Genomic DNA, 144,179 nt, shown 5'->3' with positions numbered 1-144,179 from the left:
ACAGACTTCGCTTGATTGCACCCCAAAGCTCACATCCGTCAGTCATCATCTGGGCCACCGCTGGAGATCCACTTTTCCAGACACTGAGCCACTGAGATTTGCGTTGTGAAGGACTCAACTTATTACTGTCTCAGTAGATCTTGCAGAGAAAGCCTACGGTTGTTTCATGTCGTTTGATGGGAATAGTATGAATTCTATTCCACAAACAACACAAAATTTAAAACGTCTGCCGGATTATAGACTTGTTGCCAAATATTGCTGCAGTCTGTACATGCTTTAACTGTGTATTTATCCGTAATCACCATATCCTTCAATCATGTCTCAGCTGAATTATACTCCCTGTGTTGCTTCCTCTCTACAGCTTTGGAGAAACAGAGGTATGTCTGCTATAATTAAATAGACAGTAAACAAAACACGCAGGCAACACATCCACTCTCTTGGTTTTGAGTGACAACATTTTTTTTTTTAAAGTTATTGTATGTACTCCAAGGTATGTTGTGCAGCAGTTATATTGTACCGGGACCAGCATTTTAATTATTATTTGATAATTGCTTTTGCATCGGCAAGCACACTGCAGTCTGCGTCTTCCATTCTCTCCTTATCTACAGTAAGGTTGTAACCAAACGCCTACAGCTACGCTCATCACACTGAAATTAAGACAATCAATATGAGATGATGTTTTTTCCCTGCAACAACAATTCAAAGCTTTCAAAGCTTTACTTTCAACCTCTAAATGTCTGTTTATCCAAAGCATATTTATTGAATATACAGTATATACTTTCTTTATGTAGAAATGACAAATTGGTGTTAAAATCATGGTTTAGAAAATACGAGGAAAGAAGATTTTATTTAACTTGCTCCCCAATAAACAACATGTTTGTGTGCGTAAACCACAACAAAACCAGTGATTGTAAACACAATCTAGCAAAATAAGAAAAGAAATATTTAAGAAATTGAAAAAGCCTTACATCTATTGACCTAGTTCATAACATTCATATTTCTATTGCTGGTTTACAGTAGCTGACCTGCAAACTTAAAGTCTAAATCAAACATATTTTTTATGTTATTATAATTATTTAATGTACAAAAAGTAAATTAAGTCATCGCTGATACAACATTACAGAGGAATTGCTAACATTATTCAATAGACAGTATATCAAGTCTAAACATACTTTGTCAGCTTATATTTGAGTTGATAGACAAATTAGTATATATATTTCAGTGCACAACAGTCAACAGTGAATCTGTTTTACAAGAGAAAGAAATAGGCAGTATCTAACAGTTCTGCCATAGAAACATGTCAATAACAGGTTGGATTTCAGCTTTCCCGTTGCTTGCGTATGCTGAATCTGTGACAATGCTCATGCTGTGTTCATTAAGTACTAAAAATAAAGCACAGTGACTACTAAGTCCAGGAAGCTAAACAAAGCTGCCATATTGTGTGTCAAAATGAGCGAGAGGTAAAAAGGCAATATGCTAAACTAAAGATGTGAAGATCTCGATTCGTCGGTCGCTTTAAAGAGCAAGTCTCAGAGAACCGGAGAAAACGAATAGGAAACATGAAAGAAAAAAATGACTTAGTTCAATTACACAAAAAAGCAAGTATGTATATTTGTGCTCCTGAAAGAAACATGTCTCTGTGTCTCCCACTTGGGTAGCAGCTCTCACCACATGTAATAGCTGCGTGTGGTGTCCACCTGACTGGTTTTGGTCTCGGTTGAGCCCTCTTTCTCCTTCTCACTGTCTGCCTCCCACAAGTTGATAAGAGGAGGGTACAACTCGTTTAGCGGTATTGACGAGGTTTTCTGCATGTATTTTTTCAGAGAATGGTGATAGTTTTTCCTCTTCCACCTCTTGGCAATGTACACTCCCAGAGAGGCCAGACTGATGATGGCAAGCATCGTTCCCATGACTGCCGCCAGAGCCGTGTTAGTCCCCTGGTCAGATATTTCCACAGCGAAGGCTGCCTGCTTCGTCGTCACATTCACGCACGACCTCTGTGTTTGTTGGTGGATGTTGGAGACGGAGAGGCACACTTCGTACTCAGTTGCTGGTTGTAAATGCGTAAGGTTGTACTCGTGGACATCAACGGGTACCCTGGCAGTGTAAGTAATATGTGGGTTGTCTATTTTCATGGTGGCAGAAGACCACTTGAGGTTAGAGGTCATTACATTGGAATTTATTTTCCAGGAGACAAGGATAGAGTGAGCTTCTGTTTGTTTGACGTAGATCTTCATTAGCTGAGTGCTGTCTAACAGAGTGCCGTTCACCCGTATAGCTGTCACTCTTGTGTCAGCTCCCTCTGAATTCTGGGCCACACAGGTGTATCTGCCAGAGTCTTCAACTTGAATATGAGAAATTCTCAATGTCCCTTCATTGCTGAGGCTGTACTTGTCAGATAGGGTGTCCATCATTACCTTGTTCCCCATTGGTGTCACCCAGTAGATTTCAGGCTCAGGCTGGGACATGGCTCTGCAGTCCAAGTCCAAAGTCATGCCAATGTCAAGGTTGAGGTGGCTCGGGAAAGTATCATGGGAAATCAGGGGCAGGCACTGGTTTGCTAAAGTATTCTGCAGCACCTCCCGCACATGCAAACCCCTTACTTCTGTTGGCATGGCACAAAACATGGACAGCGGCTCCATGAAACGGACGGTGGTTTTGTTGGAGCTCATCCACTGAATGACACAATCACAGCGCAGAGGATTGCTGTGGATGCTGATCTCCCGCAAGTTTGGGAGAGAGTCCACCGTGGACTGATAGAGGGCATTCAGGGCGTTGTTGTTCAGCATTAGACTCTCCAAGGCTGGGACATCCCGAAAGGCCTGGCGGTTGATATAAGAGAACTTGGGATTGTTTGTAGCCTCCAGCTTTGTGAGCTCAGGAAGATTGTCCAGCGCGTACCGGTCAACAGAAACCAGCTCTCCCATGTTGTTTATACCCAACTCCTTTAGTCTCAGCATGTTCTTGAAATCTCCTTCCTGAATCTTGTGCACTGGGTTTTTGTTCAAATCCAAGAACTTGAGGTTCGGTAGTTTCTGCAGGGCTCTCTGGGGAACTCGGACCAGCTTATTGTCATAGAAAGAGAGGCTTTCAAGATTGTCAAGTCCCACAAAGGCATTTCCAGGGACGTCTGTCAAATCCATCCCAGCCAAAACCAAACTTCTAAGATTGCCCAGTGGCTTGAAATTAAAGTCCATTATTCCAACAATAGGGTTCTCCCCAATCATGAGAATCTCTAGGTTGGGCGTGGATTCAAACCACTGGCTGCTGATGGTTTTAATTTTGTTTGAGTTGAGGTGAAGCCTGAGCAGGTTGTGGAGCCCAGAGAAGGCATTGGCAGAGATCGTGTTGATCTGATTGTGATTGATGTAGAGCTCCTGCAGGTTGCTGAGGTCCTGCAAACAGTAATCTGGCATTTCCGTGACCTGGTTCTCCTCCAGATGAAGCGTGGTGAGCTGGGACATATTGAAAAGGCCAACATCTCGAATACTACTGAAATTGTTCTGGGACAAATCCAGCTCAGTGAGGTTGAAGAGCTGCTCCAGCTCGTCATTGGTCCTGGCAATGTAGTTGCTTTGTAGGAGGAGAACCTGAGTGTCACTGGAGAGGTTTCCCGGGATACGTGTTAAGCGAAGATCATTGCAGTCCACAGTGATGGCTTCTCTGTAAGTGGACTGGGGGGTAAACCAAGGCCGGATCTCACATACACATAGCTGGGGGCACTCATTGCTCTGGACGTAGGATAGTCCTATTGATACCAGCATCAAGCCAGCAAACACCTGGCCGAGAAGCAAGCAGTCTAATCTCCGTCTAGCCATGCTGGGGTATGACAGGAGGAGGGGCAGATGAACCAGACTTTCTGCTGATTAGCTCTTTCAGTCCAGTAGGCGGTTGAAGCAGAGGGTAGAATTTTACCTCAAGATCCGGAGTAATCTGGAAAAGAAAGACAAAACATATATGTCATTATACAGAAAGTGTGTTTGTAATGACTAGTGTATAAAATACGTAGTCAAGTTTGGATGGATTGCCTTTAAATTCTGTACAGACAGTCATGGTTTCTGGAGAATAAATCCTTAGAACTTTGGAGGTCTCCTTACTGTTCCTCTTGTGTCATCTTCAGTTTGACATTTGTGTGATTTTGCATGAAATATCTCATCAAACTATTAAGTGCCCTTTACCATTTAACTCAAAGCCTGACTGAGTCTAAGTCCAGCCTTTCAGAGCAGATAGCATGAGTGGGGACTCTTAGTATTTCTGTATGTAACAATTACTGGATTATAACATAATCTTTCATGTTTCTTGTAAATTAAGCAATAACGTAAGACAACACACTGACTAAGAACAACAATTGCTTCTCCACTATCCTTCGGAGACTGAGTTATGTGCAACATCAACAGTTTTGAGAAAATGCAAGTTCAGCTCATTACAATGCCTGCACAAAACACTACTCTGAACGACTTGGAAACAAATCAAATTCCATTGAGGGCTTTCATCTATCCAACAGGCCCATAAGGACTTGATCATTAGCTTCCCCGAACATCATTAAACACAATGAGAAATTTGTATGTGCCATGCCTCAGAGAAAGCAAAGAAAAAAGACGTCTTCATTTTTAATGCAACGTCTTCAGCATCCTGAATTTAGGACAAACATGAAAAAGAAGTTTTCAGCAGGCCTAAAATCTTTTCTGGGATGATTGGGTACAGAAGGAAAATTGTCAAAACTTTGAGCAGCATTCTCTAACTATAATACTTGTGACTACAAAGCGGTATTTCAGGAGAGGGCTGAGTCAGGACGAGATACTCTGGTCTAGTTCCTGAGAGGTATGAGCATCTGTTTCCCACACTTACTCGAGTGACTAGGAAGATAAAACATGCATTCTGGAAAACAAAGGACACTCAATGACTCTCATTGTCTATAAATACTTGGACATTACAGTCATATATTTTTTTGCACAGGGGTTGGCAGTCCACACCTTTGATCCAGAATATCTCAACAACTATTGGATGGATTACCATGGAATTTTGTCAAGACATTCCTGGCTATTTGAATGTTTCCTTTCATGTAACTTGCAACTATTTTTGTATATTCAAAAAATGTTCTTGTATACCTTGGGTGTATTATTGTCTGTGCACTACCACGCTTCGGGATTGATGTGTATTTTGAGAGGGTTCTCTTTGTGTACTTGAATTTCGAGTTATGTTTTCTTTATTAGGTTGGACAGTTAACCACTGCAGCCACCATAGTGCCTATGACCATTTTAAAACATTTTGATAATATGAAGATCTGTCTGGAATCCCCCCTTATTATCAGGTCAAAATCTTACCTTGTCCTCTTTGGATTATTACCAATATCGGCAAAACTATTAACATTGCCATCACCCTTAGCTGTACTTTGTTTTTCGTGCTAACATTGGCATGCTTACATACTAAACTAAGCTGGTGAACATGGTAAACATTATACCCGCTAAACATCAGCATGTCGGCATCGTCATTAATAACATTTTAGCATGCTGATGTTAGCATTTAGCTTAAACCACTGTGCTCAAACCCCCTTAGAGTGCCTCACCCTCAGTCCTGCTGGGAGGATTCAGAGTAGCCCATGCCTTTCATCTCTTTACATGAGATGTGGGTCTCAGTCAGTCAATAATTCTGTTCACATGCAAATACTGTATGTAGACATAGTATCCCTCGCCATTGTTTATTAATAGGATTAGGTTGCCAGCACGTCTTTAACAAGCCTGTGCACTTGCAGTGTCCTATAGCCACAGAGATCCCAATAATCAATTAGGTATATTTACTTAAGGAGGCAACCCACCCTGTGCAGCGCCATACGGCCGCACCGCAGTACCACAGCCTTCTCCACCACACAGCTTTATGGTCAACGCCAGCTTAAGAAGATAGCACTTAAGAGGCTTTCAAACAAGAGAGCTGACTAATTCATCTGAATGCAAACTGCCTGGCAACAGCACCAGGGAGGCAGGAAGATGTTTCTGCTCCTCCTATATTGGAGATTCCCTATGGGACGGGGCGGCGCATGGGTGAAACAGGGATAACACAGTATCTTGTCTTTAAGCTAAAGCACTGTATATTGTGACGATTGCTGTGCCAGTCAGGATTAGTGGATGGAGATACTGAAGTGGAGATTAGCTTGTGGCGATGTACTCGATTCAAACCCAGAGGAGAGAAACAGGTCACTTAGCACTTTAATTAAAAGCAACATATCAGTGCAATCTGAGACACATAAAGCATAGAGATGGAGGGTTAATTCATTGGTAATCTCATTAATTAAATACATTCTTATGTGCTTGTTTGTCATTTTTATCAATGACTAAATATTCTCTCCCATCACAAAATAATAGAAATAAAATAATTGAATTTTGTTAAAGTGTTGACAAAAAAGTTTCAACATTGGTGTAATTTTTTCTGTCAATGCACCACAGCTAACCCATTAAAATAACCCACACAGGAAGTTTCTGGAAATATTTTCAAAGTAAGAATGATAAAGAATAATAAAGTTAATGCATTTTGATTGATGATATTTGACCTATTTTTTAGCTAAAGTCAAACAAAAAGGAAGAAAAATAATTAACAGAATTGAATAAATATACTATTTGTTGATAATACACTATATATTATACAAAAGGGTTGTTTTAATTGAAAATATAAACATAACAACAAATGAAATTGAGCCCCTTTGGTATTTTTCTTACATTGTTGGTTCAATTGGCTTTAAAAATATACAATGGATTAAGATTGTAAGTCAGATATATAAATGCAAAATGTTCTGCTCTCACAATCTTCATCAATAAAGTGCTGTGGGGATGACATATTTTTATAGGCCAACCTGGAAGTTAGCATCAGATTCTCTGAACAAAAACATGGGTTTTCCATTGGGGTTTGGATTATTACGAAAAACAATCTCTGTGGCAAACACAAGTTTATGTTACTTTACTTAAGAAAAAAAGCTAACGCTAGGCTAAACCAACTACACCACCGTCATGTGACTTCACCTTCAATTGAGCTAAAGGCAGAAACGATCTTTTCTAGGACACGTACAAGCTTTAATATTCCCCAGAGAGGTATTCACTTGTATCGTAGATCAAAACATTAAAATCTCTTAAGCTTGTGTTAACCACGGACTGTATTTCAGGCATCTAACCAAAAACCCATTGACTTTGGGACGAGGGACACGGAAGTGTCAAAGTGCCAACTCATTTCCATGTTTTAGGACTCATTCCTGCAGCACACTATTTACCACAAATGAGGTTAATCTTAGATTCTCCCCATTCGGTAAATGCTAACAGCTTTGTCTGTGCTCCCCTTAAGTGCAGTGTAAGATTAAGAAGTTTCTGATCCCATTTAATACTTAACAGACAAATTATGACACACTTTTCAAAATGAAAAATAGGTTATCTGAAATTTAAAAATAAAAAACAAGCAACAAAGAATGCTGCTCTGATGTACCTATGAGAACTTAAAAAGACTTGTGTCAACATCCTCTTGATACTGGTTGATTTGAGCAACTAAAAGCTGTCTGGGACATCCTGACACGGGCTTCACAGGTCCATTGTGATCGGTGTCCCAGAGCAACAGGAGAGCTTAAAACACACAGCAGGTGGAAAAACACTCGACACAACACCAAAGGCAGGAAACAGGAAACAACCCAGAGGTTGTCACCACGGCCACCTTTGAACTTGTGAATGGGATACTTGAAATAAACACCAACAGCTCCATTGTGTTTCAATTGAAAATCCATTGGTTAATATATGCAACCCTTGCGAAGTATCACACTGGATGATGTCGACGGTGACACAAAAACAGGGCAGACGATCTTTGAGTGTGCCATTGTGGGGTACTATTCGCACACAAGTCAACATTTTGTCTTGATGATGTAGAGAGTATTTAGTACTGAATAATCACCACATATTGTCTAAAGCTAGTGTGGAATGGCATGGTGTTTCACGGCTGCAGGTGCTGCATACACAACGCTGTCAGGAGACCATGTTTTCCCCTAAATTAGAGTCAAAAGGCAAAGTTTTATTTCAAGATAGTAGATTTAATATATATATATATATATATATATATATATATATATATATATATATATATATATATATATATATATATATATATATATATATATAATTATTATTTTAGGCCTTAGCTGGGAAACCTTTGATGGAATGAATGGTTAAAGTTAAAGTTAACGTGATCACACATACACACGGATCGTCGCCCTGAACAAACCTGGCAGCCATGTAACTGCCCACTTTTGTCGCATGCCTGATTCCTGTCGTGTCCACATGAGAAACTGTCACTTGTCGGGATCCAGCTTGTTAATTGGCACCCTGGCAGAAGTTCAAAAGGTGTCACTTTATCAAGACATGGCCTAAAAATATCCAAACAGGTTGGTGATACAGTACTTGTCAGTACAACAGCCTCATTTTACCGAGAGCGTAATAACGTGCCATTGTGCCAGTGTATAATAATGGTCACCATCTTTACCAGAAGGAGAGGGATTCAACATAAAGTTTTTTATGAACTGTAGAAAACACGTCTGTAATGAGTACTAATGAGAGGACAGTCATCATGTTCTTCTACGTATCAAACTTTGAATAATAATCCATTTATATGTGAGGGATGGTAGATGTTCCTTTAACTCTGATTGAATGTATAAGTCTAATATTTCTCCATGTCAGTCTGAGACACTCAGGCTCATCGTCAAGGAAATCCTCTCTTGAACGCGATAAGAACTGAGAGGCTCATGAGAAAATGAAGCTGTGATTTCAACTGGATAACAAGAGTCTTGCATTAGTGCTCCCTCGTGAGACGCCTGTATAACTCGACTGACCCTGGTTTGCCTTCCAGCTTCAGTCTACTCGTCTGAACACATTTTTTTTTTAAAAAGGAAAAAATGATAAAAACATAAATCTGTGAAAACAAACTGCAGGTTAGAGCAAGTGAGATAAACAACCCCCGACATAAACACAACTTGTAACAAATTGAGCAAAATGGAGGTGATAAAAAAACAACAACCCTGAATTAGATGACAGAATCTGAGTGACGGCTCAACAAAGGAGAATACAGAGAAAAGAGACGGACTGTTGCTGTGACAAGAAGGCTAAATTAGGTAAAAAAAGGTATGTGAAGTGAAAACACACCGGATATATGAAGTGAAAACTTAACTGTCTCTTATTTCTTAATCGGTATCCATCTAAACACCAGAAGGAATAAAGAAACCTTCATATTACAGCCTCTTACAGCTGCTGGTTTCAACCAGGAAAGCATATAAACAGAGTTTTACCACGACGCCTTGGTGGAACAACCACTGGGAAGATTTTAGGATGAGATCGTCTACCTGCAGTGTAAATGTACTCAAAGCACAGGAGTGCAACCTGCTATCACTCCTGAAGGATCTTCAAAGACAGACGGCTTTTAAGCGCAAAATAACACAACAACAAAATTTAAGTTATTCGTCATAAATTTCATTGTTAAGCCATTAACTTTGAACGGCGAGGGCCATAACATGAGTTTTTTATTGTTTGTTTGTGCCTAAAACAAGGGTGAAACTGAACCAGATTAAATGGGAATGGGTAGAGCAGTTTTTTTCACAACCAAGGCTTTGTGCATTTAAATTAAAACAACATAGATTGGGGGAGCACTTCAGTGTCTTGTTCAAGGACACTTGTGGGCTGGAGGAGTTGGGGATTGAACCACCAGAAAGGACCACCAACCAGCAACAATAAATGGCCAAACGCCTCTTCTACCTAATCTCCAGCTACGTCCTCTTATTGGCTTTCCATAAATGGAGCCTCCGTTCTCCCTTAACTAGGTTTGTCTTGCTGGCCTTTCAGGTTCATACTGCCAATACAGATGTAATATTTACATGCAAACTAAGTTTATTTAGGTATTCATTGCATTTTAATGGTTTGTAAGGTAAATGTCCTTGAGAGTTGCGTTGCAGGCCTGATTCACTCCCGTCACCTGCCTGGGTGTTAAAGTCCATGGAGGGTGGGGGGGCTCCAGCAGTCCAACCACACACACAAATACACACACACACAAACCCCCGTTCCCCAGAGCCAAAGGTGTGTGAAGCACAGGTTTAACTCTGAAATATGTCATAACAGCAGGGTGAGCTGAGCTGTGTCTGTCTGGAAGCCCCCAGAGGACAAAGGGTTAATGCCTCAGCCCTTCTTCTATAGGAATAATGGTGCAAGGCCCGAGCTCAATAACCCACCGCCCCCTCCACGCTATGCCTTATACCCTCGGGACCTAAATGTTGGGGATGGTGGGGGTAAACCCCCCCCTGAGCCCTGCTGTGTCCTAACAACCCCTCCACCCCCACCCAGACACACACACACACACACACACACACACACACACACAGACAGACACCTGCCTGTAACACACACCCTATTGTAGTACTAAATCGTCAGGATCAAGTTTAAAAGAAAATAGGCATTGAGTGTGTGCATGCCGTGTGTGTGTGTGTGTGTGTGTGTGTGTGTGTGTGTGTGTGTGTGTGTGTGTGTGTGTGTGTGTGTGTGTCTAGGCCTGCTTTGTCTATGTGAGGCAGGATACCCTCTTGGTGGAATAGAAGGAGAAAAAAATAAATCAGCTGATCTGCTCGTTCTTGTTCATTCACTTTTAAAGAGTCATTCTCTAGTCAGCTGCTCGCTGACAGATGTGCTTAGTGCAGCACCAACCAAGACGAAGTTTGAGAAAATTAAAGACCAGGGGTTTCGGCTGAATGCAAAACTCAAGAAAGTCTTGATATGAGAAACAGCAGCACACACTGAGGCCGAAGCCGTTTCTCTCTCCTGTTCGTTATACTGTGAGGCATTTTATTTGACCCATGAGGTCCAAAGAGGAAAGAGGACTCTCAGCACTTTTGTTGTTAAAGGAGGTCATAAATACATTCCAGTGGGCAGACACTGAGCAGGGCAAGCAAAAAACAACAACAACAACACAAAAAGAAAAAAAAAATGCACATTAATAACAAATCCCTTTCTCATCCTGACCTTTCCACAGTGGGTCCCCTCTTGCCTGAAGTTGAGTGATGCAAGTCAGCAGTCTCCCGTCACAAAAGCGCAACAGCTGCAGCGTCGGAGAGCCACAATAGACCCCCTGCCAACGCAGCCCCATTCTCACCGCGGCATCTACAGAGGGGCCTTGTGTCTGTCTCAAGAACTCGGAGAGTTTTTTTTTTTTTTTTCCCTGCTCGTAGCGGCACGGAGGGCTCGAGACATCTGCCGACACACTTTTGCATTAATATGCAAATCACACATTTCGCACGACGTCGCGCACGCAACTCCCGCTGCATGTCTGTACCGCAACGAGATCAAAGTTTGTTTCCCGTGGAATGCGTTTTGACGCATTGAAACGGTTTTGATGCGTTTGGGGATCAAACGGGTCCCAGCGGTCTTCTGTGAAATCAGAACGGATTTCACAGCCTTCAAGTGGTCAATTCAGGAAAAACAAAATAAAAACTGGTCTTGCCCTTGAGTGTGTCTGCATCCTCATATGTATCCCAACTCATCACCCTCGCAGGGAAACGTGTAATACATGGGAACATGTCCACAAAGTGTGTTACAGTTGAAAAGAAACCACACACCAAATAAAGGCAGCTTTTAAAAGAAACTAACAGACAGTGGGAAACCATGCCTTTGGTTTCCTGATGGGTCTCTCACCTTGTTGGCATTCCGGTCCGACGTTCCCGGCGCACGCGTCTTGTTATCCAGACATACGCGACAAATATGATCGATGCTGTTGTGCCAAGTGCACGGCGTTCTCAAACAGAGTAAGAACACATATTCCTGTCTCCTTGCAGGGGGGGCTCAGCTGGCAATGTGTCGCTCCGCGTATCCGATCAGTCACAAGGCGCCTCGGAGAGAGGCATGGTGCGGTCTTGAGCGGAGATATCCGACCTGCTGCAACTCACCGCTGTTTTGTCGCCCGATATTCCTCCGCTGTGCCGTCTGACTGACTGCCTGCCTGCTCCTCCAACGGATGGAGAAGGATAAATGATAAAGGGAAGAAGAAAAAAAACACCTGGCGCTGTCCAGAGCAGTCAGCTGATTCCCCAGCAGGTTATTGGCTGGGAGCGCCTGTCTGTCACTGTCGGCCAAGCAAAGCAGAGCACCATCTGCTCCGGGCTTGTTGTGATGAGAACAAAGGCAGGAGAGGGCGGCGGGGCATGGGGCGAGAGGGGGAAGGGGGATGTGTGGGTGGGGAGACTGGGGGTGGTACATGGCATTGCTGCAACAACAAAAAAAAGAAGAAAAAAAAAGCCCTCCTCCTCTTTACACGAACCTTAAGTATACACTTTATGTCAGGAAAACATCATAAACAAGACTTCTGTGATCTTTGTGTTAGATACATTGTTTTAATCATTCCTATTATTTAGTTCTCCTGGAATCTTGTTGTAAAATTGAGGGGGGGAAAGCAGATTTCAGAATCACCTCCTTATGCCGTTTCCACAAAGCTACAACCGACATTTTCTCTTATTTGATGCCTAAAGTGCACGTGCATTGGTTTGACCAAGCCTCCAACACGCTGCCAAACTTGCTTTTGAATTCTAGTGAAGATTTCAAAATCTCCAAAAGAGATTATAAACATCCATCCATCCATTATCTGAACCACTTATCCTCATTAGGGTCGCGGGGCGCTGATCCCAGCTGTCAAGGGGCCGAGGCCTGGTACACCCTGGACAAGTCGCCAGTCCATCACAAGGCAGAAATTATTATTCTGAAAATTGTCCGGATAAATTACGAGGAAATGTGTATAACATGATGACATGTTCCCATTTGATAGAAGAGTCCGTCTTTCTTGAGCTGGCAGTTGAACTAAAAGGGAAATGCCATCATGAAATGGCATACATGTGAACACACACAAGAAATAGGCACAGGCCATTAAGGTTGGCAATATCATGCAGTGACCTTTGAGTATAAATTCAGCTGAATAAGGATTACATTAAACTGGAGCTCAGGATGAAAAGCAACCTGGCACCGTTAGCATTTGTGCGACCATGTATTATGACATCCGTAGAGCATTAGCGCTATTTGAAGAATCCATTTGCTCACAGTTGCGTTGAGACGTGGAGATTATGAACCCGATGGTTGGCAGTATAGTACTTGCAGCTGCCGAAAGTGCTGCCCCTGTTGCCGTATCCCAAAGTGCATAGCAACTGCAGCAAAGGAAAAATTAGACGTGAAGGGCTTGAAGTAGAGACCCCCAATGAACATCTGTGCTCCAGTCCACAGCCTCTAATCCTCCCTTCACATCCACCTCCCATCGAACCTCCCTTTTTAAAAAGTCTTGGGTTTGAGCAGAAGTGGTGGAAATTCTTGCTCGAATTTTTTTTAGAGTGGAAAACACGTCTTTGCAGTGAACGCCTGCTTTTGAGCCCATGTTGGAAAGCTGCATTCACTGTTCTTATGAAATCAATTTGTCCCACAAGTGTCCTTCACTTTGAAGCGTCACCATCGTAATGCACTCCTTCACATGACAGAACTGCGTGTTTTTTAAATCTTGAAGATTTTATCTCGAACGGTAGACGGCAAATCCTCAATTTGCGTACCAATTTCACGCATATTGTAGATCTGAGACCTTTGAAAATGCTGAGACATATTTTCCTATATGTATGCTCTTATGCTCACGACTTTTGTCTTTCTTTTTAACTGACACATATGCCAAATGGCAATTACCATGTGTGCAGACCACACCGTGCGCCGCATGGAGTGTTTTGTTGGGTTAATTTTCACACAGTCAAAGCTGTCAACCAGGATGTACACGTACGGTCGACTTCAAAACCGCCCTTGGTGAGGTGAGGAGGACGGTGGGGAGTAAAACTCTTTTCTGTACACCTTGTCTCTGGTCCTCATCCATCGCGAGAGAGACAGATATAGACAGATGGCTCGCTCTGGCCCCGTCAGAGCCACAAGGCTGCACACAAACTCTCAGACCCCCACAGACACAGAGCCTCGAGCATATCAAGCAATATCTAATCAGAAGAGATACACTCAACAGTGCTTTTACATCAAGCTCGAAACAGAGATTTTCCCAATGATTAAGAGTGACATATTAGTAAACAGGGGTCTAGGTTTTATGATTTCAAGACCTCCACAGGTCTGCATTTGAGGAAAGTATTATTCTCCTTCCACACTGTCTTGGCAGCTGGTTCAGCACCATGGACAGCGCACATACAGTCGCTCACCTGTGGCAGTGTTGCCATACAGGGCGGCAGAGGGAGAACTGAACTCAGTGCAAATGCACGATAGTTTTATTCTCTGTTTTTAAGCACAATATCTCTCTCTCTCTCTCTCTCTCTCTCTCTCTCTCTCTCTCTCTCTCTCTCTCTCTCTCTGTCTCTCTCCACAAAGAGGTGTTGTCTGTGTAAGTGTTGTTAATATTGAGTCATTCCTACAAACACTCGTGTGTATTCATGGAAGAAAACAGTCACCAACAAAACACACATTTTCTCCCGTTTGAGTAACATTTGCTAAAAACTACAAAATCCAGCTGTTTTAGGATTTTACTTTGCTCTTTTTAAAATGAAATATACATGTGACAAGTTCTAAAATCTTAAGTAGGAATGAATGGAGAAGTCAGAAAATATATAGAGAGGGAGATTGTTGTTCACTTCTAGCACACAAAAATGCTCAAATAGATAAATATATAAATAACTGAGTTAAGACAAATTCTAACTTTCTGCTCCAATCACAAATTGATAACCACTTACTTAATAATTGGTAGAATTTTGTTTAGCGGTCATGCGTTAGCAGTTTTCAAACTCTTACAAACTAAGTTGTTTACAGTTTAAAGGGTTCCTAATTTCCACAATTGTGAACAATTGTGATTTTTTTTTTAGTTAACAACAGCTAACAAAGTAATCTGGTTTACAGTAGTATGGTTGTAGGGAGACTTGAAATAAAACATTGACGCAGCAATTAGACTTTAGACTAGACTTGAATTTGACTTTAGACAACAAATCATATTAAGTTGATCTTATTAACAGCATTATTATGTCAACACAACTCTCCAAAATAATCTTAACAAGGTTGATCTAAATCTGAATTACAATTGTTATCTTGCAACTAATGCATTCAATGAAGTGATGGTTCCCTAAATAATGTTTTTCAAGTGGGACAGAGATATTTTGTTGATTTAGATTGAGTATAACTAAAAGTAAACCAAAAGATTGATTAAAAATTATTTTTTGACAGATAGCTCAACAATAGACAGAGACAAATCCCACTTAACAGCATACCGGAGATCCTCCCAGTATTACAGGTCTTCTCTCTCTCAGTCCTCTTCCAGTTGTTAGAGCTACTCCTCTTGAGAGTTGAATGGCTTGAAAAACAAGAGCCTGCATAACATCTCAAGAGTTTTAGAGGCTACTTTTGAATTAGTGTATGAGCAGGCTCTGACGCACTGGCCCAAAGCTTGCATTAACACGTGTTCGCCCCATTAAGCTTTAAAAGGTTACCCTCCTTTAAATTTACCACATCGGGCTCCAATGGTGGCAAATGTAACGCTAAATAAATTTCATGCTGTCAGTCAGCCAGCGCTTCTTTCAATCCCTCATAAACCTTGCGAATCGTGTTTTGTAAAAAAAGGCTTTGCTCAGTCTTTCACTGGATTCATTCAAAATGTAAAATCTTGCCAGCAGTGTGCTGTGCTCTTTTTATGTTGCGTCTTCTCTATCCCTTTTTGAAGTCAGGCAACAACGACAACAAAGAACATATTTTTGGGAGAGTAAATCATTAACTTTGATCCGAATGTGAACGATAGTCTTACTCTACGTTGTGTTGGGACCATCTGGGGCTGTGTTTTATTGTGAAGAGGATGTGTTGGTTGTTGGTTAAAGCCTGCTGCCAACAGTATATCACACTATATCACTCTTGCTATTACTGGTCATTATCGGGCCTGCGGGTGTGAGGGGTGAACTAATAATGTCCTCATCCATACATCAACTGTCTGATCTCATTTTTAGTCTTTTTTTTCTTTCTTTCTTGTCAGTTTATTACGGCAGGTTCTTTATTGTTTATGAAGACGTCACCCTCCTCCTTGTCCCCCCAGGTAGTGATACTCACTCTTTCCGCAGCCATTCTGTATTCAGAGTATCGAGCGCCGCTATTGATTGCCTCTGTTAACTTGTGCAGTAAACACTGTGGTTTATCAGGCCTTGTCATCTCCTCACAGGATGAGACACTGCATGCTAAGCTTTAGATAACATAACAAGCTTCAAAAGAGCCTCCGAGTGCCAGCCACAAACACATTTTGTGCTCCACGTGCGTGTGTGTGTGTGTGTGTGTGTGTGTCTCAGTTTCCGGCAAACTTTAATCTCTCAGGAGCCGGATTGAACAAAAAAAACGTTTCACTCTCATGACATGCCAGGTGCAATCAAATGATATCTTTGTTTTATAGCGGCATAGGGAGGAGAAACATTGATGAAATTAGCCTGTGTGATGGGAATTCTTATGCAGGCAGTACAAGCTCTAGTTTCAAGGCGGATAACAAATAAGGATAATCTCCCAGTGGAGGCCGGGTGTAAAATAATGGCAGTATATTGTTTAATATTAGCATTTCCATTCTCCAACACTACAGTCCTCCCCAGCCTACACTGCACGAGCAGAGAGGGCTATAAATAGAAGGAAACAAACAAATGCTTCTCTTTTTCCGGTAGTGTCAAGCGGAAGGCGGGAGGATGTTGTTGGAGTTGCGGGTGTGAGGATGATTGAGGGCCAGATGCGGGCGATGCCGAGTCCGATGTGATGTGGCATTTGGCTGGCGAGCCTTCGGGAGGTCAGGCTGTCAGAAGAGCTGACAGTCAGCTGAGCGTGAGCCAGGTGATGGCGCTGGGAGGAGGCAGGAGCAGACGGAGACGCTCGCTCGCCAGGCCGGCTGGCAAACTCAACTCTCATTTAGGAGATTCATTGGGGGCCGCGAGTGGAAGAAGGAAAAGGCAAAATTTGTAGTTAGGAAAACAGAATGAAATGTTTTTTTTGTTGTTGTTGTTTTTTTGTTGCTTATTTTGAGCCCACAGTTTGGTGCTGGCATTTTATACTCAAACCTTTAGCCATCCTTATTCCCGAGGCTGAATTCTTTTATAAAACCATTTGCCTCAAGATGATGATTTCTTCATCTGCCGCCCAGATCTGCCTCCCTCTGTTCAGTTAGCCTCAGAGCTTCACATTGCTTTTTCCTCTGGCGAGCGAGGCTACCCTGTGTCTGCTCTTCTGCTTCGCATGGATTTTCGCCTTCATAATGCGTTGGTTCATTACAATGGCTGAAAAAACTTTCGCCATCGAAAGTTAAAAGTTTTCCGATTTGACTTTTAGACGACAGGGGAGTGAGAGATTGCTGGAGGCAAAGCGTCAAAGGATGCAGGGACCAATTTGTCCTTTAATCAGTTACCTGAAGCTGTGCTAATGCAAATCACATACATGCTGCTGTTAAGTTTTACTTTCACCTCCTGTTAATAATCCATCATTAATATTCAACTCTTTTTATCATTATTATTATAATTATTTTAGTCTCCACATACAATTTAAGCAGACTTTTATCAATCTGTCTCCATTTTTCTCCATGAGAGGCTCTGCACACCCACACAGGTGTTTTCAATCACTCTGCCTAATTAGGCCTCTGGTCAGGCGTAAACTGGGCGGAGCTGTGCTGGGAATAATGTGATGTCACCAAACAACAGAGAGACGTCAATCGAGCCCAGTTGGACACGTACACAGGCTGGAGAAGAGGTCTAATTGACCTGAGTGAAAACCCCTGTGTGGGTGAATTTTCGATGTGATGAAGGTGAACTAAATGACAAGAGTAATGCATAAAATTACATAAAAAAGAGACATAAAACAATTCACAGTAAAACATGAAACCATATGATTTAAAAATCATTAATAAAAGGGCAGTTGATGGTCAAGGACCACAGTAAAACGTCCACAATCTCACAATGCAAGTAGTATGCACCCTGGGTTGGACTAAAGAGTCTTCATATGAAACTAAAAACAACGTGATAAATCATGTCGAGGTAGTAATTCCCAGCACATATCAAATGGAATAACAATATGGCAATATCCAGTTTTATGGGGTAAAAAGGAAAAAAAAATGCAATCCAATCAGTAGACATCTTAACCAATTGGTTGAGGACTTATTAGAGTCTCATGAGAGGGTTAGGCCTCTTTCACAGTGTCGAAATCATCTACGTTTTCACTGAGAATCTTTTAGACAACTGAAAGCTGTAAGCTTTCTGTTCTCTAACACAACAAAGTCTGAAGACACTCCTCTCTTCAACTCACGTTTCCACCGTCTTCTTCCGCCAAGTCATATGACACAACAACAAACAGAAAGCAAAATGTTTTATTTCTCTGTCGGGTCCTTTAAGTTGTCACACACTTAAAAGTCACCTAAACTGAGAGTCATTTACATATACATGTGGACTAAACACTCTAAAACTCAATGGAAAAAAATCCCTTCAAAAGGTGTGTTTATGACAAGCTGCACTGCATCCTGGGACTGGAATTTTGGACCTGAATACCACAATTAAAAAAATGTAGCTCAACTAAACAGTTCAAAAGACTTTCAGCTATAGTAGCTGGGGTAGTAGCAGGCAGTTAGTAAGATGTTGAACATACTGGTGTTACTGTAGGGCCAGCAATCGACAATTTAATAGCAGCCAACATCCAAAGTTTTCTTTATGGAAGCCTGTTAAAACCTAGCCGCATGTCTGTGTTTATATGACACACTGGAGGTAATTTAGTGAACTACTTATTTGCCAATGCTGCACATCTTTGCAGTCAATAATCAACAACTCTCGATGTGCATGCACGGACATGTTCTGGAAATGAGCGCCCACGCTGGCCTCTTTCCTCCTCCTTGTATAAATATACACAAAATGATATGACTTACACTCATGCACAGTCTGTTTACCTCCAGCTCCCGGAGCTAAGACATCATCTCGACTTTTACCAGTGACACGGACGGTGACATTACAGGTTGAGGGTGAGAAGGTGAGGGGGAGGATCGGCTGTAAGCTCCCAGTTGGTCACCTGATTGCTGCTAAACTAACTGTGGTTGCTGGGCAGATCTGGCTGCATCACATGGGTTCAACAGCCTGATCACTTTCACACTTTATCTTTTTTCGTCCTTGTTTTTTTTCCCACCTCCTTCCCTTTCCTTGTAGCAGCCATCTCTCTGTGTAACAGATTTTGAGAGGTGTTTCATTACTCAGTCACATCCCTTTCTGGCTCTCAGTCACGCATCCCATGCAATAAGTCATGCATATGCACCCATCCAAACCTGTAAATACTCATTCAGACCTCGACATAGCATACAGTTGAAGAAAAAAAGTCAGTACTCTATCTGTACTTGGGGATTCTTGAGCTTTGCAATATGAATAAGCAAACACATAGTAAAAGGGTTTCTCTGTACTCTGTCAACCGTGTGTGACAACGGCAGAGGAACAATCCTGACGGGAGTCCCCCGTCTTATCCCAAGAGAGCGTGCAGCCTTTTGCATCACTGAAGAAGTGAATTCACGCCACAACATTCACAAGAACACTGTCTTTAAATATTAATAGCATCTGCCTGGTAACCAATATGACCTCTCCGTGGGATGATCAGCCGCTGTTTCCCACAAAGCAGCGAAGACATGTCAAGTCGAACAGAGAGGTCATCCGTTCACCCAAATGTAGAAAATGTATTTATTTCCACATCTAATTTATAATAGGTTATTGCCTCCCTTCTTGTTTATTAGTGGCTATCCTCACCTGTGGGGTAAAGCTATAGGAGTGAAACTGCTGTGTCAATGTCCCGGGACGCTCTGGTGGCAATCACTTCTAAGATTCATATAATCAGTAGCAAAGAGCTGGGAGGTGACCAGAGCTGCCGCTGTAAAGATGGGAATCTCTTCCCAGTTCGAAGATTTGCTCTCACTCGAAATATCTTTTAAATTAAGCCTGCTTCTTATGTATTATTTACGGCAATAATTTACATTGATCGTTCCTTGAATAATAAACGTTTCTGCGAAGCCACAGCTATACTTGCATGATTATATGTTAGTATTATTGCATGCTTTAAAAAAAAAAAAGAAATTGAAAAAAGAAATGCAGTTGTAGTTATTTAAGCCGAAATCCTCTTTTGCAGCCAAATGTCGTGCAAACACGTCCTTAATCTGAATAATCTGATCAGTGTGATATTAGGGCTGCTCAGACTCCAGTTGTAAACATCACTTTGTTTGACATTATTGTGTCTCTCTCCTTTTCCTTTGTTTTCGAAGCTAACAATAGATATACATTTAACGAAGGATTGAAAAATCACGTGTTAATGCTGATATTGTGATCTACGTCAATCTACAGCGACAAGATTTGCAATAAACTAAAAGCAATACAATGACGAAATCCTGCAAACGTCTGATCTTGATTTTCCACATTGTGGACTTTATTCCAATTCTGGAATTCATTCATTTAACGTCTTCTTTAAAAGTCATTAAAGCGGTCATATTCAGTATTTTAATGTTTCAATTTATAATGTTTTTATTTACTGCTTACAACTGCTGAATCAAAGGAGATAATATGAAGTAATACAAAGAGAATAGGAGTCGAAGAGACATTCAAATCAATAGCATGGCGGTCCGACAGGTTCCCATTACAACTAAAAACAATCGTTCTTCTATACGTGTCAAATAAGTTCATTCTACCACTATTCTATATGAATAAAGTATATTCATGCTCACTACCTCAACCATGTACATAGCTGTACGAGACTGCATTTTAAAAATAACTTTCCAACTCTGACTCAGCAGGTCAAAGTGACAGTCAGGTATTCTCAAGGTCATGCAGTGTCTCTCTGAGGCTCTGTTGTCCTTCTCTCGGCCTGGAGCTCCCTGTCCTGAGCCCGACTGCAGGCACCTTTTATTCAGTGCTGAAGAGTGTGTTTTCTCCTCCACTGAGCATCAAGCAATCAGACATCGTCATTACAGAAGCGCCGCTCTGATGAAAAGTTTTTCGAGTAAAGACGAGACAGAATCGTTAAGGCTCGAAATACCACGGACAAATCCATACTTGTGACTGAGTGTCTTTACTCCTCCCCACCGCCACCTGCCAAAACAAGAAAAACTAAATGTCAACTATCCACGGGATCTCGTATGAAAACAAGCGCTCAGCCATGTGCGGACGCGGCTCAAAGGCGCCTGAGGTTGCGTATTGTATTCGATAAATAGTCAGCGCCTGCTGCCATTAGCCAGCCTGTAAAGGCTACACAAAAGTGGTGATTACACCTGCTGGCCCCTCGGTGGGCAGGGCACAATATGGCTCTTTTAAACACATTTGCAAAAGAGGATTGAGTATATGCTCAGCGTCCCCTCCTCCCCCCTTTGACTGGCACAGACAGAAGGAGCTTAAAGGCCGACCTCATGGGGATCAAACATAGAGTCTATGGACCGAGTAGCAGCCTGGCTAACAGCATGACATCTCACCATGGGCGCGTGGAGATTGGCTCCCGTCACCCTATTAAACTGCTCTTCATTAACAGTAAAGTCATACTGCTCTCAAATACACACCATCACTCTTTATTGCTCTTTTTGTTGTTGTCTATATTTATAATATGTTTTTGGGACAGATGACCAGGCTGATGATTATTAATGCTGATCTGCTAACACCGATCTGATTACAACTGCTTAACAAAGAATATACAACAGATTAACTTTATAATTAACAGTTAATTACCTGATTAAATCCTTGAAAGGGCATCTTAATGCTCAAATTCTGTATAAGGATAGCCAATAAATCATCAATTAACAATCAGGCAATTAATAATGAGTTTTGTGGCAGAGCTAAAAGGTAAAATTCTGTGACATTATGTTTTCTTTATTTTCTCTACTTTCACTTTTGTTGTTGATTCTTGGCTCCCTACATTATGTAAAACAATCAATTTGTAATTAAATTAATTTATAGTTGTATTAGGGTAGTTTATAATTCTTCACTCGTCATCAAAACTGGCAGTCTAAAGCGAGCAGCAGTCTATATTTACAAAGGCTGTAGTGTGTTGAGCTAAATGCTAACACCAGCATGCTCACAATAAAGACGCTAACACGCTGATGCTCAGCCTCTTATTAAAGCATGTGTTAGCATGCTGGATTATTATATTTTTCTAAATGAATGAATCTCATGAATGCCTCTATGAAACCTTATGGGATCCATTTTATGTTTTCAGTCAAGAACAGACCGACCGGCTGATTGACGTGAGTAATGACTTTTTTTGGCAGAGCTAAATGGTACAAGAAAAAGCCCAAAAAAAATCAATAAAAAAGAAAAACATGGTACTCACAAAATACATTTGCAGTTATGGAATTGTTTCATGCTGGAGGACAATAATATCAGTCTGAAACCAAACTTGGTGCTGTTACTGGATCTCTTCTGCCGCTAAACTTCCCTCATTAGTTCACAATGTCTGACAGAAATAAAACAAAAGAGCTACATTAATTTCTCCAAGGAATTTTCTTGCCTTTGAAATGCTATATTTCTTTATAGCTGTCATTGTCTTCACTGTTAAATACAGGGCACTGACTCGCCATCGAGCAAGGCACTTAACCTCCATCTACTCCAGCGTAGCTGCTTAGCGGCAAGCAAATCAGATGGTGGGTGTACTGGGCACTCGCCAAGTGTGAGTGTGTTGCAGAGTGTTCCTGGAAAAAACATTTGTGCTCAACCCTACTTGAATAAAAGAACGAGCTTTGCTCGATGAGGGTCAAGTCCTCCGCGAGTTTCTGGGCTTTGCATGTCAGGGAAAAGAAAAACCTGTTTTTTTCCGACACGGGTGAGTCTTACTGAGCACCAATACGAGATCCCAATTGATTACTAAATTATCTTACAAGTTATGGAGTCTTAACACGTGTTATCAGGCAGGAAAGAGTCAGCTGTAGTAGAGCGTTTGGGGACTTGGTGCAGCAATGACTTGCATTCCTATAATGGTTTTGCATAAATCGCCACTCTGCAACCAACAAGTGGAACTGATGCCACGTAAGGTCTGGCAGGGTTGCCCTATGAGGCAGGAAAAAAGAGAGAGCAGAGAAAGAGGCTCGTTTATTTGCATTCTGCAATGGACCAGATGGAGCGTCTGTCATCCATATGCATGAGGCAGGCGGCTGCCAGCCTATCACCTTGACCCTTGCTGTGGGACTGTGACCTTGGACTCAATGGAGGAGAATGGGACCAGTCTTAGCTGGCTGGTTAGGCTTTATGCCGGGGATGGGAACAGTGGCTGAGCCTCGTGACTCAAGTATTCCAGGGCTGCGATTGAGACTGTGGAGGAATGCCGCTCCCCTCTCCAGCACCTGCCTGGTCTCATGCAATTCATGTTAGTAAATGATGGATGGAGGGGAGGAGGACATGAGAAAAATGTCACAAAGACACTTTTGTATCCGAAGCAGATGCCTTCACAAAGAAGCACAGCTTGCACAGAGGGACAGAGGTAAAAAACAATAACTATAATTTGTTGTTTTAGGGGTAGAATGGACTTCGGTAACAACTATTAATATTCATAAAATGTGTACATATATTCCACGTTATCTGTACAGTCTTTAAATGAAACAGCTGGTCCAATGCTTTCCCGTAATTTGGACTCCCTTTGGACTTGCCGACAAAAGAAAAGGCAGTAACAGCCACTTAATTATACAATTAACCTTTATGCCATTGCAGGGAGTACCAAAAACAATCACAGTGAAAAATGCAACAGAAATGACTGCAATCCATAATTTAAATGAACTTTTCACCGGGCTGTCTCGGCCTTGTTTGGTTCTTCTGTGGAAACCGATTTCTCTCATGGTCATTGGAATTTAATTTGCACTCTTCAAAGGCTTGTCCGCCTCTGAATGCCAATGGAGATGACCTTTGCATGAAAAGAAGGGGAAGCGCCTTGACATGCCATTTTGTAATGACACGATGGAGGAATAAATGATGTATATGACACCATTCATCCAAAGCTACCAGTGTAACTTCTTTTTCATAAGAAAACATAGACTAAAACAATCATATGGAAGACTAAAATGAGACGTTTTCCAAAAGGAAAATGGTGCTTAGAAACACTACATTGGTTGTCCACAGGGGACGCTAAAATTCTCTCAAAATGTTCCTCATACTAGCTTAAAATTTGTAGGATGACGACATATCCAGTCTTGCTAACATAGCTCACGTTTTTACCATAACATTTGTAATTTGAGATTTTTTTTAAATGTGAAGTATAGTTTAAATTTTTTGCTTTATATACATATCATGTTTTATATTATATTCAATTTAAACATCATTAATAAACAGTTATATTTTATTAAGTCAGATATAGCACAACAACCTTATTTCATAATAACTCTTTTACATTTACTTCAAATGGGTGACAAAGACATCATTTACATCTCTCACTTACTGGGTGTAAATATTCAGTGGCATCTAATCTCTACGTGTAAAGCTTTAATAGACGAAACCTCTAACCAGGCCAGATCCGTCATAAACTGTCGCTCTGTAGCTTAAGTGAAATTAACCCACAATAAGACTCACATTCATAAACATTTATGTAGATATTCTTTACATGTTACTCAAGAGATCTGCAGTGATTAATAGATAAGACCTGAAGCACTTCAAAGAGAATCAAAGGGGACACAAGCTCCCCTTCTGAATCCCACAGTTAACTTTATTTAACTGCCGCAGTATATCACTTTTTTGACTGCACCATATTTGTCAGTATTCCCAGTGCAGACACCAACAACACATTAGTCACTGTAGGGATTCCCATGTGGATGTGAGGAGGGAGTACTTCTGCTCACACCGTGCGTGCGGGAAAGTTCTGCGGAAGAAAGCTGGCTGTAAAAATGAGGGCATGGTGCCATTGTGACGCGCCGCAAAACAAGAAAGTTTGGGTGTGGGTGTGTGTATGTGCATGTGTGTGTTTGTACGTGTGTGTGTGTGTGTGTGTGTGTGTGTGCGTGCCGTGGGTGTGTGTCTCACTCTGTGTGTGTGTGGGGAGTTCTCTGTGGAGAGAGCTGAAGTGTCTCCTTGAAAGTATCAGTGCTGAGGCAAGCAGGACACAGAGGAAAACTCGAGCTGGGGGATGACACTGGGCATTGTGTGCGTGTGTGTGTGTGTGTGTGTGTGTGTGTGTGTGTGTGTGTGTGTGTGTGCATGCAGATGCATGAGAGCAAAGACAGGATCGCCTGTCTCTTCTATTTCATTCATCGAATTACCACCACGCGCTTCACTGTAATCATCTTTCTCTACCAACACAAGCCTTATTAATTAAAGTCCCCACACAATTCTGTGACAAAGAGGATTTCAAATGTCTGAATGCTATGGGAGGTCTGAATATATCTGCATGTGTGTGTTTGCGTGCGTGCGTGCGTGTGTGCGTGTGTGCGTGTGTGTGTGTGTGTGTAGTGAACAGCGCAGTCGGAGGTGGCTCAGTTTTGTCACGCTCCTGTCGTCACCACACACATTCATGTAGCTCATCTCTCACCACTGGCGTAGGAGTCTCTTTCTATAATATAAATATTATAGACGTAGGCGTATACGTTAATTATTTTTTCAATTCAGCCATTTAGACGTGCAGCCTTTTAAAGATGTAATTATAGGACCAACCAAAGTAAAACACTAACACTAAGTATGAAGATAACAAGAGCACAAGAGTGACTGCCATACCAGTTCATTTAATTGGGTGTACCATTTAGTTAAATGGTACGTGTCAGTAACTTAGCTGATTAAAGGGTGCTAGACTCAGATGCTAAACTCCCCCAAAAAATTGCAAAGGCAAATAAAAAATTCAGCAAATTTTGTTTTTCCTCGGAACAGTGAAGTGTGTGGATCAACTTTAGACAGCGAGACATTTGTTTATACAAAAACACATTCCTGTGGAACCCTGAAACATAAATACCTTTTCAACGCCACAAGCACCACACGTCATTTACCGCCATCGTAGTGTTTCCCTAAACAAAACATTTCTGCACAGAGAGACGCCGAGATTGCTGAAGGTTGTCAATGCAGAATACAGAATTCAGAGCATTTCCATTTCCTCCACGTGGCTCTTAATTTAAGGTGTCAGCGGCTCGCAGCGCTGACAGCACCAACGCCGCAAACAACGGCAACAGTGCTCTGTTTATGTCGACAAAATAATGGAAAACAACAAACACAGAGGGAGAGAGACTTTATTCTCTGGTCCGCTATACCTGTACATTGCAAATAGTGACCTGCTGCTATATTATTGCTCTGGTTATCAAATACAGCACCGGACATTGTTTTTCGGGACGTTTAGTGAACTGATCCCTTTACATTCCAATAGACGAAGCACAATAGCACGATGAGGTCTATGGTGAGGACTTACAGTATATAAGCACAGAGCAGCATTTACATTCAGTGATGTGAGCAGTATTTGTGAGCGCTGGTGTGATCTGGAGAGCTGCATTAATGCATCGAGGAAAGCAATCACTCAGTCAGTGAGAGACGCTCTACGATCATCAATACTATCACCGTCAGGTCCTCCTCATCGAGGGGAAGGACACTATGTGACTGCAGCTCGTCTGTCGACTGTCCTACTTTCCACATGCAAAGTAAGTTAGCAAGTAAGAGGAGGAACTGTTGGTTTGTGGGCTTGAGATTTCGAACAGCTGATTATTTATGTGGTTTGTCACAACAGCACTAACTCCTTTTCTCCTTCAGGTTTTTTGTTAATTGGCTTCATTTGTCACGCTCAGCAAGGAGCAGGCTACGGACTGACAAGCCCCTGCAGCTCGGCCTTCCCTTCTCTCTCGCTGTCTGAGCAGTCGCAGGTGTTAAATATCTCCAGCTCACACGCCACCGCGATCTCACACATAATGGGCGTAGGAAATTTGAACGGCATCCATCAGTACAGGTGGTCTTGGAGAGATACACCGTGTCCAAAGGAAACAAATGAGGAGAGCAAAAATACCCCCCCTAATTAGCCTCGCGCAAACCTGAGCAAATGTCCTTCTCATTCGGGCTTTCAAGCAGGTTGAGCGAGGAGGATTTTCAGAGAGAGAAACCGTGCCACCAGATTCACTTCTCGGCAAATGAACACTGACCCTGCGTGCAACTTGGTGCCTCCACCGTTCATATTCACACAGAAAGCTTCATCTGCTAACTGACTCCACTAAGGCCATTATATACAATTTCCTGTTTTTAGAGAAGAACAAATGTTTCAGTGATGGCTCTTACACATTTGGCCCAAGAATTGCTAACACACAAACACACAGAAATAAGACTATCCCTGCTTAAGCCTTGTTTCCTCAGCCAATGACCTGAGGCCTTATATTTCCCAGGAGATCTAAATCCACCTCACAACCAGGGATTTGCTTCCACCATTCACATACTTCCCTCCTAGCAACTAATGAAATGCTGATGTGACGTTATATACTATAAAAGGACACCACTATGTATCTATTCACAGCTCAAAATAGCATAAATTAATAAATATGCATACAACATGTAAGACTACACCGACCTTTTTGAAATTTGAATATCAAAGAGCTTCTCATTTGCATCTGAAGGGAGAGTGTTTCTACGACTGATATGAAATCAAAGATGAATGAAGCTCAACTTCCTCCATAATAATCACAACCTGCATTGTGACTGTAAATATGCAGTGTGAATACTGCAATCCATCCCAATGACATGCTATATAGACCAAATGAGTTTGCATTTGGTTGACCGCTAGTGGACAACATTCATCTGCACTTTGCTTTTATTTGAGTCTTTAATTGAAAAAAGTTTGAAAAAGTGTTTTTTGTCGCATTTTTGTTTATGTTATTGTGTATGAAAGATACCGAAGATAGAAATCAGTGAAATTTATTGAGGCGTCTTGTCTTTTGTGAGGTAACAGACTTGGCTTCACCAGTCTGTAAGTTTCTATATCAGGTCTTGTGGCTGCGTAAGTCTGTGGCATCTTCACTGACTGATGCAAACTGCTCAGTGTTGCACAAATAGATGTTTCTCAGCTAGAAGGACGGGAGTCTGCAGGGCCGCAATCTTTTTCAGTTTGGAATAAGAAAGTAAAGTTTTTTACTTTGCATAGTCACGGTCCTCCTGAAAAGTGTTCAAACCTCAGATGGAAAAAAAGAAACGCAAGGAAACAAAGTTGAGCTAACTTTTGTTTTCTCCAAAACATTAAACAAAATGTTCTCGTTTTAGAAAAGGAGGACATCTTCAAAGTGTGCAGTCAAACTAGTTCATATTGTTCATGTTTTTAGGAACAGTTTGAGCATAAATGCATTACGCTTCTCTCAAATTAGGACTTCTTTGCCGACGGTTGGACTTGGTACATAAAATGTGAAAACATAATTTCTGAAAAGTCTTCCTTCATCCTTTTTATGCCGCTTCACACTCCTTTTACACAGTGGTAATGGTACATTTACTTAGCTATACTTACATTTCATTTTGTATTCAGATGCTTTTTTTGTCTCGTGATCAGAATGCAATAAAAAAAAAGGTTGTCAACAAATGTTATCTGGAATCTTGATGTGAGTTTGAGAAGCCACCGTTTCACTGGTGTGTCAACTCTATTATTAGGCTTAGCTTGCACTAGTTGGCTCCTTTGATGAGTCTTTCAGTCTCATAGAGGTGGTTGTTTGTCCAGGACCAATACATGGCAGTGACCAATCAGCAGCAGACTGTTTCTACTCTCTGCTGTCTGTGCGTGGGTATAATGAAGAGCAATGGCACTATAATGAGAAACACAGTGCTCAATACTGATAGGGCCGGGGTTTTTTGGAGGGGGGGGGTTGAAGGGGAGGTTTGTAATGGGAGTTATCGGGCTCTGTGGATCTTTGTGGCCTGTTAGAGCTCAACACAGCTGCTACTTGTGTTGCTTTCTGGCCTCTGGCCTGCGAGCATTTAGTATTCAGCTGGGGCTCGTGGATTGCTGCCCATAAACGGAGAAGCGCTCTGCAGCAAAGACGGATGTGTGCTTCACATAAGAAAATAGAAGAGAATATTAACCGTATTCTTTTTACAACCACCTTGGCAAACAATATTAAAACATATGTAACTGTTGAAGATCGCCTGCCTCACTGACAGCTGTGGTGTGGATCAAAAGTTGTCTTAACAGCAGACGCCAAGGTTTATACGTGAACTAGGGAGTCCCCTCACGTCCCAGGGTGGAGATGTTCAAACATGAAACGTGGGGCTTCTAACACACACACACACACACACACACACGTGTGTGCCGGGGCGCTGTGCAAATGAGATGAGATTTGAGAGAATGAAGACCTCATTGATATTAAACAGTAAATTAGATGAAGGATGCAATGAGGAGGAACTCGCTGCTTAATACCAGGTTGTCTGAATTATCAGCAGCTGTTCGTTCCTCCCTATACCCCCCACAAGTTGTCACAGCAGGCAGTCTGGTTTTTATCAGCGCTGAGTGATCACCCCCAATAAGTGCTTTCTCATTAGCTTTCCTCAAGGCTGGGACATTGCAGGTGGATAGCAGATGCAGGTGGAGAGAGTGAGAAAGAGAGAGCGAGAGATGAAAGGGTGGGTGGTGTGGCTGAGACATGCTGACAGGGCCTTGGCTGTGATGGAGAGACCCCATCCCTCCTCTGCCCTGTCTTGTCACGCACTCCTCCCCATCATCGCAGGGCTTACTGTCAGGAACAGAGCGAAGCAGTGTGGGTGAGCGATGGGTGCTGTGTCATTCCCACCCTCCCTCTGGTCCTGCAGATTGATCCCCCCCCCCCCTTCCGCCCGCCCTCCCACCATGGAGAAAGTGAGAGAAAACGGTGAGAAGGATAGAAAGTAAGTGTCTTCAGCATCTTTAGTTTCACCCCGAAAAAAGCAAAAGTCAGTGCAGATTTGAAGATGTGGAGAGGAGGTAAACAGACCTGTAGGCAGAGTCTCAAATAGTAACCGGTGGCGGTTCATTAAGTCTGCATGTTTTCTACCTGCTGGGTGAGCACCTGACGATTCTCTGAAGCTCTTTATTTGAAATTTGGATAAACACCAATGCACGCAGGGCAGAATTCTGTGTTTCATACTTGAAAGGCGCACAAGGGTTATAGATGGGGCTGAGCGACGTAGCGCTGTAAATACATTTTGAGGCTGTTGCACACTGGTTATAAAGTACACAACAGAGAACTGAACTCTAAACAGCTCCGCCAGCGTGCTGCTCATTAGGATCAAAGCAGTTTTTTTCTTCATTCCACAGAATGATGTTTTTATTAAAAGGTGAAAATGTTTCCAAATCCATGAATTCAGACTAAACTCGGGGAAACAACAAGTTGTCTCGCACATCAATGTTTTGTCTTTTTCTCAATTCACCAGTAAATCAAACTGTTTCATTCAAAGTTATTTGTCTTATTATACATTTTTACACATTTTAGGTAACATTTTGAAGTTAACCTGAGATTGACTAAGAGCCTCAACTACGTGCATTTAAAGTCAGAACTGATTCCATATTGGACAACTGGGATCATATTGACTGGAAGAATTTAAACCTCTTTCTGAGTCAAGTGACATTATTATGTTTACCACCATGAAGGCTTTCAAAAGACTGAATTCTGAAAGTGTGCACCCTCATCCCCACTTGCATGACGCATTGTGTCGAGACAACGACACACAAAAGACATAAAATGATTGGAGCTTGATCAGAGAGGCGGATGGATGCAGGCAGGAAGAGGCTGTGACAGCAGCCTATGTGTCCCGCCTTTGAGTGTGGCCATTAAAAAACCTCCTCCAGTATCATTTTTGGTTCAACGTGTGCACCCTTACACATAGGGTCAAGAGAAACAGAGGGACAACTATGGCGACTTGCATGAAGAAAGAGCTTAGTGGCGTGATCAGAAAGTGTGTTGCCCCTAAACAAAACAAACAATCTGCTCATCATCTGGACCGAAGCCCAAACTCTCAGATCCCGATCTGGCGGCTGACGAGGACAACTGATCCAAACAGCCTTCACACAGGACTCTCCTCTTAGAGGGACTGGAGATACTTAGCAGCCATAACTGTCCTTTTATGGGATCATTTGGTGCGCTGGGCCCACAACGGTCCATAAAGACTGCGTTGTCTCCATGGAGATGTAATGGGGACGGGCACTGTAAATCAAAAAGAGTAAAAATGGAAGCTGATTCACATTAGTGATGGCTAATTAGCTCATAGCAATGAAGCCGTCGGCTGCTCGCTGGGGCCGTATGTCTCCCAAACGGGAGAAGCTCCAGCTTTGTGTTTTCATGGGTCATTTTACATTTCCCCAGGGTGCACTGAAAATGACACACTTTAAAATCTGTATTTTTTTGATAAGCACAAGAAATACAGTGTGAGTTAAGAGCACAAATAAGAGCAAGATGACCTCATGCTGTTTGTCCCATAAAAACACATGTTTGGTTCTTGTAATAAAAAAAAAAAAGGCAGCTTGCAGAGCCGGATGGTTTCAGCTCTTATATCAAGTCTGGCTACAGCTTTGTGGTTTCTTAAACCTCCTCCTCGGCTGTTCGCCTTGCCAGCAGAGGAAGCAGCATCCAGGAGGACTCTCGGCGTGGATGATTAATTCTGAAGGCACTTTCTTGTCAAGAGGACCTTTACTCGGCTGATAGAGGCAACGTGTTCTGTCAGGCCTTTGAAATTCAAATGATGTCTTCCACTTTGTGTCCCACTGACGGCTTTGAAAGTTCTCATAAAAGGAGAGCAACAGAGATGGGACCGACAAGAGTTGAAGGAGAACAGGAAGGCAAAATCAATTTCTGCCCAAAAATAGATGACAGCGCCCAACCGAAAAGACGCAAATAGATAATCAAAAAGCTGCTTGACTAAAGCGTGTCTACGGTTTTGAAATGTATAGGAACGTGGCTAATTTTGTACTTCCACTGCCGCTTTTAATATACAGGATTGTCTTCCACCTGCCGGTTTGGCAGTTAACAGACTCTTGTAGCTTTTTCCATATTGTTTCCTCAAATGACAGAAATTAAATATTCTGGTATGTTTTAGACAACGTCTTTTACAAGTTTTCAGTGGTCCACTGTATCTGTAATTTTGATCTGATTGTCCTACTTTTGTCCTACAATTGTCCAACGAGACCTCAACACAAAATACAGCTAAGCATGAAGGGTATTGGTTTTGCAGGTATTTGGTAACAAAACAGACAAACAACATTTGACCCAATGTCCCTTAATGAAAGGTTAAGGAGTCATATGATATAGATGAATGTTATAGCAATGAATCTAACAGAGGTTGAGACTTTTCATGTTTCTTAAATTGAGGGTTTTAACTTGTCTTGTTCTATGTTTTCTGTCTGTAACTGTGTGGTTTTTTTCTTGCTGCTGCCTGTCAGGTCTCCCTCGAAAAAAAGAGATTTAAAATTTCAATGGGAGTCCTGGTTAAATACAAATTTAAATAAATAAAAAACGAAAATGTTGTACATGTTGTTGTGATGCTCATGAAAAGTCAGGGGATCATCATTAGGATTCATCATGGAGGACCATGCACATTTATGGTATTTTCAGTTTTCAGGCAACATGTGCATCTACCTATAAGACTTTCCAAATGACCGTTTCCTGTACAAGACAATTCCCGCTTATGTTCAGGATGGTCCTTGGAGTCAGATCTGATTCGACGTCCTCTGACTCTTGGTCAATCACTTTGACTTTGTCTCACTGAGATGTATCTGTTGGTCTATGTTGAGGCTTGTGAGATTTGCATCATCTACTCAGACAAGCTTCCCCTCACTCTCGCTGTCCTCGTACTCATGAACCAGATGTTCAGCTCTGTGTTGGACAGATATTGGTCTGTGTCATGGGTTTTTATGGGTTTTCTCTACAATGTTGTCTTTTTTCTACCATCAGTCTTCACATGAAGCTTCCTAAAGGTCAGAAATCTGCATCCATACTTAAATTACATTGTGTCTTCACATCTGATGAATCAGTGTGCTTTGGTATGCATTGGATAACTGATTAAATCAAATTAAATGTGTGGTGTTTTCAATTCAATTCAATGTTTTCTGTCTAGTACAGGGTGATCTCACATCTTCTCTCTTTTGTTTTACAAACCAAGGTTAACCCCAGCCTCTGACACCAAAATCTTAACGCGTCATGAAATCCTAATGGACTTGATATCTCTGCAATTCACTTTTAAGTATGATTTATACATCTTTTCCAGCTCCATTGCTGTTCCTATCCACAGACGGTACAGCCCACACTAATTACTCTACATAATTTAAATGATTAGCTCCAAAAGTGTAAATAAATGATTAACTTATTTTTAATCTCAGTTTGGTTAAAAAGCTGTATTGTCAATCATCAAGTCCTGATCATCATTTTCAATACAAAGTCATTGAAGTCGCCTGCTAATTTATGCAAAGCAGAGGCAATAAAAGTCAGTGAGCTTGAACATATAGATACATATATGCAAAACAAGTGGAGTCAGTGAAGCGCTAATGGCTTCACTTCATCATCAGGAGTCGGCAGAGCTGTAACTCCTGCTAACAATGTGCAATTCAGGCGAACATCTGCACATGGAGACATCTACTGTAAATGCAGGGAGCGGGGAGAAACTGTCAGTTAATCTCTTTCTGGCGTTCTCCGTTTTGAAAAAAATCTGCCTCTTAGTTTTTGTCCCAGCTTTATAGCAAGATGATGTGGAAGATGCTGATGAGAGCAGAGAGACAGAGGCAGTGTGTCTCAGAAGCTGTTCCACAGTGGCTGGTGAAGGTGTATAGTTTGTCGAGCGGACCACACTGCCGTATCCCTGGAAAAGCTTGAATATCCCTTTCAGAATACACTCTGGCAATTTTAGAATCCATTAACATCAAAAGGAAGAACACTCCGTGGCTTTATGGATCCTAAATGACTAACAATTAGAGCGAGCACAATTCATACGACTCCTGCAGAATGCAGCCCCACTGAGCAATCAACGCTTACTGAAGAGGCCTTTTTCACATCAGTCGAGCTGTGAGAGAAAAAGGGAGGATGAAGCCACAGATCTTTGAAAAGGGAACGGAATCCTCTGTGCGAACAGATTCCACCAAACAATCTGGTGGCTATAAACACATCGCAATCCATATGCGCTTTTCAAGCGCCCCCGGGCAATTATCGACAGCCTCCGCAAACATTGAACAGCACACAAAGATTGTCATTTGTTTGGTGTGTTTAATTTCAGCTCTGCATGGATACTTGCTCACTGACGAGGGCTCCCCCTCCAGCGGGTTTTCATTGCAGAGAGAAACAGAACAGTTGTAATGCAGACAAAGAAGAGATGTCATGAGTTTCACGTTTTAGCACAATTTGACAATTCCAAACATCTCAGTATTGCCGCATAAGCCACGTGCTCCAAAATCTTTGACAGAATGATACAACAAAAGTACCCGACACTGTCGAGATATGATGTGTTAACATGCATGTTTTTTTTTTTAATTATTGCATTTGTTTTGTACAGAAATCCACTGGTACATGTTCCAATATGAAGTTGAATTTATAATCCAATTAATAGTGTCCTATTCAAAACTATAATCTAACTAATAGTGTCCTATTCAAGACTATCAATCTGTTGGATAGTCATTTTAATAAAAACAAAAAAAAATGTAATCTGACAAAGCAAAACAAAAGCCTTTTTTCTCCGGATATCTTAAGAAAACACCGACACACGCAACCTGGCAAATCTACTCTGTGTCACTGCCAACCCCCTCATACTGACATTAGTATTGAATATTAGTTTGGTAAGCCAATGTGTATCAGTATCAAGGAACTTTACACAAAAACACTGTTGTTTCAGGAGGACTGGTATTAACACAAGTTCTGCACCAAAGGAAAGACATTGCCTCCATGAAGGGCCTTGTTCATTGTGTAGACGCTGAATTTTGGCTGCACACCTTGTGCGTGACACACATGTGGGGCCCAAAGGCCCTTTATTGACACACAGAAATGTCCCAAACAGCAAAATGAGAAGAAAAGTACAGGGTCTCCATAAATACAGACACCATGACCCACTTCCAGTGGGTCATACGTGATGATTGAGAGGGATTTTTATGTGTTTGACTAAACATTATTAATTTGGAAATTGCTTCATATTATACCTCGTATAAGCTTTTATCACTGCATATATTTAGACAATATATATTTGGCAAAAATGTAAAATGACATTCACATGTACCGCGTCTACACGACAGGCTGACCGGCCCGCAGCAGGCGATCGTACACTGTCTGATTAGAGCATGAAAATAGATTCCACCCCTTAAGAGGTATTTTATTTTCACCATAAACCACAGAACACAGATCACATCACTCTACACGCTTGGCAAGTCCCCAGAGTGATTACATGGAGGTTGCATTTGTGAATCCTAAAGTGTTTATATGTGAATGGTGAGCCAATAAATTATACATGGTGTCACTTGCTGAATCATCAGGATGATATTTCACCGAAACCGCACGCACACGCGCACACACACACACACACACACACACACACACACAGTCTCGCTGAATAAAATGTGACTCAGAATAAAGACCTTCCAGTGTCACACATTTGGATTAAAGCCATGCAGCCTTAAATGGATCACTTAAAGACAAATACGGCTCTATAAAACACTTTAACAGCAGTGACACAGCTGTTTAAGTGACCGAAAGAGAAAACAGGCAGACTTGTCAGCGCTTGCATAATAAGGGCTGATTTCACGGCATTTACAACAGCACTTTTCACAGGTAGCATCGTTTGATGAAGACGTTGGAAAGTGTGCAGAAATGGACCGGGAACATGCACGTGTTAGCGGCCTGTCAGCTTTTCCCGCTCAGATGCAGAAACACAACCTCATAAGACGCATATCATGCTTTATTCATTTGTTCATTCATTCAGGAACGCTCTTACGGCGCATGAACGCAAACAAACAGCTAACCGTGAGAAGCAGCGACCCGATGGCCGCGCCGCGGCACAGCTTTGTTGTGTCCTGTCCGTCAACAAAGGCCTCGCAAAGACGCAAATCATCTGTATTCAGCACACACAAAAGAAGAAGAAGAAAAAAACAGGGCTGTGTTGAAGGTCTGGTGATTCAGAGTTGGCAAGTCTTAAAACAACTCATGAAGTGCGTTTGATCAGAGGATTTAACACACGTCGAGCATTGCACCGAAACATTCAATATGGATAATCTCTCTCATACACTCCAGACAGACTCCAGCTAGGTAGTTTTCAAACTCTAAAAACTGAATGCAATTCAGATGCTGCATGTTACTGAAATGTGTACTAAAAAAGCACAACCAAGTGTCCTAAATATTACATTTAGATACCAATTTGCTAAATATATTTTAGAGAAACGTCAAGAGGCAGGAAGCTGGTGAAAGACAAAGGGAGTTGACAAGATGGCCGACGGATGGCTGGAACACCACAACAAGAAAACACCATAGATAGACACCAGCAAATGAAAAAGTGAAAAGTGGCCAGTTTATACAAAGCGAATACAGTTGATGAAAAACAGGTAGCGGTGTGCAGAAGGAGGGGAAAAGAATGGCAATTTTTTTTAAAAATGGAACGGTTATGTAGTCTGAGATTGCTAAACTTGCGTTTTTCAAGTATTTTCATTAAGTTTGCGGCTTTTTGTGAAATATCCTCTTTTTGTAATCAATGTTTAAATGGGAGTCGACACATTGCATCCAATATTACAATATAACTATAGAATTGAGCATTGAAACAATACCATCGTGTAAAGAACACTGCTGTGAAAAGGTGGACGTCAGATGCATAAAGGTAATAAGCATCAATCTCAGTGGGTGAATGGTGTCCCATCCGATTTTAACATTCCACGACACACTACATTATTTGACCCACAGTGGTGTAACTGCCCAGGAGGTGGCCCGTATCCCAGACACTGGGCTCTTTGGTTTCGGCACCATAGGACATGTAAAACACCTCCAGCTGCTGGAGGGAAGCAGGAACCCTGAGGTACCCCAGAAGATAACAATGCTAGAAGCTCAATTATTCAACACGGAGACGAACTGAAAGTATACGAAGCATGTGATCAATTATTAACCCAGCCCCATGCATTATTGATTTGGCAAGCTGGAACATTCATCGGGACTTTGTTTTTGTTCATGTTTGCCCGATGAAAACAAGAAAAACATGCAGCTATTGCGCGTGTATTTTTTTGCATGACCCTTACTGATTTCAGGGGAGAGAAGGGGGAAGGAGAGGGGAAGGAGAGGGGGGGCGGTCAGGTGTTTGATGCAGGGTTTGTGTGTGAATGAGTGTGCGTGTTTAAGCCTTCAATTGTCACACATTTTGTCGAGCTAATTTGTTTTCCTCCCCGCATTGATTGGCACCGGCCCTGGAGCAGATCCAGCGCATGGGACGGCCTATCATCTCCATCATCAATATGCATGTCTGACTCCCCTGACCTTGAGAAGGTAAACAGACGAGACGAGAGGGAAACAACTTACACAGCGCACTTCCTGAGTTAGTTTCCCAGGCCATGCGTATTGATAAATAGCTCTTCCCCTCACACGCGCAGTAGGTGAGCTCGTACACTAACTGTGTGGGGTTGCATCACCAGGGATTCTGCCATGCTCAGCTAATGCGATTTGGGGCTGTGAGTTTAAGGAATTTCTAATGAGAGGAGCGTCTTCACAGCAAAGTGAAGTGTGAGCTTCAGGCACATCAAAAGGGGCGTCAGATTTGAGGCCAACTGATGAATATTCTGCGTGGCAACTGCGACTTTGACAAAGGCAAAAAAAAAGAAAGAGGGCCTTTTCAAGTAAGTTGTGCCCGCTGCACATCAAACTTCACAGCAAAGCACATTCTCTATTTATTACCAAAGAAGACAGGAGTTTAGGCCCGCGAGAACAGCAACTCATACATTTTAGAGAAGCTTGCAGGAGATGTGCTGCTGAGTTATTATATGTTTAATCATGTCATTTCATAACAGTCTAACTTCTCATTTGATTGTTCTTTTAACTTTCCACCACCTTCATTTCAATTGCAAAGTAGCGATGCAGACCAAAAAACTAAACCAATCCCCTTGGACAGTGATTGTCCAATCATAGCTCAGCAAACATAATGATGAACAACTAACCTGCCAAGCTTTGAATTTCCCCACAACGAAACGCTGCACATGCACAATATTAAGTTAGATTGTTCAAAGCCAAACACAGTTTGTGAAATAGTATAAAAACATGGAGTGTTTATCTGCCTTAATGCAAGCTGTAAACACGTCCCGCTAACCAGCCTGTACTACCTGCAGTAGGAAGCGAGGATTATATCATCAACTAACTCCATTAATTTGTGTGGTTACAGGTTGTTCACCACAGACACCTTCATCATGTAGCATACGATCACTCACTTGGCTCTTATGGGGCTTTCACTGGAGATTTTAACCGCCTACAACACTGTACAACACTCACCTTCCTCGTCTGGCACACGGCCCAGGATTCTGAGACAGTGGCGTCTTGTGGGAGGTAATCTCTGCTGGGAGCCCAGTCAGAAATCACACTGTCAATTTTACACATGTCACATGGGCCACATTGAATAACACCAGGCAATTTCAGAGTTGACTCCCTTGTAACCAATGTTTCTGAGGCAGAAATTGGATAAGCTGTCAGCTCGAAAAGCGCTGGCTCCTACCGCACCTGTTGGTGTGTGTGTGTGTGTGTGTGTGTGTGTGTGTGTCTGTGTGTGTGTAGCCTGTCATCATTCTTATCCCTCCACGGAAGTCACAAGCTTTAGGGCATTTTTTGTTGTTGCTAATTGTTTGCTCTTTTTTTGTTCGTCAACTTTTGTGTAAGCTGGCAGAGGTTGTCCATATTATTTGTTCCAACACAATAAATCCCTACGATACGAATCAAGCAAACAATATAATATTAGTGAGCTTCAGAGGTGCTGGTACAGTCAATGGGTTTTGTTACCTTTGGACGGGGCCAGGCCAGCGGTTTCCCCCTGTTTCCAGTCGTTATGCTAAGTTAACCTCTCATGCTACGTGTTTGCTGCACCGAAGCTAAACCAAGGTATCACTATTCTCATGTAACTCTTGGCAAGAAAAGGTAATAGGCTCATATCCCCAAATGTCTTCTATTCCCGAAAAGTAGGCCTTAACTATATTCGTAGCTTTCTCAACTTTGACAATCAAAATTATAAACTAAAGATCTAACGGATGTACATTTGGATAGTGAGGTTTCATTAAAAGATTTCGAGCAGATGTTCTTCACCAAGGCGTTTAATGTTCTGGGTTTGGATTTCCTTATTAATGTGCATCCGTTTGGAAAAATAGCGGGAACATTCATAACAAGATGAAGATGATTGATGAATTCAGCAGGTGTGAATCTGAAATGTGTATCTCTGTGGGATGCTGGGCCGTTAAAATTAGAAAAGATAATGAGATTTGACTTAGTTATTTTAGTAGCTTACCTTTAAGCAGATATATCAAACACTCCATAGTCCTGTCTTCAACAGCTCAGCGGATGATTATTTGCATATCGTCAATGCTATTTTGAAAACACATCTTTGACATCGGCCTTTAGAGACTTGCGTTTTTTCCTCCTCAAAGATGTGAAAATAAGTGAAAATGAAACACCAACCTTTCTATAATTAGACATGATATATACATGCGTGTTACACTCTGTTCTTACCTTCTGTGACTTGTTTAGTTAAACTGAAAACTGAAGAAACCATTAAAAGCTTTTTAATATTAATTCCACAAAGGGTTTTCATATTTCTTCTTATTTTGTTCTAATACGCAGTAGTTAACTGTGCCAGGACATCTGATTAATCACGGCAATCAAAAAGAACATTTTTTTGCCAAATAAAAGGTATGAAAGTAGAGCACAGGAATAAAAAACCTCTTCGTCCCAAAGGTGAAGTCATCGTAGCTTTGCTTTCTCGGTTTCGTCACTTTTTTTTAAGCCTGGCTGTTTGTGCAGACACAGGGAAATGTTGTAGTTGTTGGTTAATGCTACAGCATTATTTTCTGTTGTGAATCTGACAACTTAACAAAAGCCATGTGGTTGCGTTACGCACACTTTACCAGGGCAGTACTTGAGACAGTACTTTGCTCCTCCACGTGGTCATCCTCAGGTAAAGGTGAGAGCGTGAGCACATTGTTATAGCCTTGCCACTTAGTAATGGGCTCACGCTCTCATCTTCGTCTTCATTAAAAACATCAGTCAAGTTTACACCAAAAAAGATTAATTGAGGAAACTACGCAACAAAACAGAGCTTTGAGCCTTAGTCACGTACATCTGGGCTCTATTATTGCACCCGCCCCAAATGGCATCCCACTGTGAGAGAGTAATCGGATTAGCTGTGGTCTTGAGAAGACAAACACAACATGTTGTGCTCTATCCCAAGACTTCCCCCTTTAGCCATCATCTTCATCAGGTGCCATTGTCCCTTATCTCCTTCTCTCAGCGCCTGTCCTCCAGCTCTGCTCTGAGGACACAACGCTCGCAGCCAAACCAATTTACCCACATCCAACAATCCAATCATTTCCTCAATGAATCTTTGTCAACGCCCGAGACCGGGCAAACTGTTGTCCAATGATCTTTGAAATGCAATGATTCGCTTAGTGTAAAAAAAAAAAGAAGAAGAAAAAAACAAATTAGATACCATAAATGGTTCATCTGACTGCTGGAAAACGGCAATAAAATGATCCCTTCAACACCTTCTTGGAACTGAAAATTAAGCTGTAGCTTTGTAAAAAAAAAACATAACCGTAGTCTTTATTAACATTTGTTTCACTGAACTCATCCTCCATATATTGCTTTTTAAATCCAGTAAAAGCCCTGTAGGGGAGAGATTGTATTGATTGCGATGATAGCTGCCTGAGGAATACTAGGGTGTAATAACAGCTTTAAGGCATGTCCTGGCCTGACTCGCTACCCTGCAGTCCCATACCGCGATGAGCAGGCACAGGGCAGGAAGCACATAAATAATTCACTGTGATCCCACTCTGGCCCACATGTAATTTAGCTTGTCTCCCTGATGGCTTGGCCAAGAGACAGAAACTTTTCTGTTTTACTTATCCGAAGGGAACCCGACCGTCCTACGGACTCGAGGCAGGTCGGAGCGAGAAAAGGGCGAGAAAACTGCTGGACTTCACTCTGCATGCAATACATGAGGCAGTGCAGCAGGGTGGACTCACAGCATGACTGAACAATTAGAGCATTTGTAGCAGCCAATCATGGCAGGAAACTCGATCATATTTTCCTAAACTGCAGTGTGAACTACCTATCTCACGGCAAGTTAATTAAAGTGGATATACTGTACAAATTCAGCGACACACTTTATATATTTGGTATGTTGATGAAAAACAATTGGTCGCACTCTCTGTGGGGTGCTAATAATTGATACATGTGGGAACCTCAGGCGTCAGGGAATATTCAATGAAAATTAAAGATAAAAGAATAAAAATAACAAAAACAGCTTTAAAAACCCGGTTGAACCCAGTAAATGTTTTCTTTTCTTTTTGCAATAAATGTTATGTTACATCAGATTATTTTACTGTCAGGACACTTACATTTGAATTTTTCAAAATGTAAATATATACAACATCAAAAGATTGTATCAAAAGTTTGCTTTCATAGTTGTTTTCAAATATAGCTTTTTTCATGTAAAAAACCAAACTGTACAGCTGTACACTACCTGCTCAGCACGAAGCAGACGGCAGACAGTTAGAGAACAAAGCGCAGTATTTAGTAGCTACAGATATTTTCCCCAGGAGGAGGAGACCAAAAACCAAGCAAAAATAGAGTGAATATTGGACTTTTCATTTATCTGGTGAACATAGACACAATACAAGGAAATATAAATCAAATCAGCAGTCAAATTCTAAGCATTTACACTTTGATCCTGATCCTCTTTGTAATTCTGTTGCGAACCCAGACAAGTCTGATCAGCTCAATGCGGCGATCCCTCGTCCCCGACTCGACATGACACACGATGTGGTGGTGTTGTTGGACCTCCTGCTGTCTTCCAGTGTTTAAGTGAGACTGTGTGTGTTCTTCCCTGTCCTCAACGCCCTTTACGCCGACCCCTGTGCCTCACGACTTCACTGATCCCCGTCAAGCTAATCAGGTTGTTACACCCCTTCGGTACGCCGCGTCAAAAAACATGCTTAACACTGGCCCTTTAAGGTAAATCAGGCAAAACGATTGCACCGTTTATAAGAAATGATCCTGTGTTTGAGGCTGATACTGTCAGACGGGTGCATCTCTGCATTAACATCTCACTTGAAGATGTCTTGGATGTGGACTGACTTATGCAGGTACCCAGAGTCAGTGCTTCCATGGCAATCAGCTGCTCTACTAGGAACATAGAGGCATTTAATAGCCATCTGCAAGAGCTACAAACCTAATCAGCAGAGCCCAACAGAATGTTGTTCTTTCAACCACAGCTGCTCAATTTGTCAGATCCAATCTTTGTCACATTTTACTTTCATTGAAAGTCAGGGGTGCTGCTAGGAAACTGCCGCCTGCCAGTGCCGCTCACCTCGAACAATTACCTGGTTATGAATGTGTAATCTTAGTGTTAGTCTGTAACATGAACTGTCACACGTCTCAAGGAGACTCATATGATGTATGACAGCAAAAGCAATCAAAAATCATGATTTTATTAAAGCTCTTTTTCATATCTTGTTCATGTTTTATATGCTGTGCTCTGAGCAAATGGGACTTTAGATTAAATGTGACCCGTGATCGTGTGCATACCAATGCATCGCAACAATATTGAGTGCATAACATATGTTGAGTTTTCTTTTGACAAGAAGATATTGTCACTTCAGCCATCTCCTTGTAAAATACAAATGAACATATTAATTCAATAAAATCATATTCTGAGTCAGAAATCCAATCAGATTATCAGATCATCAGGTAATTGGCTGTAATAATGACTCATCAATAATCATGATAGCGCTGCCGGAGCTGATTTACCACACATAATGTGGGCACAAAGGTGTGTTACTAAAGGAGGGAGGAAAATCAAAGTTTATGAATAAACAGGTCTAATCGGAGCTCTGCGGCAGATTGTTACACAACCACTTTGAAAATCCTGGAAATCAGTTTATTCATGTGGCTTCACAGCAGGGAGGGATGCTTGACATGTTCACTGGAGGAGAGCAAACTTTCTTTTTTTTTTTTATCTGATCAGCTTTGTTGTGGTAAAATCCCCTGTAATTGATGACAGAGATATGTTCTCTCTAGCAAATCAGTTTAAAAGGAGATGACGGATGGAGACAGAGGTTGCTGGGAAAAAGCAGCTCATCAGTCTTCCCTCTGCCAGGGTGACGGGGGCATGAAGCTGTCATTTTCATTCGCTCTGCTACTTGCTCTTCTCCGCTGTTCGCAACTCTATCCCCACCAGCCTGCTCCGCTTCACTGCAATGCTGGATCTGTGTCCTGATCCTCAGCTTTGAAATTCACATGTATGTGATTCCTGCACTGCAATTGTGTCTATGGATAGTTGCATATACATATTGTGTGTGTGTATATATATATATACATATATATATATATATATGTGTGTGTGTGTGTGTGTGTGCTGTGACACCATTTCCATCTCTGTGTGGTAAATATGAAGCGTCACCCACATAGAATAGAAGTCTACATGTTCCCGTATTGCTAATTCAGAGAAGCCTTCATTTCACAATCAACGCTAACTACAAAGCTTTGCAACAAAATGTATGCTGTTTATATCTTAAGTTCTTAAACTAATGAAGCGTTTTTCTTTTTTTTTTTTCTTCCTCCAACCTGTTTTTGTCCCTGTAGACTCTCGCACACCATAATGCTGAAGCGTCAGCGCTCCCCTCCTGCTCTCATTTGCCTTCCAGTGTTTCACAAGCTCTCTGAGGCAGGGGGAAAGTATTGGAAGCCTAATGTGTTGATATTAAGCCATTTACCTTGATAAGTACTTAATGCTTCTGGACCCATGCTTGGTTTTATGGGAGTTTATCAGAATCCTGCCAACAAATGAGTGTCGCAGAGAGAATGTGATACAAACCCTGCATTATCTGCCTTGCCGTGCTTACATCTGCCTCATACCTGCATGTTGGTGGTGAAGAGAGTAACATTTGTCTTCAGGAAATTGGTTGGGCATTTGATCACCAACCAGGAGGGTGGTGAATTGACAGATGATGATGATGATGATGATACAGGAGAGATGCACCTTTATGAGGATGATGATGCATTGTGACATTCACACCCACAAGTGCTGCAGGAGGCAGACAATGGATGGAAAACACACACACACATCTTATCTTTATTTTACAGACATTACTTGACTGTAGTGACACCGCAAGCAGTTTCATCCGTCTATTTGTCGCTTACACTAAAGGTTAAAAAGAACAGCTGTGAAACTAGACACCCAAGATCCACCACATCATTGTACATCTGTCTGTGGCAGCGGATATCTGTTTAAACCGTACTTCCTACACAAAGATATAATATTTTTTACATCTTTATTGGTTGTTGATTTTGCAATGATGTGACAGTCACATGCCTGTGGCATATTTGCGATAAGACATGTTCTCCATAGAGAATCACCGCTCGACAAGAAGCTATTCTTCACTGCCTTTGACGCCATGGATGAATTGGGCTCGGTCAGCAAAGGATCAGCACACGTTTCCTTACTCGCGTCTGTGGCGGGCAGAATGCAGCCCTGTGAATAATCTGGATAAATAATGTAGCACACTAAGTGGCAGCCCCAGCCCACCAGCTGCAGCGAAGCCTCCTCTGCATCCATCAGAGGAGCTGATTACTCCAGGCCTCTGGATTCGGCTCCATCGGTCCAACAGGCCTATCGCGTTGCTTCTAAATATCAGCTGCAGTATATCGTTGCGGACGAATAAATATGCATCTGATCGAGACACAACGGCGGTGCTGCCCGGTGACAAAGCGCTGAATCATGTGTAGTATTGACAAACTGGGCTCTGACCTTGGTAGGTGTCTACAACTGGCTGATTGATGGCAGAGAGATGCCAAGCACAACAAAGATAGAGTGATCGATCTGGCCAGGACTCACCGAGCCCTCACTGATTCCTGCGGAGGCCCAGACCCACATGACTGTCACAGTGGAGAAGAAGTCCGACATCACATGAGCTTGTCTTGTTGCACTGCTTTATTAGAGTGTTTTGCTCTTGTTACAACTCCAAGTGTTTTGTTTGACTTCGCAGGCAGTGATCACACACAACTTTGGGGCTTATTTTTAAGAAGATCGGGGACATTATATCACATGTAGTAAATAAACATTAATGGTGTGATTACAAAATTACGGGATCTTTACAAAGCGTCACTTAAACTGAAACTGAAGTTGCTTATTTTCCCTGCATACTTAGTTATTTTCAAAACCGTCACAAGAGCTCAGGGGAGATGATGTTACTTACTGATCCATTTGTCAGACAATTATCCACAGCACTCATTCAAATGATCCTGACTTTGCGGTTGCCTCCCAATTTGTAGCAGTACATGGTTTGTGTTTCCTTATTTTAAATGGCAGCACTGACATCTCCTGGATGAAGAGCAAACCTGCAAGAGTAAAAAGCACAGCCATCTTTATTTTGTTTATATCTTAAGGCAAGGCAAGTTTACTTGTATAGCACATTTCAACAACAATTCAATTCTTTGTTGGACAGGAAACCAGTGCAAAGACCTCAGAACTGGAGTGATGTGATGAACTTTCCTGGTCTTAGAGAGAACTTGAGCTGCAGCGTTCTGGATCAGCTGCAGCTTTCTGATTGACTTTTCACAGATGCCTGTGAACACACAGTTACAGTTGTCAAGTCTACTGAAGATAAATACATGGACACGTTTCTCCAAATCCTGTCAAGACATGAGTCCTCTAACCCTTGATATATTTACCCTGTTATGCAATTCGATTTAAGTGCGTGGCTCTGTCATAGTAATTGGGTGAGTAAAGCTCCAACAAACCAAAACTGTTCAAAATGTTAAACAACATTTAATACAGAGGCTCTTTTGAAAAAAAAAAAAACTCAGCGGTTTCAGTTGTTTGTTTTTTTTAAATGTAGAGGTGTTGACGACCAATTTCCCCTAGAGGGCACTCTGTCTTTTTAGACTAAACATACTGTTCATGGGGTTGAGTCACTTCAACAAACATCCAATGGCTGGCACCAAGCTGTCATGAGTGCAGCTGAACCTGATCTAAAACTAACCAAGTGTTTTTTTTTGCCTGTTTAAACTATATATATATATATATATTTATTTGAGATTTACATCGCATGCACGCATTGACATTTTTTTTTCCTTTGAACTTTGAAAGGTCTCTTTCATTATTAATTAAATGTTTAGGAGCTAAAACAGTCTTTGTATAATAAACTGATATGCAGAAAGATGACATCTGCAAGAAGATACCCTTCAAGTAGAATCCACCTGCAGAGATCTGCGTTGTGTTCAGGAAATGGTGGACAGGAAAAAGAAGGAGGCAATCTGCACGGCGGTGGTGATGGTGGATAAGAGGTTGGAAACAGCATTCATCTGCACAATGTACACCTCATGTGGCCTCGCTGCCACCAAGCCATCAGAGTCTAATGCCTTTTGTACCCAGCAGACCACACCGCTTCACATTTAAGTACCTGTGGAGCTGACACACACACATACACACATCAGATGCAAGGTGCACATCACAGCAAGGCTGTTTTGGGTCATTAATCGCTGAACAAACTTGACACCCATGACCTGCTGGTTGACACAAGATATCAGTCAATTACCTCTACGTGTCGTACGACTCCATTGGGTGTGTGTGATTAGGAATAGTAATGCTGGGTCCAATGCAAAGAAAGGATGTAGATGAATTCAACGTTGTGTCCACAGCCACACTAACGGCTCTTTGAGGCAGCGAGCAGGCACAGGGGGGATTTCAGCAAAGTGCTAATGTTAGCACGCCACTGCAACAATAACAATGTTTACTTGCTGATGCTAAGCTGGTATAATGCTGACAAAGTTTTTACCTTTACATAAGTTAGCATGCTAACAGTTAATCATTAGCACTTTAAAAAAAACAACCAACAACTAGGTTTTGCAGATGTTTCTTATGTCAAACAACAACTTATAGGAAGGTTGAGTCTGGGGAAACACTACTTGCTATCACGAGCACGAGCATAGTTCATGTCCTACCTCACAGCCAGACAAGATGCCATTAGCATCTTCAGCTCTGCCACTTCACAACATCATCCCTCTTGGATATACAATTCATCAATATCCTCAATCACCATTGCTATGCTGATAACACACAACTCTATTATTCACAACATCCATCATCGGGTTACCCCGATCTTCTGATTGAGGGACGACCCGCTCTACCTTCTGAGCCGCAGTCCTTCCAGGACTGGGTGAAATGACCTTCAGTGTGGCCGGCCCCAAGCTAACCTCTGAAATGTTCTCGCTCAGGATCTGCAGTGCATATCTGTTGCTTCTTTTAGGTCACAACTATATTTGCCTTTTCTCGAGCTAGTTAGTGTGTTTATTACACGTGTGTGGTGGGAGGAGTTTTACATCATACCCATAACAATGTAATAAATTAAAATGTTCACCTGATACCGGCGCTAGATCAAATGGGATGCATCGTTGTTATATTTTATAGTTCACACACACATTTGTCATGGAAATTGTACATGAAAAAAATGTATTCCCTTTGCAGAATGAGGAAACGGCAATAATTCCTGACACATGCCGGCGTGCTCCCACAGCTGAGGACCGCAGAAGCAGGAAGAAGTGTTTCATTAACATTTGATTCCATCTCAAGCCTTACAGAATGACTTTTTGATATGCAAAAGGTCTCCTTTTCAAATGGCGGGAAATGATGGTTAAAATCAGGGTAGTGTGCATGTGGGTCGGTGTGGGTTGGAAACAGGATGAATGCAGACACTAATATTTACCTTTGGCTCAATAGTTCACCCAGATATATTGTTAGAAATAACCACAGGCTGTTTTATTCAGCCAAGTGCGACGGTTTGACATCCCTGACTTCAGCGTCTTGGGGTGACACAAATTGTTAGTTTCTCTCTATGTATTTATAGTTAGAGAGAAAGTAACACTTTTTACGCAATAAAATAGACCCATGTATTCTTTCTGAATTAGATTTTTTTGAGGGTATATATACTGCCTCAGCTCAGCTTTGCATGTTTGCATGTTTCCTAGCTCTGACTCTGGCAGACACAGAAGTTCATGACCACTTCATTAGTGGAAGCGGACTCTTCTCAAATTGGTCTGTGGCGAGGCATATCTTTTACCTGGATTATTCATGTTGGGTTAGTTTTGTTTGCAGAGGGGAAAAGGAATAGCTGGTTGTGTAAAAATGACATCTGTCTTTGCATTATTCTTTGTTCTCCCACTGTGGGATTTTTGTTGTGAATACAAATGTTATTTGTGCTTAAAAGATAGAGGACACCAAGGAGAGCGGTATGGCAGGGACCTTTTAAATGAATTAATGCCTGAAAGGCCCATTTCCGGCAATGTAAAGCCTCATCAACGAAGCTGCTTTTTCTCTATAAAACTCCGTTTATACATTGACCCAAACAGTAAAATATTTTTCTCCATTGTGTTCTGTACTTTTAGCAGATCATTTATTTTAAAATGTTGTATCAGAGTGTGTAATGCATACAATTCATTGTCCAAGTCCGATTCTCCATTGTCTGGAGTTCACATAAAAAACATTTGAGGCAAGGACGGGAAAAGTTATTACTATTCTTGACAAGCTCAAAGTGGGGACATAAAAAAACACATGTTTGATCTCCCATTAAAATAGACCATTCCATGTTCACAATGACATCCTTGTGGTAATCAGGTGTCATGTTATGTGCATCATCATCCGTTAGTGGATCGGCATCTGCTAATTAGCCCGCACAAGGAAAAATCTCCACATATTTCAGAACGCTTTCCTTCATTCGCATACGTGCTTTTTTCACGTATGGAACAGAAATGCAGGGGTGAGATGACATCAAGGGAGGGAGGGTTCCTGACACGTCTTTGCACCGTGACAGATCAGCCAATTACCTATGTCTTCTGACTCCAATGGCTGCGTGTGAGGAGGAAAGCGACGATGACTTTGAAACTCGCCTGCTGATTATTTTAGAATCAATAGAATTGATGACGCACGACTCTATACGGTATCAATCGTTGCTTTGGCTCTTTTCTTCTCTTTTTGTTCTTTTCTTAATTTGCCTTCTCTGGTTGACTTCATCCTGGAGTACATCAAACACCAAATGAATTGATTTATTAACTTATTCATTTTTCCGTCAATAGTATTACTGTTAATATTAAAGTTATTATTCCGTGTAATTGTCTGAGTTGTGACGAGCGTGAAGTTCATTGTGTTCCTGTTGCCATCGCTGCAGAAATGCTGCTTTGAGGCAAACATACCACTTCACACCAATGCTCTTTAAATGGTAATTTCAACATCATGAAAAAAAAAGCAGGCTCTTCAGGAAACAGCAACAAGATGATTTGAACAACATTTTAAATCCGGCACCATGAATAGGAGGAGTCTTCTGTGCCGCTTGAGTGAATGAGCACAAGGTGCGAAAGAAAATTGTGATGAGTGTGTTTAGAAATATGTTGCTTTATATTTGTTTTTGACCGTGGTATTACACATGGTGGAATTGTATTGGTATGGTATTGTTTTTCTTTGACATACCGAGAATTAATGTCGCAGTTCTGGCTGCTTCATAGAAATCCGCATGGTGAAATGTGATTATTATATTTATATAATAATCATTTATATAATCATTTATATATATATATATATTTATATAATAATGCTTTAGCTCATTCCCTGCCTAAAGTACATGTAGGAATGATGGGTAATTGGGTATTGAGCATCATGACTGACTTTCACCGCACTGAGCATGATTGGCAGATTCACCCCATCGGCATCCAAATACATATGATAAAAACATAATAAGTGATCATAACTGTACACTCTGGGAAAAGCAACATTGAATTTCAATATTTAAGCCTTAGGCTAAATGTAGGCGGGGTAAAACCTAGTAAATATAATTACAAATTGCAAATGTATTTTACTTAAGGGTTAGCCATCAGCTTCTTCTGAGAACCACGAAAAATAGAGAGGGGAAATATGAGACATGTATTTCTTATGTGCAGAAAGTACTTATTGAGATGACATGCTGTCAGATAGTGCTGGCCTGAACAACATTTTCTTTGGATAAAAGAAGATTGTGATGCTACTTCCAACAAATTTCCCAGGAGAATGTGTCAGCTATGCAGAATGAAAAACATAATCGGTTGGAGAAAACCAAGACATCATCCAGCAGCATTTAGGAATTGCAGTGTGTCAACCGTATTCAACGTTATCTTCTAATACTGTGTGTTTATCACCAAGTAGGATTTTAGTTTTCATCTGGCTTTTGTGTGTAAAATCGCTGCAGCGAACAAAACATTTCCATCTCCTCCTTCGTTGTTTGTTCGATAGGGATAAATACAGAGTACTGTGTACAGACAAACTGAAAACAGCAAATGCAACTATCAATATTTCCTCCACTTCATCTTGGTCAAATAAATAACGTATTTTAACAGAAAAAAAGCTAAGTCTAAATGCATCCAAGGAGCATATGGAGCATATATATATATATATATATATATATATATATATATATATATATATATATATATATATATATATATATATATATATATATATAGTCAACGGACATTTTTCTCAAATCTCGTACTCCCATGAATCGATACCAGAGCCTCTGATGTGACATAGCAAAAAACCACAACTGCACAGCCTGGTCTTACAATATCATATAAGTCAATTGTACATTATAACACAATTCAATCATAAATATTACCATAAACCATAAATATGACTCGAAAGACTCAAAAGTGACTCGAGAGAGCTCTCCAAGTTATAAGAATATACATTTATATATTCCTAGCTTGATGCCACTCCTGATTGGCTCACCACAACCATGAAAGGTCCTTGAGCAGGTATATTTATATGAGGTGCAGGCTCACTCACAGACACACACACACGCACACACAGATGTAACCGATCCTATGATTCTCATGGCTGAGATATTAATACTACTACTGTTGATAATAATATTACTACTACTAATAATATTAATAATGGCTGAATTCCATTTAACTGCTACAGTTTCAGGGTCCAGGTATTGTGCATGCTGGCTCACTGTCTCGCCGCTTACTCTCACCCGTCCTCAGAGCGGCATGTTGTTACAAACATCACGGTCTCGTTTGAACATAATCATAGCAGCTTCCTTTTGATAAGAGCATTTCACATCGCTGTTCCAGAAATTGGCCGTTGCGTGACGCCTACTTAAATATCGCCTCCTTTTGGAAGGTAGGAAAGAGCCGTGTGCTCCCTCCTGCCTCGTCGTGCTGGCTGTGTGTAAGGGGTTTGACTGTCGGTGATACGTGAGGGTGTCCTGAATCTGACAATTGTGGCGATCAAGACAGTCGTCCAAGCCCGTGCACATCTCTGGTTACCATTTAATGGGGGAGCCGGAGAGTCCCTATCGAGGCGAGGGAATCGTTTCGTGAGGTGTGATGTTAGCGCTGATGGCAAAAAGAAATGGAGACACACAAAAGATCCAGGGTTTACTACGGCCTTCTCACAATTCATATCTGATGCATGCAACCCAGAAACTCTACTCCCTGATGTATGTATTATCTTGTCAGTAATGTTATATATGAAGAACTCCATAGGTGCAGTACATGTACAGAGCCCCTCAACACTGTTCAGCCCTTCCTGCATTATTCAGACTGTGACCTCATGCTGTGATATGTTATCTTTGATATAAGGTGTCTTTTTTTCCCATTTTTTTCTTCCTTTCTTTCGTTCATTCAAACATCCCTAGTTTCTGACAGGCTTTCAATCACCGGAGTGTTAGATCAATGTCCACCAGAAATATGTCCAGAGATGAATCACCATCTGCTGATCCCTTGAGGGAATTTGAGCCAAACAAACATGCTCTATGCTCTTCAACTTTATTCATAAAGTGGTTTTGTATAGACATGTATTAAAGAGCGCTGCTTACAGTTAGGCTTGAATAGAAACTTACAGCAATGTTTCAGGAGTAATTATTTTTTAAAAACTGGTCAGGCGATGAACTAAGTCCTCCAGCCTCCATCTTAGGCCCTGAGCAAGCTGATTGAACTGCCAATATTAACCGTTGTAGTCAGAAATGTCCTGAACACATAGATATAAATCAGATATAATTAAATTAATCAAATAAAAAATACACTTCACTCACAAATGAGTTGTATTTTTTCTTTAACTCACCAGTTGAAGAGCACATGTTTTACTTAATATACTTAATTTAATCTAATTTTCATATACGCTAGTTTACGATTTGTCGACATCTTATTTTGAAAACCGGATGTTATGTCTCATGGATCTTTCCGCTAATTTCGTAAAAAAACCCCATCTGGGTCGTTTGAATGTGTCAACTATAAATGTCAGTATATCGGTGCAATGAAATTTCCCTGTCTGCTGAGTTGACCGCAGTTTGCTTTCCGCTTTGACATGATTTTAATTGTGCACACGTCTCTTCAGTTGCATGCCCACATAAGGAGCTGTCGGGGCGTTTCTGTATGCAAATCCATATGAACTACAGCGCACATGTTCTGACACTTTGGCTGTGTCAGAACACATGTTCAAGCGTTTTTCAAGGTGGAGATCTTTCCTGACGTTGGTCTTCCAAAGTATGTAAGAAAACATTTCAGAAGACACTTCAGCGTGTAGGGTTTAGTGCCATCTGGAGGTGAGGTTGCAGATTACATCCAGCTAAATAACCGTCGGTGTCCTTCGGGTCACACCTGAAACGTGTCCAACCGTACAACACATCAAAATAATAATTGAATAAAGTCTCAAATATATAAACACACGGACTGACAAACCCAGACTGAATAATACAATACAATATGGAAATTCAAGCGAATAACACTAAAAGCGGAAAAGACTGTCCAACATTGACATTAACAAGAGCAGCCTGCCATCAAGAGATATCTCTTTGTTTCAGGACCAGTAGTGATCAGTCGTATAAGTGCCTTCGGCATGAGGTGAAATTATCGCTGTTGGGTTGCAAGCAACTTAAGTGCAGATGATTTGGTTCAGCTGTAATTATTCAGAAAGTCTAAAGATGTAGTTTGCAGGTGGAGCCGCTGCAGGGTGGTTGATCAAAGACTGAAGAAGTCCACTGGCGACAAGAATCAGGATCTGCAAGTTCACAATAGCAGGCTCCCTCTCAGTGCCTATAGCAGCTACAGCGCAGCTGTTGATGTTTCGGGGGGAAGGATGTGTATAATAAATGAATACTATAACATGTACATTAGAGTAGCACGGGGAACAGTCTGCTATGTCTCCCTCGCAATCCCCTGTGAGTTAGATAATATGTAAAGGAGGAAAAATCTACAATTCAACAGATGTAACGTCAATTTTTGCAAACCAAAAGCAGAAACAAAACTCACAAACACATTAGCAGCTACTTTTAAACACACTATCATAGAACAGCTACGTCACAGAAATATTACGAATAATATCAGCAAAAAAAACCTAAGTTCATCAAAGGATTAGTGTCCCTAACAGTTTAGTTTAGCATGTATTTACCTGCACATTATTACTTTTTAATTATTTTTTTTATATTATTATATTATTTTAGTGCTGTTTATACACTTAAAATCTTTTTTTTAACCATATTTACCATACTGCATACCATACTTTGTCAAAATTAAAGACTGTGAATCTATTGCTTTCCGTTGTGAGAGAGAAGAAAGCAGCTGCAGTCTGTATGAGACCTTCATCTTTTGGTGATAAGCATATTTTTATAAAAAATAATCTCAGGAGGAAGAATTTACTGTTTAGTAATACTGGGATTCCTCCTTCACTTCAACGTCGACTTCACTTCACAGGTAAATGTGCTGCAGTAGTGTACGTGTAATTAACAAAGACAGAAAGAAAGGTTTTCCCTTTACGATCATTGGGCTTTTGGGTATGTAGATAAAAAATTCTTAATGAAGCTGAATGAATCTCATTTGAACTCATCACGGTTTCAGACACGTCTCTGGGTCTCACTAAGACTGCGGCGCTCGAATGGGGTTCAAGATCTGCATGCTGTTCTAGTGTTGAGCTTTCCTTTTCTCTTGTGCTCCGACAAGATCAGCACCAACACGGGCTCGCTCTAAACAGTCTGAGAAGTCCTCAAATGTGACTTGTGTTTCTCTCCAGATCAATATTTGGATCGCTGAGAAAAATGTTTGAAGTCTTTTATTCGGAACTCTTCATATGTTCCTTTTAAGGGGTGTTTTGTATCTTCTAATGATCTATTTGATAGATTTGATAGATTTCATTCTATTGGCAAAATGTGCAAATTGTCTGTTGGAAAAGAGATCAAATGAAAACACACCGTGCTGCCGGACTCAGTTCTTTCATGCGAGTCTTGAGGTGGTTTTTCATCGGCGACTCTCCGCCTGCCTGACATTAAGGTAGCGAACATTCTCCTACTAACAGACCTATCGCTCTCCTGCTCACAGCTGGTACTAACATCAACGTGGGCTCTATATCGTGTGATGGTTGTCCCCTCGACGGTTGTGGCGGAAGTACAAGAACCGGAAGAGATCAGAGAATACGTTCTATATCTTAAGCACATTTAAGTATATATTTGATTAGCTCTGCTTTCTCCTCAGTCTTCTTTCCAAAGCTGTTGTTTTCTTCTGTTATTTATGGGGTTTTTTTTGCCGGAGTGATTTTACCCTTCACTAAGCATTGCACTGGACATTGCATTTCTACATAAAAGAAGGCGGGAAAGGAGGGTCAGCGGGATGAGAGCGTGCAACCTGGTCTGGAACGACAGCAAAATGAGTGACCGGGCAAACCAGGCAGAAGGAAGAGCTGAGTGAAGGGATCAGCAGAGATTTGTGATACAGTATTGACAGGATAAATAAAGTAAACAATAAAGATCTCCATGTACATCTGAGGCTTGTGTGTATTCTTTTAAGAGTTGAAAACAATGAGTGCCGATCTGTAAATGCTTTATATGTATATATATATATATATATATATATATATATATATATATATATATATATATATATATATATATATATATATATATTCTCTTTATGTCCCGGAGATCTCCGGCCTCTCCTGCCTCCTGTCTTACATGCAACAGTACCAGTTCGGGGTTCCCTCTCAAGACACGACACAGCACGCATAACGCACTGCTAATTAATGTCCACTCCATCTCAAGAGCTCGCGCTCGATACTGCACTCCCATGGCTCCTCCTGTTGGACTCTGACATGACGTACCCATGTTCCCTGCCTGCACTCCAGCTCGTGACTACACGCTGTGCACCAAAAGCTAAAATTAAGTTTGCCTCGCTCTCCTAAATGGCCACTTCTCTCCAACCCCAGGGAGCAGAGCCAAGACATGAACATTGTAATAATTATGCATGTTCTGAACTTGTTTTCCAGCATACAAAGTCAGAGCACTGGCCGAAGCGCCATGCCGCTGCTGTCAAGTCAAAGGCAAAAGGCACCAGGCTTTGCTTTTTCCCCTCACTTTTGTATTCTATTCAGCGACATCCGCTACCTGTTGCCGATTAAAGTCCATCAGACATGTTCTGCCCTATCTCTCATCATCCTCTAACCCTCTCATTGTCTCTCTTTCTCTCTCCTCATCACCACTTCCACCTCCTGTTGTTGTGTGTTTGTTTCCCCCTCTCTCTGTCTCTTCCTTTTCACTTTGGGTTTTCACACTCTCTGCCTTATTTTTGCCGTAGTTTGAGCTGTTAGCGCTGTTTGTTAGTTAAAGGTTGCTGGCTCAGGCACCGCTATGTTGAGAGCTGTTTAGTGCAATTGGAACGCTCCAATCCTCGTATCTTGTGTCTTTAATCGGTGAGGATGCTGACTTTTGGCCATGAGGACGAGTTTAGCTTTAGCCTCAGTCTTTTAACACCTCATCATACTGGAAGTGTAATCAAAATGTATTGTTATTTACATCTTACATGTATCATTGTTAATTGTGTATGTGCAGCATGTGAACAGAAGCTTGACAGACATATAGCAACAGCAACTAAAGGAGGTGGATTTCAACAAATGGTCGGTTGCCGTTGTGAACCATCCAAACATGACAGCACTTTGTGAAATACAGTGAGTGCCCACACGCTGTCTATCCAACCTTTCCTCAGCTCAAAGCCACATGCAAAAACATCTTAGGGTCACATCAGGGAACACCAGCTCTGACATACGATCGCATCCCTCAGATCCAGCAGATAATGAGGAGCCACCATAAGCTCAAAGCCCCGTTTCCTTTTAATTAAGCCGAGGTCAAGAGCATGAACGACACTGGGATTTACTCATCTTCGCACTCTCTTTAAAATGTTCATGACAAACTCAGGCACGCACGATGTTAAAGCTCAGGGTAAAACATCTGTACGACAGCAGCTTTGATGCCTTTAATTCCCCCTGTCTCTTGTTGAATGTGTGTCTTTGAATAATCCAATCATCGAATATAGGAAATATGCAACATATATCATGTCCCACACACACCCGTTTGATTATTTATGCTATACTAATGAACGCCTCTTCTGTATGACATGTGCAGCCTATTTTTTCAGACACTAATCAACACATGCAGAGCACATGTTCATCGTGGTTATTGACTTCGGGATAAAGTTCACGGTGAATTGCATCGCGAACTATTTCCACTAAGATTGTTTATGTTCTCTTTTAGAGTTCAGAGTTTGAAACAACATGTAAGGTTCGAGATTGCAGATTCGCAAACACACACATAGTACATTTATATTATCTATACATGCACGTTGCAGCATGTTCTGAACATAAGATGCAGATGAGTATCAGAATATCAAGCAGGTCAAGCAATTTATTGTTTCATTATTTTACAGTATTTAGATTAACTTTAATTCACTCTTATATCACTTTTTTCTCGTATGAACAGTTGTCTCCTCATTTCGAACTCAAGGAACATTTCTATACTTTTACAGCAGAACTCATTAATGCACCTCTTTCTGATACAAGGAATGGTGAAAGCACATATTGTGTATAAGAGGCCTCTTATGTAAAAAGCGGAGATACATTCAGGACTGAAATTGAACACGCATCATCTTAAAGCCTCAATAAATTGCTTTTTGACCACAGACTTAGGATGTGCTTTCACATAATTGAACAGTGTGGGTTATAGTTTTTTTCTAAACATGATTCAAAATATAGGCCTGTATTTGCAGAGAATTACAGGGGAAAAAATGTACTTTTTGCAGCAAAAGCTTTTATCGAGAGAATTGCTATTTGGTTTGAGAGGTTTTGGTTATCTTCGGCTTTAGATGATTAGAGTTGTCTTTTTTGTTCTTAATAATAAATTCCACTGAAACAGAAACAACAGTGAATTTATCAGCCAGTGTTCTCATTGTTGTATTAACCATTCGACAGTTAGTAGGTACAATATGTTCTCAATGCGAGCCAAACCTGTTTCCTACAAAGAAACCTTTTCATCACACACACACACCTATAGTCATCAGTATTGTGCATTTAACCTGGCAATATTTTTGACACAAAATTGCCATGTCTGTGACGCCATGAACGATCAAATGGAATTATGGATTTCTTTTCGTCCCATTTCTGACAGCTTTTTCATTTTCAATTTCATTTTGCCGTCTTCCTTGACAGTGACGTGGTTTCTCTTTCAGGAAGAATACATCGTGGTAACTCAAAATGTCAAATTGCAAGTCTCTGGTTGACTTTATGTTTGTCTTTGAGGCATTGAAAGACCCCAAGGGGAGAGCTGTTCGGATTAGCATTTAATAGTCCGGCATATATAATCGCTTCATTTCCATAATCACAATGTGACTATTTGTCCCTGTGATTGTTTGAATCCCTTCTTTGCTTACACTTTATTTCAAAGCCCAAAAATTGGTGAAAATATAGTAAATATTGTAAAGCATAAAGCAGCATCTGTTCACCTCTTCAACAGTGTAATTACCATGTAGGGGCAGAAGATGTTGGCCTCGAATAAAGTGGTGTCTTTAGTCACACGGGAACATTTGTCATCTATCTACTCCGTCAAGTATTTTTTCCCCTTCAGTGGCAAAAACACTACCTAGCTTATAATGGACTGCAGTAGGTCAATTGTGGAAACAGCAGCGTCTGAATTCCTCAAAGCGTTCTGTACATCCATCTATTATTGTGACATTAACTTCCAGACTTTCTTTAAACTTGTTCCTGTGTATGAACAGAAGTACCGAAGTCTTTCATTAGCACTTTCATCTATCCTTAATTTCTACACAGTTTGCATGAGATCCACAGTATTACCCTTTGTCTTGATGGACTCCTCTTGTTAAATAAAATGTCTCATACAATTCATTTATGACCGTTTTCATTTGCCATTCTGCGAGGTTTCAAACATATTAGGCAGTCTGGTGGCCTTTACCTTAAATAAATAACACTCAAATAAATAAATACCCTGGGATCATTAATTAAGTGCATGCGCTTAATATCAGATCCACCCATTCACTTGAATTTAGCATATGTGCTTTTCCCCTTTGGTTTAATGAGGAGAATGAATTGTTCCCTGAATAGAGGATGAGGAAACGTTCAGGCGTCATACTGCAGAGGAAAACCGGAGAAACCGCTGACTGACAGACGACCGGACGATGCTGTTGGGAAGAAAAGAATGCGGACATGTGAAAAGTCAGTTTATTTGCTAACAGCTCGGAGTTCATCGCTCCGTAGAGATGAAAAAGTCTTGGAATAATGTAAACATGTTGTGACTTTGAACACCGAGCATCGTGCTGCATATTTGAAGATACAATACAAGCCCATCCGCTGTGTGATAACTCTTCAAACCAAAAACAAACATATATCACATTCAAAGTATATACAAGTGACCTATTGAATACCTACAGGGTAAAATGCATGTTTATATTACACAGCACAGTTCGATTAAACCTTTCCCAAAAAGGATGACATGCAACGAACAAAAAAAATATAATAAATAAAAGGACAAATAGAACAAGTTTTATAATGTTTCATGGTGGTTATACAGGGAAAGTAAAGGGATAACCAAAGTTATTAAAACATCCTCAGGGGGATCATAAAAGCCTGAGACAAATTCCATTGCAATCAATCCAATAGTTGTTGAGGCATTTCACTTAAACACACAGACGTCAACCTCACGTTGGTGCCAAAGAAGACGTTTGGGGATCAACAAAGTTTCTCTGGGAACCGTGAATGTTTTCTACATTGTGTAACAACCCATCGCACTTAATTGGATGAAGGAAACGCTTGACCTGCTGGCACTACAGATCAAATCAAGGAGATCATCACTGTTGTCTGGATTTATCCTCTTGGGAACGTGAATGTCTGTACAACATGTCTTGGCAATCCATCCAGTGGCTGTTGAGATAGTTCAGGCTGGACCACACTGGTCAACCAACCCATCAACAGACTGCCATCATTTTAAGCATCGCCAAGAGCTTTTTTTGACTCCATAACGACCGCACCTTACCCGATGCTCCACTGTAATATCCCCGTAAGGAGTCATAGTCTGTGAGTTCCTGCTTTAATAGCCTCCCATTGATTGTTAATTAAGACAAGTGATAGTCTCACTATAACAGGTACTAGAGGGATGTGTAGTTTGTAGTTCTGCAGTGATGTTTGTTTATCACACTTACTGGAAGATGACGTTACCATGAGGAATATGTTTTCTTTCTTTTTTAACCAGTGTTCAACCTCTGTAAATAAAGATGGACAATATAAAAGCTCCCCAAAAGTGAGGCAGCCGTCCCAGAGGCTGAAGGATTAGCGAAACATGTAACTAAATTGTGTTATTGTCCATTTTACCATAGACTGTATATAAAAGGTCGCCAGCTGACTTCGCGTCATGCCAGCCCAGAGGCAAATCACAAGGAATCCAGAGTCTGAGTCAAAGCATATGCTTCCAGTTGATCGGACATATATTTCTAGAGATGCGTTTGTGCGTGACCTCTGTACCGTCACCAAAAAAAAAAAATCAATATGGCAGCGTCTGTATTCAAGATGTACTGTTGGTTTCACTTTTGCACAGTGGGAGGAAGTGGGGAAGTGGCGACGCGTCGTCCTTCCAGTCCCTTAACCTGCAGTCCGACGTGACGTAAAGTGAGCTGACCATGGTGGCCTCTTCCTGGATGGACTCCTTCCGATCGGGCTGACGCGCACACATCACGGCCACGAGCGTCTTGGGCAGCGTCCCACTGAACAGCAGGTAAATGCAGGGGTTTGCACAGCTGTTCAGACTGGCCAGCAGCATCAAGATGGTGAAGGTCGCAGCTGGAAACAACAGAGGACCAAGTGAGGAAAAATAAGGAACGCTGCCTTTAATTCTGACACCTTGTCCACCTTTGAAGCGTCGTCAATTAAACTCACTTAACTCAGATATTCATTCCATGGGATGAGGAGCAATATCTACTCAATGTATTGTTCTATCCAAGCTTAAACTCACATGGAGATGGCACCCAACCATGTATTTTTGTATTAATATTACATAAATATGTATATGCAGTATGTTTATTTTAAGCGGAAGGTGGTACCTTCTGAAATTAAACACGTTTTTATTATTTTGAAATTATTCAATTACCTATATACACAACTCTTTTTTTCTCTGAAAACGTTTTTCATCAATCAGATTTTTCAGAATTATGTGCCAGTTAGAAAGTGTCTTTTTCTTTGTGTGTGTGTGTGTGTGCGTGCGTGTGTGTGTGTGTGCGTGTGTGTGTGTGTGTGTGTGTGTGTGTGTGTGTGTGTGTGTGTGTGTGTGTGTGTGTGTGTGTGTGTGTGTGTGTGTGTGTGTGTGTGTGTGTGATCTCGAACCCTGTCATCTTACTCTGAGTGGGTGCCTCCGCGTCCCAGACGGACCAGAGCTGCACGGTGAAGAAAGGCGTCCAGCAGATGACGTAGGTGAGCACGATGACCACGGTCATCTTCACCGTCTTCACCCTCGCCTTGGACACCCCTGCGCCGCTGCTGGCCCTGGAGGGCGGCGGCTGGCCCGCCGCCTCCTCGACCTGCTGCGTCTTCACGTGGAAGTTGACGCGCACGGTGCGGCAGATGCGCACTTGGCACACGATCACAGCGAGGACGGGCAGAACAAATATCACCAGAGTCGTCCAGGTCACGTAGGCTCTGGGTCCCCACGGCGTGACGAACTGCGCCCAGCAGTCGTGCACGCCGGGAGCGACCTCCACCCGTGAGAAGATGAAGATCTGCGGCAGGCTGCCGATGAAGGAGACGCACCAGGCGGCGCACACGGGGACGTTCCAGCGCGCCCTGCGCCTCTGGAACCTCACCATGGGGTTGCAAATGGCTTGGTAGCGGTCCAGAGTCATCACCACGATCATGTAACTGGAGGCGAACATCCCGACCACCTGCAGGTACTTCACTGCGCGGCACAAGACGTCCGGCCCGACGAATCGGTCGGTGATGTCCCACATGAGTTGGGGACAAACTTGGAAGAACGTGACCACCAGGTCGGCGACGGACAGGTGGAAAACGTAGACGCGCATGCGGGAGAGCTGCTTCCTCCGCTTCCACAGCAGGAACAAGATCCCGAAGTTAAGGGTTCCCGCGGTGATGAAGATGATGGACAGAAGAGCTATTTCCACTTGAGCCAAGCGCTCGTCCCGCGGCTCGTCCCCAGAGAGCGCGCGCCCCAAAGAGGTGTTACTGACGTTGACGATGAACCAAGCCATGCTTTCACAACTAATACCGGAGAATGAACACTGTGATATTATAGGTGAAGTCAGCTGAAGTAGGGGATTAAAACAAATATTACAAAATAAATTACAAGGCAGCTAGCAATTACACTTCAAACAATTTCATTTAAAAAAAAAAAATCCTAGAAAAATGAATTGTTGTGGAGTGTAGTGGGTGAGTGTCCAGCGAGCAACAAGTGCCGATAGACTCCAGGCAGAAACTGTAGTGTCGGTAAAGAACAGCAGAGGGCTTTATATCTCCTCATCTCTGCCTGGAGGAGGAGGAGCAACCTCACCATAAAGAAAACCATTTCTCACAGCGACAAACACACATAGGTGGAGAAGATACAAACAATTTATTCTGCAGCCCATGCATTTAACAAAGAAATAAAAACACAGCAAAGAAATAAAAACACAGCTGCAGTTAAACCGAGGTGAAAACCAAAACAGCCAAAATCAAACTTCTCCTTTTTAATATGATTTCCACAATTCATATCGTTGATAGTAACTGAGCATGACAGCTGCTTAGGCTATACATTTGCATGGAGCCCTGTCAATAATGTCATTGTACACATTCACTCAAATGGTGGCAGCCGTGCTGCCGAGTACGTGTGTGATCTCTCCACATGGCGACACGGACAACACGGGGGGGCAATGGGTTTGCTTGGAACCAAATTGCATTCATCAATGGCTACTACGCATTTTTTGGGGTCCTCGCTCGCCCTCTTTAAACGGTGTGCAGCAATCCGCTCAATCAATATCTGTGAGGAGGCCAATTACTCTTCTCATTTAGGACTTGATGTGACTGAGGAGTTCATCTTTGTCCTTCTGGTAACAGCTCTTCTTCCAGATGTCGCGGAGCTCCAGCAGGGTGGCTCCTATCTCCTTGCCCGTCGTGATCCCCATCCTCCTCAGGTCGTGGCCGCTGACGGGGAATTGGGGGACGGACCAGCCGCTGAGCTCTGCCAGCAGCTTCTCCTCGCCTTGGTACTTCAGCAGCTCACACACTTTACTCTGGGAGTCCAGCTCTCGACTCTGAGAAGACACGACATGCAGAGTGTGTGAGTGAATTAAAGCTCCTAAAAAAGCTTGGTTTCAGAGTTTAAGGATTTTTCTGTCACATAAGATATTCATGACTTGATACGCGGCAATAACCGGCTGCTCTGCTTCATCAACACCGTATGTCTGATCAGATTTGATTGCCAGCAGCTGACCACCAAAGCAGAAAATTTGATTTATGCAATCATTCCTAAATCCTGATCGGGTCACAGTCATTTGTGACGTCGTCTTTTTACCAACTGAGCTCGGCCAACTTTAAACCAGTACAAAAAAACAAAATAAAAAATACAGACGCATCTCCTGTGTATTCATAAACCGCATGTAGATGTGGTGGACCACATAACCTATAACGTAACATAAGACGAATGTGAAAATATGGTTTATGGCCTTTGAAGGATTTCAGTTATTCTTTAGTGGGATGTCTCGTTCTTTTTGATGTCACTCATTCCGCTTTGTACGATTAAAGAGAATTATTTTGAACTGATCACATCTGAATCACCTTTTAAAATCCATTGAAGCCAACATATTCATGTTGAGATTTAAACTGTTCTGAGAAAAGTAGCAAACTAAGAAATTAAACAAAAAACATAAATATGTTGAAATACAGTTTTCCAAAATGTGTTGCTTGGATAAATGTCGACGAAAGAACATGAGAGGGAACATGTCCAAACTAAAAATCTCTCCTTCCCGTTTTACAATTGCACAAACATAAGCACAATTGCCAACTGAAAAACTGCAAGAGGCTGAGACTTACGTCAAAGATGAAGTCTGTGAAGGGTTTGAGGCTGTCCGGCTCGTCTTGGCTCTTGCGGAGCTCCCGTCGATATTTGACCAGAAACAGAGCCAAAGTCTTCTCCTCCTTGGACACCTTCAGCCGGATGATCATCTTTTCAACCTCCTCCGGGCGGCGGAAGAGAGCGACCAGGATGGTCATGGGCTTGGGAGAGTGATCTTTGGCGCACCGCCACACTCTCTTCATCTCCTCAATATTGCCATCTGGAGGTAAACCTGAGGAGGAGCGGAGCAGGAGGAGACTTTTAAACAACGGCAAAAACTAAGCTTGACAAAGAACACATTATATCTTTGAAAACATGTTTTGGTATCCGTGTGGGAGTCTTCTGGTGATAATGGAAAGCTTGAGGAGTTTACATTACCAAGAGTCATTGAATCCTATATTTAAGGACAACTAATACCAGAAGCCACAGTACCAAAGGCATAGAGTCCACTCTCTCTCGGGGATGAAACATTTTCTCAATTCTAAACCTCTTTCATCATTTGTAAATGGCTCCAAATTGTCCGGTTATTGAGAGCTGACATACTGATGACGTTGACGGATGCCTGTACTCTGCAAACAATAGCCCGATCCCCCTTCTGAACCCTCAGGAACTTATTTGACACCTGGCAAGCGTCTGAGTGTGAGAGGCTGCACGAGATAAGAACGGGACAGCTTTTTGGTTCTGTGACAATGTCAAAACACGTGACGCCTGACACTTTATTATTTCATTATTCTTCTCGGCTCAGTCGATTATGGGGCCGGCTCCTGATTTTAACTTCTTCCAGGCTCTTTTCTTAAAGAAAAGACAAGAGGTCACTGTCAATTCATCAATTTACTTGTTTATGGCTAGACAACATCACCAAGCCCAAATGAAAAGTAATTAGTTGATGAATAAATCAGGTGCGTAAAGCCAATGTTTGCAATTTTTTATGAACCATCTTAAATCCTTGTTAAATGTAGTGTTTCTTTGTACATTTAGGCATCGTACCCAACACATACACACACACCAGACTAAACATCGATGAGTCAGTCCTTCCCGTTTACCTGTTTTGGGTTTAACACTATGAATTGGATGCAAATCTTTCAGGCAAAGTCCACAGAATTATGTAAAGTGGCGCATTAAAAAGGCTCAAAATGAGCAAAAAGCCCTCATGCACACCACAAATTGACAGCCGAACAGCCCTGAGCCTCGTGAATTTAGTTGAAACGCTCCTCGAAGTTCCCGAGTCTGTGAGAGTGGACATTTAGATGGGACCAATGACTTAATGCCAAGGTGCGCATATATGTATACACACATATGTTCAGAATATGCATATATCTTCAGCCCTGTTTATAGAGGTGAGCCAATCCTCTCCCGACTCCAGTTTCATATTCAGAATGTTTATCTTAGACTTCTTTTTCAAAAAGGGGTTGACCACCTAAAGCTAATGTCCCCAGCTCCAGTCTGGCTGAGTATCCTGGTCTTTTCATCCCCCACCCCTCTCTCACCTATGTACTGGGCCAGTTCCAGACTGTACATCAGCTCCAGCAGATGAGCGGCGTGGCTTCCAACAACCATCTTCTTCAGTTCCATCCAAATCCGTTCTCCCGATATAGCCGCTAGACCACTGCCGTTCTCCCGGATAGCAGCCAGTGTCTCGGCCTCGTGACAGTCCGGCTCCAGGGCCACCCTGCCGTAGAACCTTGGAGTGAACAGAGACGGTTCAAGTCAAAGCGCTTTCAGGTCAGACAAATAGAAACAAATCATTGTTTCCATGCGTCTTGCTCTCCATGTTAACCAAGTTGAAAGGGATGCCCACCTGAAATAGCGCAGTATTCTCAAGTAGTCCTCCTGGATTCTTTGTTCAGCGCTGCCAACAAACCGAACTTCGCGATTCTGCAGGTCTTCGTATCCTTTGAAATAGTCGTATAATGTGCCGTCAAGGCCTAGACAAAGAGGGAAAGGTCAGGAAAACATAAGAAAAGAATGACACAAGTGTAATAAAATGAGTGAGCGTCCTCTGAACCGACACGCTGGGCATCTCTGAGCACAAACACGGCAATACCTAAAAACATGGAATTGATGGTGAGGTCTCTCCGCTCAGCGTCCTTCTGCCAGTCCGTGGTGAACTCCACCTCTGCGTGACGGCCATCCGTCGCAACGTCCACTCGTAACGTGGTCACCTCGAAGTTCTCATTGTGTAGCTATGAGAAACGACCAGCAAGAAAAACAGACGACTTGAGGCACAGCAAAGATGGCGACATGAAGGTAGTCCCTCATTCTGAAGTCAACCTGCTCTCATTTCAGAAATAAATAACTGTGTCTGTAAAGCTACCTAATGCTATTAGGACAGTCTAGGCTTTTTTCTTAAATATTTACCCAAATACGCTCCAGCACACAACATCGGCTTGTTAGATGCAACTTATTTACATACAGCAATTGGAAATAAATCAAATCGTAGAGCTTCCTGCTGCAGGACTGCCTCTCCGTGGGGTGTTCTCCAACAGTCCCATCAGGACGGCTGATCCATTAACATCTTCAAATCAAGATGCAAGGCCGGCTTATTTGATCGATCAGACAGCGTGCGGAAGAAGAAAATTACCCATTTAGTACCATAGCCTCCCATGATGCAACTGGCTGGTCCAACAACAACAATTTTTGTATCAGCACGGCCGTCTCCCTGTACGATCTCACTTTCCAGACTGTAGGATACACTTCCTATGAGTATATTTTTATTTATATTTTTTAATTGCAGTCTTGTATTATAAGATTGAAAATGTCATAATTAGATATTGAAAAGCAGTAGCCCTAGCATATCAATCTCCAGAGATTGAATTCAGCTATTCTTCTGTAAAAGTAGAGAGCCGCGGCTCACAGACAGTCCAAGTTGTTTTCACGGCAGCTTTCCAAACAATGACCCAGAAGTGGACGTAGGAAACAGCTCCAGCCTCTTACTCTCGCTGTAATGGTCCCGTGCTTCTCTCCTTTGTTGTTGATCATCCTGATGCCGGCTTTCTGAAACATGCGCTTCATCTCCTCCGGAGTGGCTGTGGTGGCAAAGTCCACGTCTTCGGGCCGCTTCCCGGACAGCAGGTCTCGCACAGCCCCTCCAGCTATCCTCAGCTCATGCTGGTGCTGCTCAAACACTTCTAAAAAGGAACAAACGCACACTCAGTTGGAGCATCTTCTCATTGGAAGTGTGTGTCTGGAGGCATAAACCATCTCAATGGTTGAATAACACCTAGCGGAGCAACAAGAGAAGAACATTTACACGATAATAAATTGTCACAAAGTAGTACAAAAAAAATACAATATTGTATCCCTTTTATATTATTATTAATTGATTTTTAACTCCGTCTATAGATTGTACACTCAACCAATGAAAATATAACCTCCTCTGGATCCATTTTGTAAATGTGTTTTCAAAAAATACAATATTGTATCCCTTTTATATTATTATTAATTGATTTTTAACTCCGTCTATAGATTGTACACTCAACCAATGAAAATATAACCTCCTCTGGATCCATTTTGTAAATGTGTTTTCAGCCAAAAACCACAAAAATCATTGAGGCAGTTCATGGAATTGGGATTTAACAGTAGTATAGTACAATAGTAGTAGTATACAATAGTATAATCATACATGCCAGCCAATATTCTTTTCTATAACTTCTTACATTAACATAAAACATACACAAACATATCTGATAAGAATCCTTTAAATCAGTTCCTTTAAAATTAAGCACTTTGACCAAGAGGAGTGATGAGTGGGACATTTTAAAACATGTCAGTGCCCTCTAGTAGACAAACTGTCACAGTGACAACGTTTCTGAGAAACGACCCAACATCCATTCCTCTCTGTAGTGCAAGTGTTGTTAGCCCACACATTCCTCACGCTGTGAGGGATCACAACTGGTGTAGGTGCTGCCTCTCACCCGCTAGTCCATTCAGCCCATCAGAGACCACAGACTGGAACTCACTGGTCTTCAGCTTCATAGTGAAGAGAGTCCTCCAACAGAAAGATGCTCTACCAATCACACGAGGATTCAATAGCATGCTCCACATCTAAGCAAACAAAACAAGAAACATTGCGTTACATCATTTGACCCTTTATGGCGTTAGCTAACGTTGCATGTCCAGTCGCGCTTGCGAACGTCAGAGGTCCGCGCGCTCGTGTTCACGCCGTGACCCCCCCACGCCGCCAGCACACGAGCGACATTCACGTGTCAACGTAAACACACCAAAAACATAACCGACGGGACTGACCTGACACTTGAACAGGAGTTGTAAGTTGTCACTTCATGGCAGCCTTCTCTGCTGCGAGGCTTGGCAGGAAGTGTTTTGACAACGTGCGCGCACTGACCAATAGCGTGCGGTTTCACCAGTCTGACTGGGCGGGGCTTAAGAGAGCGAGCGGTCTCGCAGCTTCTCGCGAGACTTTCACTGTGTCGCTTTGAGAGACTTTTCCGGCTGGTGGAGCGGGTACCGTGCTGTCAGACGAGGGAGCGGACCTGCAGGCAAATGGCTAAAGTGGAGTTGACGCCGCTCAGGCCGTGGGACGACTTCTTCCCCGGCTCGGAAAGATTCGCAAAACCGGACGGCAAAGATTTGGGGAAATGGAACAACCGCGTGATCAATAACCTGCTTTATTATCAAACTAACTATTTAGTTTTGGCCATCGCCGTGTTCCTGGTTGTAGGGTAAGTTACATATGGTTACTTATGATCATACAGCAGAAGCTTGTGACTGTTATTTTCGGCTAAATTGCAGCGACTCTTCAGGTTGTTGCAGCTGCTCTTCGCCTCTTGTTGTCATTATGGCTGTCCTGTTAGTGCAAACGTGGATGTAGCCCTTAATGGGATTAAGGATGAGGGTGCAGACGGGATGCAAAAAGAAGTCCCATAAATAAAGAATATATATATAGTTTCTGCCGTAAAGTGACGCACCGTTACTGTCCTGTCCTGTCAGTGTGAACTCTCTTCTTTCTCAACACGAAAACCACGCCAACAACTTTGACATTGTAAACTGAGACTGTTTATTGATTATTAATTTAAAAGTGTTAAAACAATACATACAATGACACGAGGCTCCTATGATGCTCACGTGGAAACACATGCAACTTAATCAATATGGGGTCCTGACTCCTGACTCATAGACAGTACAAGAACCAACCATTTCCACAGATCTGAAACACAACCTCTGACCCCAGACTGCCGTCAATATTATCTGATGATAGATAGGCCTACCAGCTAGATTCAATCAGATTGATTAAATGTCGGACATATCTCTTGGCTCAGGTTGATTCCAACTAAATCCCAGCATACTAAAAATAGCGAGGCCCTGTCATGGTCTGTCCGCTGACCTGTATGATGACATATTATTGCTATGTTATCATCTAGTCAAGGGGTATTTAGGCAATGGGTTGCTCAGCGATTGTGCAGGGTAATGACTGTATGGTCACTTTAGAGCCCTAACAAATTGAAGGCCCTTTACAAATTCCAAGAAGGAAGTCCACATCTCTTCAAACTGTGCATATTTTCCTTTCAGTGAATATGTCATTTTTTTCCATGGCTATAACTTGTACAATGTCCTCTCGCCAGCCTTTGGTAGTCGGCTTCTGTACAGATTTCTAACATTTTGCTATAGTCCGTCTGGCTTGTACTAGGTATAGGGTAACCATCTTTCTGTTAGCTCTACTGAGATTAATGTCCTTTGGTATAAAACCCAAAACACACATTCTTGGGCACATAGGGAGAGTCACCTTTGATGCTTTTGAGAGTGTCTCAACAACCATCCTCCAAAATTACTGTACCTTTTGAACATAACCATAAACAATGGAAAAGTGTCCCCCTATGATCTAGATCACATCTGATGGATCCCATAGCAGGCTGTGATTGTTTTTAGTTTTTTTTAAAAGGAACTGTTTTTGAGTTTTCTTCCTCTTCGTGAAACCTGTTTTCCAGGATTGTCAGTGTTCATGATGAGGTCTCAAAGGGAGCCTGAGGGAGTTGAACCGCAGTCGGGCCAAGACTGCATCTATCACACAAAGCCCAACTAAAGCCCATTTTCAATGTGGATACATTTGACGATAATTTTTCACAATTCATGGATCAATCATTTTAGTCTATCACATTTTTTTTTTTTAAATAGCCAAACTAAATTATGATTTCCCAAGTTATCAGATGTCCCTCTGTGGTCCTGCCCTGTTTGAATGAGAACAGACCTCATGCTAATAAGTGCCTTGTTGTTGTCTTAACAACATCTGACCACTTGGGGGCGCCGGTGACCACACACAGATTGTACCAGAGCCGTTTTTAAAACTGACCCCTCTGCTTCCCTGTGTCCCGTGTCGCTGCCCGGCAGGTTCCTGAACCCTCTGGGGATGTTCACAGCCATGGCCGTGGTGTCGCTCGTCTTCCTGGCTTCGGTGTGGGCCGGAGAGAACAGAGCTGCCATCAGCAACTTCAAGAGGCAAAATCCCACGGCCTTCGTGGTTGCCGTCATGGTCGCCAGCTCCATGTTGCTCTCTATGCTGGGCAGCGTCATGGTGTTCATGACGGCCGTCACTCTACCCCTGGCTTGTGAGTTCATGATGATACTGTTGAAGAGAATTTCAAGCATGTAAAATATAATATATTCCCGTTACTGCAAGATAGTTTTTTGAGGTGGGGGGGGGAGTAAAGATACAAATGTAAAACTAATCAGCTCAATAAATATATTTGATGACAAAGTCGATATCTAGTTAAAGTATTAGGATCATTCAAAGTGTTGTTAAATGAACATGTTTTGGACTGAAATCTTGCAGATCTTCAAAGGATGATGCTCTTGCAGTCCGACTCCAAGAAAAGTTCATAGCTTTGTTTTTGCCAAGCATTCCAAAACATTAACTTTTTTTTCTTCTTCTTCATCTGCTTTCCACAGTGATATTTGCGCATGCTTCCTTTCGCCTCCGCAACATGAAGAATAAGCTGGAGAACAAGATCGAGGGAGCCGGGCTGAAGAGGTCCCCCATGGGTCTTGTGCTGGAGGCCCTTGGTCAGCAGGAGGAGAACCTCCAAAAGATCCACAGCCTTCTGGAGGGAAAACTGAAGGAGTGACCGGACTGTGAACTTTTTTTTTTCCGCCAAAGATCTTGACTTTTGGTCCCAATCCAAACCTCCTAAAGCTGGTTTATATATAGTGTGTGTTCACCCACTTGCATGTGTGTGTTTTAAAGAGAGCGATTGTAATCCTTTATCTTTTCCCTCCGGGTATTTGTCACCGCACGCAGAACTTGGCGTACCACTTCTTCCGCACCTCACGTCTCCGCTATGCAACATGTTGGTGATCACGCGAATCACAGATGCGAAATCTGAAATCTGCACTCAACCCATCTGAGAAACAGCCGTCGGTCTCTGTCGGCCTACGCCCCGACTGAAATTGTGTCACTTTGTAACAAAGAATAAAATGTGCACAGTGAACGCGCCTCACACACTGCCAGGTCTGCACTGTTTGAAGTTTTTAGAATAACGTCTCCTCACTTAAGATCTGAACGTTTACTGAAGTATGAAGGTGAATAGAAACAAAACAAACTTTAAGGTTTCCACAGAATGAAAGAGAAAGGACTGCTTTCATGTAATTTTCCATATCACTGTGTCAATATTGGAAAGGAAAACTTCAAAGGAGAGCGAGGTCTTAACCCATTGGCCATCAGTATTCCTCCTGCACCCTTGACTGCTCAATCTTGACAATGCCCCCTGGGTGATAGATTGGCTAACTTCGCTTTCCTCTCCACTTACCCAATACTAATCAATGGGCTGCAGTAGATTATAGAGAGCTGAGGGCTGCACAGTGACACAGTGGATTCATCTGCAGTCATTCACCGCCAAAAACCTGAGTTTAGTTGCTGCGTCAGCTTCTTCCAGCTGCTTTTTGCATTTTTTTTTTTAATGGATTCCATTTGAAATTGGCTGCAGATAACGAGAATCCTTGTGGAACTTAATGCCCTGTCATTTGGTTATGTGGCAAGCGTGTAAGGATTGGGAGAAACATGACGATAAGAATGATGGGCATAAAAAAAAAAGAGTAATCACTTTCCAAATGATTACCTGTTGCTTTCAAAAAAGACACATTAAAGCAGCGTCATTTTCCCGTGGTATTTATCTTCTGATGACCTCTGCATACTCCGGCGTAACAGTATCCCAGTGGATCTCCAGTTTAACTTTGACTTGACTTGAGTCATCAGGCAATACGGTAGTGATTTATGTCTTCTCCTGCGGTGCCTCATCTCCATCCATATTGGGGAGTGAACCAAAGCGCTGGTGGCAATAAAGTCGAGTAAAGTCATGTCTCCCAAGGCATAGTGGAGGCCCTTGTTCAGCTGCAGCTGCTGTCGGGATCTAACTAACACGTGTGTGCTGCCGCACGCCCAACAGGTGTGCGGTTTCTCCTTGACGGGCGTGTAATCCAGGAGAGGAAGTCTCTCTCACACACACATACACACACCAAAACACAATAATAGTGAAACCATTCTATGTGTTTTTAAGTCTACACTACTTAGCTAAGTTGTCAATGAGAAACAACCACAATAGCTTCCAAACGGTAACTACCGGTGAGGCAACAGGTCAGTGGATGAAACCCAAAAAACAAACCTGTGTACTGTTTCTGCACCAGGTGCTAAGAAACGGCGCTGTTTGGCTTTTGACTTGCAACATCTCTTTAGTTTCCACCACAGTAAAATCCAAAACAAGGTGTGGCTAGTTTAATGTCTAATACGGTACTTCATGTTGTTGATGCTGCACAAGGCACACAGACTGCTGCCTCGGGGTTGACCCCTTCTGGCTTGACGTCCCTCATCCTTCAGCTTGCCTGAGAGGCTTTGGCTTTTGGCCCGGCCAAGCCAGTTAGCGAGCCTCATAATTCAAAGCAGCCTGTCAGTGAGCAGATGTGGCTGCTTGGGCCTACGCTGCTGCTGATCATGTGACTCGTTAACGATGACAGGCAGCGACCTTTGCGGATGTCTGTGCATTAGCGCGTCAACCGTCCCATATCATCCACGTGTGAAGGGAATTGGGCTCTCTGCATTACTTTTGTAACCTCCGGTTCTGCCGAGTCAAACCAACAAGGAAGTGTCTTAAACCTGCATTCTCTCAACTGAGCAGCAGGGGGAGACTCTTCTAGTAGCACAATAGAAGTCTGATGAAGTCTATGAGAAAATGACTACTTCTTTCTGGAGTTATTCCCTTACTAGACATTGTGAACATGAGTTTCTGGCCTCAATCTTTCAAATCTTCTTCAATACAGCATGATCATTTCATAAATGATGGTCCATGTAGAGTTACATAGACCATAAAGCAGGGGATGTTTCAGGGCGGGCGTACTGCGATTGACAGGTCGCTGTCGCTGCTGCCACCTGAGCTGTACGTCACTCCTCTGTATTCTGAAGTTGGTTACTTTTGTTCACCGGTTGAGGAAAAAAAAACATGGCGACCGTATTCCAAGATTGCAACTGCGAGATTGACCAACGGCAGTCCACAAACCAATGGCTGATGTCACGACAAACACGTCCACTTCTTATACACAGTCTGTGGGCCAGACTTGTTTTCTGGCTCATTCACATTAATGGGGGATGGAAAATAACTCTGGATTGGGCTATAGAGCATTTTACAAGCTAATCAATTATACTGGGGCTTTTCGTGTGTTTGAACCAAGTAGTTTATTTACCCTGAAAAAAAGTTACGGACCCCTGCTTCCCAATGAAAAGGTCCTTTAGGGCCACATGACAGACCTGGAAACCCTCATTCCACCATTTGGCCACTATATGTGGAGAAAAGCCTGGTGCTGTTCCTGGGGGCTCGTCCCATACACCCACGCTGCTTTCACTGCCCCACTTCCTCCACTCCTAACTAGTCAGGGCCATTACTCTCTAAGTGTGCTGATCCTGGAGAAGCCGTAACACGATTTATAGTCACTTTAATCTGAGCTGGCTGAGCCCTACGTCTGGGTTGACACGTGTGACACCTGTGTGCCCTATTGGCGTTGTTTAAAATATGCCACAGTGCAAAAGCGAAGGGCCCCATCCAGAGCCAGTTTGTTTTGTCCCTTCAGGGCTACTGTAGAACAATGGCGACAGGCTTTGTCATACCTGTATTATATTCCTTCTCTGCCAAGAAACCCCCCTAAATGCGACACACTGTTCCTTGAACAAAAAAAATGCTCATGTTAAAAAACCCAAACAGCTTGATTAGCTTTGCTTCATAGGATTGTCAAAATGGACTTCACTGGAAAGAGCAGCATCCAGTGATTTGTTGTGCTCTGCAGCGTCTCAGATGAGGGGGAAAGCAGATAGGAGCCCATTGTTTATGGAGTCGAGTGTCAGCTGGAGCAGCATCGCCTGATGTCTGGCTGCAGCTGGTGCGAAGCAGCAGAGGGAGACAGCTGGAAACAACACACTCACACACAGACACACACCTTCACACTGCCCCTGGGTAAAGCCAAGGAGCTGGGACTGTCCGAGACCTCCTCTGAGCTTGCTCAAGAAGCGAAAAACACAGGAGGGGAAGTAAAGCTTCTCTAACTGTGTGAGAGAGGGAAGCAGAGGCAGGACACTGTCAAAGGAAACGTGTCCCCACTAGGGAAGGAAGGGAGGGAAAGGAGGTGAAGGGTTAAAGGATAATCTACAGGGTGAGGGGGATGGTAATGAGGGGGGACGCATGTGTGTACAGCAGGTTTTACAACATGGAGGCCTGCAGGGAGGGTTCAGTGTTAGTAACCAGCAGCTTGTTATTCACAGGAAGGACAGAAGAACAGGTTATAGCTCATAATGGGTGTGACAGCTTTTAAAGACTGGTTTGGTCGGTTTTTTACGGCTCAAGGACACAGAAAACCAGGCTGGTAAGCAGCAGCAACAGCCGAGCGACACTGCTCTGCAGCAGGAGAGAGTCTCTAAACGCTGATCATTTATTTATAATTAGCCCTCGTCACGACTGATTGCAGCTCGGCATACAAATACGAAAAAAAATAACTAAAACTGGGGCGCACCAGCACTCTTCAGTTCTCTTCCCAACTATATTCTGCCTCCTTGAATGCACCACATTGGAGAATGTATTCATGTGTCCCAGTTTACCAAGACCACCAGTGTAAGCCGCTGTGACAAAGCCTGTTTCTCAGAGCATTAAATGTGAATAAGACGTGAGGTTATTTGGGTATTTCTCTCTGTAAGTGTTGACAATAAAAGCTTTCTTCAAACCTCATTTCATTAACTGAACTGGCTAAACAGACGTTCAATTACCTAATTGAATGGATTTGGATTTAAATCCTGTTTTTCTGCACTCCGATGGACGAGGTTTCAAAGTTTCAGAGTGTGTATACGGTCCTCGTGAATAAATATGACCCTAAAACTGAACGACTAATTCAAATGCTTTTTTTTTTCTTTCTTTTTTTAATTCAAACAAATGCAATTTTACAAATTACTAAGAACCAGCTTAACATCAGTTACTATATATTACATGCTTTTCAAATACATAAAAATGCTCTAAAAAAAAAAAAAAGAAAGACGGAACCAGTGTATTTACAATACCAACAATTACATACAGAGTCCCTCTCTTAAGAGAAACTGGGAGCACCACTCCATGATTTCCAGCATGGATGAAAGAACCATGTTACAATTACATTTTAGAAACAGGAATTTCTGTCTCTGCAGTGACTGATCAGATGTGGCAGTGATATCAAAGTTTGTTACTTCAGGTAATACTCAAACGGTGACAAGTATTTGGCTCAATTGTATTGCAAGTACTGACAGTGGAATAGACTGAATACTTTATAAATGACAATCAAGAGTACACTGGTAGTTACAAGCTATGCAATAATAAAACTCTGGTCTCTGGTGACCGCAGGGTGTTCCAGGAAGTAGCCGTCTTTCTGACTCATTTTTAATGAGTTTAATTCTTCATTTTTTGATAATGTCCTTAACAAAGCTTGTCCAATCCTTCATGGTTACAGTGTTCGTACGTGTGTGTGTGTGTGTGTGTGTGTGTGTGTGTGTGTGTGTGTGTGTGTGTGTGTGTGTGTGTGTGTGGGGCAGAGCGTTGTTCATTGTAGCTCACTATGCTCTCACAGAGACAGTCCTAGTCCTTGCTTTATGAAGCTCAAATGTCTACAGAAACACTGAAGATCTTTAGTCCACAATCCTGTTGGCCTGCACCACACGGTCCACAGCAGGTCCTGGTATAGTTTCAATGCACGAGTGCCATCACCACAAGCAACTCGCAATCCAGTAATGACGACGCTCCCGTTGGGTTTTGGTATGATCACAAGGTTGTGCGTCGGTTTGGCTATAGCATCCAAGAGAACAGACAATGAGAGGACTCCAATTCCTTTAACGGTCCAGTTCCTTCATTCTTTGGATCCTCTTGTGAAGGAAAAACAGGTAAGTGCAGTTTAAGGCACAATGACAACTTGGTCATGGTGAAAAAATGAAAACAGCGCATGGACAGTCGGGCGACTATACTATTGTTCCCGGTTTTGAGTCCTCGTGCCACTGGATCTGGTCCTCGGGTCCCAGGTCCGTGTGCATTTGGTGACTGATGTGCGAGTCCACTTGGCTGACGTCGATGTAGGATCTGGAACAGACACAGGGATGGAAAGCGTTAGACAAGGTGGAAAACTGATTGTATCTGCTTTGTAATGCCACTGCAGGAAACTTAACGAAAGAAGAAAAGTCATGTACTTAGTTACCTCATGTGTTTCAGGCATGTTAATATGAATTATAAACCCAGGGTCAAACAGTCTCAACGGACAACACAGCAGATGCACACAGACATTGAAACACACGCAGAGCCTTCAAATGCGACGATATTCATGAGTCAAATTTGTTTCCCTCTGCCACACAAGTGCTCTCCCACCACCGCAAGACACCCAGAGTGAAGAAGCAAAAATCAGCCAGAACAATGTGAAATGATTTGGAGCGTTCTGTTAGTCCCTGCCACATATAATTATATATATATATATTAAAAGGGCACACCACCATCACCATGATAACCGTGAGGGGAAGTTTTACAAACTCGTCTCTCACCTATTTTTCTGTGCTGTGACTGATAATTGGGGGAGGGGGATTAATTTCCCTGGTCAGTAGCATAGGCACCACATCTCTCTAAAGGCCCCGTGGGGCACGCCATCCTATCACCGCTCCGCCACTCAAACTCTGTGGGACATCTGCGTATGAGAGGGGGCAAACGTCAAGGGTGAGTGGCAGCACATGGGCAGGGAGTCTCTGCACAGGTCGAGAGGCAGGCAAACAGCAAAGGCAAACAAACTGTGTCAAGCACAAGGCAGAGAAATGTGACCACTGGATGACATAATGCCAGCTGGAAGAGGAAGTAGGGCAGGCATTTTTTTTTTTTTAAAAAAGAAGCCATGCAGTTACTTCATCACATGAGAATGAACGAAAGGCCAGTCAAACATCTCAAAATGCAAAGCTCACTTCAAAACATCAACAAGCAGACTACGGAGTCACGTTGCAGACAAACTAGAAGAAGCAAACGCACAGGCTCCGGCCGTTTCTGTTTACTTACTATGAACTACCTTTAGCAAAGGACACCTTATTGAGCCTGTGCCCTCTGGAGGATTGAGGCTGCGTGGGGCTGGAGGCCACCTGTCTGACCCGACAGCCAGGGGAGTAGGTGGAGGATAAGGGGGGAAAGGAGGAGGAGGGCAGGGAAGAGGTGGAGGAGGAAGCCGAGGAGGAAGAGCTAGCAGGGAAAACGGCACAGCGCCTCCGGCCATCGGGGCTGTGCCAGGGGCCCTTAAAAGGCGGGGAGGCGTCATATCTATAAGAAAGCAGGGGCCAGTGGACAGTTAAGGAGGAGAGCAGAACCAGCCTTAAGCCCTGAGGAGGAACTGACCGCGGGCTGCACAGATCCTATAATCCTACTGCTGAGCCAGGCTGTCATGTTAAGCACACTGACGCTTTCTCATTCCCTAACTTATAGTTGACGAAAAGGTAACAATGGCTATACATCAGTCCACAGTATTGTTGTGCTTAAAAGGGATAACAGACCCCAAATAGCGGCTTATATTTTCTGTAGCCACCCATTCTAGGTAATTAAACAGTAGTGCTTAGGTTAGGATCAGTAGGATCAGGGAGTGGCTTATTGGATAAGGAGATGAGTTGAGGCCATGTTTTTGTTTTCTCACCTGTTGTGGGCGGAGTGGCTGTAAGGCGCTGTGCTGTAGGAGTAGGACTGCGGAGCGTGCGCAGACATGTTGTATTCCGACATACCTCCACCAACACTCATGTGACCTCGCCAGTTTGCGCTAGAGGACACCGTGGACACTGGAGAATGGGAGAAAAAAAGAAAAGAAAAAAAATGGTACTTGAGCAACTGATCCAGCTGCATTTGAAAGCAAGGATAACAACATAACGCACTAGAGACTGTAAGAACGGGCACAGTGATCTCACTTGAGGAGTAGGAGATGTTCCTGCTGTTGTGCGGTGCAGGCATGGTCTGGTAGCCCAGGCTCTGCTGAGAGCCTCGGTCGTAGTCGTAGTTGTACGCAGTCTGTTTTTGTGCAGCGTTGCGATGGTACCAGCCCCTCAAGTGCTCGGCCACCAACGCCTTCTGGACGTTCTTGACGACGGGCTCGTTGCCGCGGGGCGCATGCCGGTTCCTGGGTGGCCTCAGCGTGGCGTACGGGTTCTGCGACATGCCGTCCATCTCGTCGGTGCCGTAGTGAGCGTGCATGTCGTGGCTTTGGTACATTGTTGGGCCGACGTGGTATGAGGGGTTGACGCTATAGTGTCCTTCCATCTCGTCGTACATGTAGGCTCCGTTGGAGTACGGCTCCGGGTCGGCGTAGCTGGGATAGCCCGTCACGTAGTAGGCCGTGGTGGTGGGTCTGGCCCGTGGTTGGTAGGCGTAGCAGCGGGTGTCCGGCTGAGCCAGGTTGGGCATGCTGCCCGTGTTGGCGTATAGGTCTTTTCTGTGGCGGCCGCGGGCTCTGCGCCTTTGCGTGTGATGTCCGGGGACGCTGTACTCAACACTGGACTGGCTTGTGTAGGAGGAGCCGTCGTCAAGGACCTCAGTGCTGTTGCTGCGTCGGGCTGGGGAGAAGGTCAACGTTGGCACGGGAGGCTCGGCCTCGGTCATAAGCCGAGACTGGGACTCCAGACTGCCGCTGCGTTGGCGGAAATGCTGTGGCGCATCCTCTGATCTACGATTTAAAAAACAATTATTGAAAGCTGTTCTTTAAAACTGTCCATGTGTTGCCATGTGCCATCTTCATTCATTTAGCTGCCGGCATACGGATTGTGGTTTCTTATAGATGTGTTGAAAATGGGGCACACACACACACACACACACATGCACAACAAGGATGTGAATGACACGATTGATGAATAATTGGCTCCAAGAGTTGTCGGTGAAGCAGATATTTGAGAGCAAAAAAAGTAACATTAAATAAAATTTAAGAAATCAGGTCTCTACCTGAGCTGGTTGCTGCTGTAGGCGTTGCGGGTGAGGAGGGGTGTGGGGGGCATGCTGCGGGCGTCACGTGGCTGTCTGGAAGCTGGTTTGAACGGGCTGCTGTGGCTTGATAAGGCATCGCTGTGACTGCAGTGGAGTGATTCCTGGACGTGGCCGTAATTGAATCTGGAACGCGGATGAGAACAATTTTTTCTCTTTACATCAGAGCTTGTTATTAAGATTAAACACCTCTACCACCTCTTCATCTGCTCTCAAAACTGAAGCAGAAAAAAAATACACCTGGGGGTTTGCGTGTATGCAGCACTAGTTATCACTTACACCTGAATGACTGCCATTACATAGTCCCTCGGCCTTACTTTTCATGCAACATCAAGCATTATGGTTGCTTAAAATGAGATTAAATCGCCCTCATCAGTTTGTAAATAGCCATGAAGTAGCTGCCATTTAAACCATGTTTCTAGGGACATTTTCCTGTTCCCCCCTTTCTTTTCTGCTCTCTGCTTGGATGGGTTGCCTGTGCCTTCACAGGCAGCGACATGTTCTTTTCCATCTATTTTTAAAGTTGGTGCGTTGGGCTGATAAGAGAGAGATTGTTGGAGAGGCAGGAAAAAGGAGGGAGGAGGAGAGTGGCAGGAATGCAGCTCTGGATCGACTCTACAGGTCTGTACTAGCTCTACGCTTAGTACGTCTACAAAAACAACTGTCAGACACACTGAAAACCCAAACATTAATACATTTCATGGGTGGCAGTATACCTGCTGTCAGCATGCTGCTCATTGGCAGAGCCCCGTCTGTCGTTGTAGTGGATGTCCAGAGTGCCAGCATGGTGTGGTCTCGGGGAATACTGAACTGATCTGGACCGCTGCCTCTGGGAGCTGAGCTCATCGTCTGGGAGATAAAAGTGATTGCTTGGTTAAAATAGATCTAAAATGCAGCAACTAGGGGGAGTAAGCACACGCACACGGCTTTGCCTGGGCACGTACCATCATCCAGAGTGAGGCTGTCAGACAGAGAGCTGAGGTCTGAAGGGTTGACATCATCTGGGAACAGAAGAGAGAAGAAAAACGTCCCTCAGAGACGCCTCCGATACTCCACTTTCATAGAAAGTGACAGACTTTGATAAAAAATGCTCTGTTCTTAGAATCTTTAAGAAGCTTAGCCTTTGTAGGGTTTTAACTGCTGTTGTTGATGAAATATACCTGCTAAGATCAACGACGCTCTCTGGGTGGGTTTCTTTCCCTTCTTGATCCTGTAGGCATTGATCTCCTTCTCGATCTCCTCCAGCTTCCTCATTGCATCAAGACAATTGTTTCTCCTCTTTTTCTTCACTGTCTTGCAAAGATCGCCTTCGTTGGATAACTTGATAGCCGCTTCCACGATCTTCTGCTGCAGGGCGAACCTGCTCTCCAGATTCCTCAGATGTGGGTCCTGCAGGGGAACATGCAACACACCGTTAGATGGGAGTTTGCCAAAACGTCAATGGCAATACTCGGAGAAAAGTAACTTCAAAAGATTTTAATTTCAGTGTGCCAACATTCATTCATTCATTCATATATATATATATATATAAGCCGGTTTCCATCCACAAGTCAATTGGGAAAGTGTGTGTGTCTATATATATATATATATATATATATATATATATATATAGACACACACACACACACTTTCCCAATTGACTTGTGGATGGAAACCGGCTTAAAATCACAACAAATGTCTTATGAAAAAGCATTATGCAATGTAAGCCTCAAACCACATGTTAAACTCTTAAGCCTCATTTCCAAAAGTCAAATGGTCGAAATGGTCTCACGGGAAACAAACACTGTGGTGGAAAGCACAGTGTAACATTCATGATTACACAACGGAAATACATCACAACACAACAACAGCGGTACTGACCTCATCATAGGGGAAGAGGTCGTCCAGCTTGAAGGCTGTCCCGACACGCCGTCGTATGTGAGGCGCCTTCTCCCCTGTGGCCAAGGGATACTCGTCAGGCAATCTGCCCGTAAGCTCCTGCAAATGAGAACCACAACCAACAGTCAGATGTCATTGTTGACATTTCTAAACGCCGTTGGAGAGAAACGGAACGAGAGAGATAACTCACAGCTTCTCTCATGCAGATCTTCTTTAGTTCCTCAATTTTCTGTGCCAGTGTGTCTTGAAGGTGTTTCTCTTTCTTTTTCAACTCGGCGACCTTCTCTTTCTTCTGTTCCTCGCTGACTTCGGAGTCAGCGGAACCTGGAATATGTGCACATCTGATTAACTACAAATTATAGCACTCAATCATCACTCATCACTCGGATGTGGAGCAGGAGCCATTAGCCGATTAACTCCCTGCTTACCGGCCGAGATGAGGCTGCCGTTGCTGGCCATGATAAGCTGGTCTCTGCTCTCAATGCTGGAAAGTTTAGTGATGATCCGCGGGGCGCAGATCTCTGTGAGGTCTATGGCGATGTCTCCTGAACTCCTGGTGGTGGACATATTTGACTGCAAGGAGGAGCGGGGGAGAGTTAGAAGGATGACACAGTAAAGGAGTAGTAAAGGAGGGATTGTGAGCACTTCATTTTAATGATAGTAGCGGCTCTATTTGCATGCTCGGTACTCAGAGCGCGCTGCTCTGTCATCAATCAGTGCGGGCTCTATTCCATGAACATTGACCCACCATCTGCCTTTGAGGGAGACAGTAGCTGAATAACCTCATTTGACTGCAGCCACGCACTCATCAATCCCTGCCACAAAGTGCACATTTCAACTGTATAATAGCCCCCAATGCTTTGCTAATGTGCATCGCAAAGACAAAGACGTGTGTATCTTTGGCTTATTCGGACAAGTTTCAACACTGTTTCAAATATGTTTCATCTTAAGCTACAGACAATGCAAAAATAGGCATAATATTAGGCACTCTCTCTACAACTATATCATTCTGCCTGCTACATCGGCAGTGTGATAAAACATATTTGACACAAATGCATGCTTTTCTGCATTTTCAAATCAAGCTACCCAACAGCCTGTTACCTCAGTGTCAATAGACCAAGGATATGACAATTTCTCGACACCAGGCTAAGGACCTATTTACATTAAACCTGTCATATCCCTTTATTTACACAAGCCATGAGCATGGGACCCGGATCAGGCAGCGCATCACATGATGAACAGTCATGATTACACTATGCTGTGACACTTGCACAATAACCTTTTACTCAAACATAACTTCTGTCCATATTTAAACTGGAAAAGAAAGACTTCTCTACCACGTGGCGCAGTATGTTTTAAAGGCTCTTTTTCACAGCCTGGTGGAGTCAGTTAAATGAGCATTGCAGAATATGAGACAATTTTCAACAATATTTGACTTGGCAAGAGGAAGAGAACAGACACTCACTTTGCTTGTCTTCCTGTCTAGGTAGAACTGGTGCTGACTGATGGCCATCACCCAGATGGTTTTAATCAGAGCGTGGCTGGCATACCATGTGTGAATAACCAGACCAGTCTGCCCAAATGTTCGCTTGGTCACTGTTCTTCTGTGGAGGATAATAAGACAAAAGGTTCAGTACTTGTTCTGATCCAAGAGTCAAATCTGTTCAACAGCTGCACACAAACACAAAACAGTTGAAGGGAGATGGATTAAAAATGCTTTAATTAAGCTTAGCAACAAAAAAAGGTTTAAATCAACAATTATTTTTGGGGCGTTTGTGACTGTGTGACGAGCAGCGACATCAAGCTCCTTTTTGAAACAGACAGAGAGAGGGCTTCAATAACAGCTTTGGAGGCTTACATAGCCACATAAAAGCTTGTGTGAGGGGCATAGGTCTTATTGCAAACATACAGTGATAAAATGGATGTTATACAGCAAGAAAACACTCATTGTACAGAAAAAGCTACAGCCATTAACATGGTGCCCAAAGCGGGCCACTGGCTGCAGATGCTCTTCACACTGTGCAAGGTGTAGGATAAGGACATCTGAAGCAAGCAGCAGCTAAACAACAGGGGGAAAACAGTAAAAGGACCTATTAAATTCAGTTAAAATAGATTAGGCAGTTTGCCTTCTCTGACCTGTGTGGGTCGTTTACTTCAACAGCGAATTTCTTCTCTCGAAAATACAAATTCTCTAACTGCTTCCACTGGTACAGCTGTGGAGAGAACGAGGCAGAGAGGGGGAGGAGGGGTCGAGAGGCATGACACATCATTGATTGCACAAGCCAACACAGGGCTATCAACTAAAATGTGAATTTGCACTACATGAAACAGAAATGTAATTTGACACACAAAGGATTGCACCAAATCACTCAGAAAAGCTTTCCTGTTCTCGTTAAGTTGCAACATTAGCAGAATCAACATAAAAGCAGCTGAAGCTGTGAATGGGGCTCGGCGGGCCAGCCAGTCAAGCGTAGGTTTGGTGTAACACAGGTGTAATAATAACGCTGCTGTGAGTGAATGGCGCAGAATGGTGCCAGGCGACAAGCAAGTTTCTCATTGCACCGTGCTGAGGAGGGAGGCAGAGGCAGGACTGTGTCAGAATGAAACATCTGCTACACTAAAACTGGGCTCACTGAATAGCCCTGGAGCCACTTGTCTGTGAACAACTCTTGCCTGCTCACTGCTCTGCACTGTGAACACATTTCCACTTTCACCGGGACAAACAAATTTGCTGAGTATAGTTTATACTGGGCAAACTAATGATAAACACATTACATGTCTTCCTTTACAACAATGCGGCTCACACAGTGACAGAGCTATGTAGGTCCCATAGAGCAGGTACAACGCCACAGAGAACATTTAGGAGCATGTAAAACATTAAATATCTATTTAAAATAGCTGAACAGGTAATAGTTCGAATGGCTTACCGTCAAGGGTATTTTTGCGCTTATCAAATCCCTGCTGAATTATCTTGGTTTGTATTGAATCCGACCACTCTTGAGTTTCCCACAGGGCTAGAGCTTCCCTGAACAATACACTCTCTTGTCTGCTCTCAGGGAGCCAGATAGGTGTTGCAAGAGTTTCAGCTGAGCTGGCCACGCCCCTTTCATCACCCCCACCGCCTCTGACATCACAGATACCTCAGGCTGCCTTCGATGCTCAACTCTGCTCTGCTCTTCTCTCTCTCCCTCCTACACAGCTCACTTCCCTTCAGTCAGACCAGACAAGCAGGTTGGACACAAGTATTGGCAGGGCTGGGTTTTTGCCTCGTTTGAAGTCATTTTGTCTCTGCTCCACTTCCCGTAACTTGTAGATAAGTCATCATTCCCCGCAGACTTTGAATACTCCACTTCCATTCTCTGCTTTTCATATTGTAAATACCACACAAAGCACTGCTGTGAGGCTGAATCTACTATAACCATCTCCCCCACCGGGGCAAACATGTTAGGAATCTGTTATTGTGGTCTAATCATTAATAGCAGGGGCTCTCTTCACTTTTTTAAGTGGCAAAGGGAACACTCTGTCAGCTAACCAGGCAAAAAGAAACACTGCACCATGCCAACAAGCACAAGCCCTGATAGGTTAAACATGTAGTTTGACACTCACAGGAAACTTCCATTTGATATGAACAATACATGTGGGATTGTTTTACTCTGAAGCTATACTGCTATTATCCATGACATCACAGAATGACAAAGTTTGATTTATTGTCAAAGAAAAGCAAACATTGTCTTTATAATTGCAGTTATCGCATATAGTAAGACTATCAGTAAAATGCAGCGCATGGTACTAAATGAACAATGGGAATCACCTGGCCAGCAGAACTCTTCCAAAAAAGCTCACCCCACGGTAGAGGGGAACCCAATGCCAATTCACACCCTCTCGTCACAATCACAAGCATCATTTACATTGTAACAACAGATCTAAAACAAAGGTCTCAAAGGACATTAAACACACTTTCACAGGAACATTCCTCCTATTAGAGAAACTCCACACCTGTGTGTCAGCACCTACAAAAAAACTGCTACAGGAATCTGCTGTGACGGCTGCTGAAGCCACGGCCAAAGTATTTCAAGGATGTGACACACCTCAGCTCCACAATCACAAGACTGCAAGAAATCCTTGTAAAGAGCAACTTGCAGGGTGTTTTTTTTAAACTAATTACTTCCTGGTCTCTTGCTGCAATTACACCCTCTTCACCTTTGAAACCTCACTCTGGTCATTTAACACACAGTATAATGCCCATAATAGGAATCCAGGTATTATCCAGGTGTATAGATGTATTTAGTAAGTAGTTTCTAAAAAAAAGAAAATCCTACTCTGTGATTCACTCTGGTCAACCTGCAAGTGGAAACGGTCTGAGGAATCATCATGCACACAAAAGGTGACTTACTCTGTATCTATGTAAAGCAGTGAGTCATTGATTAAACTCTGAGGGAGAGCAGCGAACACGCCAGCTTCAGTGAATGCACTGGATTTTGTGTAGCTTCTATAGTATTTTGTAGTTCATCTCCTCTTGTTTTTGCCAAACATTTCATTACAGGCGGGTGGTAGTGAACCATAAATGCCTGTGGTTTCAGATGGGCTCAGGCTGATCACACCCACAACCCAAGGAGCCCCCAGGGGCCGCAATCGTGCAGAATCTAACATGGATGAAAATGTGTCAAAAGGCTCTGACTCACACCTGTACAGAGAAAGAGCTGCCACACCCTCCACACAACACGTCATGTTCGGGCTCCGTCTGCCTGGCAACACTGTATGTTTCCACAGCAGGAGGCATAGCTTTAAGTTGTGAAAACATGACAAGAAGAAGACACCGGAAACTAAGTTAAATCAAAATCAAAATGAAAGCCGGGAGAGTTGGTGTGTATCATTTAAACTCGCACAACTAAGAGACTTAACCGTTCTTTCAGGCCTCTCATATCATGTAATTACTACCCAGAGGCGGACACTGTCACCTGATAATAAAACTGAAGATTTATTTTGGTTCTGCTGGCTCATCATATGTGCGGACCAGCATGTGGTCTCAGAGAGTGTCCCAGCACCCACTGGGAGAGTGGCACAGAGAGAGGAAGAGGGACAGAAGAGTGTCCCGGTTTGATTCAGAGAGAATTAAGTCTTGACTGGCCATCTGCTTTAGTCCCATCGTGTGTCCCGGAAACACACTTTTTTCGTCCACGCCCTGTTGAGGTCCTCCATTTGTGTTCCTCACATTATATAGTTTAGCTCATCCTCTTCCGAAGGAACATGTTGCTTCTCCTCTGGGTCCCTTCTATTCAACCTTTGTGCACTGCGGCTCTTTGCAACGCTTAGCCTTTGCCTTTTTTCTATGTAGTGCTCACTTACACTGCATCTGACGCGCAATGGAAATGACAGAGCATTCACATTACTAAATGTGCCACTTCTCTTAAACACAGCAGGCAGAGTGGGCTTTTGAGTGCCAGGCTATTCAAGGTAAAGTGGTGAAACTGGCATGCACGCAGGGGAAGATAATGGGAGTGTAGCTGCTTTCAATGATTTCCTCAAAACTTCAAAATAGAAACATTTTGAAAAAAGAAAAGAAAATAAATCTTCACAACTTCCAACCAAACAACCCAGCCCCCTACATAGATAATTGTTTGGCATGGTTAGATCAATTGTGTTCCCTCCAAGACACACACATAGATTACCATAATGAATGCAGCAGGGTGAGAAGGGCTGGGCAGAGAGCAAGGAGGGATGGGCTGGGGTGAATACATACAGGGGCTGTGAACTTTATCAAATATTCACAAGTAACAGAGGACTCCCTCGGAGGCAAATGAAAGTAGCCATACAGTTCCAATTGTCAGTAAGTAAAAACGGAAAAACAAAAAAAAACATCCAATGGCTGTCCTTAAACTTCAAACGCCCACCCACCTGACTGGTACTGTGCCATCCGACAGACCTAAAAGTCTGCTGCTTCCCACAGAGAACCATAATTACACCTTCCATAGGAGGGTCGGTAGAGACATACTGCCTCAGTGTAGCAGCACACCCTGCTAAGTCAACAGGTCCCTGCCATGTGACAACAGTTACAGCGAGTTTAATGAAAGAGGCTTAGGGAGAAACGCTTGATAGAGACACTATCACATAACATTGAGGTTAAGTACAAACTAAAAAAAGTAGTACACTTTATTTTTGTACGGAAAGTACTTCATAAAATGCTCATGAAGAGCTTTCTACAGACTAGAAGAGTGGCTTGATATACATTATAAAGTTAAGAAAGTCAGTTTGTGCCTTCTTTAATGTGAAATTAAAGGTAAAGTTGACACTTGGGAAAAGTTTACTTTACTTTTATAGGACACTGCCCGACCGAACAGACGTTATAATCAAAAGGGAACATTCTATATTATGTTATGCTGTGTGTGGGTATTTTTGCACTTCTACTTTGTTTAAGATCGAACTGTTTTATAACCCAATAACAAGTCACTCCACTGTTGATCATAATGTACTGTGTTAGCTCTTCTACCTACAGCCTTGACTGTTAGCCGCAAATACTGATACTCCAATATATTTTCCCATCTGTCTTCCTCCTTCTACTGACTGACATGGGAACCAGTGTCTTCCTTACACCTATTTACAGTCTGGATGGATCATTAACCAGCTAACAAGAGGCACGGTGATGGAAGCTGTGCTTTCAATTAGTACATATATTTACAACAGTGCTCTATCCTAAATACCTGCACAAGAAGTTAAAGCCCATAACTTTTAAGGATTATTTGTTTTCCTTATTTGAGCGTTAAAGTCACTGTAAGAAAACCATGACATTTTTTTTTATGAAGTCCAAACCCCAAGTTAATCCCAGAGGGCTTTTAAGTTGTACAACATATGAAATCCTGTATCCTTATATTTTTTTCATGGATGAGAAAAAACTCCAGACAAAAACATTTTTAAAAAAATTAAAAAAAAGAGGTCGTCCTACCTTTCTCGGCTTCAGTTTATCCTGCAGATCGTACTGGCCGATACCTTTGTAGCTGACTCCCAGCCACCACGGTAGTCCTTGCTTGTCCTGCATGAAAGCACATGCACAAATCACACCACCACTCATTAGAGGTAGCTTTATTGGTGAGAGTTTGAGAAAAAAACAAAAAAAGGCCTGTTACAAAAGCAATTATCTCATTAGGTTCACAGCAATAGCAACAAAAGAAGAGATCAAATACATTGAAGGCCTTTAAATCTCTGCAAGCCTGACTGAGTCGTTTTAACGCCCCTGTTTGATCTCCTCAGACACCTTGATTTAATAAGGCTTGGTTGGGAAAGTCAGAGGAAGCAAGTAAAAGTAAGCAAGGTTGGAGGAATCACATAAAACACGCTAACTAAATGTGCTACAGTGGTTTACTGGATTTATAGTTTTTGAATTATTCAAGGTGCAATTCAGTACTGCAAGTCAGTTTGTATTTTTCTATCCCACCCAAGCAGGTCGAGTGCTGTGTGTTATTGCAGTAACATGCATGTGTTACTGCTTTACACAGATTTTTAAAAAGAAAAGGCCTCATGATCAAAGCTTTAAGCTCAATGCTAAACATTCAGGTGAATAAAGTTCAGATTGTTGTGTTAGCTTGGATGCAGAAAAAATTGAAGCCGGCATGTTGACAGAAGCTTGTTCAGAGGTTAAGCTGCTTCATTACTCGGGGCACCACTGTTACCTTCACTGGATAGTAATGGACTCCGTATGTCGGCAGGGATTCCACCAGGGCCAGATACCTTCAGAGAAGAAGGGAACAGGTTAACATGAATTCCACCATTTGCACTGCATCCCCATCAACCGATGGCTGTTTATCAACAGACAGAGTGTGATTTAAGCTACAGTCATTGAGAAGCCACAGTCATTTGTAGTGGCAAGCTGATCGATTAGTTTCAGGTCTGTGACAGAGGGAGCGTCAATTGATCAGTTCAAGGGCACAAATCATTCCAGCGGGAATGACCCAGGGTTTCTCTGAGGGTAAAAAGAAAAGCGCAGTGGCGGACCAACATCCTCCCAAGGCTGGCTGGGTGCCTAGTCAAAGAGCACCTCCTCTAATTAATGACACATTCTGGCGTGGTGACAGCCACCTCCTACAACAACAGGCACACCAGGGCAGACGCGTGAGGTTAAACAGGAAGAATTGGAATAGGTGCTGGAGAACTGGGGCATCAGAACTAGTAGTGCATAACTTTTGGGGAACACAGGTTAATCAGAACACACACACACACACACACACACACACACACACACACACACACACACACACACACACACACACACACACACACACACACACACACACACACACACACACACACACACACACACACACACACACACACACACTATTGTTTTACTTACTGCACAATGCTTTGCCCTCTGGTCAGTCCCTTCAGTTTCTTGTAATGTTCAATCACTTTGTCCTCACTGCAAATGGATAGATAAATAATTTAATGAACAATCCATAAAGTGTTGCACATTCCAGCCACAGAGGGATTGCGAGAGGGCTCTTTCTTTGACACAAATTCTGTCTGCTCATGCAGAAAATGCAGTCTGGCCTACTGGCCCGCTGATGGCTCTCATCTACCTCTCCTGCAAATGCGTCACATTTACTCGTCACTGTAATCATCCCTTTTAACAGCATATCGAGACTGCAAACCAACTGTGGCTGTACAGACAGAAAAAAAGACTGATTTTAATTTGGATATTGAACTGAATCAGAGGCAGCAGTAGCCTTACATGACCGTTTAGCGAGATGAAGAGAGGGGACAAGCAGAGGAGAGAGAGAAAAAAACAGCAGTGAGTGAGGATTGAAGAGACAGACAGCAATCCTTTAGATAGCCAGTGGCTGTCAGCACCTCTCTGTGCGCTTGCAGGGTCTAATGGGCAAACGTAATTAACACAACCCAGGCATTAATTAGGCAGCCCCATCAGAGGCAAAACCATCTGCCAAGTACTGGGCCGTTCTGTTCTGTTGACACGGTTCCCCTCAAAATTGCTATTCTGGGTGAAATTACTGCTTTGTGCAACCATGTGGTACTGACCACCGAGGCTATTTGACATCTGAATTGAAAGCGTATCTTGTGGAGAAAGGGCTAAACTTACCAGTAATTGAGAGACGGGTGCTCCCTTAATACTCTGGTGGGCAGAACTGGGAGCTGCTTCAGGTCTGATCTGGCAGTCTCAGCACTGACAAAAAACAAAAACATCAGATCCACACGTTAAAAGCAACAAATGTATTCATTCACAAAAAAAAGTAATTTCTTGTTACTCATCTATGCTTTAGCTGGGTGAGAAACAACAAAGCACCTAAAATACATTGATTAATAGGAGACAGGTTATCATGGTCTAATTACCACTACTCACCAATTCAATGATAATCTCTATATTTAGACATTTACATTACCCTGTTAACGGCTATCCCTAACCCTAGTGTTCAGACCAGCATGTGGACCATAAGGAAAGTGCAGGTAGCTGTTTCAACAATATTCTCAATTGAAAGTCTAAAAATGGGTTGAGAACATTTCTCCACGTTCGTATTTTCACAATGTGGTTTGAACTTCTATCTCAAGGCAGGACAGCAATATTTCATGTTTGCAAACCTTTAGGGAAGGTGCAGTGTCAGGATATTGTTTTCATCTTTCTTACTTATAAATAGTAGCACTACTTGCCAAGACTAAACTTGAGCTTCACTCATGTCTTGCCAGACTTGACATATAAAAGCACATGCAGGGTCTTTAAATCAGAGGGAGCCTTTAAAAAAAAGGGGGGGGGGGGTCTGGCAAGGTATCTTAAAAAAAAAAAAATCAAAGCCATTTCATGCAGTAGTGACGCACTCCACACAGCTATTCTCTGTTCTTGTTGGTAAACTACTTTATATTGATTCACACCATGACAGATGCAACAGGTCCAATTGGTCTCACACACAAATTCTGCCAAAAATGCCGTAAACAGAGAAACAGGCTACCCTATCTGTTCAGACAAAATCGTGGTGTTTGTCACGGTCAAGGCCCTCGATAGTAAGTGAACTATGGGTCACTTGAACATCATGTAGGTGGGAGTACTGGATCTACAGTTTCTGCTGGACAAAAAGGTCTCTGGTTTGGCGGGCCAGTCCTCTGGAGTCCTGAACAAAAGCCATTCACAAGCACTTGGCAGCCTCTCCTTGTGTTGAAAAGCATCGTATGAGCCTCTCTGAGACGGAACTAAAATGTGTAGGTCCGACTTTACATGAGAAAAACTCCTGGAAGATCAAGATCCTCAGGTATTCTACCAGCTATAACAACAACATAGCAATATAAACCTTTGGATGAGTTGAGGCCAACGGCTATTTGACCTTGAACTTCAACTTAAATCCTGTTCTTTAAAGATGAATGGAATTTAATAGCCGCTGACATGGTAGGAGAAAACCATCATGATCCAGTTATGTGAAGTAGCTTACTAAACAAAAACGGGTATGAGGCGCTGTAAGGGCAGAGGCACTTGAATCACTCTTCCCTGTAGCTACCTCTCCTAGGTTGACTGGGTTCTGCTGCCGCGGCACTTTGCCGCATGTTTGATGGCGTACGTTTTATGGCGAGGCTGGGGCCTGGCGTTGTCTGGGTGATCTACTCCACAGCCGCGCTGCCGCGTCAGCAATCTGGAATTCATTACTACGTCTGTTATCTCCCCGCAGCCGGCAGCACGGGGGCAATTCCTACACCCGGCCCAGCGCTGCCTACCCAGCGTGGGGAGAGATAATACTCATGTGTCAGCTTTTCCACGGGGCTGAGACGTGGTGACTGTGGAGGGAGAACAATGAGAGAGCCTGTTGCTGTGAACGAACCACTAACTACAGACTACACCTGCAAATAGAATGGAAGACTAGAACTGTCCGGCTGTAATATTGGTTGATGTGGGAAACCTCTGAACAAAACTGGCATTGTTCTGATCCCAGTTGATTTAACATTACAAAAGTTAATTCATAGTGATGAGAATAGAAATCCCCGATTGGTTACTCTATAAAAAAAAACATAATTATAGACATCAATCAATTTAGTGATTTCCTACGTTTTCCGCAATCTCTTTCATCAACTTTCAGCGAGGAGTTGTAATTTGTGGCAATCTGCTATGGATTAAAACTGCAGGTGGTGTGAGTCAGTGCTGTAAGACGCAACGCAACACTGATTGACGGAGGGGAATTCTGATGAATACAATCTGAAACCTGATGGCGCATTTATTCAATGCACAGCAGGGAGTTTGCCCACACCACCACAATAACAGTCAGTCCTCTAGACGCCAAGTTGTCTACCATTGGACAGGGAGTCTTGGCTCATCCCTCTTAAGGCAGCTGACTGTAGAAGGAGGACTCCCTAACTCCTCCATAACTAATCTCACTGCTCTAGGGCCCTTTGCTGATACAGTGTAGAGAAGACACATGTATATTATATGCTTTATGAGGAGATTTACTGGGCCTGTTCTCTCAAAGAAGTAGTTCAAAGGACATTACAGACAGGAATGAGAAATACTGCCACAGGACATCGGGTGATGCATCACTGCGATAATACTGTTAGATGTTGGGGCCAGTGTTACATTCAAGTAATGGCATTTCGAGAAAAACTGGAGTAAAAAAAGTGTCTTAAAACCTAATATCTACAAACTATAATCAAAATGCACAGGGGAGAAAGTAGTTTATTTGCAAATAAAGAAAAAGACAGCTTGATTTGGCTACACTCCCATCCCTGGTGATTCAACCAGATTTGTTGGCAGGTTATCTTTTATTGTGCTTTCAGAGTCAGGACAAAGAACAGCCCATCCCCACACCCACGTGAGCTGAAAGTTCAGACTGCACACTACACTTCAAGGCGAAGTAGCTCTGAATCAAAACACCTAGGCATACAACTGTATAAAAGCTGCAATGAATAGCAACGAACATGTATCAAAAGACAGTTTGTTTCTTTTGTTTCGTTTCTTTTTCGCAGGGGGTGGGGGCGGGAGGGTGGGGGGGTGGGGGTTCAAACTGCATTTTGGGGCTACAATTTGACAAGTGGTCAAACTGCATTTTCAGCAGTGCATGTATGACCATTCAAACCATACACATGCAATTCTTAACAGAGCTCAAATCTTTGTGTCCACATAATGACTGGGAGGCCTTTTGAGGCAGAGCACTGGGACAGCACACCAGTTGTGCCACTTCAACTTGCTCAGTCACTGACTCAAACAGAGCAGTGTTTACTAATCACAGCCAATGCCCTTCACTCCTACAGCTTGCAAAAAAAGAAAAGAAAAGCGCAACATACTTTATCAGCAGGTCAAGCCTCTGAGAGCACGGCCCACAATGAAAACATTATCTCCATAGTGCACTGTTTATCAAGGTTTTGTACATATTTCTCACACCAGTGTCAGCCAAATCGTGTACACGTTGTCCATGTATTTTATTTATTGTTTGTGTGTCACACATGCTGTGTTTGGGAGTAAATGTGCCATGCAGTCACAACGCGTCTAAAAAGACCAGCCTTTGTAGGGCTTTGTTAAAAGTATAAACACAATGCGGCCGCCTTGATTGTCAATAGTGTGACAGGAGAACAAGAGTGTTTTGATTTTAAAAGGCAATATTTGGACCATGTGGGTGGCAGCGAGCCAGCAGGGTTCAGTTCATTGTTACATGAACACATCAAATGAATTATTAACTAAGAAAAGTAAAGCGTGACAAAAAATCAAATCTGACCGAGTCAAGTTGAACATTAACTGGCTGTACAGTCATCATATGTGGACTGAGTTCTGCACAAACAACTGGACAAACCAGACCCAACAGTACAGAAACGAACACTTCCTAAACTGTGCAGAGTTTGCATCCAACTATACGAGTTTACAAAAAGCTGTATAGAATGACTGTTGGCAAAAAAATATATATATTAAAAAAATGTTATGACATGTAACTTAACTGTTTTGTACCTGACATTCATTGACATTTACTTTTTCTTTCCAGCGAATCTATCCTCTAAACATGATATTAGGATTTATTTTTTTTACATTTATCCCATAAATTTGTTTTAATGTTGATAAGGTCTTACCTGCTGTATTCTCCCTTGGCCTCCTAAAAAGAGAAATACTGGGGTTAGTGAAAACACTGTGAGAAAACTTACTCAATGGCCCAAAGAGTTAACCGTTATGCTAATGTTAGCTAACGTCAGCCTGAGCACAAACCGCAACAAGGGGTTAACGTAACAGGGACATGAAATTTGAACACATTTTTTTTTTTAAATCTAACGACTCAAGTTAACGCCACCTTGATGCACACGTGTATTTTAGAGGCGAATACTAATATTAAAGAGCTAGCGTTAATTTATTGAACAATTGCCCCGACCAAAGCAGCACGACAACTGTTTTCAAATGTTGCGTGGCCCGACCGTCTTCATTCACAGATAAAAGCCAAAATATCGGCGCCGGGGAAGCCTGCGACGAACTCTTCCTTACCTGCAATGCGAATGCGGCTAACTTGAAAACATTTTCACTCTCCACTTCGATGGTCTCCTGTTGTGAAAAAAAAATGTAAAAATGAACGTCGTCTTTTAAAAACACACGAAGTGCAGTCGGTCCGAGACACTTGACTTGAGAGGAAATCTTCCCGTCCCGTACCTCTCGGTCCCACCGTTACCGATCGAACCAAAGCCGCAGAGACACTACTGTGTGTGAAACTGTCCGTGAAGTGGGTTTACTCCAGTTTTTTAGCTCCCGATTTAACGTTACACTTGATGCATGCGGCAAAACACACGGTGGTGGATAAAAAAGGCTAGTTGATAAAGGTCCTGACTGAAGCGACAACCCCTATGGTGAAGTGGTACAGTCCGAAAGCAGGTTCAACAGTCTCCGTCTCCCATGGTGACCAGTCTGCTCTCCCCGCGAAAAAAACTGCATCGCAACGTTTGAGCACATGCTGCATTCACGTGCACCTCGTACGGTTCAAAATCTCCTTTAAGCGCCTATAAAAAACTAGGTTGCTTGCCTGCATCACATTGTTTACAGGTAACACTTGGACTCAGTGGGCCTGTCACTCGTATGTGACTTATTGAACTTTTGCACTCAATCAGATACCGAATCAATTTTAAACCAATTGCCCTCAAACCATACAACTTCATCTTATCTAAAATACCACCTGGACATGCAACTATTTGCTATGCTGTGTCCAGTGTGGGATATTTTAAATGCAATGACAAACAACTGCATTACCGAATAACATATGGCTCTTATGACAGTGAACCATGAACTTTACGTAAAACAATAACCTTTCTAACAGCCATTGAACGCAGCATACAGGATCACCCTTTGAGATCTAACAGCCTTCAAGAGGTTTTCAAAATGTAAATGTTGTGAGGTTAAAAATACTTGCATTTCCTCAATAAATAGCATACCGTAAATAAAATACTGCATTATAAATGGTAGATGCATGCACAATAATTCAGTATAAAAAAGAGGCCAGATTAGGAAAAAATAGGCCAGGCTGTAAGAGATGAACAATAGATATTTAGTCCAAAAGTTGTTTAATGTGAACATAAAGTATGAAAAAAGGGGCTAGATATTGATCCTCTGACCCTCAACCCCCAACAGAATGAACTCTTATGAGTCGATGGTAAATCAAAAATGATGGCAGATCAATAGTTGGATTAGACATCTTCTCATATGGCATTGATTGTTTTCAATGGGCTCGAACTTAAGGTCTTGCAGAATTTGGTTAAAAGAGTGTAAAAGAATAAATAGCCAGTGAGAGTTAAAACACATTTCTTTCACATTTTTAAGACACTTACATTAAACACTAAAGATTTAGCATTCAGGAAGAACAGCTCCACTGTCGTGTTGTCTTTCAAGAAGGTGATCTTTTCAATATAAAACCTGTAAAGAGTGTTTTTGGGTCAGCAAGGTCCACTTGAAATTAAATTGTTAATGCATTTCATTCACATATTTGTGTCAAATAAAGTTCAGCAACCACACATCAATAATGTGTAAAACTGTGTTCCATTACTGCCACCTGCTGGTCAGGACAAGCCCTTGAGGCCACAAAGCTCCCAATATCAACTTGCTTCATATTAGGCCTTTACTGCTCACAACTCAGTTTAATATATAAAACATTGAGATTTTCAATCCTCAGCTTAGCCTTACGTCTCCAATAAAGCAGTATTCCACGTTTGGCAAGTTTCTGCGGCAAAGGCACTCACCTCACTAGGAACTTGAGCTCCAAAGGCCCTGAAGTTCTGGAGAAGTCATGATCCAGGACTTTACGATCCAGCTGGAGCCAGTTATTCTGGCCACTGGTCAGGAGGTAGAAGCACAAATCATGCGTTGGAATACTGCTACAGTACGTTTCCTCTCTTCTTTTTTTGTCCTCTTTCTTTGTCCTCTTTTAAGGCATTGGATCGGTTCTAAATCAACCAACCCCTTTGATTAAAAGAAGACGTGATAAAAACCAAGCGTGCACACGCCCCCTGGACATTGCACTATCTTTAGAATACCAATAATGTTCGGAATTGCACTTACGTGTCATCTATGAAGCTTAACCCAAAGTATTCTTTCTCCTTCAGGTTAAAATGGGAGGCCACCAGATCCAACAGCTCGCGGGACAACAGCTTGGGCTGTAAGGTTTGGATTGAAACACAGAAGTTCAGCTTATATTTCTATGCTCATGAGGTGGAAAACTAGTGCATGTGTAACACCGACAAAATAGTTGGGACAAGAAATTAAATCCAACATAATTTCAGTGCATCAACCAAATCTTGCAGAGTGCCTGAGGAGGCCAGAAGTGGAAGTGTCCTCTACCTGAACCAGCAGCTCCAGCTTCCTGTCATCGAGAAGGTGAACCTGACACAGACGGCCCTCGGTCATCTGGAAGACAGACGGAGGACAACGTTAGACAATTCCTGCAAAGCAACAAGTCACTGGTAAAGCACGTTGTCTCCACCTCTACCTCTCCACTCAAAGCCGTGCAGGCGTCTTCTATTTTAGAATAAAATGACTTTTGTGCTGAATGAATGAGAAATCCGTGAGGTGTCCATATTGAACGCACACCTTAAAACCTCAAAGTTTTGCCAACATCATCATCCTTATTTGTAAAAGGAAAAGAAGAAAGAAAGTGCAACGGTGAAGTTCAGCCATAAATCAGCTCTTTATAGGAGCACCATGAGTCATAAACAAAGACTCTGAGCTTCTTCTACCACTGTTGGATAATGCTATTGTCTTTCTCGCCCACTTGTTCTTCCTCTGCAACAGCGCCAGTCTAATGAAAATCTCTGAAACGTCAACATCCAGCGTGTTCCTCTGCCGGTAAGAAACAAAACCGAAAGACAATGACGTCCTGGTGTGCAGGGGTTTAATTGAATTCCCGCTGCATTGTTTAAGATGAATGGCTTCAGGATTCATTCCATTGCAGTCAGCAGAACTGCCTTTCACCGCAGGACAAGTGAGAAATATTACTGTGCTGATATAATATTAGTCAAGTCATATTTCAGTGTGCAAAGTTGTTGCCAACAATCCAGGCTGGAGTTTCACAATACTTTAATTCCTTTATACAAATTGTAGACGTGGTGTTTATATAATCCGTTTCAGTGCTCTCGGTGAAATGTAATCTCAATAATAAATGTCATGAATCGTTTAGAAAATTATATATAATGTAGCATTGGGAATTTTTTTCTTCTTCTCTGTGTTCATAAACGTTGGTGGGTTATGCATTTGTCACCATAAGAGTTGCACAAACAGCAGGCTAAACCCTGTGTTATTTCCACTCTCAAAAGTAAAAGTATGACAAGCTTGAGGTAACGAATCACATCTTTGGTTGAATGTGACATCACTGGAAGTGGTCCACCAGCTCACCGCACGGGTAAAGGCAAAGTCTAATCTAATATAAAACAATAAATCCACATACTTAAGGCCACTATATGAATATTTATATAATTTATTATGGCACCCCCCAGTGGCAGACAGCAGTGGGCTAAAAGAACAATCTGCACTAGTAATGTTTTTTTTTCTCTTCTTTTTTTTTTACACTCATTCCATTAGAAAGTTATAGAAGATGCTTTATGACCATATTTAAATTATACACATAGTAAAAAAAATGTTAAAATAAGCTTTGTAGTAGATGATCGATTGGCACAATCAGAAAAAAGCATGCTCATGCTGGAGTAAGATGCAACCTTACTCCATCATTCTGTAAAGCGTATCTCTGTTAGACTGAGCAGAACATACATGGTTGTTGATGCCCAGGAATGTGTCCAAGACTAAATGTGTGTGACTTCTGTGAAAAAACATGTGGTATCCAACTGCTTGGAAAGTGAGGGTCACGTCAACGGCTGGCGTGACCACAAGGGCGGGAACACGCCTTCTAGCGTGGCGTTAAACCTCAGTCCCTACGAGGACACATTGTTCTCTGTGCCACAACAGAGCATGCCGTTTCACTTTCATCCTGCGCAAGCTCTACTTTTCCTCTTAGTTGTTTTTCAGCGCCCCAACCCGCAGCGTGATTTACTGTGCTTCTCATCAAAAGGGTTTTTTATTTGCAGTTACGCCGACCTGCTGCTGTGCTAACTTTTGCTCTGAAGCACGTCCACTGCGTACCGTCTGGTGTGGGCCGCACATCGGGGGGCTGTGTTAAGCCCTGTATCTCAGAGGTCCAGAAGAGGCAAGAATCACTGACAAAAAAAAAGAAGTGAGAATACAGAAATGCTGAAGGTAACCGCAGTGAAAAGCACACCTTGATTTGTTTTATAGGGGGAAATTAATTTGTCTATGCGTCCCATCGTTTCATTTGGGATTAATCACAATAGTGACCCTTTCATTGTTGTGGCTGTCCCATGGCACAATCTTTTACCATCTATCAATGCTGCATTGTTGTAGGGCAGTGACATCCAAACATAAATGGACAAAGGCCTGCCGTTATCAGTCTGACGTCAAGCCATCGCATTTCAGATTTACCTTCGGAATCTGTGCTCAGACGCGCTTCAAAACATGAAATTAACTTAACAGTCGGATGGGAATCCATTTCACATACAAGTTGCACTGGCAAAGCCGCTGTACTTTTCGAACACACTTCTATCCACTTTTATTCAAGTATCCAAATTGTATTCAACGGCTGCCCTCAGACCAGCCGAAGAGAGAGGACCTTCCCAGGTCCCAGATGATGAAAAGAACAAGGTCACGCCTGTGTCAGGGAGGTCATCCCCCTTAAGCTCTGTCGTTACGGCCCCGATGGTTTCCCTCTTCACACGACCCCTCCAGCCACACTGACCTGCTCAGGATGAGCCGGGCCCACCCTGTATTCCATACTGCTTTGTACTTCTACTCCGCTCTATTTCAGAAGGGCATGTTGTACTTTATTTTACTACAATTATAGACACGACACGTTTTTGTATTATTTTTTTTAAAAACACATTTAAAAGTTCATGAAGCGATTACAATTCACCCCAACTTGACGAGTCTTTTATTATTTAGAGTGAAATGTTCTGAACGCTTCTTATAACTAATGTGTATGTAATTGAGGAAGACAGAAAAGGGAAAACAGATTAAAGAGATGTTGTACTTCTTCAAACTCTTTTCAAGAAAAAGTCAGGCATCTGCGCTTTTAAAAGGGTATCCTTAGAGACATTATCTGAATAGTGTCATTTGTCTTAAGTGTCACACCATGTTAATGTGCTTATTGTACCTTTTTTAATTAATAACTTAAAAAAACAGAATGCAAACCATTTACTCGTGGCAGTGCTGGAAAAAAAGGAAACCTGAGCACTTTCAAGTTTAGAGTAAATATTAAAGTATCACGCGCGCACAGTGTTTAAGGTGCTCTGGCAACAATGCATTTCAAAGACAACGTTGAAAGTTCACCTCAGCCAGACAGGGGAGATCAAACGGCTGGTCGTGCTGCTTCTCTAATGACTGCCATATGTGCTACGGGAAAGACCCTCGTTAAAAGAAAAGAGAAAGAAGAAAAAAAAGTCTCGGTGACTCAACGAGAGGCAGCCCGATGAGAGTCTTCACATCCACACAAACAAACACATGCATAACGAGGAGCCAGATGAGGAAGACAAAAAAAAAAGAAGAAGAGCAGACTCACTTAATAAACTGGGGAGGAAAGTAGAAGGGAGGTTATAGGCAAAATCAAAGCCATACAAATGCAATGAGTGATTTAAATCCATCTGGGGGCTCTGTAATTAATCCCACGTGATGTCAATACAGCAATCAATTAGACCGGCTATATTTAACCACGCTGCTGTCATACCTGGTAGCACTTTCCAATCTTGAACCAGGCTTCTAGTACGCGTCGGCACGGCATCAGGCCACGACTGTACCACCTCCTCAGGGTCTGATGCGCCAGGCTCCAGACGAGCTGGCTGCCCGACGCCACCAGGTCCTCCATCCCGCGTACGATGCGCACAGCCATGGCCGGCCCAACCTTGCTCTACCCGACTGGGCGCTCTATACCGACGACGGAGGAGCCGATCCTGCAGATAGACCACTTTTGTGTTTTGCTTCGGAGCAACACACTGAGACGAGCCAGCGCGCGCGCACACACGCACACGCACGCATACAGTCCATTTATGTCTCCCCAGCTGACGTGATGTCAGTGCGAGTCGGCGCTCCGGAGAGGCTGGAGCGCAGCAGCGAGCCTCTGGCTTGGTCCTGGGCCCCGGTCCAAAAGCACTGCCTCATTGTGAGGAGTGCACGGGGAGGGCCAGACGGGACCACAAGGCCCTTCAGAGGTTTCCGTCTGCCCCATAACGCAACCGAGGCGACAAACTCCGGCTGACCGCTCAACCTCGAAAGTCATAAACACTTTATTCCGTTGCATCCTTAAATTTTCCTCCCCTCAGGCGAGTGACTTCATTTAAAAAAGAAAAAAAAAATGTTGAATTTCAGCATGCGTCTGCAAACGGGCTGTGAGAACGGTCTGTTACTTTGTCTGGGATGTGAGAGCAATTTCCTGAGGAGGCCAGACATCTCCACCCATCATGTTCTGCAGCAACACTCACGATAATTAGTCCAGTTTAGATGGTAGAACTTATGTATAAAAAGTACAAGTGAAACTGCAGGGTTGAAGAAACGTTAAGGAGAGGCTCTGACGTAAGGACGTGGCCCAGATGTCTTCCTTTTCACAAACGTGATGAATATCAATATACAAATGTTGCACACCTGATTCAAATAAAAAAAAAGTCAGAGGCCCAGTCCCAGATGTCCCCCAGGTCTTATAGCCTGATTACTTTAGGGATATACTGCCTTGTTAAATGGGGCCCAAAATGTTTAAGATTGAGGCCTAATCTCAATCTCCACACTCAGATTTGCACGCTCTCCCAAAAACCAGAGTATCCTCAGTCCCAGTGGTGCCGTTTCATTGTCTCACAGGATGCAGACCTAAGGTTAGACGAGCAAGCTGGTTGTTTTTCATCAATAAAATCCCCAAAACACGGCAAGGACAGTGAATGAGTGACGCTTTCCGGTACCATTTTGTTTGCACATTGTTACAGTCAGTTCCAGAACTATATGTGCTCGGTCAGCCAACGCCATATACAAACAAATTAAAAGCAAAAGCGCTGGCGCCCGTTGTGCATCTAATTGCACCTGTGCATGCAACGACGCATGCAAGTGTATAACTCTGGAAATGAGCACATATCGGTTACCATGCCTGTGCAAGCAGTGGACTGGCCATCCTCGGTGGTGGCAGCTGGGACATTGCAGTCTCTTAAGTAAACCTTATTAAAAAGGCCCCATGAGCAATGATCAAATCCATCCAGGCACAAACGGCCCGTGGATGTGCTGTACTCAAAGAAATAGTTCGGCATTTTGCGCTTGCCACGAGTTAGACAGGGACATCGATTTGCTGCCACTCGTGTCTGAACTTGAAGCCAGAGCCAGGAGACAGTTGGCTTACAACCAGCACCTCCGAGTTGATCATGTCCTTACAGCGAGGGTTGCCGGTCGACCAGCAGAGGCTCCAGGAAGAGACTACGCTCGGCGAAGAAATAGTCCCACAGACGACTTCCCCGTTAAAAGCGAATTGAAATCAGATTGAAATTGGCGCGAACTGCAAGACAGATGCTATGTTTATGAGCTGAAATGAGCATTTCAGCTCATAAACTCAGTCTTTACCCACCGCCAGGTTTATCACAAGTGCCCGATCAGTACTGTGCATGTGCTCAGAGGAAAAGGACTCAAGTTTAGCTTATTTATAGAGCACATTTAAAAACAAAAAAAGTTGACCAACAAGAAGGCTCATTCCTTTAGATATTTCTATGATCAGCTCCAATGTTTTTTTTCTTCTGACAACTCAATTGCCAGATTCCTTTAAATCTTTGGTAATAAATCCCATGCTGTCTGTAATTGGCAATGAACCTCCTGACACACTCTTTATTTTGACTACAATACACATTTTAAGCTTATAAATATACACCGGCGGCTGTTATGAGAAACATTATGTACAGAGTTAAACCAGAAATAATACTGACACAGCAAATGTGCTGTTCGAAGTTCATCCTTTGGAGTGTAACAAATGCCCTAACAGGATTAAATACTATTGATGCTGTAATCCACCACTGCAAGCACTGGGTGGATCTATTTCTGGAAAACAGGATTCATCACCAGAGACCCGTTCTGAAGGTATATAGATGGAGCCCAGCCAGCTACCCGTGATAAACACGGACAGATGTGCGAGGCCACAGCCGCTTGGAGCAACAGTGACCGAGACAGCCAAACATATGGTGGGCACAAGCCGCTGCTGCTCACACACACGATCGCCACGTATTTTGGTCCACACAATGTTAATTAGTACAGGCTTTCTGCTGCATCTGGCAGCACAGTATTTCTTGTTCACATGCAGTCGTAAAAACATTCTTTATAAATAGCTTCCAACATTCCACTTGAATGCTTTATTGCATTTAGAAATAAGCAACTAACATTAAATTAGAGTAAGTTTTTTTTTTTAAATAAGTGAACTAACTTGAATATAGTGTTTGCAGTGTAAGGAAACCAACCATGGTCATATTTCAATGTAAGGGTATGCAGGCATTGTCTCTGGAGCCGTGCACATTTCCATCAAACTGACACACACACATACACACATATGCCAAATGCCTTCAAGCGTCAGATAATCCCAGTTGATTTCCACGCTCCATACTGGGGGTTTCGGCGGGGTGAAAATGTGGGAAGAAGCAACGGCCTCGGCAAGGATCAAGCTGTGGGAGTCTACTCTCGGAGAGGGCATCATCCCATGGGAAAGTGGGAATTAACTGTCTGCTCTGGTTGTGAGAGACGCACAATAAGCACTGTCTGATCCTCAAGTTGTCCGTTCACAAGTGCCTATGTCTCAGCGCTCTCTTGTACTGAAAATCACTCGCATGCATATAAAACCCCTCATCAACTGATCAGTGGAGCGTGTATATATTATCTCTCTATTATCACTTTGTGAATTGAAACAAAATGCAATTGTTAGCTTTAGGATGAGAACAGGCTTTGGGTTCAAAAAAATTGGAGTTCGTTAGTTTACTTATAGGTTATGTTTCTAAATGAAGTATACGTAAATTAAAATGAGTTCACGGTGTCGTGATGGAAACACAAACAGTGGTCTCCCAGGTGAAAATCCTGTGTGTTTGACCCAACTATCCACCTGGACCTCCTCCCGAGGCGGACATAGTCGCTCTTTGTACTGCGTCGCCTGACATCCTCCTTTGCTCCAATCATAATTACTACATGGCCATCTTTGTGGTGGTGGTGTCTCCCAGAAATTATGTTCCCCCAAAACTAACACGCATCTTCAATTACGTTGACTAGAAACGTATTTTCTCCCTGCTTATGTCGGTGTTTGACGTATCACAAATACGTTGATAATACGTCTGTGATTGAAGAATCACAAATACGTTGCTTATACGCGTATTTTAGTTTTTTTGTTTATTACAAATACGTTTATAATTGTGTGTTTGTGTTTGTGTTTTCTTGCTTTCCTGCTGAATTTAAGCATATTTAAATTTCTAAACTCTGCAGACGAAGAGAAAAGAAAAGAAAAGGGGCGGTGTGAGGTTGGTAAAGGGGCCGGTCTGAAGACCGCTTGGCCAAAGGTGCCGGTAACAGCCCCGTGTCAGGTCTTCTCTCCGTCGGGTTGGTTGGGAATGCAGCTCGAGGCGGGTGACATAACCTCCATCTAGTGCAGGAAACCACTGCAGTGAACTGAGCAGACGCTCGGATCATCTCTGTGGTCAAATCAGCTGCAGCTGACACTGATGTGGAACATTCAAACAAGCAGAAAGAGCCACAGGACACAATGTCCGGTTTTCAAAGTAATGACTGATATGTATGTTCAGAACATTGTTCAGAACATTTCTGACCACATTCAAACATCTTACCTTCCCAGTACGTTTGTGTTTGACTGTCTCCAGCAAACCTGTTTACTCATCCACGAGACACATAGCAACAAACATTCGCACTCATTTGGAGTTGTGTCTTTGTACATTATGTAAATGTGGGTCCAATATTCACCTTTCTATTTGCTCTGGTTTGCTCTTGCCGGAGATATCTTCGCTATGCTCATCAGCTGGTCGCTAACTTTGTCTTGGTGCTGTCTGTAGAACTGGGGGAAACTGATAGTCAAGAGATATTCATCTGTGGGTTGTCACTACTACAAACTGTTTCATTGTTAATTTTTTTAAATTGATGATCATAATACTTAATGTGCTTTGCCTTCACACTGAGAATTCCACAATTAAACGCTTCAACTCTGAAGCCAAACCCTCTGTGTTGTCACATTTTAAGATAACAATGGGGGAGGGCTCTTCTTAGAAATATCTCTGCACAGGCAGCGTTCATTGTCACTCAGTATACATGGCTGTTGTCTCTGTCCTCTATCTCTAGCCTGGCACCACGGCTGTAAACACCATGACCTCACACCGCAGTCCGTCACCCCCATCTGATGTCAGTCGAGTGTCACTCCATTTCTCATGTGCTGCACACAAGCCTGTGCTCACTTAAAGGCTCATTCTTTTTTCAAGCTGTTGTTATACTTCTCCCCCTTTTGGCACAATCTACTGTTGCGGCGGTGGCGCTGCAGTGCCTCTTTGCAGCCAGCAGATGGGGAGATCGAGTGTCTCACGCAACCCCCAGGGACTAAAAAGGGGAAATACATTTAGTGCTGGAAATTGTTTGGTAAATTATTCTGTCTGGAGGGGTTTACTATTATCTTCATGCCAATGTCATGCCCTTTTTCCCTAATAGAAGGGCCTAATTCTACTTGTGATGCCTGGATTGAAAGTTGTCATAGAAATACTGACAGGCCGGCGGTTGCAATTTGGCCCACTGCTTTGTTCAGTCCCAGAAGTTCGGTATTAATAGGCCTGAATCTGTTGAGAATTGAAGGCAGGGCATGACGGGGGCAGCCACGCTGCCACGATCGTCACACTCCCCACCCACCCGTCCCTGGGCTCACTTCAACATGGGACAGCAATTACCATATACAGTAAGCGGTAGATTAATTGTCTAAAAGGGGAAGGCCTCCGAGTGATCATAGCAGAGTCTGAGTGAGCAGGGGGGAACAGCTGTCACCCGCACGGCCCGCAGCTGACGGGCTATGCCACATACTGAGGCTGCAGCTGACACGCTGAATGCAAGACGTTTTGTGCAGTGTGCCCGGCACGCTCCCCCCTCCTCTCTCCACACACACACACACACACACACACACACGCAGGACTGTGGTAAGTCATAACGCGTTTGCCTCACAGGACCCTGCCTGCTTGCTTGTCATGCTTCCTGACTGTCACTCGTGGTTAGAAACGGAGCAGGTGGACACAGCTGTCAAAAATCACAAAACTGGGAGGGTGATTTGCAGTCATACATCATAGATGAATAGATTAAACTCATAAAACATGAAAGAAGGCCATCTCTGCTCATGTACAGAGCATGTCCCCGTAATGGGCTTTGGCACTGCAGGCCTGATGTGTGAGTGGCCAGAAAATATAATACATCACGGCTTCTGCCATGATATATTGTAGCCGTCAGTAATATTGTAGCCTTCGTTAATTTTATCCAAGACACATGCTTTGACAGCAATGCGTCACCCCAAAAGGAACTACAATATTTTTTTTTACAATATGTCTACCCTGAGGTCGTCGGAGGTTTTGATAACCGTGCCAGTGAGTGAAAGGTTGCCATTATACATCTTGACAGAAAATGTCATTACATCTGTTAAAAAAAAGAAGAGAAAAAACACAAGACATCTTAATTACAGCCAATTAACACCATGTGATAGAGCTCCATTTGGCAAATGAATGGCGAGACAGAAAAGCCTTTTGTGTGTCTTCGGCAGTACGGTCGAGCCCAGCTTTGTGCGGCGAGGCGGGGGGTAGAAAAAGAGAAGGGGGCAGGCAAAGATGCGAGGGCCCGGCTGCTACATCCACCCATCGGCTCGTTGCGGTTGCGTCTGGGGACTTGTGGTCAGCTCCTCTTGCTGAACGGGATGACACTCAGGGGCTCGCTGCAGGCCACAGGCCATGACAATGTGCGTGTGAGTGTGTGTGTGTGTGTGTATAAACCAGATGCTATGAAGAGGAGGAGGTCAAAGCGGGGGCGGGTGGCAGAGGAAGGGGGGCAGCCTCATACTATCTGTCGCAACAAAATGTTGGCCTGAGGGGCCGCAAGTGATGCTCTGATTTGGCCAGACATTTCTTAGAAGAAGCACAAAGAGCCTGTGTCATTAGTTTTCAATATCATAGCCAAATGATGGAAAATATGAATGGCCACTGTGGGCATCTCCATGGGCAAGCGAATGAAACAAAGAGCGAGCGAGGGAGATGAAGCAGAGGAGGGGGAGGGGAAGAGGAGACACCCCCAGTGAGGGGCTTTAATGAGCCTTCAGGCGGCGGAGGGGGGCGGGAGAGGAGGTGGGGGGGAATCATTGCAGGAAGAAATAAAAACAAAGAATGATTTCAAATTGTTTGGTTTCTAAGGAGTATGGAACGGATATTGTCTCTGAAAGAAAGAATAAATTGCAGAGATATTGAAAAAGCCTTCCTGTGTTTATGATTAAAAACCTTAAGAAATGCAAAAGAAAATCATGTGAAAAAAACATCCTAGTTCAGTTCACTGTGGATAGCAGCACAAATCTGTTTACATGATGCAGGGAATTAGTGAAAGCATAAGATTTATAAGCCTTGAAAAAAAAAGGAATTGATTTAAAAGCGATTTTCCCCGGAGGGCTTTATGGGATCGTCTGCTCCAGCGTTTACAGGCGCCGGAAACTCCATGTTAGCACATTAACCTGCCGTGTTAACTGAATAAAAGTTTTGTACCTTGACTACCACACCGCGTGTCGCCTATCTGTGTCGCGACCTGAGAGCCGGGCCGCGACGGAGCACACAGCGAAAACTGAACTAAACTTTTCGTGAAACGAGTGTAAAGACATGCTTGCTGCTCCGTGAGGCGATTATGCTACTTAGCGCTTTAAGCTCAATGCTCAAATGCTGTTTAGTGTGTTAGTATGTTAACTTTGCTATCTAGCGCTACACACAAAGAACAAATTAATCTGATGGCGTTGTCATAATTCTTTGCAGATATTTGCTCACGAAGCGAAAGGCTCCGTTAAAAGTCAGATTTCATGGCATTCTGTCCAATAGTCCTGTGACTGGAAACATAAGGTACTTCCTGTTTTGCTTCACTATAAAGTTATATAATCCTATTTATGGATGTCTGTATGTTGCATACTGGCTCTTTATAATCTATCTATGGAACTGAAGTAAATTGGTTTCCTGATACCACAAATTGAGCCCTGAACACATGTTAAGCGCTGCAGGGGTTATAGCCCCCCTTCAATTATACCAATACATTGACAGGCTGGACCCACACTGAAGTGTCTAAATCCATTTTTCAGTTGATATATCTGCATTTAGATGATGTACAGTAATGACAGCCCCTGGTTTATCACTCTCATCACTCATCTCATCACTCTTATCACTTGATAATCAGATCAGAAACATGGCCTTCTGTGGCCAGACAACAGAGAAGTCACAACTGAGCCAGGTACCGCCTGTTGAAAGCCGGCTCTCTGCTAGCCAATGTGCTGTGTAGACACACTGCAGAACCAGTGTTGCACAAGCGGACATCACTCTCATACAAAACGGGTCAAAGCCTCTTGTCCCTTGTCCATGTTAGTATTATTAAACCACCACGATGGTAGAAAACCCATTTTTGGGTCCTGCTGTGCATGAGCACGACAGCTCTTAGTGGGATGAAGGACCTCAAAGGTTCTCGCTCTGTCAGAGTGATTTCAGGAGGTGCCATGATTCGAAGGGCGGGTGAGTTAACTGGGAGTCAAATGGGGATATCTAGAGCGTGGAGAAGAAAGGGCCTGGAAACAGAGCATCTGTTCCTGCTTTACTGCTGCAAGAACGGTTAATTCAGTACGTTTACTGTGACTACACCATCACATATTCTGAAACAGCTGCTACCCTGCAGATGGAAAACACGTCTCACTGCTTTTTAATATTTTATTAGTTCGAAGCAGTTTTTTTAAGTCGGTGAGATCCAACAAAATAATCGGCTATAGGAATTTAAAGCTCCATTTATCTAACTTACATTTCCACATTTCCAATAGCTTTAGAATATTTTAGCTCATTTGCCGGTAACGCCCGCAACTTGTTTGGGTTCACCTTTTGCACACCTCTGTGGCAGTTTATTCGCACTGTCATGAACATTTCACCTCGTGACACTGACATCCGTCACCTTTAACCCCCCAACGCCATCCCCTTCCTATGGTTACGATACCTGATCTTACACTGCCACTTGTGTCATAAGCAATCCTAGTGCTGCGAATTATGTCCTCCAAGCCGAGTCCACTACACCGTCACACCATCACCAAATGTCACATTGGAAAAACTAAGAGTGAGAAACAAAAGGGACAATCTATCTACAAAAAAAGTCATATATATATATTATATTATATATATATTTTTGTAATAATTAAAAGTTATATCTATTTTATAATGTAATTGTGTTTCACAAATACACTACATGTGTTATAATTTTTTTTTGTGTGTGCGTGGAGGGGGCGGGGAGGTGCTGTGATCACAGCTGGCCGACACCACTGATCTGCGCATATGCTAACAGCATTAATTTCCCTCAGCCTAACCAGCCACTGCCTTCCCCTGGGGATGCAGGGCCGGTGAGCTCGACACCTGTTACAACTGCGCCCTGCAAACCAACTCCAGTCCATTGACAACCAGCGAGGCTGCTGGCGCTGATGTGACCGATCTCCATGAGACAAGTGGGCTGCCATCATACAGCGTTTTGTAGCCATACCCTCAAAAATGAACGGGCTGCATTGCGTAGTATTCCGCAAAATTAATTGCGACATAATCCACTTCATCATGAACACGGAAATGTAAAAAAGGAAAACCCACCGTTGGGGTGGGAGATGAATGGGTCAAACCAAAACAAGAAGTCAACGTTGATTTGTTACCTGACCGCCGTACTAAAGTAAGGCCACTTCCGTAAAACCAACTGAGTAGCTTTGTTGCCTAAACCTATTGTTCACCGGGAAAACCGCAGTTTTTTTTAAAAACATTGTTTGCATGTTAGGAGCGGAAGTTGACGCGTGTTGCTCACGAAATGTACAGTCGCGTTTTCACATGATGTCAAACAAACCGTTGCATCTCAAGAGGAAGCGGCCGAGCCTCTAGGAGAAACACGACGCGAACCTGAAAAAGACCTCAGGATCGAGGACTGACATGTCTCTTCACCATTGTATCACCACACACTGTCCACCATGTTGCGGCTAACATGCAAACGCTCAGTCCCCGTCACAGAGCTCAAAGAGATCCGCCCGCCTGAGCGGATCAGGATCCAACCATCCAACCATCCAACCACCACCACCACCACCACCACTACTCCCCCTAAAGCTGCAGCGGTGAAGGTGACTGCAGCTGGACGGATTTCTTTTCTTTGTGAGTGAGAGTTGACTGAGGTGTTGGTTTCCAGTACGAACCCAGTGAAAAAGGAAGCTCACGTAACACTCCATTAACGGTGAGCACCTTTTATGCGCTGCAAATGTACTGACAATAGGGACCGCAAACCAAATTGACTCATTGAGGAAAGGCTGGAAAATGTGTAGAATGGAGCACACCCACTCAACAGGAAATGACTTTGTAGGGGGAGTTTGTGAGCATCGCATATTCACAGAAGGGTTCCTCCTCACTGTGCCCCCATCCCTTCTGGCTGTAAACATGTGAAACGGCGTCGAGCACTATCGATCCCCGTGGATGTGAGCCTGTGGGGTACGTCTGCTCAATTGAGTTTTTTTCATGCTCGACACACCATGTACCCTTTTCTGTTCGTGCCTGAGAGGGTAATAATAGCACGGGCCCTTTCCGTCCCCTTCACCTCCTCCAGTGTGAGGGAGTCTCATTCCGGTCATTACCATTCAGGCTTTCAAACATCATCCCCACGTAGCTCTTTTGTTTTGTGTATGTGTGTGCATTTGATCTGTGTGTGTAGAGTATGTTTAAGAGGAAAATTAGTCTAAAAAAAAAAAAACGATCACAAGAGATGGATGGATTGATGGATAGGCGCACACAAGCATTACAGTGAAAACTCCTCCTCTTCCTCCTCCCTTCCTCTTTCCAAAACACTAGCGGGCAAGCCAACAGCAGCACAGACAGAGGAAAAGGTGGTGGAGGGTTTTGCTTTGTTGTGATTTTCATTTTCTCAGCCTTACAGCAATTACATCCCTGAGACGCATAAGGAGGAGGAGGAGGAGGAGGAGGAGGAGGAAGAGGAGGAAGAGGAGAATGCAAACAAACAAACAAAAAGAGGGATTGTCTGCTCTAGAGTGAAACACTGCACAGATCTGTTGGGTTCAAGACTGCCTCTACTGCCGGAGGTTGTGGATGAACCCACCAGGAAGCAGGTGCTCCCCTGCTCGGATCTATAACTCGCCTGCGCAGCAGCAGCAGCAGCAGCAGCAGCAGCAGCAGCAGCAGCAGCAGCAGCAGCAGCAGAGTATTTAGATTTTTAGACACTGAACAGTTAACAAGGAAATCTAGTTGGTGAACATCAGGAAGGACAAAAGAATCGTTTTTAATCAAGAGGTCTTCTTAGAAGCACATTTTTAAAAAAACCGTCCTCCCTTTGCAGGTGAAGAAACATGACAGGTAAAAGTATTTCTGCATTGAAAGGCCACACTTGTGGGAAGAAAAGCCCGCTGTCACTGCGACGAGTGGGATATGATTAATCGTACGAATAGGGATAAAAGTCTGTGTGAAGATTGGAAAACAAGAGCCTGAGAAATAAGTACAATTCTTTTGACTCTCTTCACACCCGGACGCGGACTCGATACTGGTGTCGGAGAGGTGAGGGGTCCGATCCGCTGTTTGAGGCAAACCCAGGACCTTGAGGGCCGGCAGATTCCATCAAATGTGGGTCAGACGCTTCCTCCCACAACTTTCTGACGTCAGAATTTGCACTGGTTACAACTTTTGTAGCTTTCCAGACAATCTGACATCCATGCCGAGTTATTCACTGCAAACTCTGCTGTGGAAAAGCATTTTGCATTTTACCTTCGACCCCAAGAGTCTTTGTGTTTGTGGGAGTTAGGCTACTCAGTAAGAACAGAGAAATGAAAATAAATATGTATATATATATATATATATATATATATATATATATATATATATATATATATATATATATATATATATATATATATATATATATAAAAATTATTTTTTAAACGTACCATTCCTATCAAGATGAATTAATTGAGCTGCATGATTTGCATTTTTTGTGATTAACATAAATGCCAATGTGATTTTGTGAGGTTTTCTTCAAAACAAGAACTCCCCTGTTTTCACTTTACCCCTCTATTGAGTTTGTTACAGGGAAAAAACACAGGACCCCTTTAATAATAATAATTATATTTTTTTCTCCATATTCAGTTTAAAATATTGTTTACGAACTAAAATAAGCCGTAAGCTGCTTTATTTGACTTTACACATTTTTCTGTCTTTATTTCATCTTTAATGTGTTTAATTAAAGCCACATGAATCAATTACACAGATTTATATTGTGTCGGCATCAGAGCTGAACGTAACCTCGACACATTAACACAAATAAATATTTTGATTGAAGAGTGAAGCACAAAAAAAACCAAAGCTTTTTGTGCCATTAAAAGAGTTGTCACGAATGATGATGTACAACCAGCCTCGTGTTTCAACTAATGTGTATAGTTGTTGTGCTGGCATAACGCACGCACTGCTGGAAGTGTGATTAATTCCCCACTAACATCCCCCCGGGACAGGGGGCTTTTACTCTGAAGTGCTCAGGTCAATAGCCACTGATCCACACGGGTAACCTATAAATCCATCCTTGTGTCCATCCTTTAAATAATTCATAAGGAAGCGGATTTGAGCACTGCTTTTTGAGGGGAGTTTGTCTGTCCTTAAACAGATCGGAGCTTGTTTTAATGCAGTCTCTTTTATCTAAATGATATGGAAACCAGCTCCCGGAGGAATAAGCAACCAGCTGAGAGACCCTCTCCGGGGCTGATGCTCATGTTTTCTGTTGTATTCTGAAGGGAAATAAACTCAAAAATAACAACACAGAAACTCATTATTCACTATAACACCACATTAAAAGGACCAAATCCACCAACACACAATAGCATCTTCATCTCATAAAACGCTTTCCATGCGGTATTTCTTTTGCGTGCAGGAATCGTAAATTTCGAGAAAAAGAAACACAATGAAAGCTGCGTATTTTGCAATGTCTGTGTTGTGCACGAGTAGCGGAGGGCCAGACTCTTTTGTTTTGCTCAGGATGTCCTGTCTGAGGAGAAAAAGCAGACATGAAACAAGGAAAAGAGATGTAGAGCCCGGGCTCTGCTGAGTTGGTCTACGGCCAATGAGGAACAGATCCCTGTTGACACAACTTTCGGTGTGAACCACGCTTGCAGTGATTATGTTACAGAAGGAACTGGAAGCACTGGTGGACACGTACAGCGTACTCTATGGACTAAATCATTCTTCTGACCATACTTAACAACCGAGGCCACGGCCTCTTTGGTCAGACGTCTCATCTGGACCGATCTGAACGGACTTTCACTGCTGAGCCTATTGATTGCCGATGACCCACAAACACAGTATTGAGATAAACGCGCCAGTGCCTGACCCTGGATGAGGCCTCGGGGCAGCAAGCCTGTTTACGTATATTAAAGGGACATTCCACAACCTCCATGTTTTCTACTTCTGTCAACAGCTCTGCACCCGTTGGATTGGTGTTTTTTTTCCATCGCACTTCAACATGTCAATCATCTTTTTGCTGGGATATTCTGTAAATTAAAGCAAAGAATGAAAAAATGCTTCCCCTGATAAATGCACAGTGTAAATAATTCAAAAACACTAAAATGCAGCCTTATTTGATTTATTTTGTTCAGGTTAGTATAGGTTAGTTTTTTTGCAAATTGCTCAACTAGGGTTTAGTTAACGGTGGTTTAGCATCAAACATTAGCTGCTTTCCAACAATAGTTACGAAGCCTTGCTTTAAAGAGCCACTACGCCAATTTTACAGAGGGTTGAAAGATACTCTGTGGCTTTGTTGCTTCGACCGTATCTATAGGCAGTGGACGTAGTCATCGTGACGTCACCCATTGGTTCATGGATTGCCACTTTCAAGCCTTGGGTGTGCCATTTTTTGCCATCATCATCTTGGATTACGCCCGTCACCTTGTTTTTTTCCTGCAACCAATGAACGGAAGGTACAATATTTGGAATGCGGAGGAGTGACGTAGAGATGCTGTATATGTTCCTGGTAGCGGCAGAGACCTGTCAATCACAGTAAGCGCGCCCTGAAGCATACACTGCTTTATGTTCTTTTTGACTCTGTCCCGGTACAATATTCACAAAGTATTTTTTAAGTACTTTTTATACAAATTCCATCTGTACATTTTTTTCTTCCTTCTGTGCATTTTAATCCATTTGTAAATGTAATATTCTTTTTTTACTGCTAATTTAAAAAAAAAAAATCATCTGTTTTATTACCATTCTACTGTTTATTTATATTACTCGATTATTTTTTTTACTGTGAGCAATGCTGCTGTAATCCTGTAATTTCCCCACAGAGGGACTAATAAAGGATTATCTTATCATAAATGGGATATAATTTACTTGACAAACATCAACCTGTATTGAAGAAGACTTAAAACTAATGAGAGCATAAATAAACTCATGTTTGCAATGTCTATACGAATCAAGTAAGAAGTAGAGTCATTTTCTCATAGACTTCCATACAATCAGAGGCGTCGCCTCCTGCTGGTGAGGATATAAAATGCAGGTTTTTAAACAGTAGCTACCGAGACGTTTGCTTCACTTGGATGAACCTGAGGTTGCCGCCTGCCATGGAGGGAGCGCGCCAAAGTCGCACCCTGATGATGTCATCCAATGTATGGTCCAATGTTTTGGGAGCTTAACTCATATTGAGGCTAAAAGATTTCTGCTTTTACAGTGTTTGTCTTTATATCTGTCCACTTCATGTAAGTGTAATAGTATATCAGTATGTCATTATCACGATCTTGATATAGTTTTTTTTATATTCCCAATCTGTATATACTTTTACCTGTAAACAAGGCATGTGTAGCTTGGAATGATTCCAACTTCCCCCTGTCACATGCCAATCTTTGATCAAGGGTTGGATCTTTTCTGAGAGCATGTAATCGGTTATCAGAACCAGTCCGGCAGGAACTTGTTTTCGAGCAGAAGTGTCGAATTGTATGACAACAGTATCACATAGCCCAACTGACAAATGCCCTCACTCACACCTCTGCAGAGGGAGTCACAATAAAGACGCGTGGGAAAGAAGAAGAGAAATTGCTGACGAACAACGTTGAACCCAAAACAGGGGCTTTGGAGGAGAGGCGGGAACTCATCGTCAGCTCAGGTCACACTCTTCCCAGGTGGGCTGGATGTGGTGTTTAATCTGGTTTGCTCTCACAAAAGGCCGCCTTGTGTGGATGAGGCCGTCAGTGGACCTTGATTGGCAGATCACTCGTATCTGTGCCGGTGGCCGGAGCCGCGGTGTTGGAATATTCTGCGGCGGTTAATGGCTTTATTGAATTCGAAGCGCTGACCCCATTAAAAGCAGCTGAACACCCCAGAACCAAAGTCAACACAAAGCAGCAGCGCTGCCTTTGCAGTTTCTCTCTCTCTCTCTCTCTCTCTCTCTCTCTCTCTCTCTCTCTCTCTCTCTCTCTCTCTCTCTCTCTCTGTGTTAGAAAGAGAGACAGCACATGTTGCTCTTATAAGGCACACATTTAATATCATCACCTACACAGACCAGTCCTGTGTCTTTTGTTCTGTCTCACTGGCATGACTGGTGTCACTGGGTTACCGTGTGTGTGTGTGTGTGTGTGTGTGTGTGTGTGTGTGTGTGTGTGTGTGTGTGTGTGTGTGTGTGTGTGTGTGTGTATGTCATTACCTTTTGTTTTATGTATGATATATTTTTAAATATATGAAAGTATTCATGTTTTTTGCCGACCCCAGCACGCACACACGCATATACACACACACACACACACACACACACACACACACACACACACACACACACACACACACACAGGATATCGTATGCCTGCCATGCCTGCCTCTCCATTGTTTGTTTTGTCCAGGAAACAGGATATTCTCAGAGAGGAGAGCACACCAGCTGACCACAAAGCCAAAACAGAAAGAGGATTTTTGTTGTTTTTTTACTTTAAAAAACAGACGAGAAGGACGTATTGTCCCGCTCTCATCCTTTCAGGTTAAAGTGCATCCTTGTGGTGTCCACATCAACTTTCTCACCGGCAAAAGACACTTGTGTTTACATGTCAACAGTTGAACACACACACGCTGACATTCAGGCAGCAGAAGTCAAGAAAAAGACCCGTTCACAGAAGGCGTGGATCCATTTCTATCAAACAGAGCCAAATCTGTGGTGTTGACTGATGCAGTGAAGCACTAAATACAACATTATCCACAGAAACCCTGCATAAAAAAGTCCACATATAACACAGCTCGTACGAATTAGGACCAAATAGGAGCAATGCGCGTGCAATTTATGAAAGATAAAATAAGGTTACAGGTGATTTGAACGAGATTGAAACGTTTCCCACCTTGTGTCTTTTGTTGTGATTTGATCGCCGCCACTTTATTGTCTGTGCGCGTGGGGCGTCCCTGCCGGCACCGGGTCAGTAAAACGAGTCCACCTCTTCCTCTGTCTCCTTAAAAGATGAATTTTTGGAAGAAAAAGAAAGGAAAAAGGGCTCGTGGTGGATGAAGAGGTGGTTCCGCGGAGTTCATCCGCAAAGTCCAGGAAGCGAAGCCGCTGCCATAACAGCCGTGTCTCTCCCGCACGCCACACAGTCAGTCAGTCAGTCAGTCTCATCCGTCCACACTCACACACACACACACCACTCACACACGCACACACTCCTCCTCTTCACCCCCCTCCTCCTCCTCTCCACAGACCCAGGACGGGACAGATGACACTGTCCCCGCTCCGTGCACGGCGGCTGGCTCTCGGCTCACAGCGGAAATCAATAAAATATTTAAATTGAAGTGGATCAGGGATAGAAATGGTTATTCTACAACATTCCTACTTTCTCCATCGTTTCATATTGCCGAGCCTGAAATTGCAACTGGCTCAAAATGGAATGGATACAACGTGTTTTGGACGTTGTTTATTATATGTTATGTTTCTTTATATGATATGTTTCTTAGTCTAATTCGAAATTATCCCTTGTTCAGACATAATGTCAGTTTGAGAGGATGAAATGGCCCAATGTCAAGGATCCTTTATTGTCATACTGCAACACAGGGACATAGGACGAAATGCAGGTGTAGCACAGCTACCATATGACAAACAATAAGAGTACATTCCTTTGGTGCATTTTTAATCATTTGCATCAAAAGGAACTTAATGGACAATTACATAACTCAAAGCAGCGGTCCCCAACCACCGGGCCGTGGACCGTTGCCGGTCCGTGGGTACTTTGGTGCCACACAGAAAGAATGATTGGAAAAACATATTTCAATGATTATCAAGGTTTGAAAGATGTTTTATTTAGAAAAAGGACCGACACATGTCATGTGATACGCTACCCCAAAAATGAAGCGATTCAAAATGAGTAAAAAACAGACGTCTTAGGAGAGCTTCTTTGGAAAGGAGAAAGGCCCAATGAGAAGAAAGAAGAATATACAAAAGGAAGCTGCATTTAAATGACAATATTAGGGGTCGTGTTTAAAATATGGGTTTACCGCTACAGGTGATTCTCATGCGCCCGCTCTGCATAATATGGCGATTATTCAGTGAGTTGTATTTTTTACATTCTTTATATTAGATTTCATGCTGGTCATTTCATTTTATTTCGTCATATTTATCCCTCACGAAACCTGTTCGTGGCACAAAAAGGTAGAGGACCGCTGTTTAAAGTATTCTTGAAGCTGGTTAAAGTATATAATGTGTTTTACGTCAGTGAAGGGTTTCGCTCTTGACAATCTCGCTAAGCATCATCCCCTGACTATACAACTCCACCGAGCATCTTTGATTCATCAATTTGACTCATCGACATCAGTTGTTAGTGGTCACCTGCTCAACACTAAACAGCAGACCGACACAGCTAGAGACGAGCTCGTGAACGTATGTATTTAGCAGGAAATGAGGCCGATATTTTCCTCAGAAGTGAATATTAGATTTACGTTCATCAGTCGACCTGAAACACGACTCTAATGCAGCGATTACATTAAAAACATTGCACATTTTTGCATTCAAAGTCAATGCACGGACGTGAATGGTTGCAAACAAGGCAAATTTGCAGATGGCGAGTTGCGAAAGTGTTGCCTCGTTTGAACAAGTTAAAATATTTCAAAAGGAAAAGGAAAAGTAAGGCTAGTTAAAGATTATGCAGCTACTTTTAGTGTCTATTCTAAGCTCTTTTTTTTTTTTTTTTTAGAAAAAGGTGTCTCTGTATTTACAAAATACTTTAAATGCTTTGTGAGAAAAAAAAAGAAACCTAGACACACACTTTTGCATTCAGAATCATTGTGAGTTGCCAGGCTTTACAGGGTATGTTAGAACATTACATGTAACAAATAGACATATAGGAGATTTTCCAGTGAAAGCTAAGAGGAAGGAAAGGAGTGCCATGGCGTAGAGGCTTGGTGACAAGCTGAACAATGGAAAAGCTCAGTAATCCACAGAAACTGCAGCAGCGAGGAAATGGAAGGAATGAAACTATTCAGCGAGGTGACGCTGCCTCGGCTATCTCAGCTGTGCAACACAAAAAATAAAACAAGAAGAAAGAAAAGATGAATCTTCATGTCTAGGCAAAGGTTGAGCGTGTTACTGGGACAAAATGCTTTCTTCAAAGTCTAAATGAGTCACCCCTGGGACATCCCCCTATCCCCACTCCCATCCCCATTTGTGAGGATTTCTGCGAGCCTGTGATTAGACTCAACCCAGTGCCATGTGTGCACCAAGTAACCCCCCCACCTCTTTCCTCCAGCCCGCCCACACACACACACCCACACACACACACACCCCAGATCTCTGCCTGGCCTCAGCTCCTGGTGAGATTAGCCCACCAGCTATTGTTCTGATTACACCACACATAAGCTATACTCTCGTTATTCACATACGAAGACAGCATTGCATTACTGGGCAAATTGGAAGAATAAAACATGAATGATTCTCTGAGAATTGGTGTACGTACTGCAAATAAACACATGTAGAGGACAGAAAAAATTATCCAAAGGAGCAAACATTTATTGACATTTACAGATGACAGATTAATTAACAAAATATAAGACAAAACCAAAGACTTGTGGGTCAGATTAACTAGAATGCAATGGAAACAGTCCAAGTGAGGGGACCGTTGTTTGTGCAGAGGGAGGAAACGATGAATTTTAAGTACAAGGGGATTATGTTGTGCTTTGGAACAGATGTTAACATGGATAGGTCTACCCTCCTGAGAGCGGGCCCTGACTGACACACTGTCCCACAGCCATTGGCCCATTGTCAATGTGCATCCTGTCCTCTGAGTCTTTAGTTGTCGATTGCCCACCACCCCCTCCAGGACAGATTAACTCTGCCCCCCTCTCATCCGTTTGGAACTTGATGGACTGGTAATGTCATCTTCTTTTGTGTTTTGACGGGCATTGACTCTCATGCTTTCCTTTCAAAGAAAACTTTATGCATTCATGAATAGCTTTTGATAAACAAAGGATGCATGACAATAAGTAGCATCAACAATAAGTGAGCGCTGACCCATTCATCCCATCCCATCGGGCCTCTAAGCAGGTCAGCTGTTGTGCTCTTACCACCAGTCTTCATTCCTCTCGATAACTTGGCCATTTCAGTGCATCTTTAGTATTTTCCAGGTCATGGTGAACAAACTAAGTCGTTCTCTTCACCGTGTGTTACCCCCTCCCCGCACTGTGTAAATAGGATGACCCTTTTCTGGAAAAACTGGGGGCAGGAATATGTTGATACATAAACCTTTCTTGACAGAACCTACAGATCTAAAGCACGGAGTAAGATGTGTGCTAGCAGCACAATAGGTGATATGCAAAATTTGAAAATGACCACTCATTTAGTAATGAGCCTCTGTCAAACAAGTGACTAATCAATATGTTTATGTTCCCATGCTTTTAAGGGGTTGAGCTTTTATCGCATGGCACATTACAGTGATTATGACAGCAGCGTTACTACATTTCAATCACAGTAGTTGTAGCACACAGTAGTGCCACAGTTTATAAGCTGTAACTAGCTAGTGTTAGTGAATGCTGACTCCAAAAACTTGCAGCCGAAAATTCTCCCTTTAGCTATAGCATGCCCTCGGTCTTCGGGAAGTAAGCTAACGTAGGTTACTATGTAAGTAAACCAACTCGCAAGCTAGCGGTAAGCTGGGCATGCTAACATGGCAAACTATCACTGGTTTATAAAGATCTTACTACTTTGAATGATTAAAACACATACTAACAGTGTTCACCTGGATTTATTTATGAGCTCACATTTTGTCATTGAAAATATCGCAAAAAATATACTGACGAATCATTTTAACAAACGTACAATACAATAACTTTAATTATATTACAGTCACCTAAAGTTATTATAATTAAATAAGAAAAAAAAACAGAAACAAAACATATTCAAATATATAATTACCTGTGAAAAAGTCCCCAACAGGACACATGCCAAGACTTCTTGGAAAGAAGTGAGATTTTAATTACCTGGTGGACATTCCTGCGCGGGCATTTCCCGTAAACATTTAACTTTTTCCCAATAGTCAGCTCAATCTGAAACACAAAGTATGTGAAATCAAGAAAATCCAAACACAAATTAAAGCAACGTTTATTTGGTGTTTTTAGAACTGGTCATGCGTAAAAGTGGACGGGTGGCATCCTTTGAACGACTCCGCCTCACGTCACTGCTGAGAGGGCCTTGAATCGGTGTATTGAGTGTCCTGACCCCTCACGTTGTCTTGGTGTAATTAGGTTATTGCGCAAGGAGAACTAAAGGGCAGACGGCACAGAGTGTGTAGAACTACTGTACGGAGATTTGTGCTTTCTACAGAATCCAGTCTCATGACTTTGACTTTTCCCTTTGGCCGCATGCCTCAAAACCTAATGGGATCAACTGTGAGAGAGTCGTAACCTTTTCACAATTTTTTGGGTTTGTCGGGACACAGCTGGAAATACATTGTACGTCATCGGGAAGCCGAGGAAGGATGTGTCAGTCGTAAATAGAGAAACCTACCAGAAGACACTACAGATTGGACAAAATAAGACGCTTTACGCATTTCTCAGCCTCATGCCCATATTTGTTTTCATTCTTTATAGTATCTTTATAAGTATTCCATGACGATTATCAACTTTTTAGTCCTTCAGATATTGTTTAAGAAGTAATTCACAAGATATTGTTATCAGACTTCTTTAAGGTAACTAAATATCTATGCTTCACATAAATGGTGATTTCACACAACAGAATATAGAAGCCACTTTGTCAGTATTGTACATTTAATTTACCTTGTCAAGCTGTTAGAGTACCACCATGTGGAGAAGATATGCAATTCTGTAGTTTTACCCTTTCAGGCCTCTCTTATTCATATGAAAAATATGAATACAGTAAGAGAGAGGGAAAACAGACTTTGATTGAACTGCTCAAAAGTTATAGATGGTTGTGAGGACATATTGCTTCATATTTTATCAGTCACAAAATAAAACATGGTGAGAAACTACTTGTATAGAAAAAGCCAACAGTTTTGGTTTCATACCCTAAATGGAGACAGACATTACTGAAATTCCTTAGTTATGGTGATAGTTTCATATTTTAATGATGTACAGTAAAGAAAACTATAAGTGAACTTGACATTGTTAGTAGTTGGCGTCATATTTGTATTTGGCGCCCTCTTGTGAACATTTATAGCTATGGCCAGCTAAAAAAGCAACTTAAACTTGGTTGCCCGCTGTCTGACCCTGGACCCCAAATATCCAGATATCGAAGTAAAGATCTTCCCTGGGGGAATTAATCAGATATAACCAGAGAAAGAAAAAAAAAACAGATTACTGTTAATTATCATGGCTAAAGCTTTATGTTCCTATTATATATCTTTGATCTCCATCATGGTAACAACAGTTCGGATGTCTTGCTATGTACCCAGACCCTCTAGTCATGATTGACTATAAGATGTAAGATGAACTCCACACTGCCCTGATAAAGTAGCAGGGCTAGATACATGTGACCAGCCCATTAACAATTACATACATTGTGTAAAAATGTAACTCATCTATTGTATAATTTCATGCTCATTCGAAAAATAAAGAACTTTTTATTTTCCGTTAAAAAAAAAGAGAGAAAATACAACAGTACACAACTGTTTTATTGACGTCATAAATATTCATTCTAATCCAATCTGACAGTGCGTAGCTTTTCGACGAAGTCTCAAGGCACTTTATGAAATAGTCATGAAATGTAAACTTGGGATTTGTACGTGGATATAAAAAAAACCCAAATTTGGATATTTTTTTGTGGTAGACAAACAAATTAAACGCATGTGACAATGCAACAGAGGTGGTGACCATAGACGATAAGAGGTGGAGGTAGTCATCGTGACGACAACCATTCGTTTGTGGTCTGACGTTTTTAAGTTTACCCAAGAAACGCAGGATGTTTAGCCACAAGACCAGTTTTTGAAACCGCGTCTCCTAAAGCGATCTTGTGAAGTTGCGATTATCCTAAACCTAATATGATTAGGTTCTAGTGTAAGTAATGGAAATGTATTATAATAAGTATGTTTTTGTTAAACAATTTAATGTTAGGTTTAGGCAAAACTTGTTTTAAACACATTTTAATGCAATAATACCATTACAGATATTAACGTAAAAAAACATGCTGTTTTGGGAAACAAAACATTGCAAGTTCACACAACTTCTTATGTAGCCTCCACATAATTTAAAATAACTCAACATTCACACATTTTGGTGATTTCTTCAGGACAAGAACATCTGGCACCTGGATGAAAGTCCCGTGTTTGCTACACAAAATGATAGCAATTGATTTTCCATCGCCCTGCAGGGCTGCGTGAGGTGACAGTTCAGAAATAATAATAACAGTATTTCATAATAATTATAAAATAATTAATATAGAGTTGTATTGATCTAACATGTTGTATATTAAACAGTGTGGAAGACTTCTCTTACAGCTGAATCCATCAAAAATCATCAAAAAATACTTTGTTTGCTCCGAGGTAAGATGCTAATAACGTTAGCTATCTTAATGTGTTAGCAAACAAAGACAGTTGATCATTAACTTTATTCATTTATGAGATCCGGTGTATGGCTCAAGGCCGTGATGTGATAGCAATATCCTGATGCAGTTCAAACAAATGAAAAAGGTGGATAACCTTTTCAATTAGAATCGCAACTAAACATCCAATTAGTTTAGCGAAGGGTTAATTAATTAAATGCCGATATAAAAGATAACATATTCAGACTGCCTGATAATTGCATGCATGAACGTGTGGATTATTTTGGTTATTGCTGTTATGTATTTTACATACCTGACCTTACTGTTCAACTTCTCTGTTTCTTATTTTTTCAGTGCAAGTTCATAGTGTATGTTCGGTATAGTGGTAACATACTTTCATTACACTCAGTAAAAGAGTATATTGCTGTGATGTTCTCTTATTATGAAACAAATACTTTAAATATATTTCACTGCTGCTACCGGTGCAGCTGTGCTGCAATGGCTTGTCTGTGCACTGTGCAGGGTGTTAGTGTCATGGTTTTGTTGGATTGATTTGGAGAACATGCACTGTTGTTACGGGGTTGGGCTCTCCCCTTGCTGTGCTGGCCTTCGCTGGGCGCAGTTCCTCAGCTGCGGTGTGCTTCGACCGGCTCTGGGTCGACTTGGAAAGGCTCGAAGGTGGCATGCTGGCTCTGGCTGCATGCTTTAGAGCGCCCGTGCCCGGACTCCACTGCTTTCCAGGGCAGAGGATTATGTGCTTGTGCGCTGCGTGACAACTGAGGGCGCTGCGTAATTGAGCGCTGCTCGGTGTGGAACACTTTTTCCCCAGTCCGCTTGTGACTATACGGCACTAATTCAAGGCCTAGGTCTAAAATGCACGGCCCACCACTGATCTCAAGTAGTGTTAGTTAGTATAAATGTAGACGCTATGACAATTCAAGATGTCCTTTTGTAAGTTTCGGTTCCGGGAAGACACCAAATTTGTCATTTTGGTTTTGAAATAAAAAGATGTTGAAATCACGTCAATTACTGCTGCATAGGATTTGTTTACAATCAGCGGAAGAAAGTTCTCAGCCATCTAGGATTTTATGTCCAAGTTATAGTCAGGTCGAGGATCGAGAAACATGTTATCTCAGCATAATCTGACAAAATATGGGGACTGTCCATTGAACCAATTGTTCATTATAACAAAACCCAAAAAGTCAAAAAAATATCAAATTTCTCAAAATGGCCTGTATGGCCTGTATGGAACCTGCAAGTCTAACTGTAGATAAGACAGTAGTTTAGTTTGCGAAAATAGCGTGACGGGCCTAATGACCGTAACCAAGGAGGAAGGGGGAAGCGAAGAGTCAATTAGGAAGGCATGATCCATCCTACTCTGCCTCTTACATGCCCTCTCTTGGTTGGGTTGGTTAGGTCCAGACATTAGTCCAAAATATCCGGGTAAGCCAACCAGAGACAGAGATGGGTGGGCCATGCCTTTGATGTTGTGGGAAAAAAGGTCTGATGACATAATTTTGCATACTAATTAACCATGTGCTTCTGTTTATTGCATGAAGACTTTGTAGTTTTCAAGAAATGGGCCTTTGGAACAATGGCATGGCACCAAAAGTGTGCAAAATGGCCATCATTAACCGTGTCATTTTACGGAACGTAGTGTGCCACACTGCGCAAACAATGGCAATGGAAAATCAACAGAAACAGGTTTTTAATAGGCAGTGGTCGGGGGGGTAATGGATTCAATGTCACATTTTTGGGACTTTTGGAAAAATTGATAATTTCTTCATGTTATTTTGTTAGATGACGTTGTCTCACAAAAAGAAAGAAGAAGAAAACTAACACTAGCATCAATGGGGGTCTTCCCACAAACATATTACACATTCTTTTCCATTATCCAAACCACTTCTATTTAGGGTTGTGGGGGCGATGACATTGGGCAAAGGGCAACAGGTTTATCCAGAGCACATGTAGAAACAGACAATCTTGTCATCAAAAACATTTGCATATGTATATCCTTAAAAAACACAGAGGTTTATTTTGTAATATTACATAAAATTAGTTACAAAAAACATTTCTTTTGATTTTGACTCTATGTCTCTATCTAGTAAACAGAAGGCAAATTACAGGCAAAGGGGGACTCAGGTATTTCTGTGAGATCATGTCGGTTATCTGGGTGTCAACTGTGTAACTGACAAGAGATGATATTTTTTTTTCTATAGTGTAATATAACATAAACATATGTATGGGAAAAAAAATTGGCAAAACTTTGAGGGACCCCACAGCAGAAATGAGCTGAGAATGAAGACAGTGGGGGATCTGTTGAATAAATACAAAGAAAACATTCTATTCTTTTCTATTTCTATTTTTGGTGATGAAAGCCTTTTGGTTAAGGACAAGGACCATCTGTGTCACTTTTGATTGATAACAAAACATGTAGACTCACAAAAGATGTTTTTAGCTCCACTGGGATGTGATTTTTACAACTGGAATGTCTTCAAAATGACCACATACACAAATCGCATCAAAGCAGATTAGCAGACTAGTGGTGTTGTTTGTTCTTCATTAATTTTACCTAAACATGGAGGTCAACCTCACAAATTGCAACAAAAACAAACTCAATGGATTTTGATCTCAATACGTACTGAAAGAGAGAGAAAAAAAAATCAGAAGCAATTGTATGAAGTGAAAGTTTTGAAAACTAGTCCTATTCTATCCAGAACCGGTCCTATTCACCCCCATATCTGGTCTTCTATCCAGAACAGGTTCAATTCAGGATTTTCCCGATTTTGGGATTATTCATAAGCACTTTTTGTATAGGGTGCATCACACGTAAAAAGCTTTTGTTGCAGTTTGTGTAAGGTCAAGTGGCATTTTTAGACCACACATAGTTGTGATAGATCATTTGGAAAAGGACACATTATCTGTACTATTCTGCATTCGATCCTGTGAATAACTCATTATCCTGCAGACAGAAAACACAATGTTGCTTTGAATTGTCCTTTTGTGTGCTGACAACCAGCCTTATAATGAGTCGCATCCTTGCGTATCAACCAGCAAAATTAATTTTTATGCTTCACCCAGTTATGGGGCAGAGCGACACAGTGAGTCTCTTCTATTGAGCCCTGCGTGAAGCAAAACACATCCGATAAACCATATTTTCTAACTCTGCAGTCTGTCCAATGCGTTATTATGTGACATGTAAAATGGTGATTTTTTTATACAGCATGTGAAAGTATCTCAAAACATATATTTCATAACCAAACAACTAAACCATATGAAGTCACTGAAACAAGACAGTTTTTAACCTGTGCCTGTGAGTTTTATGTTGCTTGTCAGGATATAAATACAATTAATTTAAGAACTATTATGATATACTGACATAAAAAGGTTTTGGACTACTACTGCTTTTCGAAATCCTTTCTGATGGTTTTTTACCAGTCTATCAACTAACGCAACTGGGAGGAAAGTGATGAAATCGTCTAGAAGAGAAGACACCAATTTTAGAGCTACATCTCAGAATGGAAATGGCTGAGTCACAACCCACGCTTCCTGTTTTCAATGGCTGCGATAGCTGTGCTACATTTACAATCCTGGAACAGTCAAGCTCCAAGAGGAAGACGGACAGTATCCTCCACATGCATTTGTTCACCGGTATGATATTTGCCCTGGAGTCAGGGATCTTTGACATACAATAATAAATATGCATATCATTTCTTCACAAGATCAGTTGTAATCAAACTGTCCTTCTTGACCACTAAGCACAGTAAAACAACATTCTTACAATAATTTAGTTGAAACCCTATAACTGATAATTGCCTTATGACATTGACACGAGGCTGATGTCATTCAGGGTACTAGCAAGCTCAACCGAGGAAACAAGACAAGCAACCCTTTAGAAACCCTGTGAGGACACTGACCCTGGGGAGTAAATATCACGGCTTGTTCCGTAGCAGAGCTGTATCACCACTGTGAAACAATATGTGAAAGATCAACACACACAGAAGAAGAGTTTGTGCTTTTCATTTGTAGTGCAGTCAGTCCGGAGGGCGTAAGAGTCCCTCACCAGGGTGTTATTTGAGCATAACGTTCCCAGAGGACAGATTGTTTTGTAAATAATAGGTTGACAATGTAGGTCTAGTGTTGGTAGAGAAACATAGTGAAAGTAGAGATTTGGCTTTTCTTATGCAATTTTTTTTTTAAAAAGGAAAAAGAAATAACATTATTGTAATTCAAATGTGCTTCCATGGAAGACTGTCCACAAATGGACAAAACAATGACATAACTTGATGAGTGAGTTAAATGTAAAGCCACTGCCAGGAGATAGTTCAGCTCATTGACACAGCGTGTGGAAGAGACGCTGAGTCACTGTCTTGTTGAGAGTTAAAGGAGATTCGAACTCTACGTTAAATAGAAAGCTACAGCCAGCAGGCCGTTAGCTAAACTAGAAGCAGGTAGAAGTAGCTAACATTAGCCTGACTCTATCCAAAGATTAAAAAAACAACACTTTTGAACGTAGTTACGTGGATATGTTCATTTTGTTTGTCCACCATGAAAACAAAATAATCATAATATTACCGTGGTTGTACATCGTCACAGATTTATAATTGAAGAAGCTAGCAGGAGAGATACTTAATGTAGCATTAGAGCTAAAAGCTGTTGTTATAATGTATTTATTTAATGTCATTGTTGTGCGTTCATATTTCATTCAGTAAAAATAGTATTTGTTCACCCAATAAGTATTAAGGTATATTATAACTTCATGTGTCCAAACGTAATCTTGTAAAATACAATTTTGGCAAAACACTTTTATAAATACAATTGTTTGAAGGAGATGTTTTTATAGAAAAATTAAAAAAAATATATAGGAAAGAGAACTGTGGCCTATTAACTTACTAACACTCTAAGCGGCTTAGCATAGCTACATCATCAAAACTACTAATGCCAAGCCTAATTTATCTATACAAACACAATCCTTATGATTTAAACTGGGTATATTTTAAGCAAATAACCACTGTTGATGAATATAATAAAGTCAAAGGATATAGTTGACAAGGATTAGGAATATTTAATTTGTTAGTTTTTGGCCTTGTAGAAATATTCAGGTTAAAGATTGTGGAAACTGATATTTCCTCTGGCAATATTCCCAATGTCAGAGCAGACTACATGGTGTAAAATGACGTGCAAAGTGTTTTGTCATTTATACATATTCGTAGCCTTCTGATTATACTCCTTTATTGTGGACAAATAGCTTTCTTTTTTTTTCTTGTTGAGATACGATCTCCACAGTGGCTGAATGGATTTTTACCATTGAAACTGCATTTGAAACGTTCATCTCCCTTCAGTCGCCTGCCTCGTTTAAACTGCTGAGATAGTTGATAGCAATATCTTACAATGTTAGTTGATATCAAAAGCCCCTTAGGACACTGGAACCCAATGACCCTGATACGGTCATGGTCCTGAAGGCATTGAGGTAGTTTTCTTTGACCTTTTAGCAAAACTATTCTGTAATCCATGGCTCGTTTCACTTAATTTACCAGCAGCAATGAATAGAGATAGTGTGCTAAATAACTGCCCCCGTTGCAAAACTTACAAAACTGCTCGTCCTCCTTCCCCAAACCCATATGTCCAATCAAACCACAAAAACCAAGACATATGAGACTCGTCATAGTGTCAACTTGCAAGTGAGACATTATTGTGTCACAGCAGGAAGTCCTGACATCCTAGAGCGCTTGAAAAGGACCTTATTCCTCAAACCACAGCAATCGTGAAGTGGGGACCTTTGAATCACTGACCCACATGAAAATGAACAGGTAAGAAACCTCTTTCATCCTCTGAAAATTACATTCCACAAGTTTATTTTTAAGTTCTGAGAAGTCGTGCCTCTTTGCTTTGTTTTAAATTGACTGGACAAATGTGTTCTGCTTGAGTCTGTAACATTCCCACATCCTAACAATTGGCAACACATCAGCAGTGTGTCTGAGCCACACATGCACGCTAGCAATTTTCAACGGCCTCTTTTAAATGCAGACTGTAGAGAATCAGCTTTCTGTGCCTCCAACACAATGAACAGATGCTTGGAGTGAGCCGTGTCAATTTTCCAAACAGAGGTCAATGGAGACTGATTTGGCTGTAGACACAACGTCTTCAGTCATCAAAGCGCAACGTTTCAACATGTTATGACATGACTGACACCATTAGTGGGTCAAAGCGTTGTTGCTCGGTCAGGAAATGTCAATAGACCTAACAAATCAGTGTTCTGCTTGTTCAGAGAGCTTTGAACAGTCAACTGTATAGCCTGCAGAGTCTATGAATCTTCTAATTGGTTAAACCCCAAAAAAACATTTGGGGTTTAAATTAAGAATGGGCTAAATATAACGCTGACTTATGGAAAGTATGCAAAGGGTGTCACATTGGACAATATCGTGGCGTAAAAATGTTGGCTTTTATTTATTTATTATTTTACAAATTACTCTGAGGTTACAATGAAAATATCACCCACATAAAACAACTTTTGAATTGGCCCAAGCATCTTACTAATTGTCTGGTACCAGTGCACAGGCCACTGATCAACACATCGCTTTAAGTTATAAACATGGACACATGGCCGACTGCTTTACAATTATGTAATGAATGTAATTTACATTTTTGAGTACAGAGTTATGACAATTTTTAAATAAGATACTAATTACAAACAAATACATTGTCATATTCATAAATAGATCTAATAATTTACTGAAATAGTTTTATGTTCTGTTTTTACTTTGACTGTGGGACAGTTTTTACTTCACTCAAACTCAAATAATATTGCAGGACCGACCTGCATCATAAATGATGTAACTAACGATTACATTGTCTGAAAGAATACACTAATTCCCTTTTCTTTCAATAATTCCTGTTGTGTGACAGTGTAACTAAGCTGCGAGAATGGATTATTATCGTGAGATATTTATGAATGACTCCATGTTTGATGGAAAGCTTACCCTGCCCGTGTTCATTTGCCTGACGGGAAAAATAGAGACGCTCGCCCCTCTTCGCAAGCCCATCAAACTCTGGCGTCATGTCTGATGTTGAAACACGTAGACACAGACGCCCGATGATGCGTTGCGTGACCCGTCGTTTATCGCAGAAAGCATACGCAGTCGTATCAACAGGATCTGTGATAGTAGAGCACATTGTCCTTTAGGGCCATGAATAAGATGTTGCCTGTGTGTGCTTTAGATATCGTCGACGCTTGAATTTTTAAGTGACTGATATATTTCCTACAGAAGTGAGGAACAAGGTTTAACCACATTGGATTTGAGTGACTCATCCTATTTCTCTCTTCTTCTTTTTTGTGTATGAGGGGTGGGAGGAGTTGTGTTGAGACGTGTGTCTCCATACAAAAATGTACTTTTGATTATTTTTATTAATGAATGCAAATTATAATAGTCTACACTGTGTTTAACACCTTTATGCCTTCATGAATGGGGTCAAGATCCTATCAATACACGTGTGTATTCTAACTCATATTTTGGCCGCTTAAATGTTGAAGACAGATTCGTTCAAGTGCAAAGCCCATAAAAGCAGCAAGAAACTTAAATGGAAGACACCCTCGTTGGCTTTCTTGCGCTGGTTTATATTTTTTGTTTTGTTTTAAAGTATGCTCAAATAGTAAAGCATGTTTTTTTTTTACCTAATTCCACAAATATTACCAGGCACTTTGAATAAATCAATAGTGAGTGCATGAAAGTCAATACCCAGAACATCTTGACAAACACTGAATATGACGCAGATTACTTTGACTCTATGAATCCTACTTTCGCCCTCGTCTGGGTGTGTATGAACAAGAATCTTTGAAAGAAACAGGTGCAGATTTCTGTGAACTAATTAAGATATTAGGTTAAAAAAAAAGAAAAAGAGAAGATCATTGCGTTGCCATTGGTGATGTTAAAGCGATAACTACAGACTCAGGCTAGATTTGACATGCCAGCCTAATTAGTGCGATTATCGCACAGCTGCACAGGCTGAGAGGATTTGAAGTGGTTTTATCAAAAGGATCATTTTCCTGGGGAATGCCTCATCTCGACAGCGTGTGCACCGCCAGATCCATTTCGGTGTGGGATGTGCAGGCGCTGTCCGCTTCAATGTGCTGCAAATTTGAAAGGGATGACCGCTGTCTATTATTGCACATGAGTAAAGCTGCAAAGTTTTTAGCGGCATTGTGTTTGCCAAGGGCCACAGGTACTGCCCCAGACCTCACAACAGACCAGCTATTGGACGTCCAGTGGCACATAATCACACCAGCTTACCCCTACAGCAAACTCTCACAGAGCATGGGAAACCACATTTAGGCCTAATCTTACCAAACAGATTTGGCCACTGATGGTGGGCTAATTAACAGAATTAACGATTGATGTAATGTCTGAGTTCAGTGAGGGATTTGCCTTTCTTTCCTCCGAAATAAGGGTGAACGTAAAGACACAAAATTGTTGCTCCAATCAATACTTCCATATACATCAATAGATATGTGTTTGTAAAAGAGGTTGCATGCTGATGATGAATCTGCAACAAAATCTTGCAGGTCCCTACAACTTTTAGATGCTTTCACCAGAAGGATCATCTAAGCTGGGTGTTTCATACAAATATCCGGAAACGGCTCAAATGGCAAGTTTTCACCACAATTCAAATAAAAATGATAATATTATACCTGTTTTCAGCCAATACAATGACTCATAAAAACAGGAACAATGCATCTAAACTCAACACTGATTAGTTCGTATGCGTGTCAATCAATCAAAGTGTCATTTTTTGTAAAGGTGCTTGTTCCTGCTGCCCACTTAATGTACTTTTAGCGAGATATTTCATATAAATAAAGGTCTGATGTTCTACTTTATTAACACTCAATCGGGACAGGTCACATCGCTTAATGTACTAGACACCGTCTTTTACACCCTCCTTCAATGAACAATAACATATTCTCCGTAGAAGAACTTCTGAATACCTCATATTGCTCACTGACTCAGCACGGCTCCCAAAAATCCCACCTTGCCGAGCACAGGGTACACACCAGCATGTTATTTTGCCTGGTCTGTTAAACTCCTCCCTCTCCCTCTTTGTCCTTGGGTGGGCTGGGGGTCCTCAGCGCTCCCCTGGACCTCCATGGCCTCTCCGAGAGCTTCCAGAGTTCCCACCCTCTACCGACCCTGACGTCACAGGTCCGAGTTCGAGATCAGCCGCCGTTTGCCTATCGCCAGGGTCAAGAGCGCAGGAAGGACCGGCAGAGGAGGACCAGGAGGCTTAAGTTCCACAGCGTCCAAAACATCTCTCGCGTTCATGTCACACATCCCCGCAGCTGGCTCATGGAGGTTCTGAAGGTAAGCCCACTAACACAAGAAAACCTGTAAACCTGTAGGAGCAACAGCCGTGATGGGAATGGCGACAAGGCTCTTTCTGAGACATGGTGGGGGATACTCTGCCGTGGAGCCTTGATTCCACCTATTCCAAACTGGATTATGCATTTCGTATTTCTTTAAAGCACAAATTCAACATGTTTATGGACTTTAGGTTCGAAAATTCTTCCATCTGCGTCAGCTCCTGAGACACAAATATGGTTCTCTGAGAGTGGACTGTGTTAAATCCATATGGGGGATTATCTCTTGACAGAATTCCTGTTTCCAGACATTTGGCATTCAACACATTTAATCCTATTTGCTCCACTACACTGGTGGCATATCCTCATTCCTGGTATGACCAAAGAGACCCTGAAAACGTGAGAATATGAAGATGAGAAAATGTGTTGTGGAAGAGGTAGAAAGCTGCCCTTATCCGGGAATTAAAAACTCAGAGATAGCACTACTAGATAATCAGGATGTGTCCAGGAATCCCATTTTTTTTCTCCCCATAAAAATTTGAAAAGTATTTAAGTTTGTCAAAAGTGTCTGTGAGCTACATCAGTGGTCTGCATAAGGTTTACAGATGTCCTTTCCTCACGAGGACAACAACTGTTAGTATTTCTGCCAATTACCACAGATATGCATGTAACACCATTAGGTCCAATGCATTCTTGTTAGATAACTGTGACGTTTTTGCAGTTGGGTGAGGAGCAGTTCTTTTAAGGTCACTAGTTGTTGACTTGTCTGTAGTACCATTTTCATGTTTTATGTGATTATTGTTAGCTGAGTAACATAATCCTTTAGCACTGTTTAGTGGCTAAAATACCCGATGGCTATTAGTTACTGTTTCTTAATTAATTAATTCGTTTAACCACTCTTGGACGGATAAAACAACGAGTCTACGCGTGTATGCATTTCAACAACGGTAGAAAAACAGTGTTTCGCTCCGTTCTTTACTGAATTCTTGTCTCAAAATAAAAAAGGTTCGACAGTGTACAATACGTGAGCTCAGACGTCACAATTTATCTATGAATATTCTAATTAATGCATGTGCAAACATATTCTAACTTAAAAGCAAAATAAAATACAATTATGCAATCACTATAATATGAATCTAAATAATATAGTATAAACATCTGAGTCTAAATTACTGTTAAAATTATAATATGGAAATTGGCACTAACATTCCGGCCCCTAATTGCTCATCAAGGGGATGACAATTACCTAAATAAACTAAAATCAATTTCTATATTCTAAACATTTCTCTCTTTCACTAAGGCCTAAACTAAAATAAACACCTTAAACTAGTCCAGATGAGGCCTACAAGATAAACAATTGTAGAAATACTAAATCCTAAATAACAATGTCTTTTATTGTCCATGAGATCCTTCCATCTCGAGCAGGAGACACAACTTAGTTATGGGTCTCTCTAAGGTGTTGGTCTTTGTTTTGACAAGGGCCCGACGGACGAAACCTTTGGCGTCGGGAACTGTCTTCTCCACTCTTCCCATCAACCAGGACCCTCTTGGAGCTCTCTCATCCACGATGAGTACGATGTCTCCCTCTTTTACGTTCCTCTTCTTGTCCAGCCACTTCTGCCTTTCTTGTAGGAGGGGCAAGTATTCTTTAGACCAGCGCTTCCAGAAGATGTCGGAGATGTACTGCACTTGCCTCCATCGTCGTCTGGTATATAAATCCTCCTTTTTAAACACGCCTGGAGGGAGTGCTGGTTTTCCTTTAAGCAGGAGAAGATGATTTGGCGTCAGTGGCTCAAGGTCGTTCACATCATCAGATGACTTGGTTAGTGGTCTGCTGTTGATCACTGCTTCAACTTCACACATTACAGTTTGCAGACATTCGTCGTTGAGTGACTGAAGCTTCAGAAGGTTGGTAAGTATCTTCCTGACTGTTCTTATCTGTCGCTCCCAGACACCACCGTGGTGCGACCCAGCAGGCGGGTTGAAGATCCAAGTGACTCCTTTTTGCAGTAGAGCTTCAGAGATCTGGGACTGGTTCCATTCTTTCATTGCCCTGCGGATCTCGTGTTCTGTAGCTACCAGGTTCGTTCCGTTATCAGATCTCATAATCTCGACTTGTCCTCTTCTGGCTATGAAACGTCTTACTGCGTTGATACATGAGTCGGTGTCGAGAGAGTGTGCGATTTCTATGTGGACTGCTCTGACTGTAAGACAAGTAAACAGGACTCCATAACGCTTTACTTGTGCGCGTCCACGCTTTGCTTCAAAGGGGCCGAAATAGTCTACACCGACGTTAGTGAATGGTGGATGGTCAGGCAGTAGACGATCAGGCGGTAGATTCGCCATCTTCTGTTCACTCACGGCAGCTTGACTCTTTCGGCATTTCACACACTTTGAAAGCACACTTCTCACCGCTGCGTTTCCTTTGCATATCCAGACCCTTTGTCTCAGCTGAGCAAGGGTATGGTTTCTCCCTCCATGTCCAATTTCCTCATGAGCATTCCTGATGATCAGGGTCGTGATGTGGTGATCCTTGGCCAGGATAGTTGGATTCTTTGTGTGTTCTGGCAAGGCTGCCTGGTGCAATCTTCCACCAACCCGGAGAACCCCATCTTGAAGGAAGGGATCCAGCCTCACGATGGAACTGCTTCTCCTGATCTTTTCACCTTTCTGCAGAGCGCGAAGCTCCTCATGGAAGGTTTGACTTTGGTCAAACTGAATGATCGCAGTTTCTGCTCTTCTGATGTCCTTGACAGTCAATTGAGTTCCTTTCAGGGTAGATTTCCATTTCTGCATGTGGTATTCAACTGTCTTGGGTTTTGCGTCATGACTTTCTGAAGATTGGGCTTGCGACTCTAACTTCTTCCTTGTTTCGCACAGACTTTGAAGCAACTCCTTCAGCCTCAACATCCAGGCGACCGCCTTCTTCAGGCTGTGCCAGTCGGAGTAGTGATGAATCAGCTTGAAGAGAGGGTCTGTGCTTGAGTCTACAGTCTTGATGATGTTCACGCTGATCGTACGCTTCACTTCAGCGTCGTCTTCACTTATCTCTCTTGAGAACTCTGATAGGACAGGCCAATGCGACTCACTCTTGTCTAGGAAGTCAGGACCTTCAATCCAGCTCTGACACTTTATGAAGTGCTCAGCCTTCATTCCTCTTGATGCATAGTCAGCTGGGTTAGAAGCTGTGTTGACGTACTTCCACTGTACTGGCCTTGTGTTCTCTCTGATTGTCGATACTCTATTTGCTACGAATGTTTTGAAACGAGCAGCGTCGTTGTCGATGTACCGGAGGACAGTGGTGCTATCTGTCCATAGCACAGACTCTTTGAGGTCCATCCGAAGCTCTTCCTTCATGAGCTTATCCATCTTCACTGCAATGGTAGCCGCGGTGAGCTCGAGGCGTGGGATTGTGACAGGTTTAAGCGGCGTCACTCTGGATTTCCCTAGAAGAAATGCGCAGTGGACTCGACCGTGGCTGTTCTTGATGCGGAGGTAGGTGACGACGCCGTAGCCAGTCTCGCTAGCGTCAGAGAAATGATGCAACTGTGCTGACATCACTGGACCAAATCCCTCTGGCTTAATGCACCGCCTAACTGAAAAGCTGGTGAACTGGCTCAGATCGGACAGCCAGGCGAACCACCTGTTTGCTATGTCTTCTGGAATTTCTTCATCCCAGGTAAGTTTCATTCGACAGAGACTCTGGACAATAGTCTTCGCAAGAAGAATGAATGGCGATAGAAATCCAAGGGGGTCGTATATTGAGCTTACGACCGAGAGAATACCCCGTCTTGTGATGGGCATGCTCTTCACATGGATCCGGAACTTGAAAGAATCTGATTCTATGCACCAGTCCACTCCAAGGGCCCTTTCCATGGGTAGTTCATCCTTATCCAGGTCTAGATTCTTGATCTCTTTGGCTCTTTCTTGTTCTGGAAGTGATGACAACACTTCGCGGCTGTTGCTTGACCACTTAGTCAGGCGGAATCCTCCACTTTCACACAGTGCAATGAGGTCTTTGGTTAAGGCAGTAGCCTTCTTCTCGTTGGAAGTTGAGACCAGGCAGTCATCGACGTAGAAGTGCTCTAGGATTGTAGTTATCGCTTCAGGCGATGACCTGTCTTTTCCATCCTCTGCAGTCCGTCTTAAGGCATAGTTAGCGCAGCTCGGGCTCGACTTGGCTCCGAACAAGTGGACCACCATCTTGTACTCACGCAGAGGCTGTTTCAGATCCCCCTGTGGCCACCAGAGGAATCGTAGAAGATCAGTGTCCTCATCACGAACTCTTACTTGATGATACATCGCTTCAATGTCGGAGATGAGTGCGATGTGTTCTTGTCGAAACCGTGTCAAGACTCCAACCAGACCATTAGTGAGGTCTGGACCCTGTAATAGTTCTTCGTTCAGTGACTTTCCCCGAAACGAAGCGGCACAATCAAAAACAACCCGCAGCTTTCCCTTTTGTGGATGGGTCACGCCGTGATGGGGAACGTACCATACTCTGCCGTCGTTGCGATTGCGCTCGTCTTCAGGGACTTCCACTGCGTAGCCTTTGTTCAGCAGGTCTGACATGAAGGTCTTGTAGTCATCATGGAAGCTGGAGTTCTTAGCGAGTTTCCTTTTCAGGTTTGATGCCCGTTGCTCGGCAACACATTTATTGTTTGGCATCACCACATATTTGTTTCTGAGAGGCATCCCAATGCTGTAGTGCCCATTGACTTTCTTGATTGTCTCAGTCACAGACTTCATAAACTGAACATCTTCTCGTGACATTTCTGACTTCTCTTCGCAGGCTTGCTCTGGAAAGTCGTGGTTGTATTGCTGCAACAGCATATTGTCCATGCCACTGACTGAGATTCTGTTGACTGAAGCCCTTAGACTGCAGTGACTTGACTTGAATTGTCTTGATTTGTGGTGGTCGTCATGTTTCTTGAGAGGGCCATTTACGACCCACCCGAGAGTCGTCTTTACTGCGTAAGGCCCGTCATCTTGGCTGTGGATTATCTTCCACGGCTCCATCGCAGAGTGAGCGTTCATTCCAATCAGTATCTCAACATCTGCGTCGATCTGTGGTAACTGTACTTCTTTACGCAGATACGACCATCGTTCCAGGTCTTTTTCAGCAGGAACATTGTCCTTCGTTACAGGTATGTCTGTGTGGGTGTAGACGTCTGGCAGGCTTACGTAATTGTTCTCTGTTAGACCGCACACTTCCAAATCTGAGAGCACGTAGCAGGACACAGGCTTCTCCTGGCCCATAGTGCGGAGCAGCACTTGAGTCTTCTTGCCTTGTACGCCAAGCTGTCTCATCAACCGTTCGGAGCAAAACGTAGCAGAACTTCCTGAGTCCATGAACGCGTACGTCTCTATTGTCGTGTTGCTCCTCTTGGATTTGATGCGCACAGGCACGATAGACAGGATACAGTCATTGCCTCCAGCCCCGGTGACAGCCGTGACTTCACTCTTGGCTGACGCATTTTCTTGTGGAGCTGAGTGTCCGCTGGTAGAGCTTTGACCTTTCTCAGGCTTAATGTTCTCCTGGTCGGTGCTCTCATCCCATTTGCTGTGAAGCAGGCTTGGGTGTTTCTTGCTGCAGATTTCACAACTGGCTCTCTTTTTACAGTCTTTTGCCATGTGCCCTTGGGTCAGACACCCGAAACAAAGTCCTTTACCTTTAATAAACTCAATTCTCTCTTTGTTTGGCAGATTTCTTATTTTGTAACACACGCTTAATGTGTGTCTGTTGTTGCAGTACATGCATGGCTCTTGAAACGCGTTGCTTGTCTGCTTGTTCTTTCTTAGTTCTGAGGCACCCCCTTCGTCTGGCTTAACACTTGTAGCACAGCCAGTGGTTCTTTTCGGTCTGCCTCCTTGGGCAAATTTAAAGTTTGACTTGCCTTTTTCTTTTGCGTCAGAGTACTCGTTGACGTCACCGAACAGTGGATCTGAAGCTATCCTAGCTTGTCTGTTGATGTACGTCGTGAGATCAGAGAACTTTGCTCTTCTTCCTTCTCTTTCTTGTATGTCGAAAGCTATAACTCTCCATCTTTCACGAAGTCTAAAGGGCAACTTTGAGAGGACAATCCGCAGGTTGCTTGGGCTGTTCATCTCCTCAAGGTATTCCATGTCCTTCATGACATTGTTACATCCGATGAGAAAGATGGAGAAGCTGTGAAGTGACTTTGCATCTTCTGCTTTGACTTGAGGCCATTTGAGAGCCTTGTCAATGTAGGCTGTGGCTATTTTATACTCATTACCATAATGATAGATCAGAAGCCTTCTTGCTTCATTGTAGCCTTGTTGTGCGCTCATGTGTTGGCAACTTCTCACAAGTTCTCTTGGTTCACGGCTGGTGAATTGCTCTAAATAGTACAAGCGGTCTTCATCATTGTCCGTACGACTGTGGATGATGTGCTCAAAGGCCTTCAGGAATGGCAGGAACTCTAAAGGATCGCCACTGAATACAGGGACTTCTCGTTGAGGTAAGTTGGCTAGTCTCTGTTGTGTGACTAACATTTCTGTGATGTTCTTCTGATTCAATATCATTTCGCCAAGTTCAACTTGCCTTCCATTGGAATTTGTACTTGTGTTGTTGTTTTCATCTTTTACTTGCACATAAGACTTGTGTCTAGCTGGATAGTGAGAAGCACTGTTGTATTGGCTAACTCGAAGACTGCTGGTTAGCTTTGGTCTGACATCTGGAGCATGATGTTCGATGGTTGCTGCTGTAGGCATGTTCTTGACGAGGTAGGAATTCATCCCATCGTTGTCCATGTTATCATACTCATCCATAACTTTTAGCTTTGCTGTGGACTCTGCGATAGCAGTCTCGACATCTAGCTCCTCCATTTGAGCCTTCAACTGAATCTGCTTGGCTTTCATTTGAGCCTCTTCCAACTGCAATGCCTGTTTCTTCTTAAGTGTGGCTGCGCGTGCGAGTAGGGCTGCACGGTTAGCTTCCTCGTTTCTACGCACAGATGAAGCATGAGATGACGCTTTGGATGACTTTGAATGTCTGCTGCATGCACTTTGTGCGGTGACTGAACTATATTTTTCTTTTACAGCAGATGCACTGTCGTCTGGATCCACGTCTTCAGCGACAGACTCAGCTTGCTGCGTTGTCGCACCAGTCTTCGGAGTTATATTTTCTGTAGCAGCCTGTTCGTTATCGACATTAGCGTGTCGTCTTGCCTTTATTATCCACTGCTCCAATCTGGTCAAAAAGTTCTCATACTTTATAAGATTTGGCTCACTCCAATACTGCTGGTCAGCTTCCCTTTCATCATCAGATAACAGTTCACTGACTGCGTCGTTCACTTCAGCAAACTTATTCAGGAATTTGCAGTACTCACTGAGATGATCCTTTTCCACTTGAAGTGCATTGGAGCCATTTATCATGAGAATTTCTATTTCCTCTGCTTTGGAGACAAGGCGTACTAAAGCACGTTTCCTGAGCTTCATCTGCTCATCAAGTTTCATTTCTAGGGCCTTTGTGGTCAACTTGATCTTTCCTTTTATGTCTAGCTCGACATTGCCTTCCATCCTGGTTTCATTTGAATCAGACATTTCAAAAGGCTATTATTGTTAGACAAGTCTCTTATTATAGCAAGCTCTCGCAAACTTCTGAAATCCAGATCAACAGTCCTTTAACCTCAAAACATGTGAATGCTTTCCAGAAAAGATTCCAGGACTGTTTATTTTCAGAATAAAACTTGAGCTTCTTCTGGGCAAATATGACAAGCTAGCAATATCACTCTTCTCAAATGTCCTGTGTGGCCAATGTCCAGTAGCACGTCTTATTTGTTCATTCAGTTCCTTTCCGTGTACTTATCCATCATCGTGGAAGTCAACCGGATGTCCGGTCAGCTGAGCAGCGTTGTAAACGGCGCAAGCAAATTCTTCAGTTGGTTAGCTTCCTTCGTCCGCGACTCGCCTTATCACCGGCACAAGCAAATTCTTCCGTTGGTTAGCTTCCTTCCGTTGGCAGCACGATGATCTTCTCTCGCTCTCGGCGACTGTTTTTCTACTTAATTTAGTGGCTAAAATACCCGATGGCTATTAGTTACTGTTTCTTAATTAATTAATTCGTTTAACCACTCTTGGACGGATAAAACAACGAGTCTACGCGTGTATGCATTTCAACAACGGTAGAAAAACAGTGTTTCGCTCCGTTCTTTACTGAATTCTTGTCTCAAAATAAAAAAGGTTCGACAGTGTACAATACGTGAGCTCAGACGTCACAATTTATCTATGAATATTCTAATTAATGCATGTGCAAACATATTCTAACTTAAAAGCAAAATAAAATACAATTATGCAATCACTATAATATGAATCTAAATAATATAGTATAAACATCTGAGTCTAAATTACTGTTAAAATTATAATATGGAAATTGGCACTAACACACTGTACCTGATCCAGTGATTTCAGCGTGAAGATCACATCCTGCCAGTATCACTTGGCCTGTGTTACTATTTTCACGTGGACTTTGTGCAAAGTCAGGAAGTTATTTTTTTTATGCGCATAGCAATATATATATATATATATATATATATATATATATATATATATATATATATATATATATATATATATATATATATATACATATATATATATATATATATATATATATATATATATATATATATATATATATATATATATAGTTATAGGGCCTATAGTATATATAGTTTCTTTTTTGCTTCATAAAGAAAAGTATTTGTGGAAACAATTCTCTCATACTGTATTATTTTCATGGCATGGCCAGACACCAATCCCAGTTTCCTGGGCAAATGCTTCTTGACAGTTTGAACCTAACCTGTCTGTGGATTATCAAAGACCCCCCCAAAGCTGTGCAGGCAAGGCAAAATTAGCTTAGAAGTACCAGGCAGAGCTGCTGGACCATGAAAGTGAAAACATAAAGCTCAGATGGGGTTGTCCGAAAGAGGAGGGGGACCCTTAATTAGCCGGGTTACCTCTGACCTCAGTGAGAATGAAGTGAAAAAAAAACTAGTTCAGGGATCAAGACAAAGGCTTTATCACACACTCAACTCATAAATCAGCAACAACTGATCGTTTGATTCCTTGGCTCAGACTTATTTTTTTCTTATCAGCAATATTTTAAAATAACAATATATCAAATGACGTGAAATGTGTTTCTGGTAGTGGTACAGAGAATTATCTTCTGAATGTGCAGCTCCCCTCGGCTGAATGGAGCTCTGTAATTACTTTGAAGGTCATTGTTTAGCTGTCTGACCCATCATTTTAGTGTTTTGGTTCACTCACACCGCTGCCGTAGTTTAAAAAAGCTTTATAAACCCACTGTACAGTGTACACTACCTGCTTCACAACCTCACACAACAATTCGTATGAAAAGCTTCAATTGTTACTTTTTTCCGTTTTTTTTACATACATCCAGTCATTTCAAAATAAACTTACCCGACAAAACACTTTGTCGGATTTAGGATCAGATCATCATTTGGGTTTAAACAAATTACATTACATTACATTTCATTTAGCTGATGCTTTTATCTAAAGCGACTTACAGTAAGTGCATTTAACTCCGAATAAAAACTAAGAACAAGAATCTGAAAAGTACAATTGCTTCGATAAAGTCAAACTACAAAATACTATCAGTAAGTGATCTCATTCCACCATCAAGGAGCCAGGACAGCAAACAGTCGTGACTTTGTTGAGTGCTTTTAGCTCCCAGTGACGGAGCTACAAGCCTATTGGCAGAAACTGAGCTGGGGTGAAGGGTTTTACCATGTCCTGGATAGCTCGATCGGACCTGATCTGTTTGTAGCACGGTACAACAATGTTTTGAAGCGGATGCGCGCGGCCACCGGTAACCAGTGAAGGGCGCGGAGGAGAGCAGTAGAGTAGGTGAATTTTGTGAGGTTAAAGACCAGTCGAGCTGCTGCGTTCTGGATGAACTGTAGAGGTCGAATGGCATTAGCAGTTAGGCGTGCCAGGAGGGAGTTACAGTAGTCAAGGCGCGAGATGATCAGAGCCTGGACAACAACCTTTGCCACCTTCTGAGTGAGAATGGGATATATTCTCCTGATGTTGTACAGCATGTACCTACAGGAATGTGTTGTGGTAATGTTGGCAGTCAGGAAGAGTTGACTGTCGAGTGTCACACCGCGGTTCTTGGCAGTGGAGTTGGTGCCAACACAGAGTTGTTGAAGGAAATAGTGAGGTTGTGGGTGGGAAAGCCTTTTCTTAATAGGAAAAGTAGTTCAATCTTGTCAGGGTTAATTTTCAGGTTGTGTGCGGAAATCCACTGAAGCCAGAAACACAACTCTAAATTAATGTTTCTCCAAAACTGCTTGATGAGGAAATAAGCGACGGTACAATTGAAAAAGTTTCCATATCAATTCAGATGTTCACAATATGTTAATGTTGTGTTCACTTCTTGCTGTAGCTGCTTTAAAGTGCCTGAAACAAAATGTCATTGCAATGTCAAGTTTGATTTTTTAAATTATTTTCACAATAGAATATATTAGTCTTTTGATGTAACAGCATGGATCACTACTGAAAACCCTTCAGAAATGATAATGTCAAAGTTTTGCAAACTGAACAGTACAGTGGGCCTAAGTTGTGTTGTTGCACAAAAAGTGATGTGTTTTATTAAACACACACTTTATTTGTTATGGTAGCTGTCGATCCCCAGAGAAGTTTAACCAGTGTGTGAAATACCCGATGCCAACTCTTGTCCTGTCATTTCTTGTTCCTTAATTGCATAAGTTCCAATGTTTTCCTTTTTTTTTTTTTTTTTTTACGTTTAAAGAGCTAATTAGTTCTTCTTGTGACACGTGTTTCCTCAAACAGGCCAATGTAGAAGCTTTAACAAAGATAACTCAGAGGATGGAAAATTCGCTCTCTTCTTGTTTTTTTTCTTCTTCCCTTGAGCGGCATCAGGTTGGCGCTGGTTCGGGCCCTCCAACTCCCATATATTACTTTAACTGGTAATGCTACTTAAACCAGCGGCAGAAAACTCTTCATATGCTTTACAAATAGCGAAACAAGGTCTTAAAGATGTGAAATTCCCTCAAATTTGACGAGTCAAATTTGACGAGACAAATTTGGCGAGACAAATTTGATGAGACAAATTTGATCAGAAATTTAACGAAAACAAAGTGAGCTTTCTACATCTGAACGAGGACTGCCCTCTAACATTTAAGTATTGGCCTAAGATCACACTTAATGCACTGGGATCCTCTTTGTGCTTCTACAGTCAAACCACAGCTTAGAAAGTTGTGTTGCCTGTGGGCCGCAACTGTTCTCCTCGGAATTGAGTTGCGCTTACATTTGTGAGTTCTTGATTATCAGCGCTGTTATGACTGTAGAGCTCCACTTGGTAGTATTGTTAGCTTATATAGAAACCATATAAACTGTCAGTGATGTTCTTTACTGTCTTTGTGAGCACTTTTGTAACACTGGCAGCATGTACAGTGTGGTAATGGTGCTACATTTTAAATTCAGAACTATGATGATATTCCTATCACATGGCTCTCAACATGGCTTAGCCAGTTGAGCGCTAAAAGTTAACAGCGCTGACAGACACAACTGTGTTAACAGGGAACCTGTTTTTTTATCATACAAATGACAGGAAGTGATTGTAGGGCTGCTTATCTCCTGTGATATGGAGGGAGCTTGTCTATATTTGTGGTCCTGCTTTCTGTGTGGACACAGTATTATATCTTCTGACTCTAAAAAAAAGCATAGAGCTTTTCGTCCTTGATTTCAATTTATTAAAAGAATTTCATCAAAGACATTCTCATTATTTCATGGCCTCTAACAGCCCTGACTTTTAAAAAAATCACCAGATTCATCTCCACGTGCAGTCGTTCGTGGCTTACACTGACCTTTCCCTTAAACTCCAGGCACATTGAGCTGAATAATGCATCTTTGTGCTCTTTGATTTTCGGGAATAGACTGAGGTTTCAGACTGAGGTCTTAGACTTGGCTAAGAGAGCCATTTGTTTCATAAACCCATCAGTGTATACCTAGACCTCTGTTCTCAGTGTCTAGTAGCCAGTAGATTCTTCAAGATAAGGTCATCAGAAAGTTTTTAAATACACCACAGGAATTTTCCAGCAGTGTGTCTCTTAATGTAACAATTCGATTTTGTTTTAACACTACACATCTTTAGAACATAGTTGTGCTGCACTGTGTGATAGTTGCCTTTGCTGGTTGGG

The 144,179-nt window shown here is 42.4% G+C and overlaps 5 protein-coding genes across 9 annotated transcripts; 1 reads left to right on the top strand and 4 right to left on the bottom strand.

The window, feature by feature from the left end:
* Window positions 1–819: 819 nt before the first annotated feature.
* Window positions 820–12,084, bottom strand: lrrn1 (leucine rich repeat neuronal 1). The gene is made up of 2 exons (XM_068595285.1): window positions 11,691–12,084; window positions 820–3,933 (listed from the first exon to the last, which is right to left on the bottom strand). The coding sequence occupies exon 2, from the start codon at window positions 3,816–3,818 to the stop codon at window positions 1,665–1,667; it is 2,154 nt and encodes a 717-aa protein (XP_068451386.1). The 5' UTR covers window positions 3,819–3,933; window positions 11,691–12,084; the 3' UTR covers window positions 820–1,664.
* A 46,471-nt stretch (window positions 12,085–58,555) lies between these two features.
* Window positions 58,556–61,686, bottom strand: avpr2b.1 (arginine vasopressin receptor 2b, tandem duplicate, 1). Its single transcript, XM_068593693.1, has 3 exons — window positions 60,822–61,686; window positions 60,017–60,268; window positions 58,556–58,617 (listed from the first exon to the last, which is right to left on the bottom strand). Exons 1-3 carry the CDS (start codon window positions 61,684–61,686, stop codon window positions 58,556–58,558), a joined length of 1,179 nt encoding a protein of 392 aa, XP_068449794.1.
* Window positions 61,687–62,145: 459 nt separating this feature from the next.
* trnt1 (tRNA nucleotidyl transferase, CCA-adding, 1) lies at window positions 62,146–67,834 on the bottom strand. The gene is made up of 8 exons (XM_068594786.1): window positions 67,770–67,834; window positions 67,439–67,568; window positions 66,459–66,652; window positions 65,569–65,707; window positions 65,323–65,449; window positions 65,012–65,205; window positions 63,503–63,756; window positions 62,146–62,724 (listed from the first exon to the last, which is right to left on the bottom strand). Exons 2-8 carry the CDS (start codon window positions 67,566–67,568, stop codon window positions 62,479–62,481), a joined length of 1,284 nt encoding a protein of 427 aa, XP_068450887.1. The 5' UTR covers window positions 67,770–67,834; the 3' UTR covers window positions 62,146–62,478.
* A 147-nt stretch (window positions 67,835–67,981) lies between these two features.
* Window positions 67,982–70,979, top strand: arl6ip5a (ADP-ribosylation factor-like 6 interacting protein 5a). Its single transcript, XM_068594437.1, has 3 exons — window positions 67,982–68,203; window positions 69,867–70,084; window positions 70,425–70,979. The coding sequence occupies exons 1-3, from the start codon at window positions 68,025–68,027 to the stop codon at window positions 70,598–70,600; spliced, it is 573 nt and encodes a 190-aa protein (XP_068450538.1). The 5' UTR covers window positions 67,982–68,024; the 3' UTR covers window positions 70,601–70,979.
* A 3,986-nt stretch (window positions 70,980–74,965) lies between these two features.
* frmd4ba (FERM domain containing 4Ba) lies at window positions 74,966–116,233 on the bottom strand. 5 transcript variants are annotated; one of them, XM_068593905.1, is made up of 24 exons: window positions 100,099–100,338; window positions 96,654–96,719; window positions 96,375–96,469; window positions 96,056–96,148; window positions 95,648–95,732; window positions 94,320–94,376; window positions 93,917–93,939; window positions 89,970–90,053; window positions 89,226–89,291; window positions 88,546–88,603; window positions 87,822–87,908; window positions 83,018–83,094; window positions 82,347–82,485; window positions 81,310–81,454; window positions 81,072–81,205; window positions 80,864–80,980; window positions 80,164–80,392; window positions 79,948–80,004; window positions 79,720–79,852; window positions 78,965–79,129; window positions 77,941–78,692; window positions 77,676–77,814; window positions 76,555–76,694; window positions 75,966–76,102 (listed from the first exon to the last, which is right to left on the bottom strand). In XM_068593905.1, the coding sequence occupies exons 1-23, from the start codon at window positions 100,258–100,260 to the stop codon at window positions 76,595–76,597; spliced, it is 3,063 nt and encodes a 1,020-aa protein (XP_068450006.1). In that variant the 5' UTR covers window positions 100,261–100,338; the 3' UTR covers window positions 75,966–76,102; window positions 76,555–76,594. The 5 variants fall into 5 exon arrangements, with proteins under 5 accessions (XP_068450005.1, XP_068450006.1, XP_068450003.1 ...); XM_068593902.1 differs by lacking the exon at window positions 76,555–76,694 and adding an exon at window positions 77,054–77,308 and having other exon boundaries at window positions 76,026–76,102; window positions 100,099–100,339; XM_068593903.1 differs by lacking the exon at window positions 75,966–76,102 and adding an exon at window positions 77,054–77,308 and having other exon boundaries at window positions 76,603–76,694; window positions 100,099–100,339.
* Window positions 116,234–144,179: the final 27,946 nt, after the last annotated feature.

The sequence above is a fragment of the Clinocottus analis genome, unplaced genomic scaffold, assembly GCF_023055335.1.
Source record: "Clinocottus analis isolate CAN_PGR_092001 unplaced genomic scaffold, fCliAna1.0.p SCAF_3, whole genome shotgun sequence".
Lineage (NCBI taxonomy): Eukaryota > Metazoa > Chordata > Actinopteri > Perciformes > Cottidae > Clinocottus > Clinocottus analis.
Note: the sequence above shows the minus strand (reverse complement) of the source record. Positions and strands in the feature narration are given on the sequence as shown.

Excerpts from the sequence above, each read along its gene's own strand:
- lrrn1 (XM_068595285.1), bottom strand. The coding sequence starts at position 3,818 with ATGGCTAGACGGAGATTAGACTGCTTGCTTCTCGGCCAGGTGTTTGCT.
- frmd4ba (XM_068593902.1), bottom strand. The coding sequence starts at position 100,260 with ATGGCTGTGCGCATCGTACGCGGGATGGAGGACCTGGTGGCGTCGGGC. Across the intron at positions 80,005-80,163 it reads AGCGTCGTTGATCTTAGCAG|ATGATGTCAACCCTTCAGAC; the intron begins GTATATTTCATC and ends TTCTGTTCCCAG. Across the intron at positions 79,130-79,719 it reads GAGCAGCATGCTGACAGCAG|ATTCAATTACGGCCACGTCC; the intron begins GTATACTGCCAC and ends TCCGCGTTCCAG.
- avpr2b.1 (XM_068593693.1), bottom strand. The coding sequence starts at position 61,686 with ATGGCTTGGTTCATCGTCAACGTCAGTAACACCTCTTTGGGGCGCGCG. Across the intron at positions 60,269-60,821 it reads CGCGGAGGCACCCACTCAGA|CTGCGACCTTCACCATCTTG; the intron begins GTAAGATGACAG and ends TGTTGTTTCCAG. Across the intron at positions 58,618-60,016 it reads CTTCCTCCCACTGTGCAAAA|CATCGTCCGGTCGTCTGTCA; the intron begins GTGAAACCAACA and ends TCTTCCCAACAG.
- trnt1 (XM_068594786.1), bottom strand. The coding sequence starts at position 67,568 with ATGTGGAGCATGCTATTGAATCCTCGTGTGATTGGTAGAGCATCTTTC. Across the intron at positions 66,653-67,438 it reads TGGGCTGAATGGACTAGCGG|AAGTGTTTGAGCAGCACCAG; the intron begins GTGAGAGGCAGC and ends GTTCCTTTTTAG. Across the intron at positions 62,725-63,502 it reads TCACAGACTTCATCTTTGAC|AGTCGAGAGCTGGACTCCCA; the intron begins GTAAGTCTCAGC and ends GTGTCTTCTCAG.
- arl6ip5a (XM_068594437.1), top strand. The coding sequence starts at position 68,025 with ATGGCTAAAGTGGAGTTGACGCCGCTCAGGCCGTGGGACGACTTCTTC. Across the intron at positions 68,204-69,866 it reads GCCGTGTTCCTGGTTGTAGG|GTTCCTGAACCCTCTGGGGA; the intron begins GTAAGTTACATA and ends GCTGCCCGGCAG. Across the intron at positions 70,085-70,424 it reads CGTCACTCTACCCCTGGCTT|TGATATTTGCGCATGCTTCC; the intron begins GTGAGTTCATGA and ends TGCTTTCCACAG.